The 121,896-nt window shown below is 44.6% G+C and overlaps 1 protein-coding gene across 1 annotated transcript; it reads left to right on the top strand.

The window, feature by feature from the left end:
- Window positions 1-13,019: 13,019 nt before the first annotated feature.
- Window positions 13,020-100,822, top strand: znf800 (zinc finger protein 800). The gene is made up of 7 exons (XM_033037646.1): window positions 13,020-13,481; window positions 67,472-67,541; window positions 70,344-70,458; window positions 72,937-73,032; window positions 74,633-74,776; window positions 92,475-94,382; window positions 98,373-100,822. The coding sequence occupies exons 2-7, from the start codon at window positions 67,503-67,505 to the stop codon at window positions 98,384-98,386; spliced, it is 2,316 nt and encodes a 771-aa protein (XP_032893537.1). The 5' UTR covers window positions 13,020-13,481; window positions 67,472-67,502; the 3' UTR covers window positions 98,387-100,822.
- Window positions 100,823-121,896: the final 21,074 nt, after the last annotated feature.

Genomic DNA, 121,896 nt, shown 5'->3' with positions numbered 1-121,896 from the left:
TCCTGCACCTATTTTCTATGTTTCTATGTAAGTACATGGATAGGAAAAGTTTAAAGGGATATGGGCCAAACCAAGGTAAATGTGACTAACTTAGATGGGGCAACTTGGTCGGCATGGGTCAAAGGGCTTCCGTGCTCAATGACTGTATGTGTTTTCTCCCTCTGAACTCCAAATAGAGAAAACTCCAGTGTACATCAAGTGTTGGAGAAACACTTTCAAACATGTTTCTGAAATGCATGGAAAAGAATCAGCATTTTTGAAAGCATTTTTCTAATCACCTTCTCAGATTTCTTAAATAGCTTTTGCAAAAGCTTTGCATCAAGTTAATTTAAAAGAAGAAGAAACAGTTGGGGGCTAGAAAGTCAGCTTCCATTAAATGCACTAATGTGTGTGTGTGTGGTAGCTGCCTTCTGCAGTTTGGAGCCATTGAACTGAATAGTTGGATATGCCATTGAGGCTAGCAGAGTGGCACAGCGGTAGAGTTGCTGCCTTACAGCACCAGAGACCCGGGTTCCATCCTGACAACGGGAGTTGCCTGTGCAAAGTTTGTACATTCTCCCCATGACCGCCTGGGCTTTCTCCAGGTGCTCCAGTTTCGTCCCACATTCCAAAGACATACAGGTTTGTGGATTAATTGGTTTTGGTAACAATTGTAAATTGTCCCTCGCGTGTAACGGACTGGGTGGGACGAAGACCTGTTTCTGCACTGTATCTCTAAACTAAAATTAAAACTATAAAAAAGTCAATAAGATGGGACGTAGTGGACCTTGGCTGGGCCTTCTGGTAATGTGCTCTTCATGCTAGTTCAGTAGCAGTATCAATGTTTTATAGCCACAATGCACCTGACAACGTTAAGGCCACACCACTGTGGACCATGTGCAAAACAGGAAAGATTGCAAATGGCAAATAGGCCTTAGGTTGTGTAAACTGGAGCCAAACTCAGGGCCTTCTGAAAGCTTGTTCTCTGAAAGGCCTTTTCACTGTTCCAAATATCTGCCATAATCAGAGACGTGTGGAAACTATTGAAAAATCCAAATAATTTCAAAATCGTAGAACTAATAAAACAGCACAATTAGTTTGCTTAAAAACAAAATTAACTGATGTAAATTAATGTGTGAATAAAAGCAGATTATTAACTCTCATTTACCTTTACAATGGAAGTTAGCAGATCTGGCATATCTAGGTCTGAAGAAGGGTCCCAACCCAAAACATCACCAATCCTTTTTCTCCAGAGATGCAACCTGACCCGCTGAGTTACTCCAGCACTTTGTGTCTATCTTTGGTGTAAATCAGCATCTACAGTTCCTTCCCACATACACAGTACAGCTGTTACCAAATGTCCCTAACTCTCTGGGCCCTCATCCAACCTCCAAAATATTCAGAGGCCTCCTTGCATAGGCTTAATGCACCCACATGCTTGCTGGCAGTTCTTTGTGAATCTTCTGGCTCTTATTTTTATTTATTAATTTTGGGGGATCTCAGCATCATTGATAAGTCCAGCATTTGTTGTTCATCCTTAATTGCAATTGAGAGAATAGTTGTGAGCTTCCCTGTCCTTATCGTAAAGATATTCCCACAGTCACGTTATGCAGGGAATTCCAGTGTTTCGCCACGGCAACAATGAGGGATTAACAATATATTTTCAGGTCAGGATGGTGTGCAATGTGGAGGGGCATTGTCAGCATGATCTTGCCTATTGAAACCAACTTTGTGAAGGATAGTACAATATAGAGAAAGATATTCCTGCCTGCACCCCTTCATCCCTATCTCCTGCATAAAGCAGTTTAGTTTAGTTTGGCTTAGTTTAGTTTAGTTGTTTAGTTTTGTTCAGTTTAGCTTCTTGTCACGTTTACTGAGGTACAGTGAAAAGCTTTCGTTGCGAGCTCACCTATCAGCGGAAAGACAATACATGATTAAAATCGGGCCATCCACCTTGTACAGATACATGATAAATGGAATAATGCGTATAATGTTTGGTGCAAGATAAAGTCCAGTCCAAACAAAGATTGTCTGAGAGTCTCCAATGAGGTAGATAATAGTTCACGACTGCTCTCTGGTTGTTGGTAGGGTGGTTCAGCTGCCTGATATGCTGATATTACAAGTGTAAAATGGACCATAGAAATACTTAAAACATACTTAGAACAGTATAGCATAAGAAAAGGCCCTTTAGCCCATAATGTCCATGCGGACCATGCTGCCGAGACCAACTCAGTTTATACTGCCTGACCCAAATCTTTAAAGTCTCTATTTCCCTTTCCTTGCAATGTAGCGATGCCTTTCAACTGTTTCAATATCAATTATACTTTACTTTTGAACTGTTTCAATGAAATGAATCTTTGGTTTCAACTCGCCTCATCACCCCCTCCCAACCCCCCACACAATGTACTCTCCTCCCAATATCTGGTCCCATCAATGTCAATGAAGTACTGAGAAGGCACTGAAGGACATCACCAACCTACTCGATGTCGGTCGACTCCAAAGTGAAATCCCAGCTCTCTTAAGGTTGCCCTAAGAGCCAACCAGCCACCAGTTTACAAACTCATCACTGAACATATGTCCGTAGTATTCATGCCATGGCTGCTAACTGTGCAAGCCAGCCTGGCATATAAATAGAAGCGGGGAAGCACGACTTGTGGATGGGTTGAATGATCCTTCCCCTTTATTTTCTTCTTTATAATCATTCAAACCAATGTTTAGATGGGTAGAGCCATAGTCATAGAGTGATACAGCGGAGAAACAGGCCCTTCAGCCCAACTTGCCCACACCGTCCCACCTACACTAGTCCCACCTGCCTGCGTTTGGCCCATATCCTTCCAAACCTGCCCTATCCATGACATGTCTAAATGGTTCTTCAATGTTGGTATTATCCGTGTCTGAACTAGCTCCTCTGGCAGCTTGTTCCATACACAAGCTGGACAGTTGCTGAATGATTGGTGAGAACCTCATAGTCCACCCTACTAATGAGTCATACAGTTATTATTGGACAAACTCCAAATATTGCTTTGTTGGGATTTAGTTTAGTTTAGTTTAGAGATACACAGCGTGGAAACAGGCCCTTCGGGCCACTGAGTCTGCGCTGACCAGCGATCCACGCACACTAACACTATGCTATACACACAAGGGACAATTTACCATTATACCAAATCAATTAACCTACAAACCTGTATGTCTTTGGAGTGTGGGAGCCAACCGGAGATTCCGGAGAAAACCCATGCAGTGACAGGGAGAACATACAAACTCCGTACAGACAAGCATCCATAGTCAGGATTGAACCTAGTCTTTGGCACTGTAATGCAGTAACTCTACTACTGCACAACCATGCCACCCATGGTTGCTAAGCTAGACAACAGGATATGCTAGACACAAAATGCTGGAGTAACTTGGCGGGTCAGGCAGCATCTCTGGAGAAAAAGGATGGGTGATGTTTCGGGTCAGAACCCTTCTTCGGGCTGGGTGTGAAAAATTCCGACCCAAAATATCACCCATTCTTTTACTCCAGAGATGCTGCCTGACCTGTTGAGTTACTCCAGCACTTTGTGTCTATCTTTGGTATATACCAGCATCTGCAGTTCCTTCCTACACAAGAGGAAATGCTACCGTTGGGAAGCTTGTGTGCTCCCCGTTAAAGATCAATAAACACTTCCCTGTGCAGATTTCCTTGTAGTTTTGTTTCTTGACTTCTACACCATATTGACAGGTTGATGTTCATGTTAGATACCTTGCAGGCATAAAGGAAACTGACTTAATTCCATAGAGCATATTTGTGAGAACATTGAGATTTTTATTGAGATTACAACAGTTGCTGGCACAAAGTGCTGGAGTAATCCTGCAATGGCAATTTCTAACTTTTCCAGTGTCCTCTTATCCATTGCCATTACTACACATGTATGTAGGAGTGATCTTATGCAGACCAGATCTTCCAGTCGTTAGTTCCAGTTTAATTGGTTCTTTATTGAAGTAGTTGTACAAACAAAGAGATGAACATACCAGGTTCTCCTTATTTTCATCAAGTTGGAGCTTTCTGTTTTCCATAATCTGGTGAGAACTGTGTACTCTCCGCCTCCTGTGCCTGGTCTGAATCACTCCCTGTCCCCCAAGCCCCTATGTTGCCCCCCTCAATGCATCAAATGACCGGCTCCAAGTGTCCAAAATAATACTGCTAGAAATATCTAGACAAAATAATATAATATGCCAACAGTACCTAGCCTAAACATAAATGGCTCCTGCACATCCAAAAGGCCAGGTCAGGTAGCATCTCTGGAGAACATGGATTGATGTTTTGGGTTGAGACCCTTCTACAGACAAATAACAAGTAACTTATAAACCAGCATCTGTAGTTCTTTGTATCCCTATTTTACAACAGTCACTCTGTGTTTTTCACAGTTAACCACATTCAACAGATAAAAAGAATGTTCCATTGCTAGAATAGCAGGAACAAATTGTGAGGAGCAGTATGACTAATATAAAACAAATGATAAAAATATTTCTCAATACTGTTTGTCGGTCTTGAACTATCCTACATTTCATCACACCTCACGATGTTTAGACATAATACTCAATTTTTTTTGCAATAAATACAAAGCCTGAAATTCTTTGTTTCACACAAAGGGTGGTGTGTGTATGGAATGAGCTGTCGTGGGAGGTAGTTGAGGCAGAGACTAGCGCGATGTTTAGACAGGTAGACCAAAGTGCTGGAGAAACTCAGCGGGTGCAGCAGCCTCTATCTTCTTCTTCTTGCGTATGGCGTGCACAGCCTAAAGTTGTAGGACAACTTGTTCTATTTGATCTTACTTGATTGTGCATGCGAGGTTGATTGCATTCGTCGAAACAGGGCGGACCACGTGAAGGTTGCAATCTCCCACCCCAGCAGCATCTATGGAGTGAAGGAAATAGGCAAAGTTTCGGGACGAAACCCTTGTGCAGTTCCTTCTTAAACAATTAGACAGGTACATGGATAGGACAGGTCTAGAGGGATATTGGCCAAACGCAGGGAAGTGGGACTAGTGTAGATGGGACATGTTGGCCGGTGTGGGCAAGTTGGGCCAAGACCTGTTTCCATGCTGTATCACTCTATGACTTTATGATTCTATGACTTTAAGTTACTCACAAAATATAATTGTTGTTAACTTTCACTGTTATCTTCTTTTAAGGATTACTAACCCATGTTTAACTTCCAGATTGTTTTTTAAAATTAGTGGAATGCAACCATTGCATTAAATAGGAAGCAACATGAAGTGGGAAATTAATATGATTCAATTATACTTTATTGCTGCATGCACCTAGTTGTAGTGAAATTCATTGTTTCTGCATCCAATCCAGTAACATCATACAGCAGACTGAAAATTCACCTAGGCAGTACACAAAGAGTCATCATGTTTCTGGCACCGACAAAGTTTCAAAGGTTCTTAGTACAGTCTTATCCTCTATGAACTTATAATCAGAATGAAAATAAAATATAAATGGAAAATCAAGAAATTATTTATTAAAATAAAGAATGGTGGTACATTGCAAGTTGTCAATACGTGGAAAAGGAAGACACAAGGAACTGCAGGTGCTGGAATCGTGCGTAGAACACAAAGTGCTGGAGTAACTCAGCGGGTCAGGCAGCGGGTCTGGAGGACATAGATAGGTGATGTTTCAGTTCAGAAGAGGAAGACGGGTTAAATTTAGTCTCAAGTAAAGCAAATAATTTCTCTTTTAAATTCAACCTATTTGCCTCCTATTCTTTGTTGACATAACATACATTAATTCCCTGCCATTATATTTTCAGTGGAAATAATTTTACTGAGTTAATGCGCTAAAAGGATTCCTTTATTAAAATGTTAGTTACTTAAATTTGTATTAATGGTGCTTGAATAGATTTGATTGTTGGGTTCATTTTTAAGTGGAGTGTCATTAAATCCAATGCCTCCAGAATTCGATATTGTTGCTATTGTTATTCTCCGGTAATAATGGTTACATGGGTTAGAGTCAGAACAAGGTAAAACTCCTGGAGAAACACAATGAAACAGATAACAGCTATAGGTGCAGAATAATCTGAATGAAGGAGAGACTTTAATAGTTCGTGACTGCCGATCTAGATTTTGGTGGACGAGCCTCAGCCAAACATACTGTGTGATTATTCAGGGATGTTTGAGAGTAACTTAGACTCCGAGTAACTTCAGCCACACTTCCAGAAGCTCCGTCATTCATCCCTGTTGGAAGAGGACTTAATCAATGACAAAACATTGTATGCAGCAGGTCACAGATGACTTGCTCGAGAGGATACACTTACTTCAGCAGAATGCAAAAATAATGATTGCAACTTCTTAATCAATTTATGCTGGTCCACCAAAGATGGTGAGTTCAAATGACTCCAGAAAGAATTAGACACATATCTTCTCTCCAATGGCAAACCCAAATTAAAAAGATTTCAGTGTGAATATCCAACTGGGTCAAAAATGTAATTTAATGCCAATTAGTTTGATCTTACACATGATTCCTTCAATTTGCTAATTACCCATGAACTGAATTTTTCAGGCAAATCAAATCCTGTGGGGTTGATTGAAAGCCAACAATGGTGATGATTCTCTACCTAACCCTGGGAATCCTTTCAAGCATGGATGTAGCTGGATCAATGCATTCACTGTGATATTTGTCATGCCAAGGATCCACTTCATCATATGACGGTTGTCCTCTTTTGACCATTAAGAGAAGGCCCATAAAATAAAGAGTGCCTTGTAAAATTGCCATTTAGCACTTCACTGCCGATCTTTATGAGAAGAGGTAAAATGCTCTAACCATGGAGACCAATTAACTTGCCAATTATCAGGCCTCTACATCCAGGCAATTTAGGAAATTATAATTATCATCCATATTGCTCCAAAATTAAAAAAACCTTTCGATACATTTCATACTGAAATCGCACAAAACCTGTTTCTCTCCCCATGTTGTTTCTCAGATGCCTAACTGACCTACTTTCTCTTCATTTGACTCAGTGTTAAATGTTGGCACTTCAGGTTTTTATGAAATGCCTTGGGATGTTTTTACCAAGGTAAAGTTGCTATATAAATGCAAGAAGACGAAGAAACATGTTGGTATTGTGAATAAGAATATGGTGCCTTTCACAGTGAATGGCAGGGCCCTGGGGAGTATTGGAGAGCAGAAGGATCTCGGAGTACATGTACATAGTTTCCTGAAACTGGCATCAGCTTGATCGGGAGGTAAAGAGGGCCTTTGGTACATTGGTCGTTTTCAGTCAGGGTTCCTGAGTATAGAAGTTTGGATGTTATGTTGCAGTTGTACAAGATGTTGGTGAGGCTGCATTTGGAGTATAGTACTCCGTTTTGGTCACTGTACTATAGGAAGGATGTCATTAAACTGGAAAGAGTGCAGAGAAGATTTACAAGGATGTTGCCAGGACTCATGGGCCTGAGCTATAGGGAGAGATTGGGCAAGGTATGTTTTTATTCCTTGGAGCACAGAAAGCGAGGGTGATCTTATGGAGGTGAGTGGGGTAAATAATTGATGGGGTAAATGCACAGTGTCATTTACCCAGTGTAGACAACATAGGTTTAAGATGAGAAAGGAAAGATTTCAAAGGATCCTGAGGGGCAACTTTTTTCCCTCAGAGGGAAGCGGGTATATGGATCGAGCTGCCAGAGGAGGTAGTTGAGGCAGGTACAAAAACAACATAAAAACAAAAAATTTGGACATGTAGATGGATAGGAAAAATTTAGAGAGATATGGACCAAATGCTGGCAAATGGGACTGCCTTAGATGGGGCATCTTGATTGGTATATACAAGTTGGCCTGAAGGACATTTTCCATGATTTATGACACCATGTTACTAAGATATGCACAAAATTGAAGAAGGAATATAACTCTGATATATAGATAATTGCTCTCAATTGTGCATGCTTTCTGATTGTCAATGAACCAAGTCTGAAGAATGCTATGCATTAACTATTATCTTATTGGTGAAAACTATGGATGCATACAGTCATGTAATTTTCCTTTTATAGGATGGGCAAGTTAAACCTGTCTTCTGTGTTGCCTCAGTGCTTCAGGACTTCATGACTTGACACAGGGGGATATCAATTAGAGCTGGAATCTTGCTGGTGTGTAATAGGATGCATTCATACTTGATGCAAATTTGATATTAGCAAATTTAGTTGGTGTTTCATAGTTGGTCTGATGAGCGTAATCCTTGAGAGAGGCACAAGGAACTGCAGATATTGGAATCTTAAGGAATATACAAAGTGCGAGAGGAACTCGGATGGTCAGACAGCAGCCATGGAGGGAAAAGATAGGCAAAGTCTGAAGGTGGGTCCCGACCTGAAATGCCGCCTTTCCATTCCCTTCAAGGATGCTGCCTCACCTGCTGAGTTACCTTCTGGGTTAAATAAAGTTCCATCAAATCGTATCGTATTGTTACTCCAGCCCTTTGAGTTGAACTCTTGGTTGCTTGGTAAACAGTACTTGGCCAAACATGTGGCCTGTTTGCAAGGCTGGTCAATAACTCTGCATTTCATGGTTTATTATGATGTCTCATTGCAAAAGAACAAGTACGTAACATTTCAGTTTGGATAAAGCCAGAATAGATAGCGATCCACATTTTGAGCATGCCACAATATTGATAGCATCATCTTCACTGTCAGATAGATCTCCAGATCCTACAAGGCTGGTATTTTAATGCATCTCTTTTCTGGTGTGGTAATATACAGCGTGTACTCGGTACTCTGTTTTTGTGGTACGGCAATCTGCATCATGTGTAGCTTTGACAGATGTTAGGTTTGTCAAGCCAGGCTTTACACTCCAGTAACTCTAATTCGTGAGCTGCTTACCATGTTGTCGAAGGCAGCATGTGTCATTATGTGCAGGCCAAGAGACATACAGTGATCCAGATCACTGTCTGTCTGCAGCCTCTAGATTTATTTTGGGTGCTGAATCTAATATTGGGACAGCGAGAAATGGGAGAAGCAAGGGACTACACATGATATAATCCATAACATAAAGTAAACTGCTAGATTAACTCAGCAGGTCAAGCAGCATCTGTGGAGATTAAAGGGATGCTTTGATGTTTCAGGGGCGAGACCCTACATCAGGACTTGGTGGTGGGAGAGAGGAAAGATGGCCTGCATATAGACGCTTGGAGGAGGAGTGGGATGATAGATGAGCTGGCAGATGGTAGGTGGAACTGATGTGCGGAAAGGTGGGGTGGGGTGAATGGTGGGCAGGTGTGACCGGGTGGGAGAGGGGAGGAGTGACAGAAAAGGTGAACAAAGGGACTGAGAAAATGGTGGGAGTGGGAAAGGAAGACAGGATGTGAGCGACCTTGAATTTTGTGATTCAATGTTGATAACTTTGCGGAAGTGGGGCCAGTGAGAAGTGGGGCTTTTTTTTAACCTTCAATGGTTGATTCTCCTGAAAACTGTGATCTGCAGCAGTTAATTACAGTTTGAGCAGCTTCTATTTAGAAACTCAATTCAAGTTTGGAAATGGATCTGCAGAGTTAGCGATTGTGGTAAAAGTGATTTGCTTGCACAGTTGGGATGACCTCAGGAGCCTCTCTTTGTGATGACAAATATTAACAACAGGAGTTATAACTGTAAAGAGTTAATGGGTGGTAAATCTATTTAAACATAATGAGGGATAAAGAGATACCCTGAAACAAACAATGTTTTAATGAAAAATAAATGAATGCATTTTAATAAATTGCACTCATAAATTGGAGGCTTCTGGAACTATTGAGACTGTGAACAATGATCAGTCCATTGACTCCATTTACATTTCACACTGCATAATCAAAGAGGACTCTTGCCCAGGTCACTCCCTTTTCTCTCATTTCCCATCAGGCAAGAGGTACAGAAGTGTGAAAATGCACACCTCCAGGTTACATAGAAACATAGAAAATAGGTGCAGGAGTAGGCCATTCGGCCCTTCGAGCCTGCACCGCCATTCGATATGATCATGGCTGATCATCCAACTCAGTATCCCATCCCTGCCTTCTCTCCATACCCCCTGATCCCTTTAGCCACAAGGGCCACATCTAACTCCCTCTTAAATATAGCCAATGAACTGGCCTCAACTACCTAGGTTCAGGGACAGTTTCTTACCCAGCTGTTATCAAGGAACTGAACCATCCTATCAACAACTAGAGAGCAGTCCTGAGCTACTATCTACCTCATTGAAGGCACTCGGACTTCTCTAAGCGAACCTTACTGGACTTTATCTTGCATTAAACGTTATTCCCTTTATCATGTATATGGACACTGTGGGTGACTCGATTGTAATCATGTATTGTCTTGCTGCCGGTTGGTTGGCACGCAACAAAAGCTTTTCACTGTTCCTTGGTACGCGTGACAATAAACTTAACTGAACTAAACTAAAACTAAACAAGGAACTGCAAATACTTGTTTATTCCAAAGATAGAAACAAAATGCTGGAGTAATTTAGCTGATTTGTCTGCATCTCTGGAGAAAATGGATGGGTGATGTTTTGTGTCGCGGCCCTTCTTCAGACTAAAAGTAGGTGGTGGAGGGAGAGTGGGGGGGCAAAGGGCTGGAGGCGAGAAGAGATCAGGATCACTCAAGGCCGGCCACAAATGACCTTAGAAGGACCAGGGAATATAGAAGCTTTTCAGAGTAGTTGCCAATTAACTGAATTTATACCTATCTTCACCATCCAAAATGCACAAAAATTAATCCGATGAAGGGTCTGATGAAGGGTCTCTACCTGAAACATCACCTATTCTTTTTCTCAACAGATGCTACCTGACCTGCTGAGTTACTCCAGCATTTCGTATCTATCTTCGGTGTAAACCAGCATCTGCAGTTCCTTCTTACTCATTTAATCTAAGTTTGATAATATCAGGTGCACCAATCCAGTCCATTGTGATAACCTTACATGAAAGGTAGGTGATGAAACCACACTCATATGGGAAGTACATTTTGGTTGATGTATTTTATTTTCCACAGATCACAAAACATTCATATAGAATTGCAGTTCAATATTACTTTTAAATACTTGAAAATCTTCCCAGGACCGTTTAACACATAGAAAAAAACGTTATTGAGAGCAAATGACATTTTTAATAATGGTCAAACATTGGAATTAAAAGTTTAGTTTTTATTCATTTTATTAACAGTATTTGCTGTTGTGCACACACACAAAGAATGAATGGTCACACTTACAATCACACCTGAGAATGTTGCTTCAGGAATTGTTAATATCAATAGTTCCAACGTTGCCTATCTCCTTCGTTCCATAGATGTTGCTGCACCCGCTGAGTTTCTCCAGCATTTTTGTGTACCTTCGATTTTCCAGCATCTGCAGTTCCTTCTTAATCACTTTATTAAGACCTATGAGTCCAAATCCTTACTGTAAGTGGATACATTTTATACATTTCTTTCACTGCCTCCACATGGCATTCTCACTCAATTCTGAGCCATGCAATATATGAATATATAAATAAAACGATGTAAGGGGAGAATTAGTATATCACATCATTAATTTTACTTTAGCTGAAGCCCCTTTTCCATTTGCCTAATTAGTATATGATTTCAGTGATAGTTTTGCATCATTGCTTCTGTACCAAGTCAAGTCTTCAGCTCTTCACCATTTCTATATCACTTGCAGTAATTAAAAAAAGATGCTTTAAAGTCAATGTCCTTTGCATGAAAATCAGATTCTGATAGATGTTCCACAACACTAACCTCAGCTATGAACTTCTATGGACTGTTTTTGGTTGCACTAAGACGATGGGATTTTGTTTACACTAATATTGTGTGTATTAATTTATTGTTTTTTCTTTCTTTGTTCATTATATGTTACCTGTGTGTGTATTGCGTTTACAGGCCTGTGGTGCTGCTGCCAGTAAGAATTTCATTGTCGGAACATACGACAATTAAGCATTCTTGCCGATATAACATGATTAAAAATGGCTAAAACTTATGAACCTCGGCATAATGGCATACTTTTTTCATGAGGCTTTATCAATTGATCCTGAAACTACCCATTGTTGAAGGATTATCCCCTAGTCTCACGATCCAGTGAGACTTTAGATTCACACTTCCTTGCTTAATAGGCAACGGGCCATTATTAGTATAATATAAAGTGAAACCAAGAGCAGCGTGGCAATGGCAGAAGTCTTCGGGACAATCCAGTAACTCTACCAGTCAATGCAAAGATGGAGTTCTTTATCCCGATTTCAATCAGTCTTCTTCCACCTGCCTTTTATCCCATTGGGCGTAGCGAGGTGGCCAAAAAAGGCAAACAAAAAAAACCTTACAATGCATGAGATAGAGATACAAGGAACTGCAGATGCTGGTTTACCAAAAAAAAAAAAGACAATGTGCCGAGTAACTCAGCGAGCCGGGCATAGGGCTTGACAGATGCAAATGTATGAAACATCTGGAGTTTTGAAATGAGAGACTTTTTGCGTGGACCGAATTCCATTTTTTAAATGTTTAAGAAGGAACTGCAGATACTGGAAAATCGAAGGTACACAAAAATGCTGGAGAAACTCAGCGGGTGCAGCAGCATCTTAAGATTTCAGTGATAGTTGAAATCTTAAGATGCTGCTGCACCCGCTGAGTTTCTCCAGCATTTTTTGTGTACCTCCAATTTTTAAATAACGGATCAGACAGAAAATGTATCAAATTCCAAAGCCTCAAACGTTAAGTTTGGCAAAATCTCCAAAGAATGAACGGTGATGAAATCTGAACAAGAATAGCCAAAATTAATCCAACAGTAATTTTGGGTAAAAAATAAATGCGATTAATTAAAAAAAATAAAACAAAACTTAAGCCGCACCTTTGGAATCTGATGGACATTAAAAAAAAAAAGAAACTCGTGAAATAAACTGTAAATTAAAAAAAGGAAATGAAAATAGTGCGTTGGAACTTGGGGGTCATATGAGAGCTAACCTCTTGTGCACTATAATTCTGCCCCGCTGATGTTGATCTTTGATCTCACGTCCCTGGATTTTTTTTTGCGCAAGGCAAGGTTACAGAGGCAGCGTCTGACAAAAGGTTTGGAGGCAGCCCTCAGGAACGGTGGCTCAGCCTCCAGCCAGTGAGTTGCAGACTCTCCGGGTCTTCTGACAGACGGGACTGGGGTAGCTGCACACTCACGTACTCGCTCGGTAGCGTGTGTGTTAACCTAATCCCTCCAGAGGAGCGCAGCACACTTTAGACTCAAGCGTGTGTGCCCGTGGAAGAGTCGGTCTCACACACACGCACTCCCTCCCACTCTCTCTGTCTGTGTGTCTCTTTCGCTCTGTCCCTCCGTCTTAATCGCTCGCCACGGCCGACTGAGAAGAAGAGGTGGACAAAAGCCCCGGCCGGTGGCTGGTTTCGGCGGCACCCCGCCCAACAGCGCGCAGGCAGCAGCCTCTCTCTCCGGGCAGCGCGGAGGCGGCGGCGGCGGCGGCGGCGGTGGGGGAAGAGAGAAAGGCGAGTCGGAGAGGAGGCAGCGCTGCCGGGCCACACAACCGCCAGGTGAGACTGGCTAGCTGCGTGGAGACGGGCGGGGGGGGCTCTCTTTATTTGCGCGCCGCGATGCCTGGAAGTTGTGGAGCCGTGTATTTCCGTGCTGGCAGAAAATGGCGCCCCCGGGGCTGGGCTTCTGCCCCGGGACAGGGGACGGAGACGGGGGCCTGGGAGAGAGAGAGAGGGACAGGGGGCAGAGGCAGAGGCCGCCGCCGCCGCCACTATCCTGGGCGCGGCGCGGTGCGCGGCCCGCTTTTACGAATTAAAATCTCAAGGCATCTACGCCAGACCGTGTTTGCAATGTATATTTTACGCGTTACAAAAAAAGTGCATCTGCAAGCGGGGAAGGTGGCTGTTTATTAACATATATATATATCATAATATTTATTTTAAAACAAACAGGGGGGGAAACATGTGATCTCTCTTTTTTTCGCGATGTAAGGGCGAGGGTGGAAAAAAAAAAGAAGCAGGGGGTTTGGATTTATATTTAAAACACAAAGGACACGGCGCACGCAGCCGTTTCAGCTTCGGCGTTAGGGCTTCCCAAGCCCCGGGGCTGTGAAAGGCGCGTAAAGGCGGAAGGAAGGGTGGTCCCGGTGTGGTGCGCCAAGCCGCCGCTCTCGCCGCCCCTTTACCGGGGCATTGGACAGCGCTCCGGCCGCCGCAGCCCGTCTCACTCACTCCCAGCCGCGCCACTAATACACCCCCCCCCCCCCCCCCCCCCCCGGCTCTCTCGCTATCCTACCCTCAAGAGGAACCTCCCCTCCCCACATACCACCACCAACCCACCTTTCAAAAACAAAAACCTTCCAAAAATAATGACAAAATAACAAAACGAAAGCGGCTTGCATATTTTTTCCTACTGGCCCATTTTGGATGTTTGGGCTGCTTGCGTGAGTGTCTGTGTGTGTGTGTGTCTCTGTCTGTGTGCATCAGTGCTTGCACTGCACAGTGCCCATTCTTGCTCACTGCCTGCCTGCCTTTGCGCCACAGACACACATACACACACACTCTCTGGCGAGGGGACTGCAGACTTGCGGGGCACACTGAAAAAAACACAACCCTTTACAGTTTTTTTTGTTGCCTTCAATTGTGCCTTTCATCAAGTTCATCTGCTCTTTTTAATGGTCCAACATCGAGTCCTTCCTTCCTTTTCCCCCTCCTCCTCTCCCTCTCTATTTTTTTTGTTGGCCAAGTCTCTCCTAGAGACCGATTTTCTCTGTGCGTCTCTCTCCGTCTCTTCCCACCGCCGCCCGTGTCCCCCTTTGGCTAACAAGAGGGCGACGCAGATGGTGGCGGGGGTGAGGGAGAAGGAGAAGGAGAAGGGGGCGGCTGTGGCGAGGGGTTTGCGTCCACAAGCGGGAAGCTGCGCCACCGACCGGCCCGTGGCCTTACGCACCCTCGGAGCTGCTCTGTGGAGCGGCTGCCTGAGAGAGTCCGGAGACCGGCCGCTCCGCTACCTCTGGCCCCCGGCACCTTGCCCGGCCCGGCCCTTTGGCCAGCCCGGTTCTCCCCGCCCCGGGGCCGGGCACCCACAGCCGCTGCCGCCGCCGCCGCTGCCTGCGCGCCCGGGGAAGGCGGTCCACACCCCCGGCCGCTCCAAACTTTTCCACGGCGGGCGATGTTTCGCGGAGCTGCCGATAAAGCGGCGCCCGGCTTTTCTCTCTCTCTCCCCACCCCACCCCACTGCCCCACCGCCGACCCAGCTTGTTGTAAAAAGAAAGCGAAACACTTCCACGGCGGCGGCGGAGAAAGAGAGAGCGGCGCCCGGCCCGGGTTCCCTTCTCTCGGGCCAGGTCCCGCCTCCCGCCCGTTCTGGGTTGCGCCCCGCCGGCCGCTGGAGGTGCCCCGGCCGCGGCCAACTCTGGCACGGCCATCCCAAGACAATCTTAAACCAACCCTCCCCCCCGCACCCCTCCCCCCTCCACTCCAACTTTACGTCCAAAAACCTCTCTCCCAGCCTCCCCCTTTCTCCATATTTCTCCCTCCTCCCGCCCCATCCCTCCCCCCTCCCCCTATGACCCTTCCTCCCCACTGTCGCCACGACACCCTCCTTCCCACCCCCCACATTGCCGCAATCTCTCACCTCATTCCCACCCTCCCTCCTTGTTTCCCTCTTTCCCCCCAACACCCTACCCACATCACCAGGACCAGGACTGTTGTTCTGGTAACACTCAACCACTCTATACCCCTTCCTCACAGGTACCCCATCCTTCCTCCCCCAACACCAGATGCCACCCTTCCCTCCCCTCTCCATCCCAACACCAGTCCTTCTGTACCACACTCAAATCACTCCCTCACCCCCCCCCCCCTCCCCCTCCCCCTCTCATGGTTTCCTCCACTCCTCCATCTCGGCCCCTGCCTCATACCAACCCCGGGCCTCCCTCTTGCTCTGCCCCCCTACCTCCACACCTCCCTCCATCTCCCTCTCCCTCAAACCTACCTTTACCTCTCCATGCCTCCTCGTGGTCCAACTGTGCATAGAAACATAGAAATTAGGTGCAGGAGTAGGCCATTCGGCCCTTCGAGCCAGCACCGCCATTCAATATGATCATGGCTGATCATCCAACTCAGTATCCCGTACTTGCCTTCTCTCCATACCCTCTCCATACCGTGCACGCTTGCCCCTCCTCTCCTCGCCTACGCTTGTGCTCTAACCTGCACTTTGTCAATCAAGTCCATGATCTGAACCATTCATCCTATTTCCCTCACCACAGCCTTCATTAAGTGTTTCCAGCATCTTCAGTAATTTATCACAAATCCCTTCCACTAATAGCTCCCCAATCTTTCTCCCCTGAATCATTAGCAATTTTTTAAAAGATGTTATTGACATTGATCTCAGGTAGTGCTTATCTGCTAACAGATCTTTAGCTTGAGTTTCACCTGGACCATTTGGTTTTCAGACACTATCACAGTTTTGGCCCAAATATAGGCTTGTAAGATGACTTCTGTGGGTGCCAAAACACTAACCCTTGAGGTTAAAGTAGCATTAAAAAGCTCTTGTAAACTCTTAAGTGGACAAAAATGCTGGAGAAACCCAGCGGGTGAGGCAGCATCTATGGAGCGAAGGAAATAGGCGACATTTCAGGTCGAGACCCTTCAGACTCAAGAAGGATCTTGTAAACTCTTTGTCGCTGGGGTAAAAAAATGTGGATTGTTGTGGGTGAAGGCCTGTCACCTCATCCCCAGCAGCAGGATCGAGGTTCAAGTCAAGAGTGTTAATTATCCTCTGCATCTTGACTTGAACAATGGAATTCTTCTTTGCTGTGGATGTACAGACCCATTAAATGAAATAATGCAACACATAAAATATACAGTAAGTTACCAGTTGTTCTATGTAAAGCAGATCAGGATGGTGCAAGTACATACTGTAGTAGTGCAAAGTCCATAGTATTTGGTGCTGAGGTAAGGTTGTGGTGGTGGTGTGGTGTGGTCAGGATGGTGTTGGCCCTTTGATGATATTAGCCGCCTTCTTGAGATTTTGCTTCCTGTGGATCCCTTTCGATGATGGGGAGGTCCGTACGCATGATGCACCGGCCAATATCCGCAATCTTCTGCAGTCTTCTTCATTCTTCGGCCTTCTAATTATTGGACCAGACTGTGGTGTAACCAGTCAGTATACTCTCCACTGTACCCCTGTAGAAGATCGGTAGAGCATTTGCTGCCCTGCCGCATCTCCTCAAACCTCCAAGGATACGAAGGCGTTGGCGTGCTTTCATTATAAATGCTTCAATATGCTAGGCCCAGGATGGATCATCAGAGACCAGTGCGCCCAGAAATTTGGAGCTTTTGACTCTCTCCACCAAATCCCCAACAATTAAGACAGGTGCATGGTTCCACAGTTTCCAAGTAGTCAGCAATCAGCTCCTTGATCCTGTTGACTTTGAGACCAGGACTGTTGTTCTGGTAACACTCAACCAGATCACTGATCTGCCTTCTGTACGCTGACTCATCATAACCCATTACGGGCCCAATGATAATTGTATCATCAGCAACTGTAAAGCTAGCGCTGGACCTATGTGTGGTTGTGTAGTCACGGGTAAAGAGAGAGGGGTCTACAGTATATGCACAGAGCCTTGAGGTGCCACTGTGCTCATGGTCAGCGAGAAGGAAGTGTTGTTGTTAATGCATACTGATTGCTGTTAGTCAATGAGGAAGTTGAGCAACCAGTTGTATACGGTGGTGCAGAGACCCAGGACTCCGGGGTTGACGATGAGATTTGAAGGTACAGTGGTGTTGAACTCCGAGCTGCAGTCAGTGAACAACAGGTTGATGTAGCTGTTTCTATTGTCCAAGTGAACCAGTGCAGAGTGGAGAGCCAGAGAGTTTGTGTCTCGAGATACAGCCCACTGAGTCAGCGATCCCCGTGTACCAGCACTATCCTACAGATAATTTACAATTTTTACCAACGCCATATTATCCCACAAACCTGTACGTCTTTGGAATGTGGGAGGAAACCGGAGCACCCAGGGAAAACCCACGTGGTCACGGGGAGAACGCACAAACTCCCACCAGACAGTACCCGTAGTCAGGATCTAAGCCAGGTCTCTGGCGCTGTAAGGTGGCAACTCTACCGATCCGCCACCGTGGCACTCTTGTGGTGGGAGGCAAATTGAGGTGGGTCCAGACCATTACTGAGGCAGGAGTTGATTTGCATTGTAACCAACCTCTCAAAGCACTTCATCACCATGGACATGAATGTCATCGGTCGGTCACCATTGAGGCAGAATACCTTGTTGTTTTGCACTGGTGTTATGGATATCCTTTTAGAGCAGGTTGGAATGTTGGACCACAGTCATAGGATGTCTGCAAAAACTCCAGCCAGTTGGTACATGCAGGTTTTAAGAACACAGCCTGGTGCACCTCCTGTTATGGGGAGAAGTCCGGAGAATGGGGTTAGGAGGGAGAGATAGATCAGCCATGATTGAATGGCAGAGCAGACATGATGGGCCAAATGGCCTAATTCTGCTCCTATCTCTTCTAACCTTATGACACCACCTAGGCCGGATGTTTTCCAAAGGTTCACCGTCATGAGGGATCTTGTAATGTCGACTTTGGAGACTGAGATTTTTCATCATTTTGTCAGGGGAAGTGGGGGATCGTTGAGATACATAGCTGTTCTCCCTTTCGAGGTGAGCACAGAAATAAGTGAGTTCATCTGGGAGTGATGCATCGTTGACACTGTTTCACCTTGGAGGAAGTGATGGCGTGCAGGCCCTGCTAACGCTGCCCGGCACGCATCTGAGTCTACAGATTAGTCCGTAAGAATCTCTTTACGTTTGAGATGGCCTTCTGAAGGTCGTACCTGGACTAGTTGTATGACTCTGGAACACCTGACTTGAACAGGTGTCTGAGGTTATGGGGAGGAGGCAGAAGGATGGGTCGATCAGCCATGATTGAATGGCAGAGTAGACTTGATGGGCCGAATGGCCTAATTCTACTCCTATTCCTTATGACCTTATGACATTGCAGATCTGGCCCTCAGTAGATTGAGGACCTCCTGTTTAATCCAAGGCTTCTGGTTAGGGAATATTCAGATGATCTTGGAAGGAACGCACTCCTCCACACTCTCCTTTATGTAGTCAGTAACGACTGTGGCATATTCATCCAGGTTAATTGATAAGCCTTGAAAATTGCCCAGTCTCCGGTCACATGTCACTACTTTAGATTTTAGAGATACAGCGTAGAAATAGGCCCTTCGGCCCAGCAAGCCCATGCAAACCAGCGATCCTCCGGTACACTACTTCCATCCTACACGCTAGGGCCAATTTACAATTTTACCAAAGCCAATTAACCTCCATCTAAGTAATGTGAAAGGAAACCGGAGCACCCGGGAAAAACCCAAGCAGTCACAGAATGGTATTTTGTCACATGTACCGAGGTATAGTGAAATGCACAAATGTTTGTATATTGTTCAGTACTAGTATCACTATGCCTAACACTTACTGTAGGTACATCCCAGATAAGCATCTCAGATACAGTACAAGTGTATAGTATTAGTATAGAGACTGGAAACAGAGTTGCCATATCTGGAGCCATTTTCAAGTCCCCGTTGTTATAGGTATAGAGTTCTTAACCAGACCATGAAGGCCCATTGTCCTGGAGGTGTTGTAGAGTCATCCTGGCCAAGAGTAGCTGTTGGTACCCTCCATTGCACTGTGCCATTGCAGGCCACATCCAGTCCACGTGCTAGACCTGTTTGAGTGGTGCCCGGTTCAGTCGAGCCCCAGGCTGTTCCTTCAGTGCATTGTTTACGCAGCAGGCAGGTTCCACCCCTCTATTACTTACCATATTCCTCTGTGTCACTCTGTGTGCAAAACGATCTGTGGGATTGAGGCATGTACCGCTTTGCATGGTACCCATCCTCTGGACTATTAGTATAATTTAGTTTCGAGATTACAGCACGGAAACAGACCCTTCGGCCCACTGAGTCCGCACCGGTCAGCGATCCCCGCTCATTAACACTACCCTGCACACACTAGGGACCATTTTACATTCATACCAAGCCAATTAACCTACAAACCTGTAAGTCTTTGCAGTGTGAAAGGAAACCAAAGATCTCGGAGTAATCCCGCGCAGGTCATGGGGGGTACATACAAGCATCCATAGTCAGGATCGAACCCTGGTCTCTGGCGCTGTAAGGCGGCAGCTCTACCGCAAGGCTACCATGCCGCCCCTGGGCCACAATATTTCAGCGAGTGATCCAACTAACCTCTGGCCTGGATACCTCCTGCAATCTTTCTGTGCGTCTTTCCCCACACCCAAAAAAACCTTGAGAACATTCAGACCTGGAGTAATAATTCGGAAGTATCACGTGCAATTAGTTAAATGACCTGCAGTGAGCATCTCCAGCAAGAGACTATCTCTTCTTGGCATTCAATGAAGTTACCCTGGCGATCCACCATCATGATCAATGTGGGGAATCATCACTTACCAGAGACTGATTAGAAACATAGAAAATAGGTGCAGGAGGAGGCCATTCGGCCCTTCGTGCCAGCACCGCCATTCATTGGGATCACGGCTGATCGTCCTCTATCAATAACCCGTGCCTGCCTTCTACCCATATCCCTTGACTCCATTGGAAAACCTGGCTAAACATTGTGGTAAGTGGGCATTTGAAAGTTGGCACAGCGATAGAGTTTGCGGCCATACAGCACCAGAGAACCAGTTTCGATCCTGGCTACGAGTGCCTGCATGTTGTACGAAGTTTGAACGCTCTCCCCGTGACTGTGTGAGTTTTCTCTGATAACTTTGGTTTCTTCCCACACTCCAAAGACGTACAGGTTTGTAGGTTAATTGGTTTGGTATAAATGTGGAAATTGCCCCTACTATAGGACAGTGTTAATATGCTGGGATGGTCGGTCAGTACGGACTCGGTGGGCCGAACGGCCTGTTTCCGCACTGAATCTCTAAACTAAAAACTAAACTAAAGTGGGACTAAATGTCCTGTCTCTCCATTAGCTTTCTCTCATCTTAAACACCGAGTCCACAACGACCAGCGATCCCCACACATTAGCCCTACTCTACTACACACTAGGGACATTTTTTTACATTTTTACCAAGCCAATTAACTTACAAACCTGTATGTCTTTGGAGTGTGGGAGGAAGCCAAAGATCTCTGAGAAACCCACGCAGGTCACGGGGAGAACCTACAAACTCCCTATAGACAAGCACCCGTAGTCAGAATCGTAACCCTGGGTCCCTGGTGCCGTAAGACAGTAGCTCTACTGCTCTGCCCCCATCTGGTCCTGATTGTTTGTTGTAGAAAAGGACCTCCTAGTTTTGTGAAGCAAAATATAAAATAATCATATCCAATGACTATTTGGGAATTCAAGTCTAATTGCTGACATAACAATTCATCTAAAGAGATTTTTGAAAAAACACATTAGTCAAATTGAGTTTATTGCCATATACAGTACAAAAAAAAGTAGACAAAAATGTGGGAGAAACTCAATGGGTGAAGCAGCATCTATTGAGCGAAGGAATAGGTGACGTTTCGGGGCGAGACCCTTCTTCAAACTGAAGAACAGAAACATCACCTATTCCTTTGCTCCATAGATGCTGCCTCACTCACTGCGTTTCTCCAGCATTTTTATCTACATTCGATTTCTCCAGCATCTGCAATTCTTTCTTATACAGGTACAATACAAGCATCTTGCCTGCAGCAGCATCACAGGCATAGTCTCAGACAATATACAAAAACGGAAATTAGTTATAAATTCTACAGGACGGGGGAAAGAAAAAAGATAACATTGCAAAAGAAAACATTGCAAAATACAAGATATTTGTGCAAAATGGAAAACAAGTCCATGAAGTTCACAAGTTCACAGTTACAGGAGCGGAATTAGGCCATTCAGCCCATCAATAGTTCATTCCAATCATGGTTGATCTATCTTTCCCTCTCAACCCCATTCTCCTGCCTTCTCCCCATAACCCCTGACACCCATACCAATCAAGAGCCTATGAATCTCCAGCTTGGTCTCCAAAGCCTTCAGTGGCAATGAATTTCACAGATTCACCGCCCACTAACTAAAGAAATTAAAGTGGTTTGTAGTGTTCCATTGCCGAGGGAAGGTGTGGTTTGTGCCGGTTGGTTTAAGGATCTGATCGTTGTCGGAAAGTATCTGTTCCTGAGACTGTTGCCATGTGACTTCAGGCATCTGTATCTCCTGTCTGACGGTAGGAGTGGGAAGAGGGAATGGCCCCAGATGGTGGGGACATGTTGCCTTGAGGTGGCACCTCTTGTAGGTGCTTTTGCTGATGGGGCGGGCTGTGCCCATGATGGACCGGGCTGAGTCCACCATTCTCTGCAACCTCATGTGTTGGAATTGTTATATCTGACCATGATGCAACCACTGGGGATATTTTCTGCTGTGCCTCTCCACAAGTTTGTTAGAGTTTTGGGGGCATGCCAAATGACTTAAAAACTTTAGGAATATAGAGTCACTCCCTCTCGTCTTTTTCATGATGACATCTATATGCTAGGCCCAGGACAGGTTATTCATGATGTTATTGCCGAGGAATTTGAAACTGCTAACTCACTCCATCATCGATTCAACAACAAAAAAACGGACTATGGACACCAAATGCTGGAGTAACTCAGTGGGTCAGGCAGCTTCTTTAGTTTAGTCTAGTTTAGTTTAGAGACACAGTGCAGAAACAGGCCCTTCAGCCCACCCCGTCTGTACTGACCAGTGAATATCGCATTATCCCCACTATCTTACACACTAGGGGAATTTTACTGTAGCCAATTAACCTACAAACCTGTATGTCTTTGGAGTGTGGGAGCAAACCAGAGCACCCGGAGAAAACCCACACGGTCGCAGGGAGAACGTACAAACTCCATAGTCAGGGTCGAACCCGGACCTCTGGCAACGTAAGGCAGCAACTCTACAGCTGTGCCGCCCTGAGGTGTATCTGTTCATGGTGTCAGTGAGGAGGAGATGCTCTGCTGATGAGGAAGTCAAGGATCCAGTTGCAAGGAGAGGTACAGAGGCCCAGATCTTAGTGTAACTCAGCAGGTCAGGCAGCATCTCTGGAGAACACGGATAGATGACATTTCCAGCCAGGACCCCACCCACGTTCTCCAGAGAGCGTGCTGCCTGACCCTCTGGCTGACTCCAGCACTTTGTGTGTCTGTCTCACCTGGAAGGGTTGTTGAGGGCCCTCGCTGGAAGTGAGAGGTGAGGTGTTGACACGGTTGAGTTTGGAGATGATGGTAGTGTTTAACGCTGGGTTGTATTTGATGAGCAGCAGCGTGGCATTATGTGTCCCTGTTATCCAGATGATCCAGTGGAGAGGCAGTGAGATAGCATCCATTCTTGACCTGTCGGGGCAGGGGGCCATTTGAAGTGGATCCGGTTTCAAAAATGGCCTGGCCATAAACCACTTGAAGCACTTCATTACAATGGAAGATGGTGGTCATTGAAGCAGGTCACCATGCTCTTTGTGTATAATAGAGGCCTTACCTTTGTACCCCTCCACCCCACCTCAACAAGCTCTGCATTTGCCATGACGTAGAGCTTTTCTTCCTTCGCCTCTGCCTCCGTGCCTTCTTCTATGGGAAGGAGTCCTCATCGCCCAGTGATGACCCCCTTCTCTCATCGCCAACACCCCTCCTCTTGGACTCAGTACAATACATGCCCTTTGAAGCAGACCGCAAAAGTGAGAGGTTGAGAATATCCTTGTATAAAATCCAGCCAGTTGGTCAGCATGAGGTAGATACAAAATGCTGGAGTAACTCAGCGGATCGGGCAGCATCTCTGGAGAAAAGGAATCGGTGACGTTTGGGCTCGGAAACCCTTCTTCAGACCCTGTCAGACCGAAGGGTTCCAACCAGAAACGTCACCTGTTCCTTTCTTCCGGAGATACTGGCTGACCCGCTGAGATACTCTGGTGTGTCATTGTTCCCCCCTCACAAAGTGAACATGAAAGGCCTAGAAGGTAGACACACGATGCTGGAGTAACTCAGTGGGACAGGCAGCATCTCTGGAGAGAAGGAATGGGCGACGTGTCGGGACGAGACTACCTTCGATTTAAACCAGCATCTGCAGTTCTTTCCTACACATAAAAGGCGTTGAGCTCACCTGGAAGCGACTCTCCCCAGTTGTGCCTTGTCGGAGGTGATACTGTGCAAGCTCTGCCACAGCTGTCGAGCATCCACCCGTGACTCCAGCTCAGTCCAGAGTTATCTCTCTGTGCTCACTGTGTGGCCTTCATGTGGTTGTACCTGGACTTCTTGTATGACTCTGGATTGCCAATCCTAAATGCTCAATGGGGTACCCATCTAGAAACATAGACAATAGGTGCAGGAGGAGGCCATTCGGCCCTTCGAGCCAATACCGCCATTCATTGTGATCATGGCTGATCGTCCCCTATCAATAACCCGTGCCTGCCTTCTCCCCATATCCCTTGACTCCACTAGCCCCCAGAGCTCTATCTAACTCTCTCTTAAATCCATCCAGTGATTTGGACTCCATTGCCCTCTGTGGCAGGGAATTCCATAAATTCACAACTCTCTGGGTGAAAACTTTTTTTCTCACCTCAGTCTTAAATGACCTCCCCTTTATTCTAAGACTGTGGCCCCTGGTTCTGGACTCGCCCAACATTGGGAACATTTTTCCTGCATCTAGCTTTGTCCAGTCCTTTTATAATTTTATATGTTTCCTGGATCTCCTGGTTCTTCCATTGCTTCTGCTTTGGGAAGACGTGGAATGTTTTTTGAGGGTATGCACTCGTCAACCCACCTCTATATAAAGTTGCCGATGACTGTGGCACATCAATACAGGTCCGCTGGTGCATCTTTGAACGTGGTCCGTCCGGGCCCACTGATTCGAAGCAGTCCTGTAACTGCTCCTCTGCCTGACCAGCATCTCATAGTTCTCTTCACCATTGCGCGCTCTTCAGTCCCTGCCCGTAGGCAGGAAGAAGAAGCACAGGCAGGTGGTCAGATTTACCAAAACACACCGAATAGTGAAAGGCCTGGATAGAGTGGATGCGGTGAGGATGTTTCCACTAGTGGGAGAATCTAGGACCAGAGGTCGTAGCCTGAGAATTAAAGGAGGTGAGGCGGAATTTCTTTAGTCAGAGGGGGTTGAATCTGGAATTCCTAACCACAGAAGGCTGTGGAGGCCAGGTTATTGGATATTTTAAGGCAGAGATAGATAGATTTTTGGTTAGTACGGTTGTCAGGGTTTATGGGGAGAAGGCAGGAGAATGGAGATTAGAGGGAAAGATATGATTGAATGGCAGAGTAGACTTGATTGACCGAAAGGCCTAATTCTGCTCCTATTACTTATGAACTTATTTTCCAAGGTTCTGGTGAGGGATGGAGTGATAGATGCCTCTGATGCTGGTATAGAACTGGTGAAATGCATTGGGGCGATCACCCTGCATTTACTGTATGTCTGGAGTGTGGGAGGAAACTGGAGCACCCGGAGAAAACCCACACAGTCGGAGGGAGAACGTACAAACTCTGTACAGACAGCACCCGTGGTCAGGATAGAACCCGGGTCTCTGGTGCTCTAAGGCAGCAACTCTACCGCTGCACCACTGTGTCAGGGCCCATGGTCTTAGCTGCATCCACTGGCTCTAGCTGTTTCTTGATGGCACGTGGAGGAAGAAGGGACACAGTTGCGCTCCGGTAGAGTTGCTGCCTCACAGCGCCCGAGACCCAGGTTCGATCCTGACTATGGCTGCTGTCAGTATGCAGTTTGTCCCTTCTCCCAGTGACCGCATGGGTTTTCTCCTGATGCTCCCACACTTCGATGACGTACAGGTTTGTAGGTTAACTAGCTTCTGTAAATTGGAAATTGTCCCTAGTGTGTGTAGGATAGAACTAGTGTATGGATGATCGCTGGTTGACATGGACTCGTTGGGCCAAAGGGCCTGTTTCCCTGCTGTATCTCTAAAGTCCAAAGTCTAAATAAAGACCTTTGGGGTGCTATTGATGTTGCAATAGTGGCATTTATGTGGCAGGTCACTGCTGACCCAAAGATATTGATGGTTAGTTTGTCGTAATGTTATGGTAATATCATTAAATGTCATGGGTGAATGGAGAAACTCTCTCTTGTTTAAGAAATATACGTTGCCTGCCAATTTTCAGCTAATGGTATCTGGGTCTTACTGACAGGGAGTGTTCATCTATTGAGAATGGAATTGTGACATGATGAAGAAAGGCCATTGATGAGGATGCTTTGACCTAGGATCTCTGGCAACAATGTCATAGAGCTGGAGTGATTTGACCTCCAAAAACCATAAACCTCTTCCTGTGGCCAAGGTTGACTCCAGTTGTCGGGGTGATTCTCTCCTTGATGCTCAGTCATTCACTGGCATTCCTTGATGCCACCACACCTGGTCAAATATTGCCTTGACACCATCACACCCTCGCCTCAGCTGTGGAATCTAGCTTTTTGGTCCATGTTGTGACAAAGGTTGTGTTGGGGTCTGGAGCCAAGTCTGGAGCATCATACAACACGGAAACAGGCCCTGCAGCCAACTCTTCCATACAGACCCAGATACCCTCATCTAAACTTGCCCACGTTTGGACCGTATTGCTCTTAATCTCTCCTATCCATGTATCCGTCCAAGTGTCTAAATATAACCATATAACAACCATATAACAATTACAGCACGGACCTCTACTCTGTCTACTCTGCCATACAGCACGGCAGGTACCAAATGCCGTTGGTACCTGCCTCACTACCTCCTCTAGCTGCAGCTCGTTCCATATACAACACCGTCTGTGTGGAAAAAGTTCCTATTAAATCTTGCCCCTCTGAGCTTAAAGCTATGTCCTCTGGTTCTTGTTATCCCTACCCTGGGTGAAATACCCTGTGCATTTACCCTATCTATTCCCCTCATGATTCTGTACGCAGTGTCTTGCTGAAATCCAAATTCGGCATCAAACAGCAGGTTTATTGGTGAGTAAGAGTTGTTATTGACAACTTCCATTATACTGTTGACTATTTAATTTGTATGCTTTTTGTGTATTGCACATGCCAGGGTAATTGTCCACATTGTTGGGTAGGCACTAGTGTTGTAACTACATTGGATCAGTTTACAGGCGTGGTCAGTTCTGGAATGTAAATCCTAAATGCTACAGGCAGGGAGTTATCAATGTGCACTATCATATTAATGCTGCAGTTCTTTTAGATTCTGTAGGTGGTGCTTTTATTTCATTAAAACACTTAAGTGTATATAATTCCTATAGATGGTGCTGTGATACAGCTTCTGATTGTTAAGGGAGTTATGCGATGTCACACATGGCTGCGATTGTATTGCCGTATACATGTGCATTTGGATATTGAGTTCCCACAAATTAGTCACTGTGAGAATTGATCATTCAACTAAAGCAGTCCAAAATTAAACCTGAATCAGTGTCACAAAATCTCAGAATTATGAATTTCGTAATAACACTATTAAATGTAGTCTTTTGGTGTTTGTAACCTTTAATGCTTTCATTAAAGTTTTTTAATTGAAGGTTTCAACATTTCCCTAAGGCCCGGCCATGAACCTGATATTTCCCCCCCAAGAGATTTGAGAACTAAATCTAGATTTTGCACACGTGATGTGTGTCTGGCTTTAACGTACATCCTATAACTGTACCCATGGAATATTAGATCTGTTACTCCAGCAATCTTTGCCTGAGAGTTTGTCATTAAATACTTGCTGAAGGTAAATGAATAAGTTTGAGACACAATAAAGAAAAAGTTGATTGTGTTTGTGGATATATTAACATCTTTGCTTGGGGAAAGAACTTTACACATTTGTAATTAACACAATATTATTTGCTATGATCTGTGTACCAGAGGATATTAAGCTGATTTGTGTGTGTGCGTGCACACACACACACACACACACACACACACACACACACACACACACACACACACACACACACACACACACACACACACACACACACAAATCTCTCACACACACACACACACACACACACACACACACACACACACACACACACACACATACACAAATCTCACACACACACACACAAATCTCACACACACACACAAATCTCACACACACACACACACAAATCTCACACACACACACAAATCTCACACACACACACAAATCTCTCACACACACACACACACACACACACACACACACACACACACACACACACACACACACACACCTGCATTCCCTCACCATCCTTCCCCCACCCAAGTCACACCAGCTTTTCATTCTCAACTAGTTACAGCTAACAATGACCTGTTTCCTTTATTGTTGTGACTTTTTTGCATGTCTTTCATTCAATTGCTCTATATCTCGCCACATCATTGTCTATATCTCTTGTTTCCCTTTCCTGTGACTTTCGGTCTGAAGAAGGGTCTCGACCCACAATGTCATCCACTCCTTCTCTCCAGAGATACTGCCTGACCCGCTGAGTTACTCCAGCTTTTTGTGTCTATCTTCGGTTTAAACCAGTATCTGTAGTTCCTTCCCACACGCACACACACACACACACACACACACACACACACACAAACACGTGTATATATGTGTATATATATAGTTTGTATTATTAAGTATGTGTGTATGTATCTATACATATATGTATGTGTGTAAATATACACATATACACACATACATTACACACACATATATATATATACGTGTGTAACACATGTGCGTGTGTGTATATATATGCGTATGTAAATTTTTACATAAATTCTTGCTTGCTGCAGCACAACAGAATATGTAAACATAGTACAGTGTAAACAATATAATAAACGAGAAAAAAAAGTTTGGTGTAAACTATTTTTCCTGCAGTTTCCTCTATATATACACACACAAACGGTGCACAACAGAGCTTTATTGCCACATGTGGAAATGCACAGTGAAATTTATGTTCTTACAAACAGTTCAGTAAAGTATTGCCAAACCAGTTTAGTTTATTGTTACGTGTACCGAGGTACAGTGAAAAGCTTTAGCTGCGTGCTAACCCGTAAGCGGAACGGCAGTACAAGATTGTAATCGAGCCGTTTTCAATGTATGGATACATGATAAGGGAATAACGTTTAGTATAAGGTAAGTCCAATCAAAGATAATACAAGGGTCACCAATGAGGTTGATAGTCGTTCATGACTGCTCAATCTTTGATACCTGAGCACAATGCCTGACTACCAAAGTGTAGAGAAATAGTGTATTGAGACCACATGCAGGAGGCTCCAGGTTTTAACACCCTCTACAAGTCCAGTCCACTGGGTCTTGTGGAGCAGTGCCCGATCCAGGCGAGCCCCAGGCTGCTGGGGGCCCTCCAGCGTCACCTTCCTTGGACGTCTGGCTCTGTGGTATGTCCTAATTGGGGCGCCACGGTGGCGCAGCAGTGGAGTTGCCGCCTCACAGCGTCCTGTGACCCGGGTTCGATCCTGACTACGTTTGCTGTATGTATGGAGTTTGTACGTTCTCCCCGTGAAAGCGTGGGATTTCTCTGGGCGCTCCCGTTTCCTCCCACATTCCAAAGACGTACAGGTTTGTAGGTTAGTTGGCTTTGGTAAAATTGTAAATTGTCGCTAGTTAGTAGGATAGTGTTAGTGTGGGGGGATTGCTGGTCGGCGCGGACTCGGTGGGCCGAAGGGCCTGTTTCTCTAAGGTGCATCTCTAAAGTTTAAAGTCTAATGTCCGACTGGCTGAGCAGCCTATCGCGGTAAAAATGACTATCAAACTGCAGACCAGGATGGAATAACACATCTTCAAAGAAGTGTGTTTAGTAGCATGACATTAGTATGGGAATTTATAAGTTGCAATTAGTTTTGGGGGGGAAAAAACTTTTTTTCATCAATACAATTGATCTCCGGTGATTGTAGAGGAGGTCAGGCCACAGCACGGCTGTGAAAGAGGACTGCATTACCCTCTACAACTTCAGGTTTTCCATGTTAAATGTGCGTGTGTGGATGTCCCAAAGTTACTCTTAGTTTCATGGATGAATGATAGGAAATAGTGATAATTTCACCTGTAAGTCCGGCCAATTCAATTTTGCTTTTTCAACTCAATAAATAAATGAAACATACTCGGATTACGATAGAGTTAAATACAAACAACATAATTCTGCATCAGAAAACGCTGCTTCGAACTAATGGGCTGCAGGTGATGCTGCTTGTTGTTGTGTTAATGTTTTATTGATAATTGTTTCATGTGCATTGAGGCGAATGGTAAATAAATGTGAGTGCTAGAGCCATTACGTTAGCACCTTATTCAAACGTCATCTATTCCTTCTCTCCATAGATGCTGTTTGACCCACTGAGTTACTCCAGCATTTTGTGTCTATCATCGGTGTAAACCAACATCTGCAGTTCCTTCGTACATGCCTTATCCAGGATGCGATGAGGGAAATTCTTGAGACTTAGTTTAAGTTTAGTTTAGTTTTGAGATAGAGCGCAGAATTAAGTCCTCCAGCCCACTGAGCCCTTGCCAACCAGCGATCCCCACACATTCACACTCTCCTACACGCTAGGGACAATTTACAATTATACCAAGCCAATTAACCTACAAACCTGCACTTCTTTGTAGTGTGGGAGGAAACCGGCGATCCCGGATAAAAGTCACGCGGTCACAAGGAGAACGTACAAACTCCGTGCAGACAGCACCCACAGTCAGGATTGAACCAGGGTCTCTGTAAGGCAGCAACTCTACCGCTGCGACACCGTGCTGTCAACTTGTTGTGGATTTTTCAAACCAAGATACAGTTAGAGATGAAACAGTCAAAATGCTTCAATATGCAAAAAATAATTCAAATTGTTTTTGCTCTTTAAGAAAATGAATTGCTACATAAAGGTTGCAGAAACTACATCGCTTCCAGGTGCTGCATTATTTACATAAATACATTTACGGCAGACTGGTTCTTTTTATGTCATTTAGGATATGTGGAAATGTCCAAAAGATCAGGATAAAATGATGAAAATTTTAGAAGAAGATCTGCTTCATGTTATTAAAAGAGTTTCAATAGTTCCATTCTCGTCCTGGCTACAAGTATGAAATTTGAAGGCACAGAATTTTCTGTCACTTGTGAGCCCCTGGTCTACTCATCTCATCTGTCTTTAGACTTTAGAGATACAGTGGGGATACAGGCCCTTCGGCCCGCCGGATCCGTGCTGACTAACGCTCACACGGTACACAAGCACTATCCTACACACTAGGATAGGAAATTTACTATATATTACTGAAACTAATTAATCTACAATCCTGTAAGTCTTTGGAGTGTGGGAGGAAACTGGAGCAGCTGGGGAGAACCCACGTTGTCACAGGGAGACTGAACAAAAACTGCACACAGACAGCACCCGCAGTCAGGATCGAAACCGAGTCTCAGGCACTGTAAGGCAGCAGGGCTGCGCCACTCTACAACCGCGCCACTCTGCTGCCCCTAAGCTCTCCTAATTTGAACTGATCGAACTGACAGCAACTTCTTACATGACATTAGCTCCAACCTTGTTAATTAAGTCCTCTGCTGTGGCTTGTTAGTTTAGTTTATTGTCACATGTATCGAGGTACAGTGAAAAGCTTTTGTTGCACGCTAACCAGTCAGCGGTTAGACAATACATGATTATAATCGAGCCATCCACAGTGTACAGATATATGATAAAGGGAATATCGTGAATAATGTTTAGTGCAAGATAAAGTCCAGTAAAGTTTGATCAAAAATAGTCCGAAGGTCTCAAATGAGCTAGATAGTAACACAGGACTACTCTCGAATTGTTGGTAAGATAGAAACATAGAAAATAGGTGCAGGTGCAGGTGTAGGCCATTCGGCCCTTCGAGCCTGCACCGCCATTCAATATGATCATGGCTGATCATCCAACTCAGTATCCTGTACCTGCCCTCTCTCCATACCCCCTGATCCCTTTAGCCACAAGGGCCACATCTAACTCCCTCTTAAATATAGCCAATGAACTGGCCTCAACTACCTTCTGTGGCAGAGAATTTCTCAGATTCACCACTCTGTGTGAAAAATGTTTTTCTCATCTCGGTCCTAAAAGACTTCCCCCTTATCCTTAAACTGTGACCCCTTGTCACACTTGAAGATGGTTCAGTTACTTGATAACTGGGCCTAATTAACAGATACAGCATGGAAGCAGCCATTCGGCCCACCGGGTCCGAACTGACCATCAATCGCCTGTTCACACTTGCTCTATATACCCTACATTCTCATCCATTCCCCGCACACGAGGGGAAACCTACGGAGGCCAACTAACCTACAAACCTGCAGCCTTTGGGATGTGGAAGGAAACCGGAGCACCTGGAGGAAACCCAATCAATCATCGGGAGAACGTGCAAACTCCACCCAGACAGACACCTGAGGTCAGGATCAAATCTGACAGTGTCAATTTAAAACTTTTTTTAACTTAATATAAAACAGAGCAGAAGAGAATGGAAACAGGCTCGGGTGCTGTGAGACCTAGAGTGTAAGCCTAGCTATGGGTGAGAGTTGGCATTGCATTTACAAGGCCTGCTATAAGGAGCCAAGAAACAACTAACCCATTCATTCAAAGGGAAAAGGAACAACCTGCTGAATGGTTTTGTCATGCCCGGCAGCATCTGCGGAGGGAAATAGATGGACAACGTTTTAGGTCGAGATAATAAGGTCAAAAGGAAAAGGAATAGAATTAGGCCATTCGGCCCATCAACCACTCCGCCATTCAATCATGGCTGATCTATCTCCCCCTCCTAACCCAATTTTCCTGCCTTCTCCCCATAACCACTGACCCCATAACAGAGGAAAGGTCCATAGAAAGGGTCTCGATCTGAAACATTCTGTCAATTTTCCTCTGCTGTTGCTGCTTGATCTGCTGCGTTCCTCCAGCAGATTGTCTTTTGCTCAAGATTTCAGAATCTGCAGTCACTTGTGAGACCATACCTTCAGTCTTAACTGGTCGTCAAATGTTGTGCATGTTTCTGGCATTGAGAAGCATTCAAAAATGTACAAATTATTTAAACACTTCAATTTAAAAAGTTAATGAAGAACATTACAGCACGGGAACAGGCTCGTTGACCTACAATGACTGTGCTGAACATGATGCCAAGATAAATAACCTCTGAGTGCATGTGATCCACATCCCTCCATTCCCTGCAGAATCATATGCTTATTTAAAAGCCTCTCAAATGCCACTATTGTATCTGCCTCCACTGCCACCTCTGACAGTGTCTTCTGGACACCCACCACTCCGTGTAAAAAGCGGCACAGTGGCACAGCGGTAGAATTGCTACCATACAACGCCAGAGACGCGGGTTCAATCCTGACTATGGGTGCTGTCTGTACGGAGTTTGTACGTTCTCCCTGTGACCACATGGGTTTTCTCCAGGTGCTCTGGTTTCCTCCCACACTCCAACGACGTGCAGGTTGTTTTCTGTAAACTGTCTTTAGTGTTCAGGCTGTAGAACTGGTATGCGGGTGATCGATGGTCAGCGCGGACTCGCTCGGCCGAAGGGCCTGTTTCCAGGCTGTATCTCTAAATCTAAAACTAAACTTAAAAACAAAAAATAACTTGCCCTGCACTTTTTATTTTTTACTTTGTCCCTCACATCTTAAAGCAATGCCCTGTTTGAAAAAAACAAAACAGAATACATAATAATAAGAGTATTTAACAAAATAATTCAAATTTATCTAGCACTTAGTCCCTCATTCTGATCTTGTTCATTACAATCAATGAAGATGCCTTTCTAGGTCCAACCTGGTAAAAAAAATCTGCCAGTGGATTTCATGACTTCAGTGCTGTGGAATTGAAGGAATCTTGCATTCTCTTATCAAACTAAGTTGGAATGGCAACATTCTGGATGGTCAGGAATCGTGACATCAGGCACATTTTGTTAGGCAACTGAACCATCCGACCAACTAGAGAGCAGTCCTGAGCTGCTATGTACCTCATTGGAGACCCTCGGCCTAACATTGATCAGACTTTACTGGCTATATCTTGCACTAAAGATTATTCCCTGTATCAGGTATCTGCACACTGTGCATGGCTCGATTGTAATCACGTTTTGTTCTTCTGCTGACTGGTAAGCACGCAACAAAAGCTTTTCACTGTACCTCGGTACACGTGACAATAAACTAAACTCAAATGTACAGTAATGCCAAACTTGCCGATGTTTGTAAAGAGGCTGGGAGTGGCGGAGAAGAGTGAAGTTGGAACCTCCTCGAGGAAGTCCAGACTCATGTTCCATCTGTACCAGCATGATAGGCGGCCTTTTGTAAGTCAAAAGAGGCAAGGGAACCACATGCCGAGTAAATGATTTATTTCCTTCCCGGTCCACCGACAATGGATTCAAAACATTTGAACATAAAATATCTTAACGCAAATCCTGGCATCATTTTCGTAAATCTTCCTTGCATTCTTTCCAGCTTTAGAGTCAATATAGCTGCTCTTTGGAGTTTTTGAATATAGCGGAAAGAAGTAAAGGTAAAATCTATTTGTTTAAGAAGGAACTGCAGATGCTGGAAAATCGAAGGTAGACAAAAATGCTGGAGAAACTCAGCGGGTGCAGCAGCATCTATGGAGCGAAGGAAATGGGGCAACGTTTCGGGCCGAAACCCTTCTTCAGACAGAAGGGTTTCGGCCCAAAACGTTGCCTATTTCCTTCGCTCCATAGATGCTGCCGCACCCGCTGAGTTTCTCCGGTACTTTTGTCTACCGAAGGAGAAGTCTATAATCTGCGGTTTTCAGGTTTTTCATTTAGAGGGAACAATATAAGTTTGGAGTTTAAGGCTTATTCCTTAAAGGGAAATGCATGGCTGAATAGTGCTGATGGGAATAACAAAGGGCTGGCATTTTCTTGACAGGACAAAGTGTCCCTCCTATGATCAAAGCCAATATCAGAAAATATAAAATATGAGAAAATTCATAAAGTTTCAATATTCATAGAGTTATTAATTCAGTTTGTGAAGCTGGGAAAGTGAAAGAACATTTTAAACACATACTTGAAATAAAGTCTCCTGATTATATTTGCATTTAAGAAATCATTTTAAAATTGCACCAAAATCAACGGAAATAGAAAATGAGCTCTTTAAGGTTATTTGCGACTTTATTTTATCACATGAAATTACATTTAAGAAGCGTAGGGTCTTGATCTTCAAACATGCGTGCTGAATGTATGAACCTTACTATGTGAGCATAATTTCATATAAAGAAAGACTAGAGTGCTAGAGTAACTCAGGGGGTCAGGCAGCATCTTTGGAGAACATGAATAGGTGATGTTTCAGGATGGGACCCTTCTTCGGACTGATTCAGAAGAAGGGTTCCAACCCAAAATGTCACCTATCCATGCTCTCCAGAGTGGCTGCCTGACCTGTTGAGTTACTCCAGCACTTTGTGTCTCTTTAAAAAAAAAAACAGCCTCTGCAGTTCCTGTGTAGGAAAGAACTGCAGATGCTGGTTTAAATCGAAGATAGACAAGAAATGCTGGAGTAACTCAGCGGGACAGGCAGCATCTATGGAGAGAAGGAATGGGTGATGTTTCGGGTCGAGACCCTTCTTCAGACTGATGTCAGGGGAGTTGCCGGGACAGAGATAGAATGTAGTCGGAGATAGTAAGACTGGTGGGAGAACTGGGAATGGGGATGGGATGGAGAGAGAGGGAAAGTAAGGGCTATTTGAAGTCGGAGAAGTCAATGTTCATACCACTGAGGTGTAAACTACCCAAGCAAAATTTGAGGTGCTGTTCTTCCAATTTGCGCCTGGCCTCACTCTGACAATGGAGGAGGCCAAGGACAGAAAAGGTCGGAATGGGAGGGGGACTTAAAGTGCTGAGCAACCGAGAGATTGGGTAGGTTAAGGTGGACTAAGCGGAGTTGTTCAGCAAAACGATCGCCGAGCCTGCGCTTGGTCTCGCCGATGTAGAGATGACAGCGAGACCAAGCGCAGTCTCGGCAATCATTTCTGGTTTATAACCAGAGGTGGCATCAGAAACCTACCAGTATTCTTAGAGTAAGCCTCACTGACAGACTTGATACCTCCAGCTAACCCTAATAATATTAACTGCATGACTTTATGCTGGGGAGGATGCAAGAGAACCAATAAGATGATTTTTTGTTGTCGTCTGCTTAGCCTTGAACATGACGCTCATTTGTCTAGATGTTTAGACCAGTTCATCTTGCTGAGCATCTTATTGAGTAACAGAGTTGTACAGCACAGAAATGGGCCCTTCGGCCCATCATGTCCATGCCAATCGTTTTTCCTGTCAACATTAATCTCATTTGGCCACATGTTCATTATTAACTTTGGTTACCTCTTAATCATGTTTTAATGCGCTACTCTTCTGCAAGGCTTCCATGCATCCAGGGTCTTGGATGTTCTAGCTTGGCCAGATTGAAAGAGTTCTTGCCTTTGATTTAAACATTGAGTCATTTAGTTCCCAATTATCCCATATCAAAGCAGCATACATTCATTTTCATATAGAGTGCTATAAGGGGAGGTCATCAATTCAAGGAGGGCAAGAGGAAGGTCAAAGCTTCGCTACAAGTATACGATTAAAATAGATGATGACAAATGTTAACATTGTTACTGACAACTGGGAAGTGGGCTGCAGAGGACCTGGGGAGGTGGAGAAAGGGCCTCCAGGCAGCAGTGAAGCACCACAAGGACACGTGGTTCATGACCCTGGAGATCAGGTGCAAAAGCAACAAAATGGTCAAAGGCAGAAGGAGGTCAGGACCCCACTCGAGCTGGAGAGGGGAGAAGAGGGAGTGACTGGGATGAGACTCGTCCTTGATTTTGCGGGTGGCCTTGCCGTGGCAACGTGAGGTGTAAACGCAGTCAATGGAACGGTGGTTGGTTTGTGTTGTGGAAGGAACTGCAGATGCTGGTTTAAACCGAAGATAGGCACAAAATGGTGGAGTAACTCAGCAGGACTGGCAGCATCTCTGGAGAGAAGGAATGGTTGACGTTTCGGAACAAGACCTGAAGAAGGGTTGGCTTGTGTGATGGTCAGGGCTGCGTCCACAATTCTCTGCATTTCCTTGTTATTTTATTTGTTTTGGTTTCTTCTCTTTACCTCTGGAATCATCACAGTGATTGCTGTTTTATTCAGACCTAAGGGCCGGATAATCTTTCTAAGAGCCTGCACTGGTACCTGAGCAATGTATTTTAAATGTAGTCTGATCATTGTTCTGTTCAACTGCGGCAATATTCCTTTGCTTCCATCCACCTATTCACGTGGAATTCAACATCATTCCACCTGTGAGTTTGCTTCTAATCATCGTTATTCTCTCGATCCTTAATTGCCTTTGTTCATCGGCCTCCCCAGTGTTTTATTATTTGGGGTTGCCCCACCTGCGATCTACTAACTCTCTCTAAGTTACAGATGAATTTCAGAAAGGCGAGTGAGACTTGGCTATTGGTTTAAGAAACAGATGCACAACGGAAAAAATTGGATTGGCAAATAATTATATTATCAAACCATTTTACCCAATCAAAGCGGCACGGTGGCGCCACAGAGACCCGGGTTCAGTCCTGACTATGGGTGCCGTCCATATGGAGTTTGTATGTTCTCCCCGTGACTGTGTGGGTTTTCTCCAGGAGCTCCGGTTTCCTCCCACACTCCAGAGACGTGAAGGTTTGTGGGTTAAATGGCCTTAGTAAAATTGTACTACCCAGTGTGCAGGGTAGTGCTAATGTGCAGATACTGCTGTTCGGCGTGGACTCGGTGGGCCGAAGGGCCTGTTTCTGCGGTCTATCTCTAAACTAATTTCCATCCTCTTGCCGAATTGATCTGTATAATTTTTCAATTTTGCTTGTCATAAAATACTGAATGCTTCCCAGTAGGTGGAGTTATTCATTTCCCTTATCGCAGTCAAATCATTAACAGGTGCTGAAAATCTTGGCCACTTCTTGCCACTGCCTTTCTATCTGAACATTTCTCCACAGTGTGGCTTGCAGCTCCTATTTTCCAGCTCCTTCCCTATCAATGGCATGGATTGCCTCCAGGGGTAGGCAGGGCAGTGACAGCAATCCATGTTACCCTGGACACTTGGAAGCCTTGCAGGAGAGTGGCGCATTAAAACAGAATGAAGAGGTGAGCAAATGAGATTAAGGTGCAGATGGCAATTACAGCTGGCAACGTGTAGATGCTGCAATTCTGAAATAAAGAATAAATAACTGGGAAGGCACCGCAACATCTGTGGAGAGGGTAACAGGTCGCTGACTTTCTCAATAAAAGGTCATCAACTTGAAACGTTAATTTTGTTTCTGACGGGTTTAGTTTAGAGATACAGCACGGAAACAGGCCCTTTGGCCCACCGAATCCCCACCGACCAGTGATCCACGCACATTAACACTATCCTACACACACTAGGGACAATTTACACATACACCAAGCCAATTAACCTATATACCTGTACGTCTTTGGCGTGGGAGGAAATCGAAGATCTCGGATAAAACCCATGTGGTCACGGGGAGAACGTACAAACTCCGTATAGACAGCACCCATAGTCAGGATTGAACCTATGACTCCGCTGCTGCACGCGCGATAAGGCAGCAACTCTACCGCTGCTCCGCCGTGGCCAGGTACATGGATAGGGGACAGGTGATGTACTCAATTGAGATAATGGTACTGAAAGCAGAGCTGCAGTATATGAAGGTGTGACATAGGTGTCCTTCTCCAGGTGTTCCAGGGATGAGTGCAGGACTGGGGAGATGCCATTAACCGTGGACCTGTTGTGGCGGTAGGTGCAGTGGATCAAGGTTGCTTGACCTGGAATAAGTGATGGTCGTGGCAAAGATGCTTTCTGCAGTTACTGTTCAAAGGAAATCTGACAACAGCCTGGAATAAGCCCATGCAATGTGAAAGCAGAAGTTCAAAGGTGGCTTGCAGAAATACCCAGCCTTTCCACAGAGTGCTCTGTAGCAGTCTTTGCCAATTGACGTCAAGAACCAGACTTGCCACTTTCCCCACTTGTTCTACACCACATTGGGTGGTGCATTCAGGAGTAAGTAACTTTCGAACTGTTTCATAAATATTAATTGGGATTCAACCACTTCCCTAGCCATGAAAAGTTGCAAGAGAGCATTTTTGCTGGGAGGAGGGGGTTGAAAGGTCATTGACATCAATTCTTTCCATTTTGTTCATGACATATTTTGCCATCATAAAACCTTTTGTTTATTTTTTAACATTTATAAAATCCAGTGCCGTTGTACGTTTAGATTCACTCTTTGCATGGCATAATACTTCCTCATTTAGCATGGTCTTAACTTCTGTTGGGTCATGCCCTCCTGAATTACTTTGTGACATTTTTTGGGGGTTTCTTAAAGGTATTGTTCAATTACTTTTTACTTTTCTTTCCAACCAAAGTCATTTCTCAACTTATGAACGCCCGATATATGTGTAGCTTGTACATACAATTAAACGCTTGGCAGATGGGTGGGGTTAAATAGTGAAAGGTCTGGAAAGAGTGGATATGGAGAGGATATTTCCACTCGTGGGAGAGTCTAGGACCTGAGGTCAGAGCCTCAGCATTAAGGGACATCCCTTCAGGAAGATGAGAAGGAATTTATTTAGTCAGAGGGTGGTGAATCTGTGGAATTAATTGCCACAGAAGGCTGTGGAGGCCTTCAATGGATATTTTTAAAGCAGAGATATATAGATTATTGATTAGTACGGGTGTTAGGGGTTATGGGGAGAAGGCAGGAGAGTGGGCTAAAGAGGGAGAGATAGATCAGCCATGATTGAATGGTGGAGTGGATGATGGCTGAATTACCTAATTCTGCTCCTATCACTATGAACATCTCAACTTTACCTTAGACTTTTGAGATACAGTTCGGAAACAGGCCCTTCGGTCCATCCCAACCAGCGATCATGCCAGACACTAGCACTGTCAACTAGGTACAATTAACCTGCAGACCTGTACGTCTTTGGAGTGTGTGAGGAAACCGGAGCACCCAGAGAAAACCCACAGGGAGAGCGTACAAACACCGTACAGACAGCACCTGTAGTCAGGATTGAACCCTGGGTCTCTGGCACTGTACGGCAGCAACTCTACCGCTGCGCCACCCCGCCGCTTGTCGCGTGGCAAGATCAGCAATTCTAGTCGTCCCCTGCGAGTTCAAAACAGTTCATCGGAATGAAGATGGACACGAACTGCTGGAGTAACTCAGCGGGACAGGCAGCATCTCTGGAGAAGGAATGGGTAATGTTTCGGGTCGAGACGCTTCTTCAGACTGACGTCAGGGGAGTGAGCGATACAGGGATAAAATGTAGTCGGAGACAGTAAGACTGGTTTTACATAGGAATGAAGCCCTGCCTGGTCCAGGTGAAGTCCTGCGTTAATCTCTGTGTCTTTTCATTGATTCACTAACAGTGTACACCTCAAAAGCTTTTTTTTTTAAATTCTTCCCCTTCTTTCAATACCCTTCATGTTCGCCCCTTCAACACGACTCTACCCCATCTCACTTTGTATTCCCCTCTGCTTTGTTGAGTATATTAGATGCTCTCTCATATATCTGCCGTAAGTTAGTTATTCTCCCATGGGGTTGCTTTTGGGAAATCAATACCATGGCGTTTGGAGGAGAATTATGGTGAAAGGGCGGTAGCAAATTTGTGGAGATAAGCTTATAGCTGGCACAATTAATACGTGCTTGTGTGTTAAATACGTTTTCAATTACACAATACATGTTGCTCAGGGCAATTATTCCTCCACCATATCTTCAATGTTATTCTCTGGAGACCAGATATGAAGCGGCAAAGATTTTTTTTATAGATGCCTTACTCCCGAAAAGGATAGGCTGTTTGGCAAAGCAGAATATCAGGTTTTTTTTTCCACATTAAAAATGTAACTGCTATATGATGCAGGGGAAGCTGTACTCTGGCTGAAGGGTGGGAACCTCGTTCTGTGACGAAAGGGGGACCTCCTTTTTAGATAAAACCTCTTCTACCCGTATCTCCTTATCTCACACTTTTCGTCTTTTCACCTCTGGCCTTTGTGCAACCATCTGCCAATCATACCCCCCCCCCCCCCACCATACCCCCTCACCTGTATCCACCTATCACTCGCCAAGCTTTGTCCTGCCCCCACCTCTTTTCCAGATTTTTCCCACAGCCTGAAGAAGGGTCCCGACCCGAAACGTCACCTCTCCATGTTCTCCAGAGATGCTGCCTGACCCGCTGAGTTACTCCAGCACTTTGTACTATTTTCCGAGAAAAGAGATTGCTGTTCTGGCACAGTTTTAATTAAATTACCCTTGCATTGTCACCTGCTATTCATCCAACATTGATGGCATCACCGGGGAAGTTAAAGATGGCATTGGGCTACACAGTAATGGGTCTAAAGAGGGTATAGTGGGGGAGGGAGCACACATCCTTGTGGTGCTCTTCTGTTTAATGTTGATTAAGGAGGAAGTGTGATTTTTAATCCGTGATGTAAATTTACGGATTAACCATAATCGATTTAGAGGAAAAATTGAGACCACAAAAGCATGAAAATGCATCATGGTGGATTTCTAAAGATCGGGCGGCACGGTGGCGCAGTGGGAGAGTTGCTGCCTCACAGCGCCAGAGACCCGGGTTCGATCCTGACTGCGGGTGCTGTCTTTACGGAGTTTGTACGTTCTCCCTGTGATCTGCATGGATTTTCTCTGGGAGCTTCAGTTTCGTCCCACACTCCAAAATACGTGCAACTTTCTTGGTAAAACTGTACCTTGTCCTTAGTGGGTGTAGGACAGTGTTAGTGTACGGGGATCGCTGCTCGACGTGGACTTGGTGGGCCAAAGGGCCTGTTTCCACATTGAATCTCTAAACTAAACGAAAGCTAAATTTGGATCCAAAGACTTACAGCCAAGACGTAATTGGCTTCGGTAAAAAATTGTAAAACGTACCTAGTGTAGGGTAGTGTCAGTGTGAGGGGATCACTGGTCATCGTGGACTCGGTGGGCCGAAGGGCCTGTTTCAGGGGGATCAGGGGGTATGGAGAGTAGGCAGGTACAGGATACTGAGTTGGATGATCAGCCATGATCATATTGCATGGCGGTGCCAGCTCGAAGGGCCGAATGGCCTACTCCTGCACCTATTTTCTATGTTTCCACGCTGTATCTCTGAAGTATAAAGTCTAAATGTAACTGTCTTTATTTCCCACAGTGCACGCTTACGTAAGTTTCTATTCCAATTGTATAGGCAGCACAAGTGACAGTATGAATAGAAATGTGAGCCTGTGCCTGTGCCTGTGCCTGTGCCTGAGCCTGTGCCTGTGCTTCAGTGATCAGTATGATCATCAGCATGGCACACTGGTCAGTATTCTGGGAGCACATGATTCAACACTGTTGCAGGTAAAGTTTCTGGGAGATGGATAACACAGGACTCCTCATGATACTAAAAATCAGGGCACATGGTGGATTTGTGCAAATAACAGCAAAATGACCCCTTACTGTTATATTGGAGGGCTAACTCTTGCGAGAATTTTCTATGGGCCTTGTATGGTTAAGCTTTAAGCCAAATGTCAGTTTCTTGCATTGCCACCTTCGGGTGGCACGGTGGCGCAGCGGTACAGGTGCTGCCTCACAGCGCCTGAGACCTGGGTTTGATCCTGACTACTGGTGATGTCTGTACGGAGTTTGTTTGTACACCTACTCCAATCTTCCGCTTTCTTTCACTTCACCGTGTACTTTCCAATTTAGATCCAATATGTATCAGTCTGATTGGTCAGAGAGTTCCATTGGTCTGCATTTTCCTGAGAAATGGAGACACCCAGAACTGTAAACTACAAAGAGCTAAAACACAAAGTGCTGGAGTAACTCAGGGGGTCTGCAGGGAATGCCACCTGTCCATTCTCTCCACAGGTGCTGCCTGACCCGCTGAGTTACTCCAGTACTTTGTGTTTTTATGAGTACTAAGAAGTGGCAGTTACTCCACGTCGAGCTGCCTGCACTTCCCCATTTAACTGCCAGAAAGGCTGAACTCCTGGAGAAGTTGAGTTTAGGTTAGAGATACAGTGCGGAAACAGGTCCTTTGGCCAGCGATCCCCGCACACTATCTTACCTCCACACACACTAGGGACAGTTTTACATTTATACGAAGCAAATCAACTAACAAACCTGCACGTCTTTGGAGTGTGGGAGGAAACCCAGGCGGTCACGGGGAGAACGTGCAAACTCCGTACAAACAGCACCGTAGTGGGGATCGAACCCGGGACTCCGACGCTGTAAGGCAGCAACTCTGTAAGGTCACGGGGAGAACGTGCAAACTCCGTACAAACAGCACCGTAGTGGGGATCGAACCCGGGACTCCGACGCTGTAAGGCAGCAACCCTACCTCCGCGCTACCAAGCCACCCTGGATGTTATTCCAGCTGAGCGGTGACTGGACTCCATGGGTTCAGTGGCAGCGTGTCAACTTCCCGCAGTTTCCCAGCAGTTATGTTGGGAAACGCGCTCTCTCTGAACTTGGCATGGATTCAGCAAATCCATTCATTCAATGGCGAGGAGAGGCAGAGAGATAAATTGGCATAAATTACAGGTAATTTACATGTCCTTGAATTAATTAAGTTGGAAGTGGCCTGAGGAAATTGCTGGTGCCTTTTAACTTTAGCATTTTAACTTTACGACTTCCAACATCCGAGCTCCAACAAAGTTGACAGATGATCAGGTGATCAGCTCGGATGTTGCAAGTCGCAAAGTTAATATGTGGGTTTAGCCGACTTTCGAAGAATTTCTGTCAGCAGGGTTTACTGTTGTAGAATCTCGGCTAACTGCTTTAAGCTGGCCAGTGTTCAGGAACCTGTTGTGGGAAGATTTCTCTGGATAAACATGGACAACGGTGGTCGCTGGTTGCTCACTGGGAAGTCTGGGCTGTCATAAGGAATAGGAGTAGAATTAGGCCATTTGGCCCATCAAGTCTACTCTGCCATTCAATGGTGGCTGGTCTATCTCTCGCTCCTAACCCCATTTTCCTGCCTTCTAACCCCATAACCTTGCGTCAAGACGAGAAGATTAACCATAACTATTCCTTGTGTTGGTGAGTCATTCCGGTAATGGCATGATGTGACTCTAGTAGTTTGATTCATTTTAACAAAATCTGCCAAAGGTCCACCCAATACCTGATTACATTATGTTAGGGTTGTTGCAATTGACTGCTTGAGTTCAAACTCTCATTTCACACTTGCAATATTCGGCAATATGTGCTTTTTGCATCAATGTACATCACCTTTCAATCGTTCCCATCACACTGTATTGGCCGTAACTTAACCCGATCGCCAAAACTGGTTCAATCTTTGATGATGCTGCAAAATGTCTAAAACACCAGTTTTCCTCCAATTTAAGTTTACAGACAATAGACTATAGGTGCAGGAGTAGGCCATTAGGCCCTTCGAGCCAGCACTGCCATTCAATGTGATCATGGCTGATCATCTCCAATCAGTACCCCGTTCCTGCCTTCTCCCCATATCCCCTGACTCCGCTATTTTTAAGAGTCCTATCTAGCTCTCTCTTCAATAGACAATAGACAATAGTTTACGTTTCCGAAATCCAGTTGATGTGGATTATTTGCGCATTGCGTGTTGTTTTAAAATCCATTGTGATCAAAATGTACTTTCTTGTCCAGGGGAGAAACAGATCTTGGAGCTGCATTCAGGAATTATACACAGTGCTGTGGTCGGGAGGCCTCGGGCTTGTGTACATTGGTGATAGGCATAAATCCACAGCTTCGGTTGTCTGAAGTTTGGCACCATTAGGAGATCTCTCAATTGCTTGGGAAATAAACAGCGTGATTGTACTGTTATGTCACAGTTGTTGGAATTTGCATTCCATTATTGGAGTGGGCAAAGCAATGCCCAAAACGGTGATAAACAAATCCAGATTTAAATGCTGGCAGAAGTTTCGTTTTTCAGTGTTGCGACTTTGTAGTTGAACGCTTCCGACAAATTTTTAGAACCAATTCCCAGTTGCTCACTTTTCATCCTTATTTATGGACTGACCTTCACTGCATTCATTCCCCAACCCATTACTTTATGTTTATTTTTTCACCGAGTCTGTTTGCCATTTTCTCAGACCCTTTGCATAACCGATTCTGATCCAATGAATTTCATTTAACGGTGGCAGGATGAGTAGAATATGTGCCCTTTTTTTCATCGCATAGAAGTTAAAACATGTATTGCAGCAATTTAACCCCATCATTACCCCCAGAAAACTGGATTGAATGGGTTTTTTTTAACCTCGGTGCTCAGTTGAAGGTTTTATCCCTTTGATTCTTTTGAAAAGTCCAATGGACCACGTCAGTAAAAATTTCAAAGCACCTTATCTATCTATCTATCTATCCACACTGTTATGCTGTTCACCACAATTGCTCCTTTAACGGTAGGCCATTGTTTAGATTCAATCGAACAATCTTGTTGCCACGAAGTGATTGAATCAATGGAAAATTGCTTGGTTTCACAAGACCCGAAAGTATTGATTAATTAACGCCTAAAATATCTGTGAACAATGCTGCTTTATTCTGTGGTAGGATTATGGGCAGAACCTAGCCTTTACTATTCAACACAAGTCACCGCATACTGTACATCAGAGGTTTATTAGATTTTCTTAATGTGAAATTCCAACACATTCCTTTTTTTTCGGAGTTTCCTTTGTGGGGACGAGGGGTGGTTCTGCGGAACCTAAACGCCATTCAGAACCCCATCACTTGATGATATGCAAAAGGCAGCCCTTTTCTGCTTCACAACTGGACAAAAGTATGTACGGGGCAGAGATAAATGTTAATTGCTTTCATTAGATAATGAGTATTTGGCGGCATTCAGATGGTAGGGATTGTGGATCAGCAGGAGACTTGGCAACCTCATTCTCTGATGGTCTCAGTGACTTGGAATTGCAGAAGATGCATGTGACTGCGCGTCTGTGGCGAAATATGCATTGTCCCAAGCACATAAGTCTGCTTGCAGCTTGTGCCTTGAGGATAAGCACAATAGTTTAGTTTGGTTTTGTTCTGTTTTACTTTAGTTTAGTTTACTGTAGTTTATTGTCATGTGTACCGAGGTACAGTGAAAAGCCTTTGTTGCGTGCTAACCAGTCAGCGGAAAGACTATACGTGATTACCATCGAGCCATCCGCAGTGTCCAGATACAGGATAAAGGGGATAATGTTTAGCTCCCCTCTGGTCTGGGGAGTGGTCTCGACCTGAAGCGTCACCCGTTCCTTCTCTCCAGGGATGCTGCCTGTCCCGCTGAGTTGCTCCAGCTTTTTGCATCTATCATTGCTTTAAACCAGCATCTGCAGTTCCAACTTACACATAATGTTTAGCTTACTGCACTTTAAACAGGACCTAGCAAATCCCACAGTTCTTGAATTTGTTCCCACTAACTTTTCATATCAGTTTAGTTTAGTCTAGAGATACAATGCTGAAACAGGCCCATTGGCCCACCGAGACCATCACGAGTTCGATGTTATCCCAATTTCACATCTCACGTACTAGGGACAATTGACAGAAGCCGATTAACCTACAAATCTGTACGTCTTCGGAGTGTGGTGGGAAACTGGAGCACCGGAGAAAACCCACGTGGTCACAGGGAGAACGTGCAAACTCCGTACAGACAGCACCCGCAGTCGGGATCGAACCTGGGTCTCTGGCACTGTAAGGCAGGGAGTCTACCGCTGTACCACCTGAGCACTGAACACAGTAACTGGGTGATAAATGGTGATGCTTTTGTCCAAGCTGATGCTGGCAACTTACATTTTTTCATTACTCCCCATCAGTTTAAAATGATGACTCTTTGGCACACCGACTCTGCCGACTGACAATTCCTTTAATCTCCTTGGCATTGAGATGGTGGGAGGGTGCGGCGGGCAGGATTTAGTGTGTGTGTGCGTCGACTGGCGGGAAGGTCTGAGGCTCGCCAACTAACATATTGAAAGAGAAGGCACCCTACTTCATTGTGCACATGCAGATTTTTCTTTCTCCTCCTTGCTTGTTCGTCTCTCTTGGGGGGAAAAAAACCCCCCACCCAAATCTTAAAAGTTTCAAGTCCTCAGCGTGACAACTTTAGCCAACAGCTGAATTAATAGATTTCTTGCGATTCAATTTAATAGCCTTTCATTGTGTTGCCCACCGACTCAAGAACATTTGAAAGTGCGTACAAAAGGACCTAATTATGTGAGTATTATTTGCCTGTATTTTCACCTGCAGTGGTCCCACTAGGCCATGGCTACCATTGTGCACCTTTGGCACTGGGAAAGGCCACTTTCAAAAGAGCATCTGCATCCTGTCAGCAAAGACTGCAACTGAAGAAGCAAAATTTTGACTGCAAGAACGTCAACTTTTCTCTTCGGATACTGATCATCTATATTAACTGACGTTTCAGTAGGAAATGGAGAAAGTTCCCTTCTCACCGAAGCGAAAGATTTTGGCTATCTTTCACTCACTTGCATTTTTGTCTGCTGCTGCGGGTAACAAGTGGGTTCCCAGGTGCTATCATGAAACTGAATCATCCCATCACAACTAGAGAACAGTGCTGAACTACTACCTACATCATCGGTGACCCGCAGACTATCCTTGATCGGACTTTGTTGGCTTCACCTTATTCCCTTATGTATCTATACACTGAAAATGGCTCGATTGTAATCATATATTGTCTCTCTGCTGACGGGTTAACACACGACAAAAGCTTTTCACTGTACCTCGGTACATGTTACAATAAACTAAAGTAAACTGAAAGAAGTTAGTGTATTGTTTGAATAGTAGAAGTCCAGTGATAGTGTGTTGGTTACTTAAAGTTGGCATTTCTCCGTCCTTCGGAGCGGGTTATATTTTATGTCTGCAATGAGGTTGTATCCTTTCCTTGTTTAAGAAGGAACTGCAGATGCTGGAAAATCGAAGGTACACAAAAATGCTGGAGAAACTCAGCGGGCGCAGCAGCATCTATGGAGCGAAGGAAATAGGCAACGTTTCGGGCCGAAAACGTTGCCTATTTCCTTCGCTCCATAGATGCTGCTGCACCCGCTGAGTTTCTCCAGCATTTTTGTGTACCTTGTATCCTTTCCTTTCCTCTTGCATTGGTTATGTAGTAAATGCAGTGAGACTAAACTCTGTTTTAGTTTTCCGTTTTAGTTTAGAGATACAGCGTGGAAACAGGCCCTTCGGCCCACCAAGTCCGTGGCGACCATGATCACCCGCACACTTGTTCTATCCAACATCCTAGGGACAATTTACAGACTCTGTACAGTCAGCACCCGTAGTCAGGATCGAACCGGGCTCACTGGCACTGTAAGGCAGCAACTCTACTGCTGCGCCACCGTGCCGCCCCAGCTTAGATTTACACAAGAAGGCCAAAGTTGATTGAATTATTACAAATGTCTTTATAACGCCTCTCTTCCAGCTTTCTCCCCCCTACTCCATCACACTGAAGGAGGGTCCCAACCCAAAACGTTGTCTGTCCATTCCCTCCCCAGATGCTGCCTGACCTGCTGAGTCCCTCTCATTTAGCTCAAAATACCAGCATCTGAAGTTTCTTGTCTCTATAGGTTGTTAACCTGTTGAGCCTCTGCCTTGAATAGCCATGATATTAAGATCATTTACCTGGCTGGGAATGTTTTAATAGATGTCTGACGTGCAGTAGTGTTTTAAAAATGGAAAGTTATCTAGTCCTTGTTGGTGTAAATTATAAATGGAGACAACTTTGTTGAGAATATATCATCTCATTTCACAATAAATGTCAGTTACGTCATGAATTAAATTCAAATATAGCTCAGAATTTTAGTATGTCCAAAAAAAAAATCATTTGGAGTCACCATAACCCAAGCTACGATGAAGCTGAATAGTCTTGTACAATAGGACACAAAGTGCTGCAATAACTCAGCTGGTCAGGCAGTATCTCTGGAGAACATGTTTCGGATCAAGCCCTTCCTCAGACTGATTGTGATGGGAATGGGGGGAAGGGGAGAAGACTTTGATGAAGGATCTCGACCTGAAATGTCACGTATCCATGTTCTCCAGAGAGGCTGCCTGCCCACTGAGTTACTCCTGCGCTTTGTATCCTTTTGTGTATTAACCAGCATCTGCAGTTCTTTGCTTCTACTGAATAGTCATGAGGCAGTTTTGGAAAGGGCCCTTAATTTTGGACTAATTTGAGTTGTAGACTAAGCAGAGTTTAAGTAAAGTCGGGATGGCACGGTGGCGCAGTTGTAGAGTTGCTGCCTTACAGCGCAAGAGACCCGGGTTCGATCCTGACTACAGGTGCCGTCTGTACGTAGTCTGTACGTTCTCCCCGTGACCGCATGGGCTTTCCCCGGGTGCTCCGGTTTCCTTCCACGCTCCAAAGACGTACAGGTTTGTAGGTTAATTTGGCTTTGATAAAAATTGTAAATTGTCCCTAGTGTGTGGGATAGTGAAAGTGTACGGGGATCACTGGTCAGTGCGGACTCGGTGGGCTGGAGGATCGGTTTCTGCGTTGTATCTAGAAAAAACAAGTCATTTTGTGGAGCGAGGGCAGGCAACCTTTGGGTATGTGTTGCTGTTGGCAGTATAAAGTAGACTTCATGCATGTGTGTGGAGATGGTGAACTTGATTGATGATTTTGTAGCTTGGCATTCACACTGAGGATACAGCTTAAAATAATTCAATCGGTTGGGGGGGGGGGGAAGAAAACTGAAAGATATTGATTTAGTGGGCCCTGCAGAGAAACATTTCATCCTTAAATTTATTGCGCGGTTTGCTGCAATCCAATTTAAATGATTCCGCTCTGTATCGAGAGCAAGTATTTTCATGACCCAGATCTGTCCAAACTATAAGGAGTTCCTGCAGACGTTGTACTGGCTTTGAGACTGATGTGGTTTTAGTTGCTGAGCAGTGCACCAGTTGCCACCGCTGACTCCAGTAACACACACAGCTGCTTTTATATTTCCACTTTCAGTTCTTCGAACAAGTAGTAGATGACACGAAAGCACCTTCCCCACAGTTGACCTTTGATGTATCAACAGATAATGGCAGTTAATTTCAAAGCCTATTTTTTTTTTTTTTTTCTAAAGTTAATTAAAAAGCTGTTTTGTTTTAGGGCGACACGGTGGTGCAGCTGATAGAGTTGCTGCCTCACGGCGCCAGATACCCTGAGTTCGATCTTGACCTCGGATGCTCTCCGTGTGGAGTTTGCACGTTCTCCCTGTGTCCCGCGTGGGGTTCCATTTCCCCAAGAGGTACTGGTTTGTGGGTTAATGTACCTCTGTAAATTGCCGCTAGTGTGTCGGTGTTGCGGATGGGAAAGTGGGATAACATAGAACTCGTGTGATGGTCGGCGTGGACTTGATGGGCCGAAGGACCTGTTTCCATGCATTCTATCTCTCGAAACTAACAGAGGTTAGTTTTCAATCTGGAAGCACGGTAATACAGCACGGACAGAAACCTAATGGAATATTCTTTTAAAATAGCCAATTGCTTTTCTATTGAAATAAGAACAGAAAATATTAGAAACACTCAGCAGGTCAGTCAGCATCTGTGGTAAGAGAAACCATTCACACTTCAGGTAGAAGAACCGTTGGGTTTTTTTCTTAAGGCATTTTTTAATTGATAAACATCAAAGTATGATGACTTTAGGTTTGCAGAGTCAGTACAGTTTTGTCACCCAGGTGACAACGATATTCTTCTGCTATATATAGATGTAGATTCCTTTATGGATAAAGGCATAAGATAAAGGAATAAAATAAGGGATAAGGTGAAGGGGAAAGATTTAATAGGAATAGGAAGAGGGGCAGAAGGTGCTGTGTTTATCCCATCTATTTCTCTCATGATATTGTGCAACTCAATAAGACCATACCTCATGCTCGTGTGCTCCAAGGAATAAAGCTCCACCTGCTCAACCTCTCCCTATAGCTCAGGTCCTCGAGTCCTGGCAACATCTGGTAGATCTTCTCTGCACCCTTTCCAGCTTGACAACATCTTTCCTACAACATGGTGACCAAAACTGAACACAGTACTTGAAATGTGGCCTCACTAATGTTGTATATAATTGTAACATGACCTCCCAACTTCTATACTCAATACTCTGACTGATGAAACATAAGCATGTGATTTTGTTCTGCTGCAATTCCTAAGGGGGGGGGGGGGGGGTGAGCAGTGAGCAGTGAATGACGTCTTGACTCAATTTATTATCTTCCAATGATCTAACTCTCGATAGGAAGTTGACTCAAGATGTTACTCTCTGTTCCCTCCTTAAATTCCCCCCCCCCTAACAGTTCAAAACGCAAATCCATGGCTTTTTATCGGGTAGTTATTCCTATTTGAGGGGGGTTTCCCTGCAGAAAATTCCTTCACAACTTGTCTTTTTATTGAGTGATACAAAGAATTTGTGTTTTAATGAGTCATTGTATTTTACTGACTCCGATAAAAGTATATATTGGGAAGTGTATATAAGTTACTAATTAATTCTCAAACTCAAACTATTCTCATACTCAAACTGAATGAATTCCTGGAATTTTTTTAATTTTTGAGTCTCATGTTCATGCAGTCCTGTTTAATTCATGTTCAAATGATGACACTACCAGTTTTTAGGGCCACAAAAAATGGAATGTGCTTTGTTATGCGGTGATGTCATGGTTTGGTCAGTGTAACTCCATTTACCAACCTTTCCTCCATATTCTTCAGACTTTAGAAACACAGCATGGAAACAGGCCCTTCGGCCCACCCAGTCCGTGCTACCCCGTTACACTAACGCTATCATACACACTAGGGGCAATAAAAACATTCACCAAAACCAATTGACTTATGAACCTGTGCGTCATTGGAATGTGGGAGGAAAGCGGAGTACCCGTGGAAAACCCGCGTGGTCACAGGGAGAACATGCAAACGCCGTACAAACAGCTCCCGTAGTCAGGATCGAACCCGGGTCTCTAACGTGGCGCCATTGTGCCACCCATTAGTTTATTTTGCCTGCATTAAACTTTACAGTTTTGTTCAATATATTAATATCTGTGCTTTCAATAGCTTGCATTAGCACTCGTTGCAACACTACCAACTGTACCTTTGTGCAATAAGAAAACTTGCATGCAAGGCTTTTTGATCCTTCAGTCAACTTGTTTGTAAAGATAATAAATAGTGGGGGTTGCCAGCTTGGATCCTTATGGGACATCGGGCGGCATGGTGGCTTAGCCGTAGAGTTGCTGCCTTACAGCACCAGAGACGCAGGTTCAATCCTGACTGCGGGCGCTGTCCGTACAGAATTTGTACATTTTCCCCGTGATCTGCGTGGTTTTTTTTCCGGGAACTCCGCATTCCTCCCACACTCCAGAGACATACAGGTTTGTAGGCTAATTGGTTTGGTATAATTGAAAATTGTCCCTAGTGTGTGTGTGTGTGTGTAGAATAGTGTTAGTGTACAGGGATCACTGGTCGGTGCGGACATAGTGGGCCGAAAGGCCTGTTTCCACGCTGTATCTCCAAACAAAACTAAAATAGACAGCAATTCTGGTAGTTACAACACTTGCTATTTATCCCTACCGAGCCTTGCTCCTCTGTCAGTATCCTAACCGGGTCAATAACTTGCTTTCAATGCACCGAGCTTCAACTTACAGTATTTACTGTGAGAGAGCCCTTATCAACTGTATTCTATGAAATCTGTATAAATAGCATCTAGAGATGCTCTTTCTGTCCGCTGCCTTTTATAAACAGTCCACAGACATGATCTGCCCTTTGCAGGTGCTCGCCACCTCCCTCTGATCAGCTGAAAATGTTCAAGGTGTTCAGCCTCTCTGCCAGTAGTTTCCAGACATTCAATCTCCACTTCTCCGGTTTCCCCCTCTGAAATTTTATGATTTGCTTCAGCCAGTGATACATTTCTGTGTGGGATTACATTTGCACAATGGTGACCTATTCCGTGCATGAATATTAATAAGAATCCACTGTGGCCTGGTCGAAGTTTTTTATCAGCCATTAAGCATTGAAGGTAGTCAATAATAAACCTGGCATTGCAATAAAGGTTATATTATTGTCCAGAATGTCTTGCAATTACCAGATTATTTTGTAACTGTATATATTAAGGCCTGATTTTGGAGGCGAAACTTTGACTTGTGGGCTAAATGTTTTCTGGAGCAGCAATAGTGTCACGTGCAAAGTTAGTTTGATTTTTCTTCTCTTAGTTTAGTTTAAAGAAAAAGCGCAGGAACAGGCCCTTTGGCCCACTGGGTCAATAGACAATAGGCAATAGGTGCAGGAGCAGCCCATTTGGCCCTTCGAGCCAGCACCGCCATTCAATGTGATCATGGCTGATCATCCCCAATCAGTAACCCGTTCCTGCCTTCTCCCCATATCCCCTGACTCCGCTATTTTTAAAAGCCCTATCTAGCTCTTGAAAGCATCCAAGGTCTGCGCTGTCCAGCAATCCCCGTCCACTCACGCTATCCTACACACACTAGGGACAATTTACAATTTTACCGAAGCCAATTAACCGACAAACCTGCACGTCTTTGGAGTGTGGAAGGAAACTGGGGCACCTGGAGAAAACTCATGCAGGTCACAGGGAGAACGTACAAACTCTGTACAGACAGCACCCGTAGTCAGGATCCAACCCAGGTCACTGGCACTGTAAGGCAGCAACTCTACCGCTGCGCCACCGTGCCGCTTAGAGTTTAGTGATGAACTTTTGGATTGCGGGCTTAGTGTTTTCTGGAGCAGAGATAGAGCCACATGCTAAGTCAGTTAGATTATTTTATTCTTCAACAATATTTTGCCTTGTAACTACTTGATGGCTAAGCTGATAATCGCACAACAGAGGCACTGGGGTTATCTGTGCTGGGGTTGGCAAACTGGCTTTCACCAATGATAATTAATGGTTGTAACAGGATAAGTGGAAATGGAGGGTGAATTTAAGTAAAGTCGGGTGCAGAAACTGAGGGAAAAAATAATTGATTTTTGAGAACAAAGGAGCAAAGAAGGTCAGAAAGAAATAATAAGAGAAAAATGCAAAAACAAATGTAATAAGTTTTAACGTATAACATAGACATAGAAACGTAGAAAATATGTGCGGGTGTAAACCATTTGGGCCTTCGAGCCAAATATTCAACGATTCAATATGATCATCCAAATCATCCAAAATCAGTACCCCGTTCCTGCTTTTTCCCCATATCCCTTGATTCCGTTAGCCCTAAGAGCAATATCTAACTCTCACTTGAATACATCATAGTAATAAGGAACTGCAGGTACTGGTTTACGAAAAGCACCACAAAATGCTGGAGTAACTCAACGGGTCAGGCAGCATCTCTGGAGAACATGGACGGGTGACGTTTTGGGTCGGGACCCTTCTTCAGACTGGTGACGGGTCGGGTTGGGACGCTTCTCAGACTCTACAGTCTATAGAGAGGTTCGGACCCAATAATGTCACCTCTCCATGTTCTCCAGGGATGCTGCCTGACCCGCTGAGTTACTTCAGCACTTTGTGCTGTTTTTATCTAATACTACCTGGGGCAATTTGCAGCCAAACTTTATATTGCCCCCCCCTGGAGCAAGTAGATTAATATTGCAGAAATACACAATTGTCGTATTAAAAAAGGGATGAATGGTGTCAGATACTGACACTAACTTTCTGTACTAAATTGAGTAATGTACCATTATTGTTCAAATACTAATTCTGACACTCGGAGGAAGGTATAAGGAGAGGCGGAGTGTTCTTTTTTTTTTTAATAATAAGGGTAACGGCAAATCAAAACAAATTACTGAACCAAATGTGCAGTGTTCTGCCAACGACAAGTTGTTGGACAATTTACACATTTAACAGCGGTGTAATCAATTGAAATTTGGCAATGATGTTTTGGCCTGTGTGCTCTTGGAGGCTTTGTACTTCCAACCGTGCAATTTTGAGTTTTATTGACCAGAATTAATTTGCAGTTAAATGAGTGTATGATGAGGTCTCTGTATGATTTTTAAATTTAATTTTAGAATATGATTACTCTTTTTGAGTGGAGCTTGTTAAACATTGAAGCAGAGTTCAACAAATGCATATTAATACATTTTAAAATATGTATTTATTAAATGAACATTTTTTTTAAAAAGCGGGGCCAATGCTACAGATTGATCCTCTGGGGTGCAGTTAATTATGCTTTTAGTTCAGTGTAGTTTAAAGTTTGTACTTCCCTTCCATAGAATAGTTTTGGCAACCAAAGTGCACAATGGTCCTGTAATGGCATCTAGCAGGCACACCTACTAAACTGGCACAACAGCTCAGATCTTTCGTCAGATTCATTGTTTTCATAAAAAATTGGCAATCTGCCATAATATCATTTTTATTTCATCTTTAGTCATAATGGTTATCAGATGAGATTTTGTGTGCATCGTTACTGCAAAGCTGGAATAATTTTGGAGATGTAATGAACTGTAGTACTGCTTACCCATGTTTCCATGTATCCCATGCATAACTGGGATCGGGGCATCGTTTGAACTGTAGATATGCTAACATTAGTTAACGGTTTTACAGCGCGTTTCGCTGTACCTCGGTACTCGTGACAATAAACTAAAACTGAAACGGTTAACATTTCCACATTTGAGTTGCCATTTAGTTTAGTTTATTTAGTTTAGTTTATTGTCACGTGTGCCGAGGTACAATGAAAAGCTTTTGTTGCGCGCTATCCAGCCAGCAGAAAGACAATACGTGATTACGATCGAGCCATTCGCAGTGTACATGATAAAGGGGATAACTTTTAGTGCAAGGTAAAGTCTGATCAAAGATAGCCCGAGGGCCCCCCCCCCCCCCCCCCCCCCGATGAGGTAGATAGTAGATTTGGGCCACTGAGCTGAAATTCTAAATGGAATTTAACGCACTTTCATATATTGTATTGTTAAGACACTGAAGCAAATGGTGTTGTTTGTGTCTCAAAAAGTCTGAGCCTCAAGTTTTGATGACAGCGATGATCAACTGATCAGAATGAACCAGCACCGTGCAGTCAAGAGATGAATAAAAGTTAGACGCTGATGATTTCTCCCTTTTCTCTCCCCCCCCCCCCAACCCACACCCACACTGCATCGCCTGCCCGTCTTTCTTTGCAGTTTTATGAATAAGGTAACCCAAGTTTTTTTTTTCTCCTCCCTTCTTTCTCCAGTAAAATGCGAGCAGAGCTTTTTTTTCTTTTTCCGGGGTGCGGCACTCTACAAAAGCGAGTGTCACCAGTGTTCACTGCCGTCTTTATTTGCATCCCTTGTGTTCTTGTCAATATTAATGGGCAACTGGAACATGATTGAATAATACTGAAACATTTGGCGGGCAGTTTGCATTGTTGCGGGGGTTTGGGCGACAAATGCAGATAATAAATTATAACAGTGGAGAAAAGCGCCGAAAAAATCCATCAGTTTTCCACCTGTTTCCTGCAGTTCCAGAGAATACATTTGCTTATTCAGTGAAATCCAGATCTAAGTGCAAGAGTTAAGCTCTGTTTATTCTGCAGCTGTACGTGTGATTTTTGTCCCCATATACAGCTGCATCGCACTGAGGCCAAAGGTAACGGTGGGGATGTAGCTCGGTGCTAAGTGATTACCTCTGTGTCTCGCCTCTTGCATTATAACTTCACTCAGCAAAAACTTTGTATTCATCCTGCAATTGCATAGTCGATTTGTGCCTTCGCAGCACAGACAGCCTTGTGTCGCTCTGGAGGGGTCCCAGTGTGACACCCTGCGTGGGCTGCACTTGGGGTTGGCGGGATCCCGTTGCACCGATCCATTTGGCACGCGGCCAGATTATGGAATTGAAACCTGAATTGATATCCTTCAGTAAATCCTTGATCAGGACCTGCAGTCTTGAAGCGAAAGATTAAATAAATATATAGTTCAGTTTCATGTTGTATGAAGGAACATGATATTAATGAACATAATATCTCTTTATATTTAAGAGAGAGTTTCTATATTTAAGAGAGAGTTAGAGTTCTAGGGGCTGGAGGAATCAAAGGATATGGGGAGAAGGCAGGCACGGGTTATTGATTGGGGACGATCAGCCATGATCACAATGAATGGCGGTGCTCGCTTGAAGGGCCGAATGGCCTCCTCCTGCACCTATTTTCTATGTTTTTAACTGCACATGCTGGTTTAAACCGAAGATGGACACAAAATGCTGGAGTAACTCAGCGGGACAGGCAGCATCTCTGGAGAGAAGGAATGCGTGACGTTTCGGGTTGAGACCCTTCAGAGAGGCCTTGATCAGAAGCTTCACCCGTTCCTTCTATCCAGAGATGCTGCCTGTCCTGCTGTGTTACTCCAACATTTTGTGTCTATCTATAGTTCGGCTTAGTTTAGTTTCGAGATAGTTAGCGCGGAAACAGGTTCTTTGGCCCACCAGGTCCGTGCCGACCAGCGATCCCCATACACTAGCACTATCCTACACACGAGGGACAATTTACAATTTTTACCAAAGCCAATTAACCTGCAAACCTGTAAGGACACAGAGTGCTGGAGTGACTCAGCAGGTCAGGCAGCACCTCTGGAGATCGTTTATAGGCGACGTTTCAGGTCTTCTTCAAACCCTTCTTTGTTTCTACATTTTAACAGTCCACTCAACCTGGATAGTGAAAATAGTGAAAAGCTAAAGTGAGAGGGTTTAATATCAAGACTAGTCACATAATGCTGGTGTAACTCAGCGGGGTCAGGCAGTATCTCTGGAGAAAAAGGACGGGTCTAACAGTGAGGATAAAATGGGATAAAATCGAGAATATTTACAAAAAGGAAACTATTACTTTTAAACTACAGAGGTTATGCACAGTGGAGTTGCTCATTGCAAAGCAAATGCAGGGTTAAACGTCACGTGGCCCGATTTTGTCGTGCGAGCAATTGCTGTGGACTTACCTCCGACCCTTCAGCCAGAAAATAAAGTTATCTATCGCTGCTTAAATGAAGTTTCCCGTTTCATTTGGAAGTCATCTTGAAAACTTCAGGATATCAATTAAGAAATGGCTGCAACTCAAAAAGGTGCCCAGGCATTTCATCAGAATGGGCGGCACGGTGGTGCAGCGGTAGAGTTGCTGCCTCACAGGGTTCAATCCTGACTACGGGTGCTATCTGTACGGAGTTTGTATCTTCTCCCCCATGATCTCGTGGGTTTTCTCCGGGTGCTCCTGTTTCCTCCCACACTTCAAAGGTGCACAGGTTTGTAGGTTAATTGGCTTCTGTAAAAAATTGTCCCTGGCGTGTGGGATAGTGCTAGTGTGTGGGGGGTGATCGATCGCTGGTCGGTGCTGACTCGTTGGGCCGAAGGTCCTGTTTCCCTGCTGTATCTCTAAACTAAACTAAACCACACAGCCATGATCTTAATGAATGAATGATATAGCAAACTGCAGACACACAGGTAACGTTTTGAAGGAATCCTGTTTAATATTTTTTGTGAGATTGCATTGAATTCAAACTAAGTACGCCACGTGTGTATTGCAGAGTTTTGTATGTTGATGGAATTCGAAGCAATTTTGTCCATGAATCTCAAGGTTTAATGGAGCTGATGGGAACGATAGTCCTGGGTGTTGGCAGAAGTGATTCAATGCTCAGGTTTCTAGGCGCATGCAAGCTTCTCCACCACCACAAGGTGGCGACTCTCGAAGGAGATCACTGTGCCACTCTGGCAGTAGCTGCTACATCATCTCATTGTGGTGTAGATAAAGGCCATTTGGCCCCTCGGGTCAATGGCAGCTCTCAGGGAAGAAATTCCACCAGCCCCATTTCTCAATCCTATTTACCTCTATCCCTTCTTCTTCTCCTTCTGTACGACGTGCACAGCCCAACATTGTAGGTCAACTTGTTCTATTTGATCTTTTGTGTGTGCACGTCGGGTTGATTGCATTAGTCGAAACGGGGTGGACCACGTGTAGGTTGCAATCTCCCACCCCACCTCTATCCCTGAATCTTATTCTCACCCACCTGCTCAATAATTCCTCTCTTTTCTTTTGCCACTAACTGACACCAGGAGGAGGTTACATAGTCAAGTTAACCTGCCAGCATGTCTTTGGGATGTGATTGATTGAAAGACACAGCATGGAAACAGGCCCTTCAGCCCACTGAGTCCACACCGACCATTGATCACCCCGTTCACAATAGTTCTGTAATCCCACTTTCCCACCTCACACGCTGCCACACGTTAGGCTGCTTAGGAAGATGAGGGCCCATGGAATCAAAGGGCAGATACTAGCATGGATGGCAGGTTGGCTGGATGGCAGAAGACAAAGAGTGGCAATAAAGGGGGCTTTTTCTGGTTGGCTGCCAGTGACTAGCGGAGTTCCGCAGCGGTCTGTTCTGGGGCCGCTGCTCTACACTTTGGACGAGGGGATTGAATGCTTTCTGGCCAAATTTGCAGATGATATGGAAATAGGTGGAAGATCAGGTAGTGTAGAGAAAGCAAGGACTCTGCAGAAGGACTTGGACAGGTTGGGAGAGTGGGCAGATAATTGGCAGATGGAATATAGTGCAGCAAAGTGTGGAGTCATGCATTTTGGTAGTATGAATAAGGGCGTAGACTATTTTCTAAATGGAGAGAGAATCCCGAAATCGGAGGTGCAAAGGGACTTAGGAGTGTTGGTGCAGGACTCCCAAAAAGTTAATCTGCAAGTCGAACCGGTAGTAAAGAAAGCAAACTCAATGCTAGCATTTATTTCAAAAGGGCTTGTATACAAAAACAGGGATGTAATGCTGAGGCTCTATAAGGCGCTGGTAAGATCGCATTTGTAATATTGTGAGCAATTTTGGGTGCCATATTTGAGGAAGGATGTGCTGGCTCTGGAGAAGGTCCAGAGAAGGTTACAAGAATGATCCCAAGAATGAGTAGGTTAATCTATGATGAGCATTTGTCGACATTGAAACATACAGAATTGAAAGGCTTTGATAGAGTGGATGTGGAGAGAATGTTTCCACTAGTGGGAGAGTCTTGGACCATAGGTTATAGCCTTAGGACGTTCTTTTAGGAAGAAGATGAGGAGTATTTTGTCCAATCCTTTAAGAATTTTATATGTTTCTATAAGATTCCCTCTCATCCTTCTAAATTCCAGTGAGTACAAGCCCAGTCGACCCATTCTTTCATCACCGTGCTGACCAGCGATCCCCGCACACTAGCACTATCCCATTCTAGCGACAATTTACAATTTCACTGAAGCCAATTAACCTACAAACCTGTACGTGTAGGAAGGAACTGCAGATGCTGGTTTAAACCGAAGACAGACCCAAAAGGCTGGAGTAACTCAGCGAGCCAGGCGGCATCACTGGAGAGAAGGAATGGGTGACGCTTCGGGTCGAGGCCCTTCTTCAAGAAAACATGAATGTTAAAGGAAACTCTTCAGTCACCCATGACACAGGTATTTACCACAAATATGTGTGTTCTTGAAGAAGGGCCTCGACCTGAAACGTCACCCATTCCTTCTCTCCAGAGATGCCGCCTTCCCGGCTGAGTTACTCCAACTTTGGAGTGTGGGAGGGAACCGGAACACCCAGGGAGAACCCGCTAGGCTTGCTGTCTTACAGTGCCAGAGACCCAGGTCGGGGTCTTATGTAAGTCAGATTTTATGCATGTGGGAATCTCCGTCCCTATCCCATGCCTGAAATAACTTACTGAGAATATTAACGTCTCAGCGGCGTCCAGGGCACTTTCTGTGGCGCATGGCCATCTGGGTAAGCACCACCGCCATTGGCGACTTGTTTGTGATGTGAACTAAAGCGATCGTACAGTGTTGTGGAAATCGCAAACAGCCTTGAGTGCCCTAGCGACTGAGTACAGAATTGTCTACGTGTGTGTGTGTGTTTTCGTAATCGCCTTTTGCATAAGTCGGGGAGTGTCTGTACAGGTTTCTGCAGCTGCTTTGTTTTCTGTTTTGCCTTTTCCACGAACCTGTATCTATTAACCAAAGGGAAAAGGGCAAAGTCAGCGGCAGCATTTATCACCATGCCTGATCATCTGATCTCCTTCCCACCTTGTTGATGCTTCTCCACTGAGCAAACCAGGGAACTTCTGCATCTTGAGCAAAGGGAAAGGTCTGGTGAATCCTCCCAAAAATATTTAAAATCATTAAATGGACCTTTGATTTGAAATGATTAAACAGGACACTTGATTTGGAATCATTACATAAGGCCGTTGATTTGGAATCATTACACAGAATCGTTGATTTCAAGTGATTGCAAGGGGCCGTTGATTTAGATCATCACTTGGACTGTTGATCTGGGATTATTGTACAGGATCGTTGTTTTGGGAATCATTAGAGGAAACAGTTGATTTGGAATGTAATTCCTGGTTCGAGAGTAACATGTGCCTCATCTGTCATTTAGTAACTATTTAATAACTTAATTAAATAGCCGAATCATCACATGAAAATGGCCCCCTTTCTGTACAGGAAGCCTGAAAGATGAGGCAAATACCTGTGTCATGGGTGAGTGAAGAATCACCAATAACATTCATGTTTGCATTACGCCCTTCCCAAGCTGGCCACTTGAAGCAGTTGGCTTGTGTTTTTACAACATTCAATGTCACATTCACAGTCTCCGTGGATCTTACTGAGGTTCTGCGGACAGTGAAGCTATCAGTATTGACTCGTGATGTGCCGAAGAGAAGAAAAATGACTCCACTAGCGTTTAAACATTTTTAAGTTACTAGTTGAAAGTTGTAGGATGACGTCTTGTAGCAGGGAAAATATCACACACTGAGATCAGCTACTGCCTGGGCCAGTACCACTCCTATCTATACTGAACTGTCCAGGGCTACTAGTTTTCCCATCGTTTTGCAAGCCTGTTGTTCCCAGTTTGCGCCCATTTGTAAAAGCAAGCGTAAGTGATACAGGTGTCAAGACAGTGCAGGGACTGAGTCCACGCACAGTGTAGAGGGAGAACGAGTGGTAGGTTTTGTTTCCAGAAGAATGTCGCATAACCTGCGTGGTGGCGCAGCGGTAGAGTTGCTGCCTCACAACACCAGAGATCCTGACTACGGGTGCTGTCTGTACAGAGTTTGTACGTTCTCTCCGTGACCTGCGTAGGCTTACTCCGGGTCCTCCGGTTTCCTCCCACACTCCAAAGACGAAAAGGTTTGTAGGTTAATTGGCTTTGGTGAAATTGTGAATTTTACTTCGGAGTCACATGAGTGACTACGTGAAGAAGGGTTGTCAGTCCGCATGCGCGTCATTACGTCTGAAGCATGCGCCCACGACTGACTGGCAGGCGCGTTGCGTCCTTCCAGCGGTAAGTTTAAAAAAACTGCAGTTAAGTGTTTTTAAAACTACTCTGCGGTCTTATTGGCGGGTTCTGTGATTCTTGTTTATTAGCAAGTTGGACCCTTACCAAGTCTAAGGTGAAGAGACGGTCTGCGGTGAAGTCTGCGGTGTTAGTGCGCGGGGATCGCCGGTCCGCACGGGCTCGGTGGGCTCAAGGGCCTATTTCCGCGCTGTATCTCTAAACTAACTAACCTAAACCTAGTCTGAATAGACAATAGGTGCAGGAGTAGGACATTTGGCCCTTCGAGCCAGCACTGCCATTCACTGTGATCATGGCTGATCATCCACAATCAGTACCCCGTTCCTGCCTTCTCCGCATATCCCTTCACTCCTCTAACTTTAAGAGCTCTATCTAACTCTCTCTTGAAAGCCTCCAGTGAATTGGCCTCCACTGCCTTCTGAGGCAGAGAATTCCACAGATTCACAACTCTCTGGGTGAAAAGGTTTTTCCTCATCTCCGGCTTACCCCTTATTCTTAAATTGTGGCCCCTGTTTCTGGACAACATCGGGAACAAAGAAGGGTCCTGACCCGAAACATCAGCCGAAACATTCTTTCTCTCCAGAGATGCTGCCTGTCTCGCTGAGTTACTTCAGCATTTTGTGTCGATCTTCGGTGTAAACCAGCATCTGCAGTTCCTTCCTATACAGGATTTTGACAGCAGTTTGTGATCTTATTCACACGTGCTTGTGTTGGGAGTTTTGGTCTCATGTCCACTGGCGTAAGAGTCCAGCCAGGCTGAATGCGGTGACCTGTACAACGGGGCAAAGCAAGAAGCAATGAGTGAGTGAAGCATGCAGTAATTCATCAGTTCGTAAGTGATGGGAGCAGGATAAGGCCATTCGGCCCATTGATCATTTGGTGGGAGGAAGGATGAAACCGAGGGCTGAGTGCCGAGATTTGGTGAAATCAGTAGTCTGAATGAATTTCCATTGCAGACAGATAATTCTGCCTGTGGGATTTGAACAATACGTCGTTAAATTACAGTGTCAGTAAATTAAAGCTAACATTGGTAGTATTGGTTTCTCAGTGCTGTTGTGATTTGGTAATCTTCTCAATTAAACATTCCTTTGCTGATGAATGGGGCAAGTGTAAGGTTTTATTGGGACACACGCCGTTTCAATTAATAGGTGCACAGTAATACATGAAATCTACAATTAGTTTATAAGGGTGTATTTTTTTTTTGGTGGTACACAAAAATGCTGGTGAAACTCAGCGGGTGCAGCAGCATCTATGGAGCGAAGGAAATAGGCAACGTTTCGGGCTTCGGCCCGAAACGTTGCCTATTTCCTTCGCTCCATAGATGCTGCTGCACCTGCTGAGTTTCTCCAGCATTTTTGTGTACCTTTGATTTTCCAGCATCTGCAGTTCCTTCTTGAACACATGTATTTTTTTTTGTAGACAACCATTAAATGTGAACTAAAAGGACTGGACAAGCAAGATGCAGGAAAAAAATGCTCCCAATGTTGGGGGAAGTCCAGAACCAGGGGCCACAGTCTAAGAATAAAGGGGAGGCCATTTCAAACTGAGATGAGAAAAACTTTTTCACCCAGAGAGTTGTGACTCTCCGCCACAGAAGGCAGTAGAGGCCAATTCACTGGATGAATTTAAAAGCGAGTTGCATAGAGCTCTAGGGGCTTGTGGAGTCAAGGGATATGGCGAGAATGCAGGCACGGGGTACTGATTGTGGATGATCAGCCATGATCACAATGAACGGCGGTGCAGGCTCGAAGGGCCAAATGGCCTCCTCCTGCACCTATTTTCGATGTTTCTATGAACCTTATTCTTCAACAGGTTTTTATTATGCTTAGAAGCCTGTTGTTGCAGGAAGTTCAACTTGATCTAACTTCTCTCAGGGGTACAGTATCTGATTGGTCAACATGGAAACATAGAAACATAGAAAATAGGTGCTGGAGTAGGCCATTCTGCCCTTCGAGCCTGCACCGCCATTCAATATGATCATGGCTGATCATCCAACTCAGTATCCCATGGAGTCATAGAGTCTTACAATGTGGAAACAGGCCCTTCGGCCCAGACAGCACCATATTTTGCTTGGGCAGCTTACACCCAGCGGGATGAATATTGATTTCTCCAGCTCCCTTACTTTCCCTCTCTCTCCGTCTCTCCCCCACCCTAGTTGTCCGACTACTGTCCTTCTGATTGATTTTACTGTTTGTATGCCTCGTTGTCACCTTCCCCTCAGCCAACAATGAACCACTCTACATTTCCTGATCAACATCTGCTTTGATCTGTAGTTTTCACACCTTATCCTTCCATATCTCTGGACTCTCTCTCCCCTGACTCTCTGTCTGAAGAAGGGTCTCGATCCGAAACCTCATCCATTCCTTCTCTCTAGAAATGCTGCTGGTCCCACTGAGTTGCTCCTGCATTTTGTGTCTACCTTCGGCCCAACTTGTCCAAACTGGCCAACATGTCCCATCTACCCAATTCCCTCTACACCAGTCCCACTTGCCTATGTTTGGCCCATATCCCTCTAAACCTGTCCTATCCATGTCATGTTTAATTGTCATATGTACCAATAACGGAACAATTAAATTCTTAAGTACTGCAGCATACTGACCCTGTAACACGATAAGTTCATAAGTTCATTTATTGTCACATACACAAATTGGTGTAGTGAAATTCACTGGCCGGGTCAGTCATACAATTTAAAAAAGCAACAGACACAGAGAACACATTTTAACATACACATCCATCACAGTGACTCCTACACATTCCTCACTGTGATGGAAGGCAAAAATAAAGCTCAGGTCCTTCCCTTGTTGTTCTTCCTTGGTCGGGGGCCTCGAGGCCCCCCGTTGACGGCGGCATTCGGGCCCTCCGCGTCGAGGCGTTCAGCTCCTGCATCGGGGGAATGTCAGCTCCCGCATGCCGGGCGATCAAACTTCGCGTCGGGGCTGGACGAACCTTCTGTGGCGTTGGAGCTCCTGACTGGCCTCTCCTGAGACTGCGAACCCTTGATGGCAATTCCGCAGGCTGTGGTGGGAGCGATCCCAGGCAAGGGATCCGCTCCGATGTTATGTCCGTGCCTCGCGGTGGGGCTCACGACAGTCCGAGGCGGCTTTCAGCTCCAGAGATGGTTGGCCCCAGAGCCCGGAGAATGCGATCCGAAAATTGATCACATCTCCGGGAAGGTAAGAACTTGAAAAAAAATTTCACCCGACCCCCACATAAGACAAACAGAAGAACATTAAAACAAACTTTAAACAAATGCTAAAAATAACAAAAAGGATGAAAAAAACAAACAGACTGGTTTATTTGTGAGGTTTGGAGGTAATTGTTGCTGTCTTGTGAGCTGTGACATTTGCAGTAAATGGCTCCCTCGTGTGGCCACTTTAAATCATGCAGGTACTTCTCAGTGCTGCACTATCGAGGAGATATTACTGACACTGCGTATGGTTCTGCATTGACCACTGATGGGAGGACTCATCCTCACAGAGCGTGTGCAGGAAGTCAGTCGCTTTAGCTCAGAGACTGTGGGCATGTTCAGACCTAGAGAGTAGAAACAAGGAACTCCACAGATGCCGGTTTACAATACAAAAGGACATAAAAGTGCTTGAGTAACTCAGCGGATCAAGCAGCATCTCTGGAGAACAAGAATAGGCGACGCTTCCAGTGGGGGCTGAGTTCAAGTCTGAAGAAGGGTCCCGACCCGAAACGTCACCTAACCACGTTCTCCAGAGATGCGGCTTATTTCCGACCTCACCACTTAATGTGTGATTTTAGGTTCTTGAAAGATGATGTCTTTAATCTTTTAACGCATGCGTTTCCAACCAAGTACTTGAACAGTTTGAGGCTGTTGAAAGCTAACTGTTCCACCATGGCTCACCTGTCACTGGAAGGGAGGCTGGTTCGTGCGATGATTTGGGCTCCTTCCACAATTGCGATCATGGATGGAGCTGTTCCCAAACTGTGCTGTGATACATCCCGATAAAATGCTATCTACGATGCATCTGTAGAAGTTAGTGAGAGCTGTTGGGCACATGCCGAACATGCTAAGCCTTCTAAGGAAGTAGAGACATTGTGTGCTGAAGGACAGGGAGTGGTGAGTGCCTGAAATGTACAGCCAGAGGTGATAGTGGAGTCAGCCACGACAGTGGCGTTTAAGAGGCTTTTAGATGGTCACATTGATATGCAGGGAATGGAGGGATATGGATCATACGCAGGCAGATGAGGTTAGTTTATCGTGGCATTATGTTTAGAATAGACATTGTGGGCTGAAGGGCCTGCTCATGTGCTGTACATTTCTCTCTTTTTCTAAGTTATAGAGTCGTATAGTGTGGAAACAGGCCCTTTGGCCCAACTTGCCCACACAGACCAACATGTCCCATCTACACTAGTCAACACTGCCTGTGTTTGGCCCATATCCCTCTACATCTGTCCTATCCATGTACCTTTTGAATTGTTTATTAAATATTGCAGTAGTCCCTGCCTCAACTACCTCCTCTGGTAGCCTGTTCCATATGCCCACCACCCTTTGTGTGAAATAGTGACCCCTCAGGTTCTTATTACATTTTCCCCCCATCACCTTCAACCAATGTGCTCTGGTTCTCTACTCTGGGCAAGATACTCAGTGTGTCTATCCAATCTATTGCTCACATGATTTTATACACCTCCATAAGATCACCCTTTATCCTTGTGTGCTCCAAGGAATAGTCCCAGCCTGCTCAACCTCTCCCTATAGCTCAGGCCTTGACTGTGATGTTTATTTTCGCTGCACTTCAGCACACACGGCAATAAACTAAACTAGTAAACTAATATTTTTGAGAGTTGGTTTAAGACTTTCGTGTGCTTCTCAAAATATGATTGTTTTTGTAATGTTGTAATGTCTTTTGTGTAAAGGGCCTGTCCCACTATACGAGTTTACCCAAGAGCTCTCCTGAGTTTAAAAAAAAAATCAAACTCGTGGTAAGTACGTAGAATATATGTAGCGGGTACGTCGGAGCTCGGGACGTCTCTTGGCGGCTCGTAACGCTAACGGCAGGTACTTGGGGAAACGCGGTAAGCTTGTGAAGTTTTTTCAACTTTGAAAAATGTCCACGAGAGCCCCGAGTACCTACGAGCGGCTATTACCGTAATTCTCCGAGTTCGAATCAGGGGAAACTCGGGAGAACTCTTGAATTACCTCGTACAGTGGGACAGTCCCTTAAGCCTTTGAACAGAGTTTAATCAAACTTGATCAGTACGGGTGTCAGAGGCTATGGGGAGAAGGCAGGAGAATGGGGTGAGATGGATCAGCCATGATTGAATGGCAGAGTAGACTTGATGGGCTGAATGGCCTAATTCTATCCTATCTCTTATGATCTGCCCTAAAGCCGCCACCGGAACGACTTATTGACTTTTTATTTGACCGTTTGTCCGCAGATCTGTGAAAGAAATCTGCTGCCTTGTGACGATGGAGAGAGCAAATGCCGCACTGCGGAAGCGAAGTCAGGTAAGCACAAGTTGTGGACGTAGCCCAGACCATCACACCAACCAACCTCCCTTCCATGGACTCTCTCTACCCTGCACACTGTCTCGGCAGGGCCAGCAGCATAATCAAGGAGCAGTCTCACACCGGTCACTCCCTCTTCTCCCCTCTCCCATGGGGCAAGAGGTACAGAAGTGTGAAAACACACACCTCCAGATTCAGGGACAGTTTCTTCCCAGCTGTTATCAGGCGACTGAACCATCCTCTTACCCGCTAGAGAGCAGCCCTGAGCAACTATCTACCCCATTGGAGACCCTCGGACTATCTTGATTCGGACTTTATCTTGTACTAAACATTATTCCCTTTATCATGTATCTATGCACTGTGGACGGCTCGATTGTAATCCTGTATAGTCTATCCACTGGTAGACACAAAATGCTGGAATAACTCAGGCAGCATCTCTGGACAGAAGGAATGGGTGGCTTTTCGGGTTGAGACCCTTCTTCTCTCCGATGAGAGTTCAGCAACATAGTCTATCCATTGACTGGTTAGCACTCAACAAAATTGCTTTTCACTGTACCTCGTGCCAATAAGCGAAACTAAATGTTAAAATCAGGTGTTATAACATGACCAGCGGCAGATCTTAGTGTGGGGATCATGTGTGGTGATCAAGGGCATTTTGTACCGAGTCTGGACACGATGAGGTTTTTCTAGCTTGTACATTCTCTGCACTCTAATCTAACTGGGATTGTTTGCTGTTTTTTCCATCAAAGTCATGAAAGTAAGGGGCAAACTAGTGGAGGCATGACGGCACCTGGGGTGATTCAGGCCCATCTGCTGTGGTACAGTGCTTCACAGAGCAAGGCACAAATGTCTGAAAAATGAAGAAGAAGAAGAACATGGAATCATAAAGACATACAGCATTGAAGCAGACCCTTCGGCCCAACAAGTCCATGATCCCCCTTTACACTAATCCTACATTAATCTTACTTTCTATTAGAGTCTTAGAGTCAAACAGCGTGGAAACAGGCCCCTCGGTCCAACTTGCCCACACCCGCCAACATGTCCCATCTATTCTAGTCCCACCTGCCTGCAGTTGCCCCAAATCCCTCCAAACCCGTCCTATCCATGTACGTGTCCTCATTCGCTCTACATTCCAGACAACTATCCCAGATTCTACCACTCACTTGAGCACTTGGGGGGATTTTACAGCCAAATAACCCCCCAACACTCAGGTCGTTGGGATGTGGGTGGAAACCAGAGCGCCCAGGGGAATACCCACAGGGAGAATGTGCAAACTCCACACAGACAGCACCCGAGGTCAGGTTTCTGATGTTGTGAGACATCTGCTCTACCAGTTGTGGCAAGTGTGCCGCCCTGTTGGAAACTGAGTCGTTGAAAGATGAGAATAAGGTGCAATTAACCCCTTGCTCTGGGTTCAAATATAGTGCTGTGAAGTCACTTAGTGCTCAACACTCACACAGTGGCACAGAGTTAGAGTTGCTGCCTCACCGCGCCAGAGACTTGGGTTCGATTCTGACTATAGTATAGGTGCCGTGTGTACGGAGTTTGTACGCACTCCCTGTGGCCGGGCGGGTTTTCACCGAGTGCTCCGGTTTCCTCCCACACTCCAAAAACTAGCAGGTTTGTAGGTGAATTGGCTTCTGTAAATTATCCCTGGTGTATAGGATTGAACTGGTGTTTGGGTGATCGCTGGTCGGCACGGACACGGTGGGCTGAAGGGCCTGTTCCATCGCTGTATCTCTAAACTAAAATAAACTCATGCAGTGAGTTCCATGTTATACGGATCATGGGAAAACTTCCTCGGATAATTAACTTGGAAGTCTATTTATAACACCGCAGGCAAGAGAAATCTACCCATTGCAAGCTCAAATGTCCCTCGTGGCTGAGATTCAATCTTCCCTGTCTATAATTGAGGAGGCTTCTATCCCAGGTACAAGGGGATCATTAAACAGAGAGATAATACTGTACATCCACATTTAAAACCGGTTCCTCCATTGAATTTATTTTTAATTAAATTAAAATTTCTCTTTTTCTTATCAATTTTGTGAAAGGGCTAGGTTACTGTGTAAACGTTGACTATATTTCAGCAGTACTATTTGTCAATGGAGCACAAGAAATCAAAACCCTAGTGAGCCAGTGGACCTAGTGGTGGTGAATCTGTGGAATTCATTGGAGGCCAAGTCAATGGATATTTTTTAAGGCAGAGATAGATAGATTCTTGATTAGTGCGGGTGTCAGGGGTTATGAGGAGAAGGCAGGAGAATGGGGTTGAGGGGGAAAGGAAGATCAGTCATGATTGAACGGCGGTGTGGATTTGATGGGCCGAATGGCCCTAATTCAGCTCCTATCACATTATGAATTACGCCTTTAATGCTGCTGTTTTAAAGCCCTGTCCCACGGCACGAGTTCATTCCAAGAGTTCTCCCGAGTTTTCCCTGATTCGAAATCGGAGATTTACGGCCATTTTTTTTACAAAAGCCAATTAAAGTACAAACCTGCAGGCCTTTGTGGAAAACCAGAGCACCCGGGGAAAACCCACGCGGTCACGGGGAGAGCGTACTGTCCCCGAACAGAGAGCCCACGTAGTCAGGATCAAACCCAGGTCTCTGGCTCTGTAAGGCAGCAACTCTACCGCTGCACCACTGTGCTTGGTCCTTGTATTCTGCTGAGAATATTACTACCCAAAGTAAAAGCACTGAGAAATATGAGAAATGAGTGCTTTCATCGATGTATTTCAATATCTACATGTGATACATTATTTTGTGGTTTGTAACATCTTCTCTCCCACCTTGCTCTTGATAGTACAATAATCAGATTGAATCAGACATCGAAGAGAATAAGATGCGGGCTCAAAAAACACCATTGAAGGACAAATGTTGCCAGACGGATATCCACCACTATGGCTGCTGTGGACAAGGTACTGTCAAACTCTTTGCTAATAAATTCCCTGCTTAAATTGGCAATCGGGGGAAGTTCTCCATCATTAGAATCATCTGATCTTTACCCTGGTAGGATAAGTTTAGTTTAGAGATACAACATGGAAACCAGTCCTTCAGCCCACTGAGTCCGGACCGACCAGCGATCCCCGAATGCTAGCACTATCCTTCACATTATGGACAATTTACAATTTCACAAGTTTACAAGTTGCAGGACTAGATTTAGGCCATTCGGCCCATCGAGTCTACTCCGCCATTCAATCATGGCTGATCTCCGCCTCCTAATCCCATTTTCCTGCCTTCTCCCCATAACCCTTGACACCTGTTCTAATCAAGAATCTTATCCAGAACCAGGGGCCACAGTTTAAGAATAAGGAGTAAGCCATTTTAGAACGGAGACGAGGAAACGCTTTTTCTCACAGAGAGTGGTGAGTCTGTGGAATTCTCTGCCTCAGAGGGCGGTGGAGGCAGGTTCTCTGGATACTTTCAAGAGAGAGCTAGATAGGGCTCTTAAAAATAGCGGAGTCAGGGGACATGGAGAGAAGGCAGGAACTGATTGGGGATGATCAGCCATGATCACATTGAATGGCGGTGCTGGCTCGAAGGGCCGACTGGCCTACTCCTGCACCTATTGTCTATTGTCTTTATCAAAGCCAAATAACCTACAAACTTGTACGTCTTTGGAGTGCAGGGGGAAACTGGAGCTCCCAGAGAAAACCCACGTGGTCACAGGGAGATCGTACAAACTCTGTATAGACAGGACCCGTATTCAGGACCGAATCCGGGTCCCTGATGCAGCAAGGCAGAAACTCTAGCACTGCGCCACCGTACAGCCCTAAATGATGCTAAATGCTGCTCAAGACACTGTTGAAATGTGCACAACAACTGCATAATAATAGTTAGGAGGCTGTGCTATCTTGGATGGTGATCTTGGGCAGCAATAACAGCCCTATTAGCTGTTAATAACAAAAGCAGTGCAGGTGTGGAAAGCACGATCCAATATCTATGTAACTCCTTTCCCTCTAACAAAGCATAATTGGCTTAAATCCACTGGTATCCCCAGTGACAGTATTATTGCAGGGAGATGTTTTATAATGAGACATTTAGCAGTAATGATCCATGTGGTTTATTTTGGTGACACAGTATCGCTCGCAACTGGTAGAGCTGCTGCCTCACAGCACCAGAGACCCGTGTTTGATCCTGACCTCGGGTGCTGTCAGGGTGAATGAAGTTTGTACATTCAACCTGTGACTGCGTGGATTTCCTCTGGGTGCTCCGGTTTCCTCCCACATCCCAAAGACATGCAGGTTACCAGGTTAATTGGCCTCTAAATTGCCCCTAGTGTGCAGGACGTGGATGGGAAAGTGGGATAACATAGAACTAGTGTGAACAGATGATCACAGGCCGACATGGACTCGGTGGGCCAAAGGGCCTGTTTCCATGTTGTATATCTCTGAACTGACTACTAAACCAACTACTTTGTTCTATAAATATGAGGACAAACATTTACAACTACTTACCAGTTTGCAGCTTCATGAAGGAAATAACATTTCAGTCTGAAGAAGGGTTTCGGCCCGAAACGTTGCCTATTTCCTTCGCTCCATAGATGCTGCCTCACCCACTGAGTTTCTCCAGCATTTTTGTCTACCTTCGAAATTCCAGCATCTGCAGTTCCTTCTTAAACATTTATTTCATGTTTCTTCTCCTGCACTAAGATTATAGGGCCTTAAACGAGATGTTTGGCCTAAAACTATTTCATCTCAGCAGTAACTATATAGCATTGCATTTCTATTATTAAGAAGCATTATAACATCTAACATATTGTACGCAAAACTATGGGGAAATCTATTAGCAGTAATAGTTTCATTAATGGTGCTTGAGGCCAGTTTATTTTAACGTTAAACAAGGGCGGCACAGTGGTAGAGTTGCTGCCTTACGGCCCCAGAGAACCCAGGTTCGATCCTGGTTACGGCGCTGTCTGTATGGAGTTAGTTAGTTCTCCCCGTGACCTGCGTGGGTTTTCTCCAGGTGCTCCGGTTTCCTCCCACACTCCAAAGGCGTACGGGTTTGTAGGCTAATTAGCTTGGTAATATTGTAAATTGTCCCTAGTGGTGTGTGTAGGATAGTGTTAGTGTGCGGGGATCGCTGGTGAGTGTGGACTTGGGCTGAAGGGCCTGTTTCTGCACTCTGTCTCTTAACTAAACTAAACAATAAACAGCAGGCATACGAGGACACTGTGGGGCTGTGGGAAAATACTTCTGCCAACTTAATGCAATGCAGATATCTGGTGGAACCAGCAGATGAATTTATACAAATAAATTGGGAGGTTTGTTGCAATGTACCCCCACAGCATCATTTAATTTTTAACCCTGGATGTGATACTGATTTGGTCTAAATTAAGTGTAAGAGACCATGATAACTTGATCTCTAAAGCTTTTGTTTGTTTGTACATTTTCCAGCCTATGTTCAGGAAATAGGTGATCCTCCCTTGTTACAACAACAGCTTCCGACGTCAAAATCAGGAATTCAGCAAATCATTGAGTGCTTCCGAACAGGTAAAAGTTGACGTACTAAGAACTGTCTTTGATGCATACCTTTTTCCTCCTCGTTTATTATATTGTTTACAGTGTACTATGTTTACCTATTTTCTGTTGTGCTCCTGCAAGTAAAAATGTCATTGTCCTATCTGGGACGTATGACATTAAAACAGTCTTGACCCTTGTGTTTTGCTGAAACTGCAGTGTAAAAAGTGTTCCTCTACGTCAGGGAGTGTCAAACTCATTTTAGGTCACGGGCAAAATGCGACTTCATGCGTGCCGGATTGCGCCGCGATCGCAGTCCGATCGGGCACAGCGGACAGCTGCAGCCCGCTCTGGCATCGGGGAAATCATCCCGCGGGCCTGATCGGACCCCTTCGCGGGCCGCATTGGGCTCGGAGGCCACGGGTTCATCACCCCTTCTCTACATAATGGCACCTGATCTCTATAACTGACCTTTATGGACGATTTTTTTCTTAAGCCATGATAAAAATAAAACTAAGCATGCCATAAGTGCCAGTGATTGTGTTTCTGGTTAGATTACTGAAGCACACCTGTGGAATTGTCAGGGATTGAAATCAGTGTCAGAACCCTATTATTATCTGCAACTCAAACATAACTAAATTGCTGTCACATGTTGAATGCTTAGTTTAACTTTTATCACGGTCCTTACTTTCCATGGCCCCAGTACAGTCTTTTGATAATGATAGTCTGAAGAAGGGTCCCAACCTGAAACACCCCATAGAACATAGAACAAGAACAGGTCCTTCGGCCCACAATGTCTTCACCGAACATGATGCAAGACCAACATTGATCTTCCTGCATGTAATCCATATCCCTCCACTCCCTGCGTATCCATATGCCCATCCAAAAGTCTCTTAAATACCACTGATAGACACAAAGTGCTGGAGCAAACCTGCGGGTCAAGCAGCATCTCTGGAGAAAAGGAACAGGTTATGTTCCTGGTCGGAACCCATCTACTCTTCTTCAGCTTAAATGCCACTATTGCATCTGCCTCCACCACCAACCCTGGCAGTGCGCTTTAAACACTCACCACACTGCACATCTCCTCTAATCTTTGCCCCTCTCACCTTACCTTATGCCCTCTAGTATTGCCCTCCACAGATGCTGCCTGACCTGCTGCGTTACTCCAGCACTTTGTGTTTTGATCAAGACTCCAGCATCTGCAGTACCTTTTGTCTCTCTTGATAATGTAACTGGCTATTTTAAGGAGATGTTCAAATTGGTGCAAGCTGATGCAGCAGCGAACAATTAGCTGGTTCATTGTGATAATTTCCCCAGGCACACTTTGTGCTTGTTTAAACAAGTCTCCAATTAAAAGTAAATTCTTGCTGATTTTTATAAAAAGACCAGAAAATAATAAACAAAAATTAAATGCAAAACTCAAGGAAATCTTTATTTAAGTTTTATTGACTGCAGGTGGTATTTTAAGGATATAGGTTATTGAGATTATCTGTTATCTATTATTTATTATGGATGTTGTCTCTTAAGTATGGTGTTTAGAGGCGTGTTATGCTGCTTCAAGTAAGAATGTCACTGTTCCAATTCAGTACAAATGACAATGAAACGTACTTGACTCGAGGTTTTGTGCCCACAGGAACCACACAATTGAAGCATCTTTTACTGAAAGAGGTGGACACTATCTTTGAATGCAAGTTGTGTCGAAGCCTGTTCAGAGGTCTGCCCAACCTGATTACACATAAGGAGTTTTACTGCTTCCAAAGTCAGAAGATCAATGAACGTAAGTTTATGGAAGATTTTCTTGTTGAAAAGAGGTCAAAATTTGTCGATTACTCCGAACAGTTCAAGCCACTGAATTCTCACGTTCGATAGCTCATCGTGTCCCAGTGGGCTTGGTCGCAAATGAACTTATTATTTGTGTTTCTGGCTTTATTTTTAAAGCCAGTGTTATTCTCTATTTTGATGGATTCTTTTCTGCGGCAGGGACTTAAGGTGCATTAACTTGTTACATCTGCTGGCCTGGAAATGGCAGCTGATCAGATAAAGAGTCCTTGGTGACAAGGGACATCTAAATTAATTTTCACTGTGAGACAACTGCTTTCTCATCCTTACAAAATCGACATCAGGTATAAGACATAGGAGCAGCCCATCGAGTCTGCCCCGCCATTCAATCATGGCTGATCTATTTTTTGCCTAACAACTCCATAAGGGGTTTTTCCCCATAACCTTTAATGCCCTTCAAGAACCTATCAACCACTGCTTTTAAAAATACCCAATGACTTGGCCTCCACCACCATCTGTGGCAATGAATTTCACAGATTCACCACCCTCTGGTGAAATAATTGCCTCCTCATCTCCATTCTAAAGGTAGGTCCTTTTATTCTGAGGTTGTGCCCTCTGGTCCTAGACTCACACACTAGTGGAAACATCCCCTCCACATCCACTCTATTTAGGCCTTTCATCATTCAGGAAGTATCTAATTAAATGAAGAGAAAAGTGCCATTGTGTACCTCTGATCTATTCTCTGTGACCAAATTATGTTTCATACTTTGTTCCTGCGTCAATCAGATCTTCAATTAAGACTGCGCAGATAGTAATGCATTGGTAAGGTGTAGCAGGTATCATATTTGAACCAGTTTGGTTTTAAGTTATGCCTATGGCTTTTAACTTTACATGTGTATGCATTGATGTTTTAATGACCCAATTACCCCACCCCCTCCCCCAAATATCTTTGCCTTTATCAAAAACAGAAAATATTTGAAACACTCAGCAGGTCTCTATGGAGGGAGAAAAGCAGTCGACTCTTTACATTAATGACCTTATGGAGTCTGATGAAGGGTCCCGACCTGAAACGTCACCTATCTATGTTCTTCAGAGATGCTACCTGACCCGCCCGCTGAGTTACTCCAGCACTTTGTGCCCTTTGTTAACACAGGGCACTTTGTGAATCAACAGTTTTTCTCTCTGTCTGTCTCTTTTATTCTCTCTCTATTTTCTTTGCTTCAAATGTGTTTTGTGGTGTTAAAAGCTGCAGAGCAACTGTTCCTGAACCTGGAGGTAAGAGTTTGAAAATACATACCAAAGATAAAAATAAAAAGCTGGAGTAACTCAGCGGGTCAGGCAGCATCCCCGGAGAAAAGGAATAGGTGACGTTTCAGGTCGAGACCCTTCTTTAGACTCGACCCAAAATGTCACCTATTCCTTTTCTCCAGAGATGGGTTACTCCAGCTTTCTGTGTCTATCTTCGGTTTAAACCAGCATCTGCAGTGCCTTCCTACACATTTAGAAAACATACTCCTCCAGATTCAGGGACAGTTTCTTCCCAGCTGTTATCAGGCAACCGATCCGACCTCTCACCAGCTAGAGTGTGGTCCTGACCTCCCATCTACCTCACTGGAGACCTTTGAACCGTCTTTAATCGGACTTCAATGTTATATCTTTGCACTAAATGCTGTACACTTTATCCTTTTGCTTTGTACCATGGACAGCTCAGTTGTATTAGTGCATAGATTTGACAGCACGCAGACCAAAGCATTTCATTGTAGTTTGGTACACGTGACAATAATAAAGGAACAAACAAGGAAACAAAATATTCTTGAGCCACAAAGAAAGCCAGTCATTTTGCATCGATTTCTACTTGACCTGATCAATTTATAAATGGCACCCTGCAAATTCTTTGCCATTTTTGAATCATATTTCGATCCAGATGCAGAGAAAGGGCAGCCCGGTGGAACAGCGGCAGAGTTGCTGCCTTACAGCACCAGAAACCCGGGTTCAATCCTGATCACATCCACCGAGCCTGCGCCAACCAGCGATCCCCGCACACTTACACTGCCCTGCACAGACTAGGGACAATTTACAATTATACCAAGCCAATTAACCAACAAACCTGTGTGTCTTTGGAGTGTGGGAGGAAACCGGAGATCCTGGAGAAAACCCACGTGGTCGAGGGGGGAACGTGCAAACACCTACAGACAGCACCCGTAGACAGGATCGAACCCGGGTCTCTGGCGCTGAAAGGCTGCAACTCTACCGCAGCGCCACCGTGCCGCCATCGATATCGAAGGCAAAGCCTGATCCAGATATCTTCTGGCAAGCACTGTAGACCACGTGTCCCATCTTGGCATGATATTTGTGTGTGTGTGTGAGAGGGAGTGGGGGAGAGTACGCACTTATAACGATAGATATAATTAATGATATCTGTAATTATGAGAGCTGGCACATATCCACGGGAGATCATTTACAGTGCATTGCCATTCGGTGCAAAGTAGCGGAGTCTAACTCTGTGGAGTACTACTTCCATGGAGAGCTAAACACGGCATCTGTGTACATGCATGAGGCTTTCACCAACACGTGGAAGGCCTGGATAGAGTGGACGTGGAAAGGATGTTTCCAGTAGTGGGGGAGTTCAGGACCAGAGGGCACTGCCTCAGAATAAAAGGATGTACCTTTAGAGAGATGATGAAGAGGAATTTAGCCGGAAGGTGGTGATCTGTGGAAATCATTGCCGCAGACGTCTGTGGAGACCAAGCCATCGGGTATTTTAAGACTTTAGACTTTCGTGATACAGCATGGAAACGGGCCCTTCGGCCCATTGAGTCCGCACAACCCAGTGATCACCACAGACACTAGCACTATCCTACACACTGAGGGACAATTTACAATTTTATCTAAGCCAATTAACCTACAAATCTGTACATCTTTGGAGTCTTGCAAAGCAGAGATGTGTAGTTTCTTGATTCATAAGGGCATGAAAGATTATGGGGAGAAGGCAGGAGAATGGTGTTGAGAGGGAAAAATAGATCAGCCATGACCGAATGGCGGAGCAGACTCAATGGGCCGAATGGCCTGACTCTGCTTCTATGTCTTATGAGCGTAGTCACACGGAGTCCAGTTCCATGCAGTAGAGACTGTACAGAGCACTAATCATGGGATTGGATAAGTGGGGAATTTTAAGGATTTAGCAGTTGAACGCTTTCCAAGATTTAATTGCGTTTTATATTTGAGTTTAATTTTAACCTTGAACTTTTGTTTGCGTTGCCAGTCAGTACGAAACAACCTCCCTGATATTGGCAGTCTCACTATTAATTAAAGGGCTGGAATTGATTTCCTGGTAATTACTGTCAGTGGGGCCTGACTTGGATCTTTGGAATTTTTGCCAGTATAAATATTGGACGCCTTTGCTAATGTAAGTGGCAGAGCAGCCAGCTTTACGCAATTAAAATAAAGGCTCGATGGAAAGAAAAACAATGTGTAGCTAACCTAGGAAATTAAGATGGCATCAGATTGGGGGGAAAAAAGAGGCAAATTTTTGACTTTAGAGATAGACTTTTGAGATACACCACGGGAACAAGCCCTTCGGCCCACCGAGTCCATGCTAACCAACGATCCCCTTGTACGCTACAAACCGGGGACAATTTACGACTTTTTACAGGCCAATTAACCTACAAACCTGTACATCTTTGGAGTGGGAGGAATCCCAAGCACCCGGAAAAAACCCACTCGGTCACAGGGAGAACGTACAAGCTTTGTTCAGACAGCACCCGTAGTCAGGATCGAACCCGGTCTCTGTAAGGCAGCAACTCTACCGCTGCGCCACCGATTTGGTGAAGGTTTAGATTCATTATTGTCATGTGTACTGAGGTACAGTGAAAAGCTTTATTTGCATACTCTCCCATGAAATCAGATAATACTCCACAGCAGTTAAAAGACACTTGGAGACGTATATGAATAGGAAAGGTTTCGAAGGATCTGGACCAAACAAGGGGAAATGGGACTAGTGTAGGTGGGGCATCGTGGTCTGCATGGACGAGTTAGGCCAAAAAGCCTGTTTCCGTACTGTATAACTCTATGGTATCTGTAATTATTACCCTGTGGACCAAAAATTCACCAACTCAGCTTTGAGTCTGTTCAGTGACTCAACAGGAGTGAGAAGATTTGTTTGCAAACATTTGACCTATCAAATCAGATAAAACTAAGCATGAATTAAGCCAAACTCAAGTACAATAGGTAGAGTGAAAAGAAAGATACGGAGTACAGAATATAGGTTCTCAGCATTGTAGTGTAACAGTGCTAGAGTCTATTGTCCACGGTTAGATAGGTTGGAGAATCAGGTCTGTATCCTGGCTTATGGAAAGACCATATAGAAATCTAATAACAGAGGGGAAGAAGCCGTTTCTGAGTCTGGTGGAGCACGCGTTCAAGCTTCTATATCTTCGGCCAAATATTGGTGGGGAGAAAGAATGATCGGGCTGGGAAAGGTCTTTGATTATGTTGGCTGCTTTCCCAAGGCAGCAGGTAGTGTAGATGGAGTCAGTGGTGGGGAGTCTGGTCTGTGTGAAAGAATTGGCTATTAACATAAAAAACATAGAAAGGAGCCAGCAACGCCATTCATTGTGATCATGGCTGATCATCCACAATCAATAACCCGTGCCTGCCTTCTCCCCATAACCATATAACCATATAACAATTACAGCACGGAAACAGGCCAACTCGGCCCTTCTAGTCCGTGCCGAACACTTATTCTCCCCTAACCTTTGATTCCGCTAGTAAAAATTTCCGTGGAAATTTTGTGATGGAAAATATGTAGCTCATGATTAAATACAGTGACTGCTGATAATAGGTAGGTTAATTTAATAAGGATTGTATTTGTACTGTATATGTTAAGGTATTTTAGGCAGAGTAGCTCTCTTTACAATAAGCAGAATATTACTTTCCAATAGTACTGCATGCACTGCCAGGGCTTAAGGGCCTGAGCTATAGGAAGAGGTTGAACTGGCCGGGACTCTATTCCCTGGAGTGCAGTAGGATGATGGTGTTCGCATTATGACCGGATATGCAGTCATGAGTATAGAGTGAGTACAGCAGGGGGCTGAGCACGCAGCCTTGAGGTGCTCCCGTGCTGATTGTTATCGAGGCTGACACCTTTCCACCAATTCGAACAGCCTGTGGTCTGTGAATCGAGGATCCAATTGCAGAGGGATGCGCAGAGACCCAGTTCTGCGAGTTTGGTAACCAGCTTGGAGGGGATGATTGTATTAAATGCCGAGCTGTAATCAATTTTTTATTTATTTTTTTTTTTTACACTGAGTTTCAATTTAATTCCTAACTCAAAGATCAGAAACAGTTTTCCTTTCACCCCCCCTTCTCCAGAGTACCAATGGGCTGGTACACAATCTAGGTCAGGAGCAGTGATAAAGATCTGCCTGTACACTCCACAGCAGAGACCAAAAGATAGATCAGCCATGATTGAATGGTGGAGTAGACTTGATGGGCCGCATGGCCTAGTTCAGCTCCTACGTAAGTGATATGTCAATTACAATACATATATGCATAATTCAATTAATGATGTCATAATTATATGTCATAATCAATAATGAATGTTGTGCCTCACATGGTAAAATGTGCCTACTTTTAGAAAATTGTGACACCTATAATATACTAATATTTCCATGGGCCGAATGGCCTAATTCTGCTCCTAGAACTTATGAACATGAACTAAATGAGCCTGGAATTTTTTGGGTGCTTTTCCGTACACTGTTTAAATGGCACCATTTAGTCATGTCTCCCACAGTTTAGTTTAGTTTATTGTCATATGTACTGAGGTACAGTGAAAAATCTTCATTGCTTAGTATCGCATTATGTGATCAAGCATTCTATCAAGCTGTTATAAAATGGTTTTTTTCCTATCCCCTGGAACATTGATTGTGTCTGAGGCATGTTATATGCAACAGTAACAGCTTGGCAAACTTTGAAACTGAAACAAAACTTGGATTTGGCCACCAATCCGGATTATAATTAAAATGTAAAAATCTATTTTATTCAGTTTGAGTTCAGTTAGTCGCCAAATCCCTCCCAATGGTTCCATAGAAATAGAGACAAATGGGTTATTAGAGGCAGGTAAAACATTCAGCATTGTTTTCATTTTATAATGGAGTTGGATAAATTCCTAGACATTAAAGGAATGAAGAAATAGAAGAATAGTGTTAGAAAATAGTGCTGAGGTTAAAGAACATGGCGGCAAGGTGGCACCCGACTGTGGAGCTGCTGCCTTACAGCGCCAGAGACCCGGGTTCGATCCTGACTACGGCTGCTGTCTGTATTGGGCCCCATATCTGATGAAGGATGAGAGGGTCCAGAGGAGGTTTACAAGAATGATTCCAGGAATGAGTGGGTTAGCATATGATGAGCGCATGGCAGCCCTGGGCCTCTACTCACTGGAGTTTAGAAGGTTGAGGGAGGACCTCATTGAAACTTACAGAATAATGAAAGGCATAGATAGAGTGGATGTGGAGAGGATGTTTCCACTGGTGGGGGAGTCTAGGACCAGAGGTCATGACCTCAGAATTAAAGGGCGCTCTTTTTGAAAGAAGGTGAGGAGGAGTTTCTTTAGTCAGAGGGTAATCTGTGGAACTCATTGCCACAAATGGCTGTGGAGGCCAAGTCAGTGGATATTTTTAAAGCAGAGATTAGACAAATTCTTGATTAGAGCGGGTGTTAAGGATTTTGGGGAGAATCAGCAATGATTGAATGGCGGAGTAGACTCAATGGGCCTAATTCTACTCCTACAACTTGTGAACGTGTCCTTGTGACCTGAGCCCGGGTCTTTAGCTCTATGAGACAGCAACTCCACCCTCTGTGCCACTCTGCTGCCCTGACTATGTTTGGCTGTGAGCGTTAGAACATTTCCTGAAGCTCTTTCATCTGGTATGTGGTCAGGGTTTGCTTGGAAGGTGCAGTTGAGCATCTCTTTGGGCATGATGGAATAGGATCACAGGGCCACCTGGAACTGTGAATGAGCAAAATACTGAAACAGCACCAATAGATTTAAACCCTAGCAAAGGAGCCCCCTAATTATATCATTTGGTGCCCTTAATGTAAAGTGACATCTTACAATTAAGTTGTCCATGGAATTACCTGCGCACCAAGTAATCGTGTTTGGAAAGCCACAAGACCACAGAGTTTTCACTAGGAGTGACAGGTACAATCAGTGAGGTTGGCGTAAAAAGAAACAAGGTTCTGCTTAACAATACCGTGATTCTTGGGTGTGTGACAGCTATCAGGGTATTGAGACGTGATTAACTTATGAAACTGACTTGTCAGCACCAAAGGCAGGTGTAATAATGGCACCTGTGGTGAGGAGAAATAGAGTTGCAGAATTAACGTGGCTGGAAGGAGCAGCTGAAAAAATAAAAAATGCTTTGTTAAAACCAGAGGTAAAGCGTAAAACAATGGAACATTGTGAATGGCTGGTGTGTTTTACAGAAGAAAGGTTTGTGGTGCCAATTTGGAGAAAGAATAAACTCTTCTTATAGACGTGTTTGAAATCAAGAGAGGAATAGATAGCGAAAATGAACCCAATCTTTTCATGGAGTTGGGGAATCGGGAACCAGAGGAACCACCTTAGGTTTAAGGGGAGGGGGCGGAGATTTAATAGGAACCTGCAGGGTAACATTTTCATACAAGGGGTGGTGGGTGTATGGAACGAGCTGCCAGAGGAGGTAGTTGAGGCAGGTATTATCACAACATTCAAGAGCCGTTTAGATAGGTACGGGTAGGACAGGTTTAGAGGGAAATGGGCCAAATGCAGGCAGGTGGGACTAGTATAGATGGGATATGTTGATCGGTGTGGGCAAGTTGGTCTGAAGGGCCTATTTCCATGCTGTATTCTATGACTGAACCTGGAACAATTATAGAAGCTTCAATTTCTCACTATCTGAGAGGAAGTGTAAACGTTCCTGCCTCTGAATGAATAGTCATCTGATGTGACCATTATTGGCTTGTAATCAGGTAATGTCATCTGGCTGCAGTCAGAAGCCTTGTCCCTTTTTGAAGCTGCATTGCAGTGACTTTGAAGACTGAGTAACAGAACATGGGGTGGCACAGTAGCGCAGCGGTAGAGTTGTTGCTGCCTTACGGCGCCAGAGACCCGGGTTCAACCCTGACTACGGCTGCCGTCTGTACGGATTTTGTACGTTCTCCCCGTGACCGCGTGGGATTTCTCCGGGTGCTCCGGGTTTCCTCCCACATTCCAAAGACATGCAGGTTTGTAGGTTAATTGGCTTTTGTAAAAATAAAATGTCCCTCGCGTGTAGGATAGAACAAGTGTATGGGGGATTGCTGGTCAGCGTGGACTTGGTAGGCCGAAGGGCCTGTTTTCACACTATCTCTAAAATGAAAACATAATCTTGGGATATTTCAGTCAGCAAGTCACAACAAAGCTGCAAGCGATGAGTAGTTTTGAAATATGATCACAATATAGTTTAGTTCAGAGATACAGCATGGAAACATGAAGTCCATGCCAACCGTTGATTACACTTCCAAAGTAATTCTATGTTATCCCACTTTCTCATCGACTCCCTACACACGCGGGCTAATTTTAAAAAGGCCAATTAACGTACAAACCTGCATGTCTTTGAGATGTGGAAGGAAACCAGAGGAAGCCCACGCGGTCACAGGGAGAACGTGCAAACTCCACACAGACAGCACCCGTAGTCAGGATCGAACCTGGGTCCCTGGTGCTGTAAGGCAGCTACTCTACCAGGATGAGGTGTTAAGGAACGGGGAGGCAGAGTAAAGATGGGACTTGAGGCAGAGAAAAAAAACAAGCAAGAAGCGCCACAAAACATCCCAGAGGTTTGCATTAAAATTCTGCCGGGTTTATTTTCCTTTATTTGCAAAGTGATAATTGCAATGCAAAAAAAAATCCACCTAGTGGCATCGTAGCATTGAACATCCTAGTTTTAATGAATTCACAGGCCAAGTGCAAAGGAAATAAAAATGTAGATTTACTTTAGACCCTGGAGATACAGCGGGGAAACAGGCCCATCAGCCCACCGAGTCCACGCCGACCAGCGATCACCCCATACACTAGCACTATCCTATACACTAGGGACAATTTACAATTTTACAGAAGCCAATTAACCTACAAACCCGCACGTCTTTGGAATGTGGGAGGAAACCGGAGCACCGGGTGAAAACCCACGCAGTCACAGGGAGAACGTGCAAACTCCGTGCAGACAGCAGGGGCAGTCAGGATCGAACCCGTGTCTCGGGAAGGCAGCAACTCTACTGCTGCGCCACCGTGCCGCCCTTAAATCTTGCTCGATTCTGCTACCACGGACTCCCGTCTAGCAACATTGTCTTTCACAAAGTGCAGAGAGAATCGTGTTGTGAAGTCGATTTGGTAATTTGCAAGACCTCCTGGCCCAACGCCAGTGGAGATTTTGTGAAGGGCTGCCAAATAGTAGCATGCGAAAAGCTGTGTCCAACTAAAGCTCTCAATGTTAAAACATCAGCTGGAATTGAATGACTGTTCGATGCCTTGTGTTAGACTTGGGAATTCACATTTTCTGCCAAACTGTATCATGTGGCGAGAAGCTTTAATATATCCTTCCTTGGCAGCAGATGAGATGATGCATGTGGCCACTCTGGCAGTGACACTTGTGTGCGGTGTAATGGAATAGTTTGATGTTCGGGGAAGTCCTTGCGAGTCTGGCGTCGTTCCAGAGGCTTGGAACTTGTTTTTAGCACACAGTGGGATAAACTGAGACTTTAGGCTTGACGCAGGGAGCACTGCTTGGCATTCTGACAGCATCCCAACAACAACGGATGAGGATAGTGCATCTCAAGCAGTATCTGGACAATTGAGTGTGGCAGAACCACTGCACCACACGACAATGACATCTGAATGGCAAAGATGCACATGCAATGAATGCTCTCTCTACGGTCAACTCTGTGAAATCTCAACCATTGTTCTTGGTGTCAACTACACTGACCGGATAGCACGCAACAAAATAGCTTTTCACTGTACCTTCGTACGCTCGACAATAATAAATTAAACTAAACTAAAATTTTGTTCACTACTTGGTACGATAACATTTAAAGACGTTTGGAACCGCACGTGAATATGAAAGGTTAGAGGGATACTAGACCAAGTCCCCAACGCACCTGTTCACTACCCAACGCACCCACGGGAGGCGTTGTCCTCCAACTCAAGCCGTTCCCGAATGTAAGATTCCAGCACTCTCCTGCCTCCCTCAGCAGTGGGCTTTAATAAAATTTCCAATTGCATTTGCCCCTGCATGTTGCAATAGCAATTTACTCCCTCCCTCCTGTGAGGTGAGAAGTTCAGTGTTCCTGTGTCGCAACATTGTATTGAAGTGTGTTGGAAGCTGTCAGGAATGATTTTAACAGTAAAAATCTTGTGAAAGTTGGCATTTTTAAATCTCTATTCGCGAATAACGTGAAATATAGGATGAAATCTTCAGTGAAGCTGATCACTGCCAGCCGAGCCATTGTGACGTCATCAGTTGAAGCTAAGCTGATCTTTTTAAATTCAAAGTCTTTTGATTTTTTTAAACTTTAATCAGTAATGTCGAGAAATAAAGCATAAAATGTTCAGTGAAGGTGGTCTCTGCCGAAAGGGTAAAAATGTGGATCAGAATATGTAAAGATCTTGTGAAAGTTGGCATTTTTAAAGCTTTAATCACGAATAACGTGGAATATAGGATGAAATCTTCAGTGAAGGTGATCACTGCTAGCAGAGCCATTGTGACATCATCAGTTGAAGCTGGTCATTTTAAATTCAAAATCTTTTGACTTTTTTAAAGTTGAGTCAGTAATGTCATGAAATAAAGCATAAAATGTTTAGTGAAGGTGATCTCAGCCTCGAGGGGAAATATTTCAATTGGAACATGTAAAAATGTTATCGTTACTGCGTAGTGTTTTTGCGAAGATGTAAAGGCAACCACATATACACACACAAATCCACACGTACACGATCAGACTTTTATTAGGTATTGGATGATGATGGGCCAAACACGGGCAGGTAGGATTAGTGCAGGTGGGGCATCTTGATCGGCATGCGCAAGTTGGGCCAAAGGGCTGGATTCCATGCTGTATGACATCTCCTAATATATCCTTCAGAACTGTGGTTCAACACAAGTTGGGTTCATCTTGAGATTTTTAAACACTTTCTAGTTGTCCTTGAGGGAATGAATGAATTCAGTGCATGGTTCCAGTTCTAGATATTTTCTCCCCATCCCCCTTTTTTTGTCTTCTTTCTGAGTGTCTCTAAGAAGGCTTAGTGGCAGTGAAGGACGAGATAATGGATTGAATCATGGGGCTCCAGTCTCCTGAATAGGGACCTCTCCAGTGTAGAAACGAGGAACTGAAGATGCTGGTTTACCAAGGTAAGATACAAAATGCTGGAGTAACAACAGGTCAGGCTGCATCCCTGGAAAACTTGGATAGGCGACTTTTCAGGTCGGGATTCTGACCACAATACTGACAAGGATTGGGATCCTGACCTGTCCTCCTGATCCCCAGGAGAACATGGATAGGTGACCAACCTCTCCAGATGGTCTCCGTTTGCCAATTACCTCCATTTAGATGAGGAAATGTCCAGATTCCCATTGAGTACAGCTTATGCAGTAACCAGTTTATAAAAACGGGGAAACTTAATGTCGACTTGTGAAATGGAATATTACTAAAATGTTGTTGGAATAATTCTGCGAGCATTGGCCTCATTTGTACTTGACTGTTAATACTTCATCTCAATGTTTCTTGCTGATTATAATCATTCGGTGGATCGAATGCAGGATACATTGGTCTTCTGGGATAATTCTAAACACTATGGGGAGATTTGTGCAGTACATTTATGCAGTACATCCAAAGAAAATCCCCTTTTCCCTCATTTTGTACGCGATTAGCGTGAATGTGCAGAGCCAATATTTTACAGTTTAATGAGAATTTTAAGTAGAAGCTGCCTTGTAAGAATGATTACTTGAATCAGCTGGGAACACTGAGGGGGTGACAATACCAGGAGAAAAAGTAGCCCACGAATAATGAGAGGAAGAGTTCTTCAATCAAAACCTCACTTCTCCAAATTAGTTCTCTAGATTTGACTGCAAACTCTTCTTTGCAAACTAGATTACTTTAACTTGGCATCAGGTTCAGCACAGGCATTGTGGGCTGAAGGGCCTCTCCTCATGCTGTACAGTATTATGTTCTGTGTTAATACTTTGTAGTACTGAGAAATTGTTGCACAGTTGGGACATGTTCTTATCCAAATGACACATTTACTTAAGACGTTATCTGTTTGGTTGGGCTTTTCTGTGTGGCGATATGGAGAGATTGAGCAGGCTGGGATACTGTTCCTTGGAGAACAGGAGGATGAGGGGATCTTATAGAGGTGTACAAAATCATGACAGGAATAGATTTGGTGGGCTTGTTTCCTGCCCAGAGTAGGGGAATCGAGAACCAGAGGTGTCCAGAGGAAAGATTTAATAGGAACCTGTGGGGTAACTTTTTCACACAAAGGGTGGTTGGGTGTATGGAATGAGCTGCCGGAGGAGGTAGTTGAGGCAGGTACTATGGCAATGTTTAAGAAACATTTAGATAGGTACATGGATAGGATTGGTTCAGAGGGATATGGGGCAAACGCAGGCAGGTGGGTTAGTGTAGGTGAGTTGGGCTGAAGGGCCTGTTTCCATGCTGTATGACTCTTTGGCTGGCATTATGGAGATAAATTGACATAGGTTTTAGGTGAGTGGGGAAAGATTTAATAGGAACCTGAGGGGCAACCTTTTCCCTCAGAGGGTGAAAATGTTTTCAGAGCAGAATGTTTTGTATTCTGGCTGGAAACCCTTCTTCAGCTGCCCTTTGTTGCACCTTCATGGCTCCTGCTGCAGTTGTGTAAATATTCACATTGTCATATAATGATAAATGAGGATAGAGAATTTACTATTATGGGCCTGCCCCACTTAGGCGATTGTTTGTGCGACTACAGGCGACTGCCGCAAAGTTTTAAACATGTTGAAAAGTTTTCGGTGAAAGTGGTGACAATTTTTCCTCTTCACCCATTCAATCTCTTTCCAGAGATGCTGCCTGTCCCATTGAGTTACTCCAGCATTTTATGTCTATATGTTCAGTATGATGTGAGTTAAAACAAAGATCAGATAGCTAAGATATGTTTTGTAGAACATAGAACAGAACAGCACAGAAACAGGTCTTTTGACTCACAATGTCCAGGCCAAACATGGTGCCAAGTTAAACTAATCTCCTCTGCCTACATATGATCCATATCCCTCTATCCCCTGCATATCCATGTGCTTATCTAAAAACCTCTTAAATGCCACTAAGCTTACCCGCCTCCACTGTGACCACCCCTGCCAAGTATGTTCCAGGCACCCACCACCACCTTCTGTGTAAAAAAAAATCTTGTCCCACACATCTCCTTTAAACTTTTCCCCACTCACCTTAAAACAATGCCCTCTAGTCTGTGACATTTTCACCCTGTGTCTATCCTATCGATGCCCCTCTTCATTTTATAAACTTCTATCAGGTCTCATCCCAGCCTCTGACACTCCAGAGAAAACAATCCAAGTTTGTCTAATACCTTGTAATTCAGGCAGCATTCTGGGAAACCTTTTTTGCACCTTCTTCAAAGCCTCCACATTCTTCTTGTATATGGGGTGATTAGAGCTGCACGCAATACTCCAAAAGCGGCCTAACCAAAGTCCTATAGAGCTGCAACATTACTTCCTGACTCAATGCTCTGGCTGATGAAACAAGCATACCACATGTCTGCATAACTCGTTATCACCTAGCTCACAGCCAACAATGGGCCATTGTGGGCTCTACTTTCCCTTGATCATTATTACTTTTAATTTTTTATGCACATCTTTCATCCATTTGTTCCATATCTCTCCATATCACCGTCAATACCTCTAGTTGCCCTCTCCCCTGACTCTCACTGAAGAAGGGTCTCGACCCAAAACGTCTCCTATTCCTTTTTCTCTAGAGATGCCGCCTGACCCACAGCATTACTCCAGCTTTTTGTGTGTACCTTTGGTTTATACCAGCATCTGCAGTTCCTTCCTACAGATACTCTATGTCTTCTTTACCACCCTAAAGTTAGGATTTTAAAGGCACATACAGATATCCAAATCAAGTGGAGTGCGGTAGCTGTCTAATGTTTATTGAATCAATGGGAGTTTGGGAATCACTGTGTCTGCAAAGGCTTACACAACAACCAGAGTTATTGTTCCCTTTCTTATGAATTGTCACAGTCCACACCATTTATCTGATGCACAATTGTTGTAATTGTCACCCCAAGATTCACTTCTTTCAGCCACTAGCTCCATCCAGATGTTGTCAAGCTGGAACGGGTACAAAGAAGACTTATGAGGATTAGAGGGTCTGAGCTACAGGGAGAGGTTGAGCAGGCTGGGCCTCTATTCCTTGGAGCGCAGGAGGATGAGGGGTGATCTTATAGAGGTGTGTAACATCATGAGGTGAATAGGTTGGGTAGGTGCACAGAATCTCTTGTCCAGAGTGGGGGAATTGAAGACCAGAGGACATATGTTTAAGGTGAAAGGGACAAGATTAAATAAGAATCTGAGGGGTAACTTTTTCACACAAAGGGTGGTAGGGGTACGGAACAAGCTGCCAGAGGAGGTAGTTGAGGCAGGGATTATCCCAATATTTAAGAAACAGTTAGATAGGTACATGGAATGGGACAGTTTTGGAGGGATATGGGCCAAACGTGGGCAGGTGGGACTGGTGTCGCTGGGACATATCGGCCGGTGTGGGCAAGTTGGGCCGAAGGGCCTGTGTTCACGTTGTATCGGTCTATGACTCTATAACAGTGAAACAAAAACAGTGGTTGATATATTAATAAGTTCTTGTCCAATGCAAGTCATGTACAGTATTTATTTGAAGGCAACAAAAAAAACTTTGCTGAAATAAGCTGTAGAAATATTCATAAGATTTTTAATGGATTTATTCTTGTGAGTAAATTAAGGTTTTATGTAATGTAGTCAACTGGATATGATTATTGTAAATCTCAGAGCAAATATTGGTTCCAAAAACTCCTGAGCATGAATATATTTCTGGATTACTGCCAAGAAACACCTTGTGAAATAGCATCTTGCTTCTACTTTCAGAGTTAGACTGGCAGCAGTTTAAAGCAGTAGCCTCGAACCACACTCATAATTCGCTTGGGCAGTTGACAACCCAGCGATACGAGTATTGATTTCTCTAAGTTCAAGTGACCCTTGCATCCCCTCTCTCTTCATTCCCTCCCCCACACAAATCGTACCAGCTTCAAAGTCATCTCGTTGAGTCTCATTTGTCTGTCACCCGTTCTCACCCAGCCCACAGCTAACAATGACCCGTTTCCTTTATCATCGGTACTTTTTTTGCATATCTTTCATTCTTTTGTTCTATATCTCTCTATGTATAATCTCTCGTTTTCCTTTCCCCTGACTGTCAGTCTGAACAAGGGTCTGGACTCGAAATGTCACCTATTCCTTTTCTCCAGAGACGCTGTCTGACCCGCTATGTTACTCTAGATTTTTATGTCTATCTTCGGTTTAAACCAGCATCTGCAGCTCCTTCCTACACCACACTTATTTATGTTTGAAGTAGTGGGAACTATTATAGAATAACAATTAAAGTGTCTGCATTTCCCTCTGATTGTATACTCGATGAGTAATTGCTTCATCTACCAACAGCAGTAATTTTGTTCAACTTTTGCCATCATGTCTTGCATTTTTACAATAATAATAATTAAAAGACTGATTGGAAATATTGTTGGGAGCATTGTTAATCTAGTGCTGTGGCTTAATTATAATGAAAGCAATTCATCGTTTTTAATAACTTTGCAATGGCTGTTGCAGTATGACAGAAATTTTGTTGAGATAAATAAATGTATTGGAATATGAAAGAGATGTACAATAATAGTTTTTATCCTCACCAGCTTGTGGGGTGTATGTTTGATGATCACGTTGAATGTGCCACCACAGCGCGGTACTGCAGGGGAGGCACAGTGGTGCAGCGGTAGAGTTGCTGCCTCACAACGCTAGAGACCCGGGTTCAATCCCGACCTCGGGTGTTGTCTGCTCGAGAATTTGTACGTTCACCCCGTGACCGCGTGGGTTTTCCCCGGTTTCCTCCCACATTCCAAAGACATCCAGGTTTGTAGGTTAATTGGCTTCTGTAAATTGTTCCTAGTGTGTAGGATAGAACTAGTGTCTGGGTGATCGCTGGTCGGCGCGGACCCGCTGGGCCGAAGGGCCTGTGTCCACGCCGTATCCTTAAACTAAACTACAGGCTTCTGTGTAATTATTATGGTAACGATCTGCTGTGTTCTAACATGGTCCATGCCAAATGCACTTTATTGCCTTAGAGAACTTGGGGACATCCTGATGTCAAGAGTCAAGAGTGTTTTATTGTCATGTGTCCCAGATAGAACAATGAAATTCATACTTGCAGCACAACAGAATATGTAAACATATTACACTGTAAACAATATGATAAATGCGAGGAAAAAAAGGTCAGTGTGTATACACATACCCACAAGTACACACATACATATATATACATACATATATATATATATACATATACACACACACATATATATCTTTACATACACACACATACTCAAAAAACAAACAATAGTAGTGCAATAATTATAATAATAATAGTCCATTTAAGTTATTTGAGGTTGTAGTGTTTAATAGTCTGGTGGCTGTCATAAGGATATTGCTTGAACTTGAGGTCCTCAGCTATAGGGAGGCTTATCAGGGCAGGCTAGGACTATATTCCTTGGAGTGCAAGAGGCTGAGGGGTGATCTTGTGTATAAGATCTTGGGAATAGGTGTATAAGATCTTGGGAATAGATAGGATGGATGCACAGAATCTTTCACTTGTAGGGGAATCAAGAACCAGAGGACATGGTCCCCTGACCTGTTGCTCCAGAAAAACGGATAATCCGACAAGGCTCTGGAACCTAGTGTACCAGAAAATCGGTGATGAACCTGTACTTGTTATCGTTGGGGATACGAAAGGCGATACAAACACAGGTCATGGTGGTGCAGCGGGGAGAGCTGCTGTCTGTATGGAGTTTACAGTGCCAGAGACCCGGGTTCGATCCCGACTGTGGGTGCCGTCTGTATGGAGTTTGCACGTTCTCCCTGTGAACCGTGTGGGTTTTCTCCAGTTGCCTTCCACACTCCAAAGATGTACAGGTTTGTAGATCAAACGTGAGTGTAGGATGGTGTAAGTGCGCGGTCTTGGTGGGCCGAAGGGCCTGTTTCCGCGTTGTTTCTCTAAACAAGGATTCTAATATTTTACCGTGTTTTAAAACGTTATTTAACAAATACCCTTAAAAATAAAAATCCTCATGTATTATGTCCAGGAAAGGAAAATTCACTGCCTCGTAAGTTATTAATTTTAAAGGAAAATAGAAATGATTTAACTGCCTTCATGTTGGTCAACACAAAGAAAGTGGTTTATTGATTGATTTTCAATAGGTGTTGAAACAAACACTGAATAGTTTAAACATTTACACAGTTGCAACAAAATAACTATCCTGCGATGACTTTGAAATTATATTGATTGAATCCAGCTTTTGAATTTATGATAATATTATATTGCTGAATCTTAATCATTATTTTCCCCCTCTTCAGATTTTCCAGATTCGAGTAACAAGCAGAACCAGGCCATACGGGAGCTTTTGGAAGCAATCTATCCTCGAGCAGATAACCAAGACTTTATCATCAAACTGGAACCTATTGAATCGAATAAGAACGCCATGTTCCAGCATGTAACCAGGGTGGACGACCCAGCCTTCAACGCCGAGCCCTACAGCGCTGAAACCCCCAGCCCCGTGTTGGTGCCGGAGCCGGAGGTTGAGCAGGTGGTGCCAGTGGAAGAGCCGAGAGTCGTGAGTTCAATCCCCACCGAGGTCGCCAAGAAGAAGGGAGCGGCCCCGCCGCCGCCGGCGGAGGAGAGCGCGGGGCCCGCCGATGCGAAGGCCGAGATCCCCGAATCCTCCAGCCTCCCTCCCCACTTGATCTGTTGCATCTGCGGAAAGTCCTTCAACTCCCGACGCAGCGTCCGGCGCCACATCAGGAAGGTGCACAAGAAGAAGATGGAAGAGCTGAAGAAGTACATCGGCACCAAGAGCAACAGGGGAAGCTGCCAGAGCCTCTCCTCCTCCTCCGGCAGCAACAGCAACAGCAACGGCGGCGGCAACAACAACAGGGTCTGGTCTAGGACCATGGGCGCCGCCACCACCAACTGCCCCGTTTGCAACAAGTTCTTTGCCTCCAAGGCCAACGTGCGCCGGCACTTTGACGAGGTGCACAGGGGCCTGCGGAGGGACTGCATCACCCACGAGGTGGCCACCAAGCCGGGGCAGCCCCTCAGCCTGGAAGAGTCGCCGCCGGAGCAGCCAGCAGCCCCGGCTCCTCGCAAACGCAAGCCCCCCTCCTCCTCCTCCTCTACCGCTACCACCACCACCGCCACCTCCTTCTCCAAGCTGGGGTACAGCCTGGCCGCCTGCAAGTGTCTGCTGTGCAAGAGGACGTACAGCTCGCCCATCGTGCTGAGACGCCACATGGTGGCCTTGCACAAGATCCATCTGGCCGAGCGCCCGTCCAAAGGGGTGACCGAGGCAACAGCGCCCGCCGGGGGAGGAGGAGGAGGAGGCGATGGGAAGGTGCCAGGGACGGAGGCGGTCGTCGCGGCCACGGTGGCGGGTGCCGACACCCCCGGCGGGCCAGAGGCGACCCCTTCACCCACGGCCAAGGCAAGTGCTCCCCAGGGCGACCCCAAGAGTTCCGGCCGACAAGAGACAGCCGACAAGAGCAGCGGTCCGCTGCCCAAGCACAAGGGGGTGAAGCAGGAGAACGACAGCCCCCGGGCCGCCAGCCCAGCCGCTGCCACGGCCGCAGTCACCGCCACCACCGGCCAGAGCAAAGCCAAGAAGCCCAAGCTCTCCATGGGCTTCGACTTCAAGCAGCTCTACTGCAAGCTGTGCAAGCGGCAGTTCACCTCCAAGCAGAACCTGACCAAGCACATCAAGATGCACACGGACGGCAACAACATCTACGTCAAGTTTTACAAGTGCCCGCTGTGCGACTACGAGACCCGGCGCAAGAGGGACGTGGTTCGCCATGTCACGGTGGTGCACAAGAAGTCCACCCGCTACCTGGGCAAAATCATCGCCAACCTGGAGAGCCGGGCGGTCAAGAAGCCCATCGAGTTCGTCCTGAACCGGGCGCCCAAGAGGGGTCCACAGAGGGACGAGGGCAAGGCGGTCACCGCCGCCACCATCAAGACCGAGGGCGCCTCCTCCTCCACCTCCCTGGTCTCGTCCCCGCTGGCTGGCAGGAGGAGCGAGAGCCTGGCGGAGCTGGGCACGGAGGTGAAGTTCACCAAGCATTTCTCCCTTCACAAGTGTACTCACTGCGGGAAGGCCTTCGCCAAGAAGACCTACCTGGAGCACCACAAGAAGACGCACAGAAGCACCGCCCTGGCGTTGGAAAATAAACACATTGGCCGCAGCACCCGGTCCAAAGCCCTCTTGACCGGTACGGGAGCAATGTTTGTCATTCAGTATAACCGTTTCATTTTACCATTGTTACTTTTTCCCATATCTTTCATTCATTATTCTTTACCTTCTCCACATCATTTTCTATATATCATCGTTACTTCATCCCATATCTTTCATTTATTGTTCTTTATCTCACTACATCATTGTCATTTATCTCTTGTTTCCCTCATCCCCCTAACCAGCCTGAAGAAGGGTCTCGACCCGAATCGTTCCTTCCTACACCTGTCGTTTAGTTTAGTTTTAGAGATGCAGCGTGGAAACAAGCCCTTCGTCCCACCGAATCCGCACTGACCAGCAATCCCCGTACACTAACACTATCCTACACACACAACTTACACTAATACCAAGCCAATTAGCCTACAAACCTGTATGCCTTCGTAGTGTGGGAGGAAAGCGATCTTGGAGAAAACCCACGGGGAGAACGTACAAACGTAGTTTAGTTCAGAGATACAGCGTGGAAACAGGAATGCGGACTTTCTGGTTAATCCAAGGCTTCTGGTTAGGGAACACATGGGTGGTCTTGCAAGGAACACACTCCTCCACTCTTTTCCTCACAGTATGTAGTCAGTAACAACTGTAGCATATTCATTCAGGTCCATTGCCAAGCCCTTGAAAACTGCCAGTCTCAGAAGTCACTCTTTGCTTTTGACTTTAGAACAGCAGCGTGGAAACAGGCCCTTCGGCCCACCTAGTCCGCGCCAACAAGGGATCACCCCGTGCACTAGCATTATCTTACACAAGAGGATTTCTGTAATTTTACCGAAGCCAATTAACCTGCAAACCCTGTACGTCTTTGGAGTGTGGGAGGAAACCGGGTATCCCAGAGAAAACCTACACAGGTCACGGGAGGAACGTACAAACTCCGTACAGATAAGTATCCGTAGTCAAGATCGAACCAGGGTCTCTGGTGCTGCAAGGCAGCAACTCTACTGCTGTGCACAGTGCCTGAAGAATCAAGAACTGAGATTGTATCACAACCTGACTCTTCACTTCGTTTTTAAGAAGGAACTGCAGATGCTGGAAAATCGAAGGTACACAAAAATGCTGGAGAAACTCAGCGGGTGCAGCAGCATCTATGGAGCGAAGGAGTTAGGCAACGATTCGGGCCGAAATCCTTCTTCTTCACGTAGTTTGTGTGTTAACTTTTAAGAGTAAGAGAGGCCTCAAAACCTAGAAATAGAAACGAGGAACAGCAGATGCTGGTTCACTAAAAAGGACCACAAAATGCCAGAGTAACTTAGGCAGCATTAGGGTGGCACAGTGGAGTAGCGGTAGAGTTGCTGCTTACAGTGCCAGAGACCGGGGTATGATCCTGACTACAGGTGCTGTCTACTACGTGTGCTCCGGTTTCCTCCAACATTACAAAGATGTGCAGCTTTGTATGTTAATTGGCTTTGGTAAGTTGTTAAATTACTCTAGTGTGCGGGATAGTGTTAGTGTACAGGGTGATCGCTGGTTGGTGCCGACTCGGTGGGCTGAAGGGCCTGTTTCCGTGCTGTGTGTCCAAAGTCTAAAGCATCCCTGGAGAACAAGGATGGGTGATGTTTCAGGTTGTGACCCTTCTGAAGTGTCCTGAATCAAAACACACTGCCTGACCTGCTTTGTGTCCTTTATTGATATTTGAAACAGTTCTCTATATCCAAATGTACAGCAATCTGTCAGATAGAGTATAGTCTTGGAACTGCTCAGTTACTTGAATAGGAACCAGAATCCTTACATATTAATTACAATCCCACTACATCATCAAAGGGAATTAAATTTTAGTAATTAAATAAAGATGGATTTACAACTAGCTTCTGCAATAGTAACCATGAAATTATAGGATTGGTGTAAAAATCCATTTGATTCCCTAATGTCCTTCAATGGAGGACATCTACCCATCTCTGTGACTCCAGGCACATTTTAACTCTTAATGGCTCCTCATAGAGTCATGCAGTGTGCTAATGGGCCCTTCGGCCCAACTTGCCCATGCAGACCAACTGCAGATTAGCATTGGTACTCGGTGAGTTATGATGAACCCAGATTGTATTGTATGAAGGGATGTGAGAACCTGATACAGTAATTCTTTTGTAAATAACTTCAGCTAACTTTAGATAAACAACTTTGGGCGGCATGGTGGTGCAGCGGGTAGAGTTGCTGCCTTACTGTGCTTGCAGCGCCAGAGATCCGGGTTCGATCCCGACTACGGGTTTTGTCTGTACGGAGTTTGTACGTTCTCCCCTTGACCCCGTGGGTTTTCTCCGAGATCTTCGGTTTCCACCCACACTCCAAAGACGTACAGGCTTGTAGGTTTATTGACTTGGGTTTGTATACTTGGTTTAAGTGTAAATGGTCCCTAGTGTGTGTAGGCTTGTGTGAATGTGCTGGGATCGCTGGTCAGTGTGGACTCGGTGGGCCGAAGGGCCTGTTTTCGCGCTGTATTCCTAAACTAAACAAAATTATATATTTGAAGAGGATAAAATTGCAACGCAAAAGGGAAAGAGCAAAGTAGTGAAACTAATTGGATAGTTTTACTAGAGAGGAGCAATGGTCTCGGCGATCTCCTTCATTGCTTTGATTTGATGTAAGATGGGCCGTGGTTATGGATGAGATTTAATTTGCCAGTTCAAGAGATTTGGTTTGGCTCCTGTATTTTGGCAGATAGCCACATTTGATTAAAAAGCAGGAGTCCGAGAACATATGGTTACTCTACTGATCTGACGCTGATTTAGTTATAATGAGAGTTTATCTTATATTTCTGCCAACAGTTTGAAGGTTCAGTTCATCAACGTCAATGTAATCAGCGGTAGAGTTGCTGTTTTGCAGCATCAGAGGGTTTACTGAGATAGATTTCAGCAAAGGTACAGAGTGCAAATGCACATACATTTAATAGATTCTGAAGTTAAGAGGTGCACCAGAATTCAGGGTTGGAGTGTCAGGAAGCAACTTCCATCTCCAGCAATTCAGAGAGTCAACTTAAAGGTGATATCACTCGTATCGTACCCAAGATAAAAAAAAGGCTGTAAAACAGCCTACAGAAAATTAATATTTCAACTTTAAATGCAGCCAGCATGATGGAGTGGTAATTAATTTGTTTTAATGCAATATTTGAATAGATTACTTGTTTCGTGGGTGCCTAAAATATTGTTCATAAGTTCTAAAGCAGAATTAGGCCTTTCGGCCCATTAAGTCCACTCTGCTGTTCAATCATAGCTGATCTATCTTTCCCGCTCAACTCCATTCTCTTGCGTTTTCCCCATAATCCCTGACACCAGTACGACTAAAAAAAGTCAAGAGGGTGGTGAATTTTACCTATTCGGTAAATTTCGATGAGGTGTCCCCTCATCCTTCTAAACTCCAGTGAGTTCAGACCCAGTGCCAGTATTTGCACATAGAATCAAATTAGTATCACATCAAAGGTTAAAAATAAAATGATACTGTGGGATATATTGCAACAAACCACCCAACTTGAGTTATAATGAGTACGTCAAACATTCATCATATGTTCACCCAATCATTCCTGGGATCATTCTCATAAACCTCCTCTGAACCCTCTCCAATGCTAGCACATCCTTCCTCAGAGATGGGGCCCAAAACTGCCCACAATATTCCAAATGGCCACAGAAGGTTGTGGAGACCAAGGCAATGGATATGTTTAAGACAGAGATAGATACATTCTTGATTAGTACAGGTGTCAGGGGTTATGGGGAGAAGGCAGGAGAATGGGGCGAAGAGGGAAAGATATATCAACCATGATTGAATGACGGCATAGACTCGATGGGCCGAATGGCCTAATTTTGTCCCTATCACTTAATAATTTATGAAATGTGGTCTGACCAGTGCCTGATAAAGCCTCAGCATTAGATTCCTGGTTATATTCTCCGTATGAATGCTTAAAGGATTAATAAAAGCCAATGTCAAGTAATATCTGCTGCTTAATTTTTCGACAGGCATCACATTATGCTTTGTGACTTCCCTTTCTCTGCAGATGGTTCCAGATGATGTGCCAACGATTTAACTTTGTAGAATCCCAGCAGTGTGAAGATCCAAGTTGTTGACCAGGTTGCGTGTGAGAGGAAGCCAAACTATCGAGCACCTGAAATTCAGAGCACTTCTACGTAAAATGACAATTGAAACGAGATGATAACAACTTTCCGGGACTCTTTTTATTTTTACAAGTGGTACAAGATGCCATGCTATGTGCGGCCAAGCCGAAGGAAATATGTAGTACCATACTGGCCGTGAATACCAAATATCTTTCCACACCTTGAGCAGAAACGTCTTGTTCACTCCAGTATGCAAATGATATTACAAGTCTACAGAAACCATATGCAAATTACTTCAATGTTATTAAAATTCACAATGCCGTATTAGTCCACTCCCAGAATGCTGAGTCTTATATAGGAACTACTGGTGAATGATACAAAGTCCGATGAACGTTACTTTGATTGGGAAAGAACAGCACATCAGGCAGTTCATACTGTATTCTGCACAAGCATACTGTTTTCAGGCCTTCTTTCTCCTTTTAAGAGTGCAAATGGTTACTACTGCTCCGTCTTGCAGTCACTCAGAGGACAGAGTGGCCACTGGAAAATCATTCTGATATCACTTTTGCATGCGAGAGTCACATCTAAAACATTTGCAAATCAATAAGGGTATATCGAGATGCACAACTGCTCCATGTTTATTAGCCGAGACTAGAAACGAACATAATTATACCTTGAAAGGTTGGTCATGTACATTGTACAATGTTTGTCTTGCAACCTTGATATCTTGATGGTCATTTGCACCAAAAATGAAATGAGAGATTCTTTTAAACACCCCCGAAACATTCTGCCTGCGATTTAAGCTGAGAACTGAGTTTAGGTAACCAAATGAATTGCATTTAAATGTTCAGTGTGCTCAGCCGAAGTGAAATTTAACTTGGGTCGATCCTCGTAAACTGTAAATGGATGTTAATTTGTGAAAGGAATTAGGCAGACTTGTCAAACACTATATGCTACGATGGAGCATATGGAATCTTGTTAACTTTTACCGCTGCAAATCGTTTGCAATCAGCTATAATGGCCAATTAATTGTTTTCCTGACAAGCTGCCTAGTTGTACGTTTATTGGTTCCAAGGATGCTGACTACAATGACCAAGAAAGCCATGGTTTACCTGCGTTAGGCCTTGTAATATAGTAATTGACACTTTTTTTGGCAAGACATAGCAAATGAATTCAGTCCATTTGTTTTCTGGCATTTTTTTTGTGTTTAGGATGATCAGTTTGACTGATGAGAACAGAGGCTTTTGTTGTCAGCAATTCTTACCATGCAATTTGACAAGACAACTGCCTGGATTCTGTGAATCAAAGGAGTTCTGCTAATGTACTACATACAGCAAACTTTGTGGAGCGTGACGGAAGCTTGTATAAATATCTTTAAGTTTTAGTTCTGGAAGTCTTTAGTTTATTAATCTCTGCAAAAACTACTGTCAGAACTAACAACAAAAGAGTTGTTATGGGAAGGCTACGGAATGCTGCAAGGGAAATAACCATTGCATTTTCAATTCTGAAGAAGAGTCCCGACCTGAAACGTCACCTATCCATGTTCCCCAGAGATGCTGCCTGACCCGCTGAGTTACTTCAGCACTTTGTACCCTTTTATTGCATTTTGTATTATTTAGTAAATTGAAGTGCTGCTCTTGGCTTCAGTCAGACATTTGCAATAAATGGGTTGAAACGTCCCCAGGTGTCTGCTCACAAGCCAGCTACACAGGTGTGCTGTGAAGCAGTTTTGCCTTCCCATCGAGGTAGCTGCACAGAGTGGCTTGCTTGTGAAGTCAGTCAAATTGATTTTGTGAGCTGGGGCAGAGACGAAATCTGGTGTAAAGTTTCCAGGTGCTTCGTCTTTTAAAAAAAAAAAAACATTAAAAAAAATATCAGAACTACTATCATGTATTTGTGTTTCACAGATTCAGTGATAGAGAGCCAACATTGGATAGAAACAGATGCTGATGTACACAAAGTGCTGTTGTAACTCAGTGAGTCAGGCAGCGTCTCTGGAGATCAGTGATAGGTGACGTTTCGGGTCGGGACCCTTCTTCAGACTTGAGTCTGACTTGACTTGACCCGATAACGTCACATATCCATATTCTGCAGAGATTGTGCCTGACCTGCTGAGTTACTCCAGCACTTTGTGTCCTTCAGAGCTATACATTAACTTGGACCAGACTGTGTTGAGATCACTTGCTAATCTCGACCAATGAAATTTGCCCTGGATTTAAAAAAATGACATGTGAGTTTATGTATTAATTGAATAGAAACTATAATGTTCAACGTATTAAAGGTACAGCCTCAATGTCCATATGGAATATAAGCCCAGGACACAAAAGTGGGCAGTATGTTCCGCACACCAAATATATGCCTCTGTAAATTGAGCAGGTGAATTTTATGTTGACTTGTTTGTTGTCTGTGACTATTTCTTTCTGATTCTAGTATGTTTTGCAATGACTGCTAATGCTGTATTATATTTTCCATAGTCAATATTGAGGACAAGGTTTGACAATTTTGTATTAAGACTTAGAATTTTTATTTTAAAAATGAGTTTAGTAATTGAATACTCATGATATGGTTACACTGGATTGTGGTAATGCTGACACAGGTACTTTCTGAAGTGAAGCACAAATGCATTTGCACAACTTAAAAATAACCATTGGATCTGACGGCAGAATTCCCAGAACAGGGACATTCGCCAATCTGAAATTTAAACTATGTGCACTAATTCTGTTCTCAGCAAAAGAAAGCAAATTGCATGTACCTGTGTTGTATGTTACCACAAGGAAAGCACTAACTTAATTCATGTTAAAGGATATTTGCTTAGAATGAAGGAATAAGTTTGTCCTTTGCAGTTAGAAAGCAGTAGAATGTCATCGCCAAGTTCGTTTGACATTGGCAGAATGTCCTAATTCTGCCCCTATCGATCAATGGATGATTTATTTTTCCCTCTCAACCTTATTCTCCTACCGTCTCCCCATAACCTTTGACACCCATACTGATCAATCACGTATTAATCTCCAGTTTAGTTCAGAGATACAAGGCGGAAGCAGGCCCTTCGGCCCACCGGGTCAGTACCGGCCCGCAATCCCCGCACACTAACGCTATCCTACGCACACTAGGGGCCATTTACAATGATACCAAGCCAATCCACCTACAAACCTGTATGTGTTTGTAGTGTGGGAGGAAACCCATGCAGGTCACGGAGAGAACATACAAACTACGTACAGACCAGCACCCGTAGTCAGGATCGATCCCAGGCCTCTGGCGCTGTGGCAGCAGCTCAACCGCTGCGCCACTCCAAAAAAATACCCAATGCTTTGACCTCTACCGCCGTCCGTGGCAATGAATTCCACAGATTCACCACCCACCGACTAAAGAAATTCCCCCTCATCTCCATTCCATACCGCTGTGCAATACAATATAAACTACTTTCCAATATATTTTGGCAATCAGTTGTTGTCCACCTATTATTTTAAGCATTCCATCAAATTACCATCTCACAATTGATATGTACATGTTGGCAAGATGGAATGAGTTCATGAGTGAAGGAGATCAGCTACCCTGGCCAGGCCTGTATCTGACCACCAACTCTGCCCTGGATTGAGTGATTAGTTCTTCACTGCTCTCTGGAGTTGCTTAGCAAACCATGCAGTTCAGGGGACATTTGCAGTGGGCAATGCCTTGGCAGTAATACCTAGAACCTGTGAATGAATCCTAAAAAGTTACCTCATAAGTTCTAGGAGCAGAATTAGGCCACTCGGCACATCAAGTGTACTCCGCCATTCAATCATGGCCGATATATCTTTCCCTGACAACCCCATTCTCCTGCCTTCTCCCCATAACCCTTGACACCCTTACTAATCAAGAACCTATCAATCCTCACCTTAAAAATATCCATTGACTTGGCCTCCACAGCCTTCTGTGGCAATTAGTTCCACAGATTCACCACGTTACCTGTGACATAATGTTGAAAACAATTAGATATGTTAAGAGTATTATTTATAGATGATTTAAGGTCATTTTCATTACTAAGACAAAAATTGTAGCGCACACCATTTTAACATGAATTCTTTATTTCTGTGGGATTATCTCTTTTGTTTTACTTTCACCTTTGCTGAGTTACATTAGCCACTGTCAAATCTTCTTTTGGCTGATTAATAGAGGTGTGTGGCTGCGATACAGAGGGGAGGTTACTATTGTGTCCTGTTTAGTACTCAATTACCTGACCCCATTATTGGGGCCTATTATTGAGAAAGTACAGTACTTTGCATTATGGAGTGGAAAAGAAATGGTGGTGCCTTTTGAAACTGTGAACACTTGGTTGAGGATAAGATCAGCAGTGCGAGTTCAACGCACTCTGAGTTTGTTGCTATTTCATGTCAGCGCACTGTGGCGCAGCTGGAAGAGCTGCTCATCGCAGCGCCAGAGACCCGGGTTCGATCCTGACCTCGGGTGCTGCCTGTGTGGAGTTTGCATGTTCTCCCTGTGACCGTGTTGATTTCCTCCAGCTGCTCCACTTTCCTCCCACATCCTAACGATGTGCGACTTCGTACGTTAATTGGTCTCCGCAAAAATCGCCCCTAGTATGTCGAAAGGAGTGGATGAGAAAGTGGAATAATGTAGAACTCGTGTGAATGAGTGATCAATTGCTGACATGGACTCAGTGGGCCGAGTGGCCTGGTTCTACGTTGTATTTCTAAACAACAACATGTGAATAATGGTAAGAATGAGGAAATGCACATTGCTTCACTTGTGAAGATCAATGTGGGAAATGTGGACAGAAATTATAACAAAAGAAAAATCAAAGAACGAAGAATATATGTTCAATATTTCCATGTTCTTCCAAAAGTTAGGAAAAAGTGATTCATTTATATAAACTTTGTTCTGTCCAAAGAACCACAGATTCAATACATCCCTTTCTGTGACACGCCCACTGTTCCAAGCTAAGACCACTTCTGCTGCTATTCCAATAAAACTCACGGCCAATACATATGAGTAATCCTACTATTGTAAGCTAGTATCTAGAGTGCCAAAGTATAACTCGCACATATATGTGATTAAAAGATACCACTTAATGAAGAAATTAGTAATTTAAACTTTAACTTTTGCTTTAACCTTTTCCAGGGTAGAGAATCGTTGTCATGTCTACTTCAAGACACAATTGACACCATTTTATTCAAGAGCTTGCGTTAAATGTTTTGGGAGATAAAGCAAACAGTTGCAATGAATGCAGTTGTTTGTGTTATTGGAACAGCTAACCTCTGCTCATGGTTCACGGTTATCATTTCTCAGCACTGTTCTTTAGAAGGATACTTCCTCGATGTGTTTATCCTCAACCCTACAGAAAAGGAGAAACAGCAGAATCGATGATTTGGGTCTCGACCCGAAACGTTGCCCATTCCTTCTCTTCAGAAATGCTGCCTGTCCTGCTGAGTTACTCCAGCTTTTTGTGTCTAACAGCAGAATCGAATCGGGTGGTGTTGAGGTGAGGGAGTTAAAGAAGTTAAGTTTATAAAAATAACTATGGGAGTATTCAATTGTCTGTCTGAAGTGAGGCATTTAATCTCATTGTGTGCAATTTTCGATGTATTTTTTTCCTTTAGAAAATACTAAACCATTCTTCCGTACAAGTTGATATGTGTATATACAGAAGGAAAATGTCTGTTGTTCTGGATGCTACTTGCTGCTTTAGGTAAACTGAATGTAGACACGACTTTTGTTTCCGGAGTGAAATGTAGGAACAAAGATAAACTTAAGACGCTGAAAGAAACTGCGTGGTTGCAGTAATTAGAATAGTCACGTATCGGTTCAATCAGAAAAACCCATTAACATCTCTGATTTTATCCAGGAACAATCATATTCTCCGTGAACATAATTTAGCTGCTCACTCCGAAAGTTCAGAAGAAGAAAATTGCCGAGAGATTCTCTGGATAACGGTGAATAGCAATTGAGTATTGCATTGATAACCACATTATAACAATAAATAAAATCATTCAAACTGGAATTTAATGGAATCTGCATGTTTGTTGTAAAATCAGCTACTTTAGTGGGATTTCAGATTTTCTAAAAGGCTTGGGATTTTAAAGTCTAATCTGGGGGGTGTGAAAGAAACATCTTCTAGATGCGCTGGGATGCATGCATCCTCAGTGATGTGACCTGGGGTAATCGGGTGTTTTGGGTCTCACAACATCAGACACACTCGCCCAGGCGACCCAGCCGGGGTTCAAAGATATCAAAGGTATTTTATTGGTCACATTCACATACACCTAGGTGTAGTGAAGTGAAATGCTTCTTGCCATTTTGCAGCACATAAAGAAGGAATACAGACATAACATTAATAAGAGTTTTAAACATAAAGAACATCCCCCCACAATGGTTCCCATTATGAGGGAAGGCACAAAGTCCAGTCCTCAACCCCAGTTCACCCATAGTCGGGCCCATTGAGGCCTCCACAGTTGCCTCTAGAGAGGCCTGATGTTCCAGGCCGTTCTCGCCGGGTGATGTTACTCCGGCGTCGGGAGAGTCCTCTCAGCGGCTTGGGAACCCTGGAATGGCCGCTTCCGTACTGGAGGCCGCGGCTTCGAAGCCAACAAGGCCGCGCCGGTTGGAGCTCCACAACTGGCGATCTCTTCTAGAGATCCCAGGCTCCCGGTGTAAAGTTCAGCGCCGCCGCCCGCAGCTGGTCGCTCCACAGTCCCGCAGCTCCGTGATGTTTTCCTCAGCGATCTTCAGCTCACCGGAGCTCCAGCGCGGCGACCCGGGCAAGGCATCGCCCGCTCCGCGATAGCGCTCCAGCGCTGTGCCGCCGCCGAAGCCGAGGTTCTGGGCGGTCCCCGACAGGAAACGCCGCTCCAGGCCCGCTGGTAGGCCGCGAGGACGGGTCGAAGCTGCAGCCCGGAGAAAAGCTGCCTCTCCGACCAGGTAGGGACCCTGAAAGGTAGCTTCCCCCTTCCCCCCACATAAAAAAGTCTAGACCTCCAAACAAAACACTTCACTAACTAAAATAAAAAATAAAAAGATGAAAAGACAGACAGCTGCTGGCTGGGCAGCCGTGCACAGGGTTGATCAAGTCCCAGCAGCAACCGCCCACGGATCAGCCCTCTTAATCCAGCGCCACCTAGTGGCTTTCTCCGCGGCTTTGCTTGCGGATTGAATGGCCCTCTTCTTTGCCAGCCCCGTAATGTCCAACTGATTGAGGACTTTGCAGAGTGAGCATCCTGCAAAGCCTCTACAGCCCACCTCTACGGGCTCATAGTGTATCTTCCAGCCGCAGTCCTGGCACATCTCCACCAGTTCCTGTTACTTTGCGCGTTTCCTCTCATTAGCCTCTTCAATACGCTCTTCCCAGGGCACAGTCAGCTCCAGAATGATCAGCTGTTTTGTAACTTCGGAGGTGATGATCATGTCTGGCCGGAGTGATGGTGCTGTGGAAATTTCAGCTGTTTGCCCAGATCGACGTGCAGCTGCCAGTCGGTGGCTGTGTAGAGGAGGCCCGTCCTTGTATTTGGTTGTGGTCGAGGCTTCTCTCCAGCTTTGACAAAAGTGATTGATTTATTTGGGGCGTGGTGGTGTTTGCTGTTACCGATGGCAGTGGCTATGCTCTCAGCAACCACCTTGAGCACCTGGTCATGGCGCCACCGATAGCGACCTTCCCCAAGGGACTTTGGGCAGCTGCTGAGGAGATGTTGTAATGATCCTCTTCCAGAGCAATGTGGGCAGGAAGGTGTCTCGCTCTTGCCCCAGACGTGGAGGCTTGCTGGGATTGGTGGGGCATCGTAGACAGCTTGGACAAGGAACCGGACGCAAAATGTTTACATTAAAATGCACTTCAAAAGTCGACATTCACTTGCAATAAATTGAATCTCCATGTTTAATCTCAGTGGTTGAGAAGGAAATCGTATCATGAGGCACTGGTTCCCAAGGCCTGCATTCTTAGATTACTGTGTCTCCCAGTGGACACAGAGTCTTTAGTTCAGTTTAGTTTATTATCACGTGTACCGAGGTACAGTGAAAAGCTTTTGTTGCGTGCTAACCAGCCAGCAGGAATGCAATACATGATTACAATCAAGCCATTCACAGCGTACAGATACATGAGGGAATAACGTTTAGTGCAAGAGGATCTTATAGAAACTCACAAAATTCTTAAGGGGTTGGACAGGCTAGATGCAGGAAGATTGTTCCCGATGTTGGGGAAGTCCAGAACAAGGGGTCACAGTTTAAGGATAAGGGGGAAATCTTTTAGGACCGAGATGAGAAAAACATTTTTCACACAGAGAGTGGTGAATCTCTGGAATTCTCTGCCACAGAAGGTAGTTGAGGCCAGTTCATTGGCTATATTTAAGAGGGAGTTAGATGTGGCCCTTGTGGCTAAAGAGATCAGGGGGTATGGAGAGAAGGCAGGTACGGGATACTGAGTTGGATGATCAGCCATGATCATATTGAATGGCGGTGCAGGCTCGAAGGGCCGAATGGCCTACTGCACCTATTTTCTATGTTTCTATGTAAAGCCAATAAAGTCCAATCAAAGATAGTCCAGCTGACGACCGTTCTCTGGTTGTAGTAGGATGGCTCAGTTGCCTGGTAACATAGAGACATACAGTGTGGAAACAGGCCCTTCGGCCCAACTTGCCCACACTGGCCAACATGTTCCATCTGCACTGGTCCCACCTGCCTGCATTTGGCCCACACCCCTCTAAACCTGTCCTATCCATGTAATAATGACATAACTTGGAACAAACATATTTTTGTCCGACGATGATTGTCCCAGCCCTACATGCAAATCCTTCAGCACTCAGTAGAAGTATAGATTGTGGAGCAGGGTGGGGGCAGTGAAAACTTTGTCCTGCCCTCACCTCTTAGCTTTCTCCCCCCACCAACCCTCTCCCCCACCCCCCGATCACAATCAGTCCAGAGAAGGGTCTTGACCTGAAATGTCACCGATCCATGTTCTCCAGAGATGCTGTCTGACCCACTGAGTTACTCTAGCACTTTGTGTTTTTTTAGTAAACCAGCATCTGCAGTTCCTTGTCCTCATTCTTTGCCTTAAAGGGCAGCACAGTGACGCAGTGGTAAAGTTGCTGCCTTACAGCGTCAGGGACCCGAATTCGATCCTGACTATGGGTGTGGTCTATACAGAGTTTGCACGTTCTCCCCGTGACCGCGTGGGTTTTCTCCGGGTGCTCCAGTTACCTCTCACATTCCAAAGACCAGAAATTCCAGGTTTATAGGTTAATTGGCTTTGGTAAGTTGTAAACTTGTCCCTAGTGTGCAGGATAGTGTTAGTATATAGGTCGATGCAGACTCGGTGGGCCGAAGGGTCTGTTTCCGTGCTCTGTCTCTAAGTGAAGGTGTCCAAGTATTTTCAATGCTTCATAAACCATGCTTCAAAATTGGACATGCCTGAGTTTCAGCTTGCCCGCTTAACTCTCAGACCAAGTGTGTCTGGTTGGGGGTGGCACGGTTGCGCAGTGGTAGAGTTGCTGCCGTACAGCGCTAGAGACTCTGGTTCGATCCTGACTGTGGATGCTGTCTGTACAGAGTTTGTATATTCTCCCTGTGACCTGCGAGGGTTTTCTCCGGGATCTCCGGTTTCCTCCCACGCTCCAACGACGTACAGATAGTAAATTGTCCTCGGTGTGTGTAAGATGGCGTAAGTGTAGGGGCGAATGCTAGTCGGCACAGACTCAGTGGGACGAATGGCCTGTTTCTGTGCAGTATCTCTAAACTGAACTGAAGTAAAATCTAAAGTGACTGTCATGATGCATATTGTCGGAAAGAATACTGTAAATCCCTCTTTAATTATGACCTGTACTTACAGCCACATCATGTAGCTGTAACTCATTCCCTTTGATGTAAGCTCATTTGAAGGAGGATCAAGTCTTGTTTCTGCTGCAGCTCTCACATCTGCTGAGAGCGATATCCAGAGCATTGGCATTTCGCCCATGATTTTCCAAACATTCAAAAGGCTGGTCAAAAATACACCAGGAATAGATCTTTCTTCCGATGACTTGCTTTAGTTTGGTTTAGCGATACAGCATGGAAACAGGCCCTTCGGCCCGCCAGATCCACGCAGACCATCGATCACCCATTTAAGTCGTTCTATGTTATCCCACTTTCACATCCACACCCCGCAGTAGTGGCAATTTACACAGGGCCAAATCACCCTGCAAACCTGCATGTCATTGGGATGTGGGAGGAAACCAGAGCACCCGGAGGAAACCCATACGGTTCATGGGGAGAACGTGCAAACTCTACACAGACAGCACCCAAGTTCAGGATCAAACCCTGGTCTCTGGAGTTCATCTGTAAAAGTTTGTGTATATATATATATATATATATATATATATATATATATATATATATGTATATATATATATATATATATATATATATATATATATATATATATATACACACATATATGTGTGTATATATATATATGTGTGTATATATATATATGTGTGTATATATATATATGTGTGTATATATATATATGTGTATATATAGGCATAAGGAATTTCCTTGGGGTTTTGAAAAAGTAGAGGGATCGGTGTGGTAGAGGGGAAATGATTCCACTTCGGGATAGACGGAGTTGATGCGGATAAGCTTTTTCCATTGAGAGTAGGGAAGATTCAAACAAGAGGACATGATTTGAGAATTAAGGGACAGAAGTTTAGGGGTAACATGAGGGGGAACCTCTTTACTCAGAGAGTGGTAGCTGTGTGGAATGAGCTTCCAGTGGAAGTGGTGGAGGCAGGTTCGATTTTATCATTTAAAAATAAATTGGATAGGTATATGGACGGGAAAGGACTTAGTGGCTTTCTCCGCGGCTTCGCTTGCGGATTGAATGGCCCTCTTCTACCTTCTGTGGCAGAGAATTCCAGAGATTCACCACTCTCTGTGTGAAAAATGTTTTCCTCATCTCGGTCCTAAAAATTTCCCCCTTATCCTTAAACTGTGACCCCTTGTTCTGGACTTCCCCAACATCGGGAACAATCTTCCTGCATCTAGCCTGTCCAACCCCTTAAGAATTTTGTAAGTTTCTATAAGATCCCCCCTCAATTTTCTAAACTCTAGCGAGTACAAACCGAGTCTATCCAGTCTTTCTTCATATGAAAGTCCTGACATCCCAGAAATCAGTCTGGTGAACCTTCTCTGTACTCCCTCTATGGCAAGAATGTCCTTCCTCAGATTAGGAAACCAAAACTGTAAGTGATACTCCAGGTGTGGTCTCACCAAGACCCTGTACAACTGCAGTAGAACCTCCCTGCACCTATACTCAAATCCTTTTGCTATGAATGCTAACATACCATTCGCCTTCTTCACTGCCTGCTGCACCTGCATGCCTACTTTTAATGACTGGTGTACCATGACACCCAGGTCTCGTTGCATCGCCCCCTTTCCCAATCGGCCACCATTCAGATAATAGTCTGTTTTTACTGTTACCAAAGTGGATAACCTCACATTTATCCACATTATACTGCATCTGCCATGCATTTGCCCACTCACCCAGCCTATCCAAGTCACCTTGCAGCCTCCTAGCATCCTCCACACAGCTAACACTGCCCCCCAGCTTCGTGTCATCCGCAAATTTGGAGATGTTGCATTCAATTCCTTCATCCAAATCATTAATATATATCGTAAATAGCTGGGGTACCAGCACTGAGCCTTGCGGTACCCCACTAGTCACTGCCTGCCATTGTGAAAAGGACCCGTTTGTGAAAAGGACTCTTTGCTTCCTGTCTGCCAGCCAGTTCTCTATCCACATCAATACTGAACCCCCAATACCATGTGCTTTAAGTTTGTATACTAATCTCTTATGTGGGACCTTGTCAAAAGCCTTCTGAAAGTCCAGATATAACACATCCACTGGTTCTCCCTTATCCACTCTACTAGTTACATCCTCGAAAAATTCTATAAGATTCGTCAGACATGATTTACCTTTCATAAATCCATGCTGACTTTGTCCAATGATTTCACCACTTTCCAAATGTGCTGCTATCCCATCTTTAATAACTGATTCTAGCAGTTTCCCCACTACCGACGTTAGACTAACTGGTCTGTAATTCCCCATTTTCTCTCTCCCCCCCTTTTTAAAAAGTGGGGTTACATTAGCTACCCTCCAATCCTCAGGAACTACTCCAGAATCTAAAGAGTTTTGAAAAATTATCACTAATGCATCCACTATTTCTGGGGCTACTTCCTTAAGTACTCTGGGATGCAGCCTATCTGGCACTGGGGATTTATCGGCCTTTAATCCATTCAATTTACCTAACATCACTTCCCGGCTAACCTGGATTTCAATCAGTTCCTCAATCTCATTTGACCCCCGGTCCCCTGCTATTTCCGGTAGATTATTTATGTCTTCCTTCGTGAAGACAGAACCAAAGTAGTTATTCAATTGGTCTGCCATGTCTTTTGTTCCCCATGTTCAATTCACCTGTTTCTGACTGCAAGGGACCTACATTTGTTTTAACTAATCTTTTTCTCTTCACATATCTATAAAAGCTTTTGCAGTCAGTTTTTATATTCCCTGCCAGTTTTCTTTCATAATCTATTTTCCCTTTCCTAATTAAGCCCTTTGTCCTCCTCTGCTGGACTGAATTTCTCCCAGTCCTCTGGTAGGCTGCTTTTTCTGGCTAATTTGTACGCTTCATCTTTTGTTTTGATACTGTCCCTGATTTCCCTTGTTATCCACGGATGCACTACCTTCCCTGATTTATTATTTTGCCAAACTGGGATGAACAATTGTTGTATTTCATCTATGCAGTCTTTAAATGCCTTCCATTGCATATCCACCGTCAACCCATTAAGAATCAATTGCCAGTTTATCTTGGCCAATTCACGTCTCATACCCTCAAAGTTACCTTTCTTTAAGTTCAGGACCCTTGTTTCTGAATTAACAATGTCACTCTCCATCCTAATGAAGAACACAACCATATTATGGTTACTCTTGCCCAAGGGGCCACGCACAACAAGACTGCTAACTAACCCTTCCTCATTACTCAATACCCAATCTAGAATAGCCTGCTCTCTCGTTGGTTCCACTACATGTTGGTTTAGAAAACTATCCCGCATACATTCCAAGAAATCCTCTTCCTCAGCACCCTTGCCAATTTGATTCACCCAATCTATATGTAGATTGAAGTCACCCATTATAACTGTTTAACTTTGTTGCACGCATTTCTAATTTCCTGTTTGATGCCATCCCCAACTCCACTACTACTGTTAGATGGCCTGTACACAACACCCACCAGCGTTTTCTGCCCCTTAGTGTTTCGCAGCTCTACCCATATCGATTCCACATCCTCCAAGCTAATGTCCTTCCTTTCTATTGCGTTAATCTGCTCTCTAACCAGCAACGCTACCCCACCTCCTTTCCCTTTCTGTCTATCCCTCCTGAATATTGAATATCCCTGTGACTCTATTCAGTTACAGTCGAAGAGATCTCATTGCTGCTTGAGTTTAATACCATTGCACAGCCAAGTTGAAAAATGAAGTTAGTGCAGTGAGTGAGTTATGTTGTGAATAATTAATGCTGTTGGTTCTGATGCATAGGTTGGAAAGTAGCACAACGCTGTTCACAGGAGTTCTTTGTAACTCATTTCTGCATTTTAGATGGCTGTGGAATGGAAATCAATATCATTAAAGGATTTGTGCTGGTGCCAGACAGAGACGAAAGCCATGAATGATATTCAAGAAATAGACATTGGAGATGAAGAAGGCGCAGACTTGCCCTTGTTGGTCGGGACATTTAGGATAAGAGCCAGGAAGTCATGATGAAGCATGGGCAGCACAGTTGCGCAGCGGGTAGACTTGTTGCCTTGCGTTGCCGGAGACCAGGGTTCGATCCTGATCAAGGGCGATGTCTGTTCGGCCCCATTTTTCGGAACAACATGGAGGCTTTGGAGAGGGCACTGTTGACATTGTAGGATTAGCTACCAGCCATCAGTATGACAGGGCTAAGGCTACACGTTGCAAGCCGACAAATTCCTAGTTATACTGTGCTCCTGTCAAGGAATTCAATGGAGCAACTTTGACAGAGCGTTGACATGAGCAAACAGCCTCGGTCACCAAAAAAAAATTTTCAATCACGATGCTAATAAAATTTGTTTTACAAGTTCAGCTGCAATTGAAAGCACCAGCTGTACGAGCTGGTAACGTTGTTTGTGTCAAACCGCTCGCTCTGAAAAGGCACGGCATTGTGCAAAATGTCTGATAATGTTATTATCAGGCATTATAGAACCACAATTACTCAAACCGCTTGACCACACGTTCCAAATCAGACTCCGCTCACCGTTTAACATGCTGGATAACATCCACTGCCAAATGCATTACAATTGCCTGTACATGACACCATGGCAACAGAACAAAAAAACCCGATAAAACTTTTACAAGAGACATATGAGCGAGATTAATTATTGTTGTGTTTAATGAGACATTCCCATTGAAATAAATTACACTGCTGTGTGTTATATTCAACAGAAAGACCTTGCTCTATCTATATCTGTTTTTCTCCACATAAGCCTTTCCAGAAAAATCATTTGGGATACACGATCCCAACCACCTCTTCTCACTTTGGGCACCATTCCCCTTTCTAAACCACCAGCTCTTCCTCCTGTAAAGCATCTATGCTCAAGGTACTTGCAAAGATTTGCTTATTTATTTGTTTATTTGGGGCGGGGGGGGGGGGGGGGGGGGGATGTGGGCTTTTTCTGGTGAGGTTAGCATTTACAAATGGAGTAGGCCATGTGCCTGCTCAAGTCTGCTCTGTCGTTTGAAGGGGCAATCTCTAATCTGACTGTAACCCCAACACTGCTTTCCCCATCTGATAACCTTCCAACCATCTTATCAAGAATCTATCTATCTCTGCATGAAAACCATACAAAGATTTTGTTTCCATTAACACTTAGTTTGATTTAATTTAAAGATACAGAGCGGAAACAAGTCGCTTGGCCCACCGAGTCCATGCCGACCAATGATCCCCGCACAGTAACACTATCCAACACACACATACACACACTGGGGACAATTTACAATTTTACCAAAGCCATTTAACCTACAAACCTGGATGTCTTTGGAGTGTGGTAGGAAACTGGAGCACCAGGGGAATGGGGAAAACGTATAAACCCCATATAGACGGCACCCATAGTCGGGATCGAACCCAGGTCTCTGGCGCTGTAAAGCAGCAACTCTACCACTGCACCACCATGCCACCCAGAATAGTTTAGATTAGTTTCAGATACAGCAAGGACACAGGCCCTTTGGCCCACCGACCATCAATCACCCTTTCACACTAGCTCTCTGTAATCCCACTTTCTCATCACTCTATACATTTGAGCGGCATTTTGCAGACGCAAATTAAGCTACAAACCCTCTTGTCATTAGGAGGTGCGAGGAAACCGGAGCACCTGGAGAAATCCCTTGCGGTCACAGGGTGAACGTGCAAACTCCACACAGACAGCACTCAAGGTCAGGATCGAACCCAGGTCTCAGGCGCTGTTTGCGGAAGAGAGTTCCAAACACTTGTGATCCTCCGAGAGAAAAAAAGTTCTCCTTCTTGCTGCCTTAAATGGGTGACCCTTTATTTCAAAGCAAGACCCCCAGTTCTAGATTCACCCTCAAGAGGAACCATCTCCTCATCCAGCCTGTCAAAACCCCCTTCAAATCATGCGGCTCAACCAAGTTACGTAGAGTCATAGTCATATAGCGTGGAAACAGGCTCTTCGGCCCAACTTGCTCATGCTGACTAACATGTCCCATCTACACTAATCCCATCTGCCATCGTTTGGCTCATATCCCTCTAACCCTACCCAATCCATGTACCTGTCTAAATGTTTCATAAACATTGCGATAGTATGTGCCGCAGCTACCTCCACCGACAGCTTGTTCCATACACCCACCAGTTACCCCTCAGGTTCCCATTAACTCCTTTCCCCACACCTATGTCCGCTGATTTTTGATTGTACACCTCTATAAGATCACCCCTCATCCTCCTGCGCTCCAAGGAATAAAGCCCTAGCCTGCGCAACCTCTCCATATAGCTTACTGTAGGCCCTCGAATACAAGCAACATCCTTGCTATTGAGGGAGTGCAGCGTAGGTTCACGAGGTTAATTCCCAGGATGGCGGGACTGCCATATGTTGAAAGAATGGAGCGACTGGGTTTGTATACATTGGAATTTAGAAGGATGAGAGGGCATCTTATGGAAACATATAAGATTATTAAGGGATTGGGCATGCTAGAGGCAGGAAACACGTTCCCGATGTTGGGGGGAGTCCAGAACCAGGGACCACAGTTTAAGAATAATAATAATAATAATAATAATGGATGGGATTTATATAGCGCCTTTCTAGAATACTCAAGGCGCTTTACATCGCATTATTCATACATTCCTCAGTCACACTCGGTGGTAGTGAGCTACTTATGTAGCCACAGATGCCCTGGGGCAGACTGACGGAAGCGTGGCTGCTAATCTGTGCCTACGGACCCTCCGACCACCACCAGTCACTCACACACATTCACACACAGGCAAAGGTGGGTGAAGTGTCTTGCCTAAGGACACAACGACAGTATGCACTCTAATTGCTAGTAGGAGCTTTCCAACACAATAAGGGGTAGGCCATTTAGAATGGAGATGAGGAAAAACTTTTTCACCCAGAGAGTTGTGATTCTGTTGGACTTCTCTGCCGCAGAATGCAGTGGAGGCCGATTCTCTGGATGCTTTCAAGAGAGAGTTATATAGAGCTGATAAAGATAGCGGAGTCAAGGGATATGGGGAGAAGGCAGGAACGGGGTACTGATTGTGGATGATCAGCCATGATCACAGTAAATGGCGATGCTGGCTCGAAGGGCCGAATGGCCTACTCCTGCACCTGTTGTCTATTGTCTAAATCTTTTCTGAACCCTTTCAATGTTGACAATATCTTTCCTATAACTTGGTGACCAAAACTGAACACAATACTGTAAGTGGGGCCTCTCACCCAGAGCTACCTGTTAATCTTCTAAACTCCAGCTGATACAAGTCTAGCATATCCAATATTTCCTGATAAGACAGGAAGTATCAATCTAGTACTGTAACTCTTGGAGTCATAGAGTGAAACAGTCCCTTTGGCCCAACTTTCTCACACTGGCCAACATACCCAATCTACACTAGTCCCACCTTCCCTCGTTTGGCCCATATCCCTCCAAACCTGTGCTATCCATGTACCTGTCCAACTGTTTCTTAAATGTTGGGATAATCCATACCTCAACTACCTCCTCTGGCAGCTCGTTCCATACACCCACCACCCTGTGTGTGAAAAGGTTACCCCTCAGATTCCTAATAAATCTTTTCCCATGTGTCCTCTGGTCTCCGATTCACCTACTGTGGGCAAGAGACTCTGTGCATTTTCCCAGATCCATTCCTCTCATGATTTTAAAATCTTCTATCTTTTATAAAGATCTTCTTTTATAAGATCTGTGTTATTCTTCACTCTGGAATTCAGTCCTGTGTTTGGACCAAGGTTGTAATGAGGTCTGACACTGAGTTAGCCTTCAGACTGGGAATTGGTGAGTAGGTTATTAGTGAGTAAGTGCCACTCGAAGGCAATAAACTGGCGATCTTCCATCAATTTGATGAGAATAGAGTGATTGGGTTGCAACCAGCCAGATTGCAATTTATCCTTTTATTGATCAGGACATGCCCTGGTACTTTTCCACACTGCCAGCTAGATGGCAGTATTGCAACGGTACTGGAACAGCACAGGTGCAGTTAGTTCTGCAGCAGATGTTCAGTAAGTTGGTTGTCTGGTCAAAGACCCTTTGCTGTCTCCAGCCCTCTGAGCTTTTCAATGGGGAGTGAATTGAGTTGGCGTCCGTGGCGGTGAAAGAGGTACTGGGAATTTCAGGACTACCAACACAATCTTGTTCCTGCAAGTTCCTTGTGCCACAATCTCGCTCTTAATGTCTTCAGATATTTGGAAAGAGGTGAATGTTTTGGGGGTTTTTTGTCAATGTTTCGAGTTTATCCAATGTTTGGACAATTATCTCCACGTAGTTATGGATACTAGTTGCTGAGAAAACTCTCTTCAAAGGGCCTGTTTCCGCGCTGTATCTCGAAACGAAACTAAAGTAAATAACGGTAGAGTCACAAAAATGCTGGAGTAACTCAGCGGGTCAGGCAGCTTCTCTGGAGAAAGGGAGTAGGTGACGTTTCGAGTCGAGACACTTCTACAGACTCTGACCCGTTGAGTTACTCCAGTTTCTTGTGTATATCAGTTACTTCCTACACTAAATAACGGTGGGTTGCATTGGAGGGTCACTTCGTCCGGAGGTGTATGCGTGGGTTGAATTTGACCATGTGAAGTTCTGAAGTGTTTTGGTGGGAGTTCATCAGCAGAGAGAGGATTTTGTAAAGCAATGTTTACGGGAGGCGTTACACATCCGGGAGCCCTTTATCAAACAGTTATTGGGAAGGAATTCTGATACTAAAGAGTACACTAAAAGTTTTAGTGATTTAAAGCAGTCATTTAAAAATGAATCTTAAGTCTGATTATGAAGTTTATGGCTCATTCTTTGGCATAAATATAAATATTCTCATTGGTGCACACCAGTGTTAGAAAACAATACTTGCTTTAATGAAGAAACAAGGAATTGCAGATGCTGGTTTACAAAGGACACAAAGTGCTAGATTAACACGGAGGGCGGGGCAGCAAACCTTGGAGGGTATGGACAGGTAATGTTTTGTGTCTGGGCCCCCCTTTAATGGAACTGCAGACGCTACTTTATACCGAAAACAGACACAAAGTTCTGGAGTACCTATCTAACTGTTTCTTAAACGTTGGGATAGTCCCTGCCTCAACTACCTCCGCTGGCAGCTTGTTCCATACCCCCACCACCCTTTGTGTGGAAAAAGTTACCCCTCAGATTCTTATTTAATCTTGTCCCCTTCACCATAAACCTCTGTCCTCTGGTCCTCGAATCCCCTACTCTGGGCAAGAGATTCGGTGCACCTACCCGATCTATTCCCCTCACGATGTTACACACCTCTGTAAGATCACCCCTCATCCTCCTGCGCTCCAAGGAATAGAGGCCCATCCTGCTCAACCTCTCCCTGTAGCTCGGACCCTCTAATCCTCGTAAGTCTTCTCTGTACCCTTTCCAGCTTGCAACATCTGGATGGAGCTAGTGGCTGGAAGAAGTGAATCTTTGGGTGACCATTACAACAATTGTGCATCAGATAAATGGTGTGGACTGTGACAATTCGTAAGAAAGGAAACAATAACTGTGGTTGTTGTGTAGGCCTTTGCATTTATGATTGCAGACACAGTGAATCCCAAACTCCCATTGATTCAATAAACATTAGACAGCTGTGTTAAAGAAGGAACTGCAGATGCTGGAAGATCGAAGGTACACAAAAATGCTGGAGAAACTCAGCGGGTGCAGCAGCATCTATGGAGCGAAAGAAATAGGTGACGTTTCGGGCCGAAACCCTTCTTCAGACATTAGACAGCTGCTGCGCTCCACTTGATTGGAATATCTGTATGTGCCTTTAAAATTCTAACTTCAGGGTGGTAAAGAAGACATAGAGTATCTGTAGGAAGGAACTGCAGATGCTGGTATAAACCAAAGATAGACACAAAAAGCTGGAGTAACGCAGCGGGTCAGACAGCAACTCCGGAGAAAAAGGAATAGGTGATGCATCGTGTTGAGACCCTTCTTCAGACTGAGAATCGGGGGAGAGGGGAATGAGAGATATAGATGGTACTTGGGAGAAATGAATGGAAGGTATACAGAAAGGTACAGGTTTTGGGTTGAACCATGGTCCTAGAGCTGGAGTGGAGAGCAGGAGGAATCACAGTGTTGGCGATCACTCGTGAGTCTGGGTATAAAATAGAAGTTCAGGGCCAACAAACTGAACAGTTTAAAATCGTGACGTATTACTTTTATGCAACAGAATTCCTTGTAGACATGCCTATGTACGTATGATTTGGTTGCCTATCGCAAATGCTTGACTAACTAATCAGATATGCCATTATAGTTTTTTTCTCATTTGTGTTACCTGTTGTGAAGGGCACCTGGTCTTTTGCCCCTCCGTCATCCCATCTCTCTGGGTAACTTTTTAAGTGACTGTGATTTTATTGTTCTTTCTCTCTGTTCAAATTTATCACGAGCATACCAAATTCCACAATGAGCGCCTGGCATTAGATTTAGTTAAACTTGTGTATTTAGTCAACATTCAGCATCTGGTTGCTGACAAAATGCACGGGTTTAACAAAAATCTGGGTCAAACTTATCCTGGAGTATATCTCTTAAGCTTGCAATTAAATGTCTATCCATATCGATAGTGTTCAATGATCGGTAGGGTTGGTAGTCAGAATAATTGTCCACAGGGTGGAAATATCAAAGATTAGATGGCATAGGTTTAAGATGAGAGGGGCAAAATTTAAAGGGGACGTGCGGGGCAAGTACACTTTACACAAGGAGAAGTGGGTGCCTGGAACGTGCTGCTAAGGGGTGATGGTGGAGGCTAATACTGAGGGTGATGCAGCTGGTAGAGTTGCTGCCTCAGTGCCAGAGACCCAGGTGCAATCCTGATCTCGGGTGTTGACTATGTCGAGTTTGCATGTTCTCCCTGTGACTGTGTGGGGTCTCCTCTGGGTGCTCCATTTTCCTCCCACACCCTAAAGACGTACAGGTTTGTCGGTGAAGTTGGCCTTTGTAAATTGCCCTCAGTGTGTAGGGAATAGATGAGACAGTTGGGTAACCAGTGAACAGTTGGCCTATTGGTGCAAAGCCAATTAACCTACAAACCTGCACGCCTTTGGGATGTGGGAGGAAACCTGAGCACCCGGCGGAAACCCACGTGGTCACAGGGAGAATGTTCAAACTCCAAGCAGACAGCACCTATGGTTCGAACCCGGGTCTCTGGCGGGTGCAAGGCAGCAACTCTTCCGCTGCGCCACTGTGCCGCCACTAACCATACATTGCGAAGGCAATAACCACTCATTGCATTTAAGTTGCATTCTCGGCCGCCATTGAAGAGCCGGACGATTCATTAAGTGAGGAAGGTGGTAAACACCTGGGGCGATGCATCTCCTCCACGGTCTCCAACAACTGTGGTGTTTACAGGGTGGCGCAGCGGGAGAGTTGCTGCCTTACAACGCCGGAGACCCGGGTTCAATCCTGACTACAGTCTGTGCGTTCTCCCCGTGACCGCGTGGTTTTTCTCCAGGATCTCCGGTTTCCTCCCACGCACTCCAAAGACGTGCAGGTTTGCCGGTTAGTTGGCTTCAATAACATGTTTAATTGTCCCTAGTGTGTATATGTGTGCGGTGCGGTGACCGCTGGCAGGTGTTTTCTCGCTGTATCACTAAACTTAAAATAAAATTGATGGGCAGGGTGCTGACTCTAACCAATTGCTAAATTGATATCAGGGTTTCTTGTCCAATAATAGACAGCGGCAGTGGAGTCTGGAGCCTGGCCAGGGTGTGAGCTGCATGGACTGGCGTCAACCTGAATCTGTGGCGCGACACAACGAGGTAAATTCGTGCATGGCAAGGCATTGCCGTTTTAGTGAAAGTCTCCTTCCTATATTCCATCTCGTCAGATTTCAAGATCGGTTGTGTCGTCTGCAAATTTCTAAATAGAATTAGAGCAGAATTCACCACATAGTCTTCAGTGTACAGGGAATATAGTGAGGGCTGAGAATGCATCCACGTGGGATTCTGGTAGTACATTTATGTGGAGAATCTTTTCAGTAAAATAGCTACTGTATATTGGTCAAATGACCATTAGGAAAGGTTGAGAATATATCGTTGGAACACCGGTTATAGACACAAAATACCAGTATTACTCAGTGGGTAAAGCAGCATCTCTGGAGAAAAAAGAATAGGTGATGTTTTGGGTCAGAACCCTTGTTTGGACCAAAATGTCATATTTTCTTTTTCTTCCGAGATTCTTGCCTGACCCGCTGAATTACAGCAACGTTGTGTGTCTATCTTCGGTATAAAGCAGCGAATGCAGTAACTTTCAGACACATTTTGTCTGGAACTGGATTATAATTGATAATATTGGCCAACATCGAGGACTGTTTGTAACTGGAAGTTTATGCCTAAACTGGTGAATATATAACGGGAAATTAGTCCTTTGATGCTTAGCAGGTTTGACCAAAGGGGATCCAGTCATACTTCGGATAGATAGAAAATTCTGGAGTAACGGGCCAGGCAGTGTCTCTGAAGAGAAGGAATGGGTGACGTTTTGGGTCGAGACTCTTCTTCAGACAGAGTCACGGTAGAGGGAATTTTGTCTAAAAAAAAATAAAAATTTGCAAACAAACCTGCAGAACAGTTTGAAAAGAGAAGCAATTGTCAACTTTTTTAAGGAGAAATAGAAATATGTAATGGATGTTGGTTTTGTCAATGGTATCCACATTATGAGAATCAAGGGAAATTCACTTGAGTTTTCAAAAATAATATGATGTTCCCTATGGCAGATAAGAGAAAGAGAGATATCCCACAAGAACTGTCCTCATATCCATGTCCTGGTCATGATTGCATTGATATTGGAATTCCCTGTTATGTACTATCCTTCCCGATATGGATTATGGAACATGAATCTCAGATTCAGCTGCTGGTAAAAATCTATCTTATTGTATCTGCTGCCTTGATGCTGTGAGCTGAACAATTCTTGCTGCATGCGGGTGTCACATAAGACTGTATCATTGCACCAAAACGTTTCACTATTCTATTGTACTGCAACTTACCGAATAGTGAAAGGCCTGGATAAAGTGGATGTGGATAGTATGTTTGCACTAGTGGGAGAGTCTAGGACCAGAGGGCACAGGCTCCGAATAAAAGGACCTACCTTTAGAAAGGCGATGACGAGGGATTTATTTAGTCGGGGGATGGTAAACCTGTGGAATCTAATGCCACTGACAGTTGTGGAGGCCAAGTCAATTAATATTTCTTTAAGGTGGAGTTTGACAGATTCTTGATTGGGGAGAAGGCAGGTGTATGGGGTTGAGGGTGAGGTAGATCAGCCATGATTGAGTGGTGGATTAGACCCCATCAATCTCAACCTTCCTTCAGCTATGACTGAATCGACTCTCTGGATATTGGACTCCAGTCTCTGGAGTCGGACAATACCCATGGCATTTAAGACCAGAGTGTGTTCACTGAACCAAAGCTGAGATTTATATAATATAAGTTAAAGTAGCAATTGAAAATGTAGTAACTGACAGACATTACCTACCATCTCCAGTATTTATGTTCAAGAAGGAACTGCAGATACTGGAGAATCGAAGGTAGATAAAATTCTTTAGTCTTTAGTTGCTGGCCCTTTAAGAAATAACGTGAACAAACCATAGTTTAGTTTATTGGCACGTGTACCGAGGTTCAGTGAAAAGCTGGATGTTGCGTGCTATCTGCTCAGTGAAAAGACTATAAATGATTGTAATTGAGCTGTCCACAGTGTACAGATACAGGATAAAGGGAA

This window comes from Amblyraja radiata, chromosome 19 (assembly GCF_010909765.2).
Source record: "Amblyraja radiata isolate CabotCenter1 chromosome 19, sAmbRad1.1.pri, whole genome shotgun sequence".
Classification (NCBI taxonomy): Eukaryota; Metazoa; Chordata; class Chondrichthyes; order Rajiformes; family Rajidae; genus Amblyraja; species Amblyraja radiata.
This window is presented reverse-complemented; position numbering and strand designations above follow the sequence as displayed.

Coding starts and splice junctions, on each gene's coding strand:
- znf800 (XM_033037646.1), top strand. CDS start 67,503: ATGGAGAGAGCAAATGCCGCACTGCGGAAGCGAAGTCAG. Junction 70,459..72,936: donor CTATGGCTGCTGTGGACAAG/GTACTGTCAAAC, acceptor TACATTTTCCAG/CCTATGTTCAGGAAATAGGT. Junction 73,033..74,632: donor CATTGAGTGCTTCCGAACAG/GTAAAAGTTGAC, acceptor TTGTGCCCACAG/GAACCACACAATTGAAGCAT.